Genomic DNA, 144,179 nt, shown 5'->3' with positions numbered 1-144,179 from the left:
TTTGTATCCAGGAAGGACGGGAATGGATGGGACGATCCAGTCTCTGTCACCGTCTCTCCCTGGCTACCGTCCTACTCTTGTCCCCACTTACAGCACACAGCAAGCCCTCCCTCCAAAAAAGGAGACACTCAACCAGCCCTGGACAAGCTCAGCTCTTGTCACCAGGCTCAAATGGGCTCTTCCGGTTTTGGTAAAAGATAAACTAAAAACATATTGTATCACTTACATGTGGAATCTAAGAAAAGGATACTAATAAACTTATCTGCAGAACAGAAACAGACTCACAGACTTTGTCTACCCTGTCTCAACATACCCCATCCACAAGGATGGAACGGAGACAGGATCACCAAAGGGGAGATGAGAGTCCAGCTCTGTATCAGGACAGCTGCGGGGCCTCCTTAGAGACCTGTGGAGACCGCCCACCCTGGGGACAGGAGTTCCTTAGATGGGACCCATTTGCCTTCCCTGGAGCAAGCTCCCTTTGACTCCATCTTCTGGGAATCTCTTCCTCCTCATGACTCACCAGGAGTGGGTGTTCGAGAGGGTACTGTCTTGGGGTGCCTATAATCTCCACATCTTGCCCATAAGTCAAAGACTGGAGGTCCAAGGATTGTTTTTTTTTTTTTTATTTTTTAATTTTTTTTAATTTTTTTTTTTTGTCTTTTTGCCTTTTCTAGGGCCGCTTCCCGTGGCATATGGAAGTTCCCAGGCTAGGGGTCCAATCGGAGCTGTAACTGCCAGTCTGCACCAGAGCCACAGCAACATGGGATCTGAGCCGCGTCTGCAACCTATACCATAGGTCACGGCAATGCCAGATCCTTAACCCACTGAGCGAGGCCAGGGATCGAACCGGCAACCTCATGGTCCCTAGTTGGATTCACAAACCACTGGGCCACGACGGGAACTCCAACACAGTAAAAAATTTTTAAAATGGATTTCCTTTGGTAACAAAATCTATCCAAAATGTACTTGGTTTCTTTATAATTTATTTGCTACTAGTCAGTTTATTTGTCAAAAACTCAGTCTATATTTCCCCAAAATACAGAACCCAAACCTGCTTCATTTCTTTGTCTTTACCCATGTGCCTTTCTCATCCAATTTAATGTCTCCACTCTGAGGCTAATTGTAATAATAGATTGAGGGGAAAAAAAAATCCTTTTTTTCCCCTGAGTTGCTGTATTCAACTTATAAGTTGCCCTGGGATTTTGTTTCTCAAAGCTTTTAAAATTCCATCTCGTGTTTTAGGACGTAGTCGATAGCTTTTCCAACTCAAAAGCCCTTGAGTTTCTGAAGGCTCTCCAGTCCCTTTCATTTCTTTTGCAAATTGCCTAATTTATTCTTTCTCTTCTTAATACTATTTTTGTAGATGTAACTTTTCTAACATGCAGTAAAGTTGAAAGGAGTTGACAGTGACATTCTTATGCCCAGCATCGAGATTTCATTGATAATTGATTGTATTTGACATATCACATCCTGACAGATCTTGGGCTTGACTCTTTCTTGAACTCACCTCATCCTTGCAACACACGGCCCATGATAGCCAGCATGCATGCATGCTCTGATATTTCCAAGCATCTCTCTTGGAGGGAACAGGCTGGGTGGCACAGGGCCAATCCCCACAGGTCATTGTTAACCAAGTAATTTCCCACTGCACAGCCTGGCCCCGTCTTTCCGGTCTCTGATATCAACTTTCTGCTACTTGATTACTCCTACATGGTGCATATATTACTTTCTTTTTATTACAATAGCCCTGCATTCCAGTGTGTCAAGTTTCAGCAGCTAGATAATGTTGCACGGAAAAAAAAAAAAAAGGAAAAATCCTGGAAATCATAATGCCTTAACTCAATTGAAGTTTATTGCTGGTTTGTATCATGGTTCAGTGCAAGTCAGATGGCTTTTTGGGGGTGAGTTTCAGGCAGGCATCTCCAGGGTGGCAGGTCTTTCCAGCTCATGGCACAGCTGTCTTCACAGAGAACACTTGGAAGGCAGTTTAGTGCATTTTATTGCTGGTGTGGGTGTGGCGCCCAGTCTATGCTCTGAATCCAGACAAAATCGCTACCCCTGCATGAAGGCCTGGGGACTCACCTCCTTCCTTCTCTGTGCCTGGACGAGGAACTCGGGCTGGTGAGTGTATTGGTTTCCTGGACTGGCCAAACAAAGTACCACCACTGGGTGACAAAAGCAACAGAAACTGTGCTCTCGTGATCCTGGTGGCAAGACGCCGACCCTGCGGGTGTCATAGGGCGTGCTCTCTGCAGAGGCTCCAGGGGAGGATCTACGGAGTGCTTTGCTCTTGACTTCTTGGGATAACCAGCACTCCTCGACCTTCCTGGATGTGTAACTGCCTCACTCCAGTCTCTGCCTCCATCCCACATCCCGCTGAGTCTCTTCCCTTCTCTTCCGAGGGCACCAGTCACACTGGATACGAGCCCCATTAACTTGATTGTGTCTGCTAAGACCCTATTTCCAAATAAGGTCACACTCACAAGTATGGGAGTTAGAGCTCGAGCATAAATTTGGGGGACGTCTTTCAACCCACCACAGGGAGTATCTGCCTAGTCCCATTATAAGACTCCAATAAGGAATTCTTCCTGCAGCGGAGTGAATTTGGACTTTGATGTCAGCTTGGGAACAGGACAGAGTTAGTTCCACGTACTAACAGAGTGGTCGAAAACTACGTCTCTGATGAAGCTTATGAAGGAAACTAAAAAAGCTGAAATTCACAGGAGTCAGAGGAGCACTAAGTTCTATCATCTCGACTACATTGTCATTCAAATGTGGGTTTAGGGCAGAATGAAGGTCTCTGTTCAAAATACACATTATATATTTCTAATATACATAATATGTTCTATTTGCAACGTATGTAATATCTAATGCATAATGCATTATTAATTACGTATGTTTTAATTGGAAATTTAAAAATGGGAATTTGTAATAGTACAAGAGAAGTTGTGGTTGAATTAAAATTTGTCTAACAAGTCCAGACGGCGGCTCACATGGTCAGGTTCCCAAGACTGGAACTGTGATGGAATTTCCAGCTGCCTGCTCACGCAAACACAGGGCATTCCAGAGCATCATAATTTGTGTGCCAAGATGGGTGACTCCTTGCAAATGACTTTATTTTCAGGTTCAGATTCTACCGTGGACGCAGATTGTTTCATTCACGCTCCGTCAGGCTCCTCTTTGTGGGGGCAGCACAGGCCTCAAAGTTTCCATCCCTCCCAAGTTTCTTCTGTCCTTCCCTCAGATGCAGTGTGCCCCCTGCCCCAAACAAAGCTGCCAACATCCCCCCTTTAGTGGGTGTGGGTGTTGGCTGCTGAAGACTCAATTGGCCTTAATAAAACTTAGGTTAAGTGCTTGGACTGTGTGCAAGGATGAGAATCCGGGGACTGTTTTGTCCGTCTTTCCTGCCACAGCCTCAGACACGGCCCATCGATGGCCAAATCGTGCTGAGCATCCCTCCGAATGGTTACCTGCTGTTCGTTTTCGTTGTGATCTTCACCCAAATGCTCGGCATCTCCTGGTAGGACGTTGGCAATGCCCTCTCTTAGGTCTTACCTTTAATAAGTGCTCCCCTTGTGCTCACTCTCCTGATTCCAGCCAGACCCAGGGTATACTCTTGCCAAAGCACACACATAATGACGGCCCATCACTCTTTGATGCTGGGCTCTGAGAAGACTTGGAGAAGAGCAATGGTTCTTGACATTGGCTGCCTTTGCAACCAGCTAGGAAGCTTTGAAAAAATACCAAGGCTTGGGATCCCATGCCAAGGCTAATTTAATTGGCCTGGAGGTACCATGAGGTACCCGTGATACTGTGGACTCTGTGAATCCAGGAAAGAAAAACTACCCAAAGTGGTGCAGGATAGAGCTCAAGAGGGTAAGTCCTGGATGCAGACTGAGTTGAGCCCTATTCTTGGATTCACCACTTAGTAGCTTTGTGATTTGGAGAAAATTATTTGACTGCTAGGTTTCATCATCTGTGAAATGAGAATAAGAATCGTATGTCTCTCATCAGGGTTTTGGGAAGATTAAAAGTGACGCTGCATTTCTAGCACTTATATATATATATATATGACATATGTGTCTTCAACAAATATATGAATAAATGTATTTTATATGTAATTAATTTAACCTATAATCTGGGGGATCCACTGCTGTCTGACTACTCACAGCAGAATGATAGAGGAGTGCTGGTGAGGAGGCAAGGAATGCCAGTTGGACCCAGATTTCTCAAAGCAGCATCTCTCAGGTCAGGAAGTAGAAATCTGGGCAAGGACGAGCCGAACTGCCCTCTTGCCCTTCACCTACAACAGAGGCACGGAGGACTCAACCCCTAAAGTCCGTGGCTTCCTCTCTACTCGGTGGTCCTGCAGCCTTCGCCGTGGAACCCGAGCAGACAGGGCCTCTCTGGGGGGAGATTTCGCCCTCACGGTGCCTATCAGTCCTGAGTAATCACTTCACTCCAGAGACATCTACAGAGCGGCCAGCGTGGGGCCATTGGTGTCCGGTGCAGGCAGCGCTGGAAGAAGGGAGAGCTCACTCCCTGCAAGCCCGGCCTCGTGTCCAGGCACCAGATGCCATGAATGTTTGCAGAACAAATAAACAGCTGGATTGATGAACCAGTAAGTGGATGACTTTCAGGAGGTTAAATGTTTCTTTTAATAGGATCCACTAGAAATAATGAGGTCAGGGGCCCAGGTATGTCTCCAAAAAAACCAACCAACCAACCAAACAAACAAAAAACCCCACCAAAAACTGGGTACCTATTCTCCTAATAAAAATATTTCTGCCTTAACTGATACTATTTTCTTCAGAAAAGCTGAGCAATGAAATTAATAGGGATAAATTAGGGGTTTGGAATGAAAAGATACACACTACTATGTATAAAATAGATAAATAACAAGGACCTACTGTAGAGCACAGGGGACTCTACTCAATATCTTGAAATAAACTGTAAAGGAAGAGAATCTGAAAAATAAAATATATATAAAACTGAACCGCTTGCTGGACACCTGGAACTAGCACGATATTGTAAATCAATTGTACTTCAGTAAATGTTTTGGAAAAAACCCCTAACCCCTCTATAAAAAAAAACCAAAAAAAAATAAGGATACATATTTGATACTATATATATAAAATCCAATACTGATCGTGTTTAAGAAGCAGCACATTTTCCACCTGGTGTTGGGATAAAAGGCTAAATTCTCCTCCAGTCACCCTTTCATGCGTTTTTTTTTTAAATTTTACTTTAAGTTTGAAATTAATAATTACATATTGCTAATTATATATAATTATATATGTAGATATTTGACACTATAAATACATACATAATATATATTAATCTATACTGATTAATGCAGTCTTTGTGGATGGCAATTTGGATGTCTTTACCAAACTCTATTGAAAAATTTAAACACGTTGACTAATAGTTTTGCTGCTGGGAATCCATTCTAAGAAATAATCCAAAGAGCCGAATTCACTTTATGGAAAAGTGCTTATTGCAGCATTATGCATAGCAGTGAAAAATCTGGAATGGTCTAAATGTCCAACAATAGGGTAATAGCTCAGTAAATTATGGGAGATAATTATGCAGTCATTAAAATAACGTTTATAATGAGTTTGTGAGGTACTATGGAAGCATCTATAGTATAATAAAAAAATAAAAGATCAGGAGTTAGCATAATAGTATGAAGACATCTGTATTAAGTATCAATAAATCCATACACACAACCTGAAATGCTAGCATAAAAAAATGCCAATAGTTATTGTTTCTGGAGTGTGGACCTTAGAGTGATTTGAAAAACTCTTTTTCCTGCTTTTCTTTATTTTCCAAATTATTGTCCTGAGTATTTTATAATGGGAAACATAATAAGCACTTAGAAATAAGACATAAATGAGGTAAAACGTTGCTACATTAATGTTACATTTATTTTAGAAAATTATAAAATTATCACTGCCTTGGGAAACTCAAAGCATACGTTTTCCGAGAGAGTTCCCTTGTGGTACAGCGGGCTAAGGATCTGGCTTTATCACTGCAGGACCAGAATCGCTCCTGTGGTATGAATTCGATCCCTGGCCCAGGAACTTCCACGTGCTGGGGGTGTGGCCAAAAAACAAAAAGCAAAGTAAAAAAAAGTAAAAAAAAAGCATACGTTTACTATTCACAGGGGGCTAAACTGTAATAAATTTGGGCACCAAGATTGCTGAAGGCTCACGGGTTTTGACTCATTTGCAGAGTCCTGTGGTTGGGGCAGAAGGCCCGCAGGAGGCCTTCATCAGAAATTCTAGCCCTGGGCACCCACAGGCCACCTCTGGGGCCGGGCTGGTCACGTTGCAGCCACGCCGCTCCTCCGGAGAGCTCTGTCTGGCGGTTCTCAACCACCTGTCCCTCACCGTGTCAGTTCTGCCAGCTTCTATGAACTCTGACAAGATAAATGTTGGCAGGGAAGATGGAACAGACTGACAGCCTCGGCATTCAAACAGGTCACTTATAAAGGAGGGGAGTTCAACAACATTAACAGCAGAGCAGCCACTTAAAATGTCCATCTCCCTCCTCAAGTGATCGGAAAACATCTCTTGTTTTTCATTCAGAGCTGATTCTTCACGTGACTAAATGAGGCAGAATGTCACTCAGCGAGGCCGGATGCCTAACACCGACTGTGTCTAAAAAGAAGCATATTTTCCACCCAGTGTTGTGACAAAAGGTAAAATTCTTCGATCTCTCTGTCTCTTTTATTCAAACATTAATTCAAGTTTTAATTAGCAACATCTCCTACAGACTATATGTCAAATTGCAAGTACAGATAACCCAAAATGACAGTTAAATAAGAAAAAAAAAGAGAGAACAAAAACCCAGCTTGACCATTTGTCATGCTTGTCCCCCTACATAAGCTGATAAAAATTTCTTTTACTTCTTAAATACAAGGTCATTTGCTTTTTTCTAAAAAATAGGAAAAAAGTGTTGGGTAGTGCATTGTTTCATGGGTTAAACAAAACAGCACCACATACAGCTTGACAGAGTCTGGGGGAGAGCAGATCTGAATATATATCAGCAAGTTCTAACAAAGGGTTAAAGAAATAATTTGTTTAAAAAAAAAGTAGTGGTTTAGTAGTGGGTTTAGGAGAGAAAGCATGCTTAAATGCCAGACTTCCAGAAAGGCAATCGGTTTAGAGGAAGAGAAGATTTTTGAAAATCTTTGACTATGAAGCATTTCCCAGAGTTCCCGTGGTGGTGCATCGGAAATGAATCCAACTTGTATCCCTGACGATGCAGGTTCAATCCTGGCCTCACTCATTGGGTCGGAGATCTGCTGTTGCTGTGAGAGAGCTGTGGTGTAGATCACAGGCACGGCTCGGATCCCGAGTTGCTATGGCTGTGGTGTAGGCCGGCAGGGCATAACTCCGATTTGATCCCTAGCCTGAGAACTTACATATGCCCAGGATGTGGCCCTTAAAAAAAAAGAAAAAGCGAATATTTCCCATGTTGCCGCTTCAGCTCCTGGAAGCATGATTTTTCTTTTTACAGGCGATGAGGCAAAGACGTCCAGGCAGCAGTCCTTGTTATGAGCAGCAGGTTCAGCGTTTCAAGATGCTGGGGCATCCTCTGGGGCAGCCTTGCCCATCCCCTCCTTCTGCCGTGGGTCACGTGGTCCAGCAAAGCCGGCTTCCCATTTGCTGTTTTTCTGTCACTAAAATTTCCAAGTCCGTTGCTACAGACTCCATACACAGAAGCCAAAGGGAAATGCATACATTCAACCCATGTGTTCCTTTTATCTGCAATGCCTTTCTTTTTTTTATTAAGATCTTTGAAAATTCTTTGAATGTCAAGCCCTAGACTATTTTCCTGACTTTCTGTTTTCAACGGTTAAATCTATGTTTGCATTTCGACAGGTTGCAACATCCAGAAAAATCTCTGCACTAAGAGATGTTCAATAAAAAAAGATAGAGACGGTACATGGGTTGAAATTTTGCAATATTGTGCCCCGTGAGATGAACATATGATGAGGCGGCTAAACTTCATGGACATAAGGGATCTATGTCCACTTCTTCTGAGTCTCCCGGCTTCTTTGAGATGCTTGTGCAGAAGGCATTGGGGGTGAGGAGTTTGGAATCAGAAGTCAGGGCCTCACATATTTGACAACTGAAAAGCCAGCTTTCTCCAAAGCTGGCTTCCCGCTGGTTGATACCAAGGTCATTCATTATGCGAAATCATTAGTCACATTGCATTACTTCTGCAATCAAGCTCCTGACGATTGGTCTTAAACTTAAAAAAAAAAAAAAAGTGCAATTCTCAATAGGCACAAAAGAGATGGTACGTGTCCTGGTCCATTACATTTCTGGAGCATTTCTCACTGTTGCCCACTCTTGTCTATTCCCAGAGGCACCACTCTGTCTTCCGTCCTGGGCATTTTTTCTTCTTGATAATTATTACTGCCTTTTAATTTGGTCATTTTGTCTTTAGGCCCTGTGATTTCTGGAAGCATCTTTCCGTCCTGGTTGCCATGGCCATGCACCTGGACTCCCCGAAATCCCCCAGAACCCACTGCTTACACTCTCCACCAGCACTGGAGTCTTAGTTTGCTTCTTTCTCATCCTAATACTCTGTCTCTAAAGGCCAGTCTCCAAAGGGCAAAGGCCCCAGGGTCTTATGTCTGCATTGTCACAGCAGCTCACAGAGCCACCTAAGACAGAACCCACATCTGCTCAGCTTTCATGCCCCAGGAACAGGGGGAAACGCCGATGTCACTTGCAAATATGAAAAATGCCGTCACAGAGAAAGGCAGATATGCTATCACTTACATATGGAATCTAAAACATGATAAAAACAAAACACTTATTTCCAAAACAGAGAAAGACTCGCAAACCTAGAAAACAAATTTATGGTTATCAGAGGAGATGGTGGGGTGGGGGAGAGAGAAATCAAGCATTTGGGATTAAAATACACACATGACCATCTATAGAGTAGATAACTAACAAAGACCTGCTGTAGAGCATAGGGAACGAGAGTCAATATCTTGTAATAACTATAATGGAAAAGAATCTAAAAAAGAACCAAAACATGTATATGTATAATTGAATCACTCTGCCATATACCTGAAACTAACACAATGCTGTAAATCAACTCTCTTTCAATACATTTTTTTTGTCATTACAGGATTCATAAATGCAGAAAGAAAATGTCATTTTCTTTCTGAAAGGTCCAAGCAGATGCCTATCAGAGCTTGAGAAACCATAGAGCCCTGCCTGAAACGCTCTCCTCTGAGGCCTCAGGTCTTTAGCGCCGTGGATGCTGCCCAAGCGTTGGGCGGAAGCTTCCCACGGCATTTTCTGCTCACTTCTAGCCTTTTGATCACTGCCAGGCCGTCCTCAGGCCGAGGCTCCATCACCCTCGCTCTCTCCTCTTCGGGGAAGGCGGGAGGCGGCTGATGGGGAACTGCGAGCGGTGATGCTTGGCCGTCCGCGTTGCCTTGGAAACGGCTGGTGGGGAGCCCGCTCTCCCCTCATTAGCAGGCCCGTCCATTTATGGCAGGTTTTCTCCTAGGTCCCTCCTGCTATTTGTGCCACTCAAAGAGACCCTAAAAAACCTTCCCCTATTTGTAAAGAAGAATAAAAATGACATTTTGTCAGACCTTCAGTGTTTAAAATCCTAGCAGATAATGTGTGGCTTCGATAGCAATGCCAATTCACAGAAACCCCTCGGTAGCACATTTTTTTCCCGGTCTCCATGGATTCCAAGGCTTTATAAGTGTATATTTTCTCCCTCTTTTCCTCTTTCATCTCCTCCTTCGCTTCATATTTCACCGTCAAAGATTTGCTGTCACTTGGCTTTTCTATGATCGGGTACCTGGATCCTTTCTGTGGTTACAGAAATCTCAAACGCTCAGATCTGGGGGTTTGCAGAGCCATTTCCTCCAACGCATTCGATAAACGAAGGAAAAATAGGGTGTATAAGAAGACGCTTTATAAATGGTGCGGCTTGGTTTAGACCTGGAAAATTGTCTTAAGAATAAAAACCGCCCAGCATCAGACAACTGGTACCCTGTTTTTCACAGCAGAAGACTGGACATTTTTGATGTGATTTCTCTTTCTCAAAGCATATTCCTCAGGTTATTCAATCTTAGTCAGCCATCGTACATTGAGTGTGGGGTGCCAATACCTCTTCCTCATCACCCCCCCGGGACCTGTGTGGCCTCGGGGATTGAGCAGGTTTCCCAGGGGACTCTAAGTGGGGGTGACGTAGGCCTCCTTCAGGTCAGGAAGTCTAAGAGGAGGAGCCCACAAGCCCTCTTCCCCTTTCCTTTAAGTTCCCACAAGAAGGGCAAGACCCTACTCCCTCGAGGAGTCACATGGTAGGTGACAGTCCAGGCCCTCAGCCATGTCTGGGTGCAGCAGTTGCTGACATGGACCAATAGTCACAGGGCACGTGGCTTCGACTCCATCAGAAAGAGGCTTTACCTTTTCCCCTGGCCTTGGATGCAGGCCTGAGTCCAGGAGACAGATGTGGTTAAGAGGGAACATCTTTCTTCTTACAGGTGTGTGTCCCTGTTTGTTTGTGTGTTTTATTTATTTATTTTACAGCCACATATGGCACATGGAATTTCCCTGGTTAGGGGCCAAATCAGAGCTGCTGCTGCTGGCCTATGCCAACAGCCGCAGCAAAACCAGATCCAGGCTGCCTCTTCGACCTATGCTGCAACATGTGGCAATGCCAGGTCCTTAACCTGCAGATCGAGGCCAGGGATCGAACCTACATCTTTGGGGACACTAGGTCAGGTTCTTCACCTGCTGAACCACAACGGGAGCTCCTGTTTGTTTTATTGTTAATCAGCATTCTTCCCAATCACCTTTATGTTTTTCTCCCTTAAACTAGCCACAGTCCCCACTGTTCAGGCTAATTTTTCTGAAAAGCCAAATCCTTTGCTTGTTGCTGCCTTTATACAGGTGAAAGGTAAGCAAGGAGCAGGTGATTAAGGTATAACTGGCTGACTTGTCATCACCACGACCCAGAGTTGTTAATTTTCACAAATTCATTTAAGGGCTTATTGAACCCATTTTGTTTAGTAAAAGGAATTCCCTGCACTTACTGCTTCTGGCTGCAGCCTCCTCCTCCAATGGGAAAAAATAATCTCCAGTCTCGGGGCTCGGTTACTTGGAACGTGGAGAGAGATGCTGCTGGGCCACGTTCAGGTGATGAGGCTTCTGGTCCAGGCGGGAAGGGTCTGGGATGAAAGGATGAGCCGAGGTTCAGAGACCTCGCCCTGCAGACGGGGCTGAGCTGAGGGGCGGGTGTAAGGGGCTAATGGCTAGTTTCCTGGGCTTTTTTTGTTTGGTTGGTTTGGTTTTTTAGGGCCACACCTGCGGCACATGGAAGTTCCCAGTCTAGGGATCAAAGCGGAGCTGCAGCTGTCAGCCTGCACCACAGCCACAGCAACACCAGGTCCTTGACCCACTGAGCGAGGCCAGGGATCTAGCCTGCATCCTCATGGATGCTATTCAGGTTCTTAACCCATTGAGCCACAATGGGAAGTCCTAGGGGCTAGTTTTCCTGACCTGCCAGCAGACACACATATTGGGAGGAAGAGAAGGAGAAAGTCCTTGCAGGAAAAGAAGAGAAAGGGGAGTCAGAGGACAAACAGAGGGCAGGTGGGGAGGGTGGAGGGAGGGGCTGGAGCAGGAACAGGTGAGATGGGCTGGGAGGCTTGGGGGGGGCTCGGGAGTGAGGTGTCCATCCCTGTCCTTGCGGGGGACCAGGTCGGTAAGCCATGGTCCCCGGATGGTGGCGGCCGCACTCCAGCCATCTTAGGGCCTGACTGAGGAAGTGTATGAGCTCCCTGTGCTGTAGTGGGCTCAGAAGGCTACCTGTCATTGGTTGAGTCCCTCTAAGAGAAACCCTTAACCAGGGCAGGATTAGGGCCAAGGAATGAGGACATTACCAGCCTCGAGGAAGCTCTGACCCAAGGTGCAGGCCTGGGAAGCTGGAGACCAAGCTCTTCTTGGCTGAGTGGGGGTGGGGGAGGTGGTTGCTGTCCCAGCCCCAGCTGGGCACCAGGTCCTGCTGTTGAGCAGCAAGGGACCTTGGGGAGATGCCTTCTGGTGAGGGCAGGGAGGGTGCTGGGGATGCATCCTGGAGCCGGAAGTGGTCCTTGGAGATGGTCAGATCTGACCCAACTGCTGCTTCTCTAGGTGAGAAGTCACCTGAGGTTCAAGGCATTGGAGCTCCCACTCTGGGGTCAGAAGCTGCGGCCCAGACCCCGACTCCCTGGCCAAGTGGCCCTCAGCCCACACCTCTCTCAGCACAGTGCCTGCTGTGTCTCAGAGTAGGGGATCAGCAGTGCAGGAAGATGTGGCGGGGGTGGGTATTGTCAAGGAAATGGTGGGAAGGAGTTCCCACTGTGGCTTAGGGACTAATATCTGTGAGAAGGCGGGTTCGAGCCCTGGCCTTGCTCAGTGGGTTAAGGATCTGGCATTGCCATGAACTGTGGTGTAGGTCGCAGACGCGGCTCGGATCTGATGTTGCTGTGGCTGTGGCGTAGGCTGGCAGCTGCAGCTCCAATTGGACTCCTAGCCTGGGACCCTCCATATGCTGCAGGGGTGGCCCTAAAAGGACAAAAACAAAGGAACTGGTGGGAAGAGTGAGGGGTCCTGGAGGGGAGACTCTCCCTCTGAGGTCTGAGAGGGAGGAGAGCATTCGGGATGTGACACAGACAGGGAGGAAGAGCTCTTAGTGCGGCTCCTGGGCCAGGAAGACAGGGCAGGGCGCAGAACTCGGCCTCCAGCCCTGCTGACTCTCCAGGCCCTGCCCGGGATGGTCTCTGCCTTCCGCAATAGAAAACACAGAAAGCTCTCCGCACTCACTCTGTTGTAATTTAGAAGCACAACTGCAGTGAAACGTCTTTTCCATTCCATTTTGGAATTAGGTGTCCCTGCAGATAGGTGTCCAGCCGGCAGAGTTAGTCCAGCATCGACCCCATCAAGGTTCGGATCCCAGGCTCACAGCTCCGTAGATTCGGGAAAGTTGTTCCACTTCCATGAGTTTTGCAAAAACAGTAAATGGGGACAATGTCACTACAGAGCATTAGATGCGTTCATGTTTAAAGGAGCATGAAGCATGGCCCCTCATTAATCGCTCCATGTTAATTCTGGCCCATATTACCATATTACACGTTCCCCAAATATCTATTTTATTTTGGTTCTGCTGGCCCAACTTGGGCACTTGGCTGGGCCGTGGTAATAGGAGGTCAGTGAGACAGGCCCTCGACCTCGATAAGAAGTACAGTTTAATGGGAGTAGTTACAGTTTATTTCTCTTCTTTGTTCATTTCACTGTTTGATGTCGGGAATTTTACCTTTTTAATCTGTTTACCCAGAGCCCAGCACTGGGCGTGGTACAGAATAAGCACTCAGAACAGGGAGTGAACGGTCTATCTTGAAATGGTAGCACAAGTCCGCCCAAGCACGGCTTTCTAACGTGATTAATGTACATACAGGAGCATAAAGGAGCACCTGGCTGAGGCCCCGCGATTCTGCATCATCAGGAAGAAGCCCGGGAAGAGATGGACATCGTCACAGCGTCCCGGTTGAGGTTGAGGAGAAACAGGACAAATGCACTTGACAACACATGCCACCAGCTCTGCGTTTCCCGATTTCCTTCCAGTGTGTGTCTCCTGAGGGGAGAGGGTGGCGAAGGCAGAAACAATTACCAAAGCAGTGCACATCCTTAGATAAACCAAGGGTGGAGCTGGGTGGGGAGGAGAGGGGCAGGATGGGGCAGGATGAATGAACGATATTTCTGGGTCCCAAACCTCATTAATAGCACAAGCATTTCTCTTTGAAATGAGTAAATGCTTTATGAACTGTTTAATGTATGATGGTACTTGCATGGTGTTTTCTAGAAAAACATAATCAGTGAGAAGGAAAGACAGCAATTGTTTGTTTCAGCTGGAAACAAAGAAACGCTTTCTGACATTTTATCAGAAATTGATATCAGGGATTGTGATGAGATGTTCTATAATTTTACACGCATTGTCAAAAGAGTAACTTCTCCAAAAATGAGTAAAAATAGAGTCATTCAGCTAACAGTCATTGATCATCTGCTACATTTTCGTATCCGTGATGTTGGTCTTTTTTCTCGTGTTGGGGGGCAGACACCTGGTAAGGGAGTTACGAGGAACGCAGGAACTTGAGAGTACAACAGCGGTTTGAGACAAAATTGGGAAAGCCTTTGTATATACCCTAAGAAGCTTCAGCTCTCCACAAATATTTCGGTAGGGCTCTTTTTTTTTTTTTTTTTTTTTTTTTTTTTTTGGCTAGGGGTCGAATCGCAGCTGCAGCTGCCAGCCTACACCACAGCCACAGCAAAACCAGATCTGAGCTGTGTCTTCGACCTACACCACAGCTCAGGGCAACGCCGGATCCTTAACCCACTGAGCGAGGCCAGGGATCAAACCTGCATCCTCGTGGATACTAGTCAGGTTCATTCCCGTTGAGCCACGAAGGGAACTCTGAAGGGCTCCACTTTTTAATTCATACAATAACATTTTTATTTTTAAACTTTTTAGCCACGCCCACACATGGGCCAGAGATGGTACCCATGCTGTCATAGCAACCCGAGTCGCTTGCAGTGACAATGCCAGATCCTTAACTCACTGTGCCACAAGAGAACTCCATGACCATGTTTTTAAAAGAAGAAGAAACTCTGCCACAGTCAGATGATTTGGCAGGAGGCTGGGGTCAGAGAGGAGAATGGACCTGCCCATGGTGCCCGGGCACTGGCGCCATGGTGGACAAAGGTGGGCCCTGGCTCCTGCTGGGTGCTCTGGGCCAGCTCATGCTGTCTCTGGCATTCCTTCTGCAACCTGGTCCTGATTGAGAGGTTGTGTCGAATTAGCGATGAGGGTCCTGGAGGGGAAGGGGCATGATGCAGTGCCATGAGCACCGAGGATTAGGTGAGAGGTTTTCCAGAAAGGATGGCCCAAGTGCTCGGTCTTGCCCTTGGAGATGGTCTGTGCGGGCAGCAGGGCTGGGGACACAAGCAGGGTAACTGTGAGCAGAGACGCGCAGGCAGGGGTGAGGGAGCTTCGGGGCCTGGAGCAGGTGGTCTGTGGAGGCAGGGGAGCCTTGGGAGGTTAGGACTGGACCATGCCACGGCCCTGATGGACGAGGATGGATGGACCTGCCGTCAGACGCAGTTGTGGATGTCCACGATGACAAAGATGCCGGCCAGTTTACAAAGTGAGCAGAATTTTCCAGATGTCCTTAACCTCGATGTGGTCAGGCACTGCGGTGACTTGGGGGTGAGGAGGGACTTTGGGCAGCAGCCCCTCTTCTCACGCATAAATCCTCAAACAACCCGTGGTCTCTTAGAGAGTTGCCATGAGCCTCCTAATCTGGATGCTGAGGCTGTCGCTCCCCTGCTTCAAAGATCTCAGTGGCTTTCTGCTGCTCCCAGGAGCCAGGTGCAAACGGTTAACATGGTTTACAAGGGCCCCTGCCCTGAGGTTTGACCTCTGCCCCGGGGGCAGGGGTATCCTAGCTTATCCTGAGCATGGACCCGTCTCCCTGCATCCAGCATGAGTTCCCCCTCAACACTCAGCCTCCTGGACTCTCTGTGCAGCGTGTGGTTATTAGAGACAGTCTCAGAGATGGAACTTAACCGAACTCTGGTTATCAGCTTCAGCCCAGAACCCACATCCCAGGTCGTTCTGCTCCAGCCCTTAGGGGAGCATCCAGCTCCCAACAGCCCTATGGGGACACCCTGACCAGTCCGAGCACCTGATCACTCTGTTTTATTTATTTATTTATGTATTTATGTATGTATGTATTTATTTATTTTTCTTTTTAGGGTCGCACCCATGGCATATGGAAGTTCCCAGGCTAGGGGTGGAATCAGAGCTGTAGCTGCCTGTCTATGCCACAGCTGCAAAAGATCTGAGCCTCATCTGTGACCTACACCACAGCTCATAGCAACACCAGATCCTTAACCCACTGAGTGAGGCCAGGGATCGAACCTATATCCTCATGGGCACTATATCAGGTTCTTAACTTGCTGAGCCACAACAGGAACTCCACCGCCATCGCCCTAACAGGGAAACTCTGCCAGTGTGGGCTTTGCTTCTGAAGTTCCAGCCACTGATTCTGACCGCAGGGACTCTGCTTCCTTGAGAGCAGCTTTCTGCCTAGACTTTGTGACACTATGCAAAGCACTTTGGAGCTGAAGGACTGAAGGACTCGGGGACAGACAGATGTGCAAACAGAAACTGGTGGTCTCCGAATGTGCCACATAAGCAGTAAGACACAGTCTGCTAAAGGCATCTCCCAGAGACCGGAGCCAGTTTGAGAAGTGTGTGGGAGAGTTCTAGGAAGAAGATGGGGAGATTCTTACAGGAACAGGGCACATACAGTCATCAGACAAGTATCCCCGGAGGAGTTCCTGGAGACTGGAGCAGCGGATCGTGAGGGCTGCGGATGTAGACGGTGTTCTGGCGGCTGAAGGCAAGAGGTGATGGCGTGGCACAGAGGCTGGGGGTCTGTGCCCCCCTGTAGGGCAGTCATTGTCAAGGTGCGGTGCTTTCAAAACCAAAGATGCCTGGACCCCGTGACAAAGCCACCTCATGGCACAGGGCTTGAGTGTCACCTGGGCATCTGTTTTCTTTTTTTAATTTTTTTTTCTTTTTAGGGCCACACACACAGCACATGGACGTTCCCAGGCTAGGGGTGGAATCAGAGCTGCAGCTGCCAGCCTATGCCACAGCCACAGCCACAGCCACAGCCACAGGGAATCCGGGACTCATCTGCCACCTATGCCGCAGCTTGCAGCTACACAGGATCCTTCACTCACTGAGCAAGGCCAGGGATGGAACCCGCATTCCCATGGATACTAGTCAGGTTCTTAACCCATGAGCCACAGGGGGAACTCATGGGCACCTGTGTTAAAGACGTCTCAGGTGATTTTGTCATGCATCGTCCATAGGATAATTACCAGGACGGGAAGGTGAAACGTTAAAGTGATGTGATCGGTTCGCCAACATCTAGAACTAGTTCCTATGTTCAGCGAAAAAATAAATAAAATTAGCTAATAAAATGAAAAGGCTTCTAATGATGGATAAAGGTCTCTTTTCCCTGAGATCTTGGTAAATGGAGGCTGTGATGAATACCTTAGTGGTTAATACGGTAAAAGCATCAGAACTCCTGCGGGAGCCCAGCCGAGGAAGCCACCTTGCTACGTATCCCGAAGCAGCAAGCCTGCCCCCGAGCCTGGCTTCCGGCATCCCTGTGTGTGATTAGACCCATTCCAGCTGCATTTCCCGGAAAAGCACACTGCTACAGGAAGAGCCTAAGGATGGGTTGTGAGCCGCGCTACGAGGACAGATGATTGTGCTGAAGGCTCCTAGACCGTCATTTGAAGACAACAAGCGCATCCTGTAAATAAACTGAGAATCTGAAGGGCGCAGTGTCCAAAGGGAGGCAAGGAGGGTGGGCGTGTTCCACGAGGTGTCGGCTTTTGTAACCATCCGTCTTTCAGCCTAAGATTCATAAAACACCACCGAATGCCCTGATCCCCTGGAAGGGCAGCTCCTTCCAAAGCCTGGTGGAGAAATTAGGCAGAGCTCAGCAATGACAGAGCATGTGGGTCCATGGCAGGTCTGTGCATCCTGAGGTCACTTCCTGAGGTGCCCTGCGTTCCCCGCCCTCCGCTCCCCCAAGGAGAAGTGTGCCCTCTGGGAAGGGCAGCTCATGGAAGGTCCTCAGGGAAATGAGCAGTGTTCTCTGAGTCAGTGGGATATCGATCTATCTACTTTCTTAGAAGTTTCTAATGATTTGGATCCTATTTCTTGAAGAAGTCTCTTTTATTAATATTTTATCCAGTCTGGCTTTTATGACATTTAAAACATACTAAATCTCTCTCTCTCTCCACACACTCCCTCTCTCTCTCTCTCACTCTCACACACACACAGGGTCAGAATTAAGTCAGAAGTGAAACAGAAATTATGTCTGTGTGTGTGTATTTGTCAAAGTGTCTGTTTGGGTGTGTGTATAAGTGTGTGCGTCTATGTGTGTATGTGTGTGCATGTGTGTATGCACGTGTGTATACGTGTGTATGTATGTGTGTACATGTGTATGTATGTGTGTGCATGTGTGTAGGTGGGTGTATGTTTGTGTGTGTATATGTGCTTATGTATGTATATGCGTATTTATGCGTGTATGTGTGTGTATGTGCACATGCATGTGTGTATGTGTATATATTATGTGTATGTATGTTTTTGTGTGTATTGTGTGTGTGTGTGTGTGTGTGTGCGTGCGCTTGTGTTGAGGGTAAGGGGGAGTTGGCCACGCTTTGGTCCTGCCATATGGCTTCTATGCAAATATAGATTTAGAACCCTAACTGCACTAAATTAGGCATCTGTGCTTGACGGTACTGCCTGAAGTTAGGCTTTCAAAGTAATCATTTTAATGCTTTTACCGTGAAGCGTTCTGTTGTTTTCTGTTTGGTGAGTGGCGTGTGAGGTCTGTGTGTGGAGCAGCCCGCACTTACCCAGCGCCCTGGAGGGCCTGCCATGGTGTTTTGTCCTCTGTTTTACGAAGGTCAGACGTGAGCTTGGTCTTTCCTGGACGCCACTGGAGTGTGCCCATGTGGTTTTAGTTTATATTTCACCGAGACTCAGCTTCTGTATCTGAGGGGAGGGAGTGGAGCCGGTTGCTGAGACTTCGGAAAGCCCCAGAGATGCCTTCTTGGTTCGATGCCATTTTCCTGGGAATCGATCCTCCTTGGTATCCGGGAAAAGGAGCTCCCACCTTTTCACCCTATGCTACTTGAAGAACACAGATTCTTAGCAAGGTGTGCCTTGGGGGGTTGGGGCCTTATTATTTCCCTTTTATTTGTGACCGAGAGTCATGTAGTGTTTCCAGGATGACCTCAAAGCATGTGCCATCATCGCCCAGGACTTGGTTTGGTCAGAGTCTGTGGTGTGTCCGTTCAAGTCATCTGCAAACACAAGCTCTGCTTTCCCGCGCTCGGATGACTAGAAGCACCCACTCCCTCTAAGACATTCCTTTGCGTGTGTATCTACTTGGCGGTGGAAGATGGGAATCGTCTGTATTTTCCAGCAGTGTTTCCTTGGAGAGTTCTCTGGCTCAGTGCACCTCAGTAGGAGCGGACCACACATCCTTAGCACCACAAAACGCATGCCACGCACACTGGGGAAATCAGTCACGTGCAGTTCATTCTTGAGAGGCCTTCCGCTGCAGCACAGGACAGAGCAGATCCCCAGACGAGACTTATGGAGAACCATGGCAGATATCCTTCAGCAGACGGGTCTAGAAAGACCGCTGGCCCTTTCCATGTGGTAATCACAGACAGAAAGAAAGGGTCAAGTAACTGGCTTTGCTTTAGAAAGCCTTGGAACGTAGGTGAGTGGTTGGTTGGCTGGAGAAATGCATTTGAACCTTAACAAGATATGAGAGTGGACAACACATTAGAGAATACAAGGTGTCACCATGCATGGAAGCGCTTTAGAGAGAGAAACTCTTTCCCCACCGACTGTCTCGTTGTCATGTTGAACTTGATAACCCTTCTGTAAAGTTATTTGTTAGCATTTCCATTTGGTAGAGTAAACCAGAGCTTAGATAGAAAAAGTGACCTGGGCTAGGGCACAGAGTGGGAAAGTGGAGGAGAGTGACTTTATATCCCGGGCTTTGTGCTATTCCATGCGACATGGGCCTCTTCCCCAAGCTATCCTGAACCATCTCTGTCCAATGCTTAGATAAAAAGGTAACCCTAGTGGTGATATATTTAGAATACATTCCTGTCCAGAAAACAGACAGTTTGGTCAACAACAGCAACAAAGAAATCAGTAAATTAAAGAGAAAAATTATCTTTCCTTTATTTTTTTGGCTGCACCTGCAGCATATGGAAGTTTCCAGGCTAAGGGGTCAATCAGAGCTGCAGCTATAGGCCTACGCCACAGCCATGGCAATACCAGATCCAAGCTACATCTGCAACCTACACTGAAGCTTGTGGCAAAGCCATATCCTTAACCCACTGAGCAAGGCCAGGGATTGAACCCGAGTCCTCATGGACATTATAGCGGGCTTTTAACGCACTGAGCCACAATGGGAACTCTAAAAATTGTCTTTGAAACCAATGATTTGGGTAATTATTTTATTTTCCAGCCATTCTTCCAATATAAATAGTGCAAACAAAAGAAGAGAGTGGACTACAGGTGAAAAAACAGTTTGCACAAGGAAAAGATGCTATTCCCTGAGTTGTATTAATCCTTAGCTGAACTTGCCTTTGCAGTTGAAAGATTCCCATCTTCTCTTCCAAGATCTCAGAGGGCTCCGTCCAGCTCCAGGCCTCCCATGCTGATCACAGCAGGGACGCTGGTGCTGCCCCCTCCAGCCATCAGCCTTGAGCGGCACATGCAGTGAGAACTTAGCCACTCTGCCTGGGACAGCGAGTGGCTCTGGCCCCAGGAGCCTCCCTCCTGGGCCTGGCCGTGCTGACTCTGTTCAGCTTCCTCCTCCCAGAAATCAAAGTCCTGCACAGCCTGTTTTGTTCGATGTCTGACAATAGCTGTTGTAGGTATTTTATCCAGTGTTCCAATTGTTTAAGGAGGGGGTGGAACTGGTTCTGCTACTCCAGCCTGGCCAGAGGTAAGGGCCACAGGAGGCTCTCAACCTGTGGGTGTCTACGAAGCATATGTAGACGTCGTTTTTTTGTTGTTGTTTGTTTGTCTTTTTAGGGCCATCTCCACAGCATATGGAAGTTCCTAGGCTAGGGGTCAAACTGGAGCTATATTTGCTGGCCTACACCACAGCCACAGCAACATCAGATCCTTAACCCACTGAACGAGGGCAGGGATCTAACCCATGTCCTCATGGATACTAGTCAGGTTAATTACCTCTGAGCCATGACAGGAACTCCCTAGATGGAGATTTTTGAATCTTTCTCCAAAAATTTCAACTTAGAACATAAGTCAAGAACCTGCTTATCTAACACTATCCCAGGTGATTTGAAAGCCAGAAGTTCAAAGATTCCATTCTGAAAAACAAAATTTAAACCACGGATGGCTTAATAGAATAAATCACAAGCTCAAAACTGAACAATCAAAAAAGCTCAACTCTCTGGGTCTAAACTAGAAGGAAGCGTTTCTCAATCTCTAGGTCTCGGCCTCTTCTCCCTTGCTTAGCCAGACACTCCTCTTCTCTTGCTTAGCTTTCCTACAAAAGAAGTTCTCATCAAAGTGGAAGCGACCTCCGCCCAGGATGTGGCAGGTTCCCTCGGGTGGAAGAAGGTGTCGGGAGCTTACGCCATAGAAGAGAAAACCAGGGGGGCCATGGTAAGATCCTGTCTGTCTCTTCAAGTTTAACTGATTATCTTTTTTCGGGTTTCACAAAGAATTTCAAGCCCATTTCCGCAGACTACCAGACCCACATCCTCCTGTTCCTGAGAGCACGACTTCATCCTCTTGGGCTGTGAAGTTTGGGGGACAATAAAGTAATTTCATGTGGCCGTAAGATGATCTTAAAGAACGTTTGTTGGTCCTAACCCTCTCCCCATACCCAGCCTTGTCAACGGATGCCAGCTTTTCCAGATCTAAGAACAAAGTGGCTTCGTTTTATGGGTCGTTGAGCCCAATCCTAATATTGCAGAGAACACAGGCTATTGTCCAAAGTTCTGGTGTCATTCCACCTTTAGCCTTTAGGGTCGTATAACAAGATTACTTAATGCCAGGAGACATGAACTATTACGACGTTCTTGAGCTTCATCCAGTTGGACATTGACCAGCAAGCCCCAGGCCTTCTCTTCATAGAGTGTGTATTCCCTAAGTCTGACCACACGGAAAACAGATGCAGTTCTGAATCTAGATCTCCATTTGAACTGTCACAACTGCTTGTGTCCTGAGATGACCTATGGGGTTTCTGGGGTGGACATGTCCTATGTTCTGCTCACACAGCTGATTCCAGTCCAAGAAGGACCAGCAGTGGTTGAAAATGCTCCTGGATTTCTGCGACATCTAGTGAGGGTGTTTCAGTGGGATGTGTCCTGCTCATCCCAAGGTCCGGGTCCTTAAGATTCAATCAGCCTCTCTTCTGGCTCGAGACCTTGCTCACCTTCCCCCCAGCTCCACCACAGTAGTGAGCGTTTGGTGCTTCTCACTCCACTTCACCGGATAGTGCCTAGGGCACAGTTTGTACCTGTCGAGCTCTCCCCCGGCCTCACCCCCTTGGCATCACACCTTGACGATTGAAACCATGACTAACCATCATCCATCCCAACATACGTACTGTCTGCACACAGTACACGACACGTGCACGTTCGTTGGGTGAATATTTCCTTCTAGGCGTAAGAATATTTCTTCCTTGCAGAAAGTCATACGGGCTGGCTTTGAATAGTGTTGTCCCGGAGCCGTGACATGTAAACATAGATTCGGTTCCTACTTTTGTGTGCGGGCTGGAATCCATTATTCGAAGAGTCCAAGGAAGAGTATGGATGAGATTCCACTATTTCCTTCATATATACACTGCACTTTGTCTCTTCAAAAGTATTACGTTTCCATGGCAGCAACAGGAAGAAATCAAGCTGATTACAGAAATAACATGCTGTTCCACCTTGGGAAATGCATACTTTATTGAACTTTGTTTAAGATAATAAAGGCAGTTTCTTTTCTATAACAAGCACGTTATGCAAATGCATGCCAATTTCAACATCCTGGACTCTGGCACATGTAGAAGTGAATGACGATTGGGTTCTGATCTAAGGTAGATCATTCTTTTTTTCCCCCTTACAGCTGCACCCATAGCATCTGGAAGTTCCCGGGCCAAGACAGAATTCAAGCTGCAGCTGCAACCTATGCCATAACTGCGGCAATACCGGATCCTTAATCCACTGCACCCAGTCGGGGATCGAACCTGCACCTCTGCAGCCACGGCAGCCTCTGTGGTGAGATTTTCGAACCCACTGTGTCACAGCGGGAACTCTGGTAGATCATTCTTGAAGCGAGAAATTGAGGCAAATATTTGGTAGATGGGATAGCGGGGGAAACGTTTGGGAACCTAGCTACGTTAGCTGTTAATTATAGAACTCCAAGCGCAGTTTGTGGAAGAGGTGATGGCATGTGAGCTGCACCGGGAAAGGTGAGAGTGTCCCGGGAAGTGTGGGTAACGGGCAGAATATGTGCACTCAGATCAGAAGGACCGCCTTCCTCCTCCATCCTCCTCTAAGACTTCAGCTCACGGAACGGTTGACCTTGTAGAGGGCGGGTTTCCTCCTGTGTATGGGGATCAGCCACCTGGACGTCGCAGCATCAAAGCGTAAAGTGTACGTGAAGGGCATCATTTATGTAAAGCACATGAGCAGTTGTGTTCTAGATGGAATGACGTCCCCTCAGAAAGACGCTATCCTCCTAACCCCCAGGACCTCAGAAGGTGACCTCATCTGGAAACGGGATCTCGACAGAGGTAGTCAAGTTGAAACGAAGTTGCTGGGGTAAATTTTAATCAGGATCTGTGGTGCTCTTATAAGAAGGGAAAATGGGGACCCAGAGACAGACACTGTCAGAGGGAAGACCTGAGAAGACCCAGTGGGAAAAGGGGGCCATGCCGCCTGAGTGATGCAGCTCAGGTCAGCGGGCTCCGAGGAACTCTGGGAACCAGCGGAAGCTGGCAGAGGCAAGGAAGACGTTGGAGACACGCCAGCCTCGCCTCCCTGTGGGGCTTGTCCTGGGCCAGTAACACAAAGCCACGGAGGCGTGAAGGAGCCCAGCCAACGCGAAACAGGAGGAACGCTTCACTGTGGTGCAGAAGACAGTGAGGCCAGCAGCAGAGAGAAGGGATGGGGGCAGGACCACAACCTGGAAGATTCTTGCTTCCAATGCTCAGGAAGTTTATCCATCAGGTCACCATGTTTGGGCAGATTCACGAGCATCGGCAGTGGGAGAAAATGAGGAAGAAGGCATTCAGCTTCATGGTTCTCCATGCGTCTTCCATCGCTCATTTCTCCGTCATTGCTCATATTTTCTAAAGTGGTCTGACTGCCCACTGAGCATTGTACACGCGTCTGAGGACAAAGATGGTATTGGCAGCTCACCATGACTGGGCCAAGTCCCCCGGCCCCAGAAAGGCCCTCGAGCACACCCAGTGTGAGCCCAACGCTGTAATGTGCTTGCTCTCCTTCCTCCTTCCTTCCTCTGTTTCTTTCTTTTTGTCTTTTTAGGGCCTCATCTGCAACATTTGGAAGTTCCCAGGCCAGGGGTCAAATAAGAGCTGCAGCTGCTGGCCTACACCACAGCCACAGCAACACAGGATCTGAGCTATATCTGCAACTTGCATCACAGCTCATGACAGCGCGGGCTCCTTTAACCCACTGAGTGAGGCCAGGGATGGAACCTGCATCCTCATGGATACTAGCCTGGTTTATTACTTCTGAGGCCCAGTGGGGATGCCTTGTAATGTGCTTTCTATCTTCCCCCCTGCAAAGTGTGGGGTTGGGAAGAGAGACTCCCTTTGAAGAGGCAGTGAGGCCATTCGCCTGGTCCTGGGCAGGTGCTGTCACCACTGGGCCTCCAGCAGGGTGGCAGCTGCAGTTGTCCCCCCTGGTGATGCTCACGGGGCCTGTGTAGGCAACACTGGGCATGGAGATGGGTGGAATCCCACAGGCATGTGTTCTTCCTGCTGCCGCTCAGCCCCTCCCCTTGGTCCAGCGGCACTGAGCATCCTGGGGGGCAGTGGGGTGGGTGCCTCCTGAAGTGCCTGTGGAAAGTCTGCAGACCCTGGACCAGCCCGAGAAGAGCAGAAGGCGGAGCCCAGGTGCACCTGACCCTCCCCTTACCCACAAAGACCTGATGGTCTAGACAGGGGCGCGAGCCGACCAGAGTCAGACAGCCGCTGGAGTGACCAACCCAGTGTGCAAGGCTCACACACACACATCTTTCTACATAAAGGAGTCATTTTTAATTAAGGTTTGTCATCTAACCAGTTTCCCCAAATGCTCAGCTGCTCCTCTTGCTCCTGGGCATCAGGCTTCATGAAGTTTCCTTTCCTTCACCTCCAGCTGTGACCCCTTCGTGAGGCCTCCAGGTCAGTGGCCTTGACAACAGATGGGGCCATCCTACAGCGCCAAGCCTGGAATATCAGTCAGGCCATTATCTCCTTTGCAATCTGCTCAGCACAGACAATTCCGAGAACATTTCTTCAGATACGACTTCCTCACCATGGACACTTTTCCAAATCTTTTATTAGTCCCTCACATAGAAACACAGCAGAAATGTCACCACTCAAAAATTGTGACCCCGGATTCAAAGACAAGTTTTTTGCATCTTCTGAAAGCCTTAACGAAAGCCACTGTCAGCTCCAGACACGGTCAGTTTAGGATCCAGAGCACAATCATCCTCAGAACATTCTCTCCTTTAAGAAAACTGACTGTCCCTCCATCTTTTATAACCGCACACTACATGCATTGATTTCATTGAATCATAGGATTTGATAAAAGGCTCCTTGGAATCATCTAGTTAGAGTTTCTTTTGACTTATAAAGGAGGAAACTAAGCACCAGATAGCTGTGTTTTTCCACGTTCTAGACGCTGGCAGTCAGGTTCAGCCATCAGAACAGTGATCCAGATCTTTCTGTGGCAGTGAGGTTCGGGGCGGTGTGATGTTCTCCGCAGAGAAGTCACGAAGAATCGACGCTGTAAGGCTGCGTCTTGAAATCCCTCACCCACCTTGCCCTGAGACACAAGGTTGGGCTGTAACTGAATTCTTGGCAGGTACTAGTTGGCAGTTGGTCCGATGCATCCAGCTCAGAAGGCTAGAGATGTGACCCCAAGGGCATCAACCTTGCTCACCTCTGGGGAGGGTGGAGCTGGCCAGCTCTTTGTCTGCACAGGGAGGTGGGTCGCTTTGGTTGACCAGCATGGGATAGATGAGGTAGGACTTGGACCATGAGAACAGTTTTTCCTGAAGGTCCCAAAGCCACAGAGGTGACTCACGGCCTTGCCAGATGGTGGGTACGTGTGGACACTGGGCAGGGCCAGGTCTTCCAGGGGTCAGGGAACCCTCCCGTATTCTTGCCTGGCCAGGCGGTAGGAGAGGAGGTGACAACATCTGCAGCTGCAGTGATGGCAGGCAGAGCTGACCTGGGAGCTTTCTATTCTTGACTCTGCTGGGGACCCAAGGGGATAATCAGCATCCGCCTCGTCTTGCGATGGAAGCTTCTCGTCCAGCCCAAGGTAAAGTAAATAAAGGAACTGTGGCACTCATTCCCGAGACCTCGTGCTGAGTCACAGTCAGAGGCATCTGTGCCCGCACCCAGGAATGCCCGATAGGTCCCAAGGCCATGGGACTATGTGGAGAGACTCAAAGGATGGGCCCAGGGCGCAGCTGCTGCTCAGGCCCCAACACTTCCTTCTAGGAAGGGTGCAGCTGCATTCTTGCATAAGTGTCACCCCAGTCCTTCCGGAATTACCCTCGAAGCTGCCTGCCTGGAGTGGAAAACTATGCATCCTTTAATGGCTCATGATCCCTGGAAAATCCCCGGGCATGGCTGCCTCTGGGATGCCACTGGAGGGCCTCGAGGCTTTCAGAGAAAGAAGGACACATGACCTTGGGTGGCTGCTGATGACAAGGGTCTCTCTGCTTCTCTCTCTCCTTTGCACATTCTCTCTTCTTCTGTTCTTTATTTCTTCTGTATTCTGTCATCCCATTAGAGAGGCGAGGATTTTTAAACGTGGAGGGTAAGTTAGAGATTGTCTAGCTATGACTCCCTCTGCTTCCTTGCATTTTATAGATGGAAAATTTAGCCTGGAGAGGACAAACCAAATTTAGTGGTTTGTCCAGTTTAAGAAAAGTGAAGCCTAGAGCCTGAACAGTTTTTTTTTTTTTTTTTTTTTTTTTCCTTCTTATGGCATATGGAGGTTCCCAGGCTAGGGGTCAGATAGGAGCTACAGCTGCCGGCCTACAGCACAGTCACAGCAACTTGGAATCTGAGCTGTCCCTGAAAAGACAGCAGCCTGCTGGGTCTTTAACCCACTGAACGAGGCCGGAGATGGCTGACCCACATCCTCATGGATGCTAGTTGGGTTCTTTACCAACTGAGCCACAGCAGGGACTCCTGGACAATTCTTAACACAGGATGGACTGTCTTTCTTCCTCACTGAAGCCCAGTGAGGGCTCTTCTTATTCATACTCACCATCTTTCACTTTATCTAGGGAACAGTTGGACAATCTGTTTGTTTCTCCGCCTACCTATTCACACATGTTAGTAACGTGAATGGTTTCAGATTTCCTGCAACAGTGTAAACAAAGCAAAGCAACGTGACCTCAGCGGATTTGGATTTCTGGCTTGTAAAGTCACCTTTGCTTCTGTGACTTCTAATCTCAGGCACATTATTCTCACATTCAGAGACCATGTCCTCATCTTGACCATGAGAAGGCTGGACCGCAGGCTCCCTAGAGGTCAATCAGGCAGAAACACTCGATCACCGCTCAAGTCATTGCCATGCCATCCGAATGGAAGATACACGTTTCGAGGGGCAGGGTTTTAAGATATTTCCATCAGTCTGGCCCACTGACTCTAGAGTTTTATTCATCGTCCTTGACAGTTGCTTTTCCTTAGATCTGCTAAAAAGTGAGCCATAGGGCACGCCAGCGCCCGCTGCCGCACACGTCACACATTCTTCTGCACAGCCCTGGACAGCTGTCAGAGGGAGAGGCCCAGGACCGTCCCTTCTGTGGCCACATTCCAGGCTGCATTTGGGATCAGCCTCTCGGAATAGCGATTCCTGTGACACTCACTGGCTCACCCACATCTTAAATGCAACGCTTCCCTCAAACATTACATTTCTGTGACTTGGGGGTGTAGGAAGGCAGCCAGGGCCTGATGGGAGAGAGCTTTGTGCCAGTCTCACAAGTGCGAAATTAAGGACTACCTCACTCGAACATGCTGGATGATTTCTTAAAGGCACACGATCAGAAAGCCAGAGTTTCTGGCTGCATTTCAAGATGTTCTCTGTCAGGGTGGGTCCAGTGACTTCAAGGACTTCAGGACTCAAACCTGGCCTGCTAGTCTGCGTGTTCCAAAGGGCCCCGAGTGTAACTGACCCCTGGTGCAAGCAGTGCTGGCTATCTGCTCGTCATCCTCCGCCTCCTTTCCTGACTTCACTCTTTCTCACCTCCCCAGCAGGTTGTGGTAGAAAGAATCTGAGAGCAGAAATTCTGGCTCTACCCTCCTCATAACCCTCGTGATTCCAAATAAGCTGCCTAATTTCCTCATTAGAAAAATAAATCTCCTAATAATATGGTGATCACTGAGTTGTTAGGACTAAATGACTAAGGGCGATAATGTAAATAGTTCTAACAGCTAATATTTTATTTACATTTAATATATTTAATTTTCATTTGATATGTGAGTACCTATTGCATATTCAATATTTAACATTACATCCTTGGAAATACATTATCATCTCTCTTTTATGCACAGAGGGGTTAGGTAACCTGCCTGGGGTAACAGAGAGAGTAGTTCATGGTCTGAGTCTGTCCTAATTCACCTGCAGTGCCTGCCATGTTGGACGGCCCTCGTGCATGCAGACCTGGGTTGGAATGAACAAAGCTGCAGAATGTTTTGCCAACATTCCTATGGTAAAGTTGCCTCTGCATCCCTTCCACAAGCCCCAGCGTCTTCGAGTGGAGACTCCATTGTGCTCTTTGTTTGTCTGTCTTCCAGTTGTCCAGGCAACTGGTGATGGACGATTGGTTAGACCAGTTGTCTCCAGTTCTTCTTCTTGGGATTTCTCAGAATTGAGGATAAAATACACCCAGTTCTAATTTTGTTAGTGAGCAAAAGTGGTCCATGCCCAAGAGAAAGCTTTGTAGGTCGGCACTGAGGCAGACATTGCTGTCCCAGTGTGTCCTCCTCAGGCACCGTGCCCCTGATGGCACTGCTTCTGCCAGGTTGGGATCACCCTGGAATGGTGTAAACTCATGTAGTCTCTGAACCCTGAAGAATCTAAGACAACCATTTTCGGAAATAAACCAAATTAAAGAATGTAGACTCAATTTTCTATTTTAAGAATCGGCTGACATCAATACATTCGCTTATAGGTGAAGAACTTCCACCTGGTGATCTCTTTATGAAGTCTTCCAGGCAATAGGCTCATGGAGTAGTCCTGTCTGACAAGTGTATCTCCTTATCTACAGGCCTTATAATGTGTAACGGAGAACCAGCCCTCTTTGTATAAAGTTATATGGAGATTTTAATTAATGTAATTATAGTGTGAAAAATATATGAAATATTAATTTGTACAATGCCTTCTGGGTGACCTGAGGCTGCAAAACATCCCATCTGCACTTGTAAGCACTGGTATTTTTCTCGTTTTCTTTACAAATCACAAGCTTGGCCAAAGGGACTGAAATGAACAAAGAAATATAATTTCTGACCTCATTTAATTGTGAAAATCTACCACTAATGTATCTGTATTCAGCATTACAAGTCTAGAGTCTATTTATTCGTGAAAAAATTTATCAACAAAATATATGAAATGTCTATTCGGGTCTTTTGCCCATTTTTCAATTGAATTGTTGGCTTTTTTGCTGTTGAGCTGTATAAGTTGCTGGTATATTTTAGAGATTAAGCCCTTGTCAGTAGCAACATTTGAAATTATTTTCTCCCATTCTGTAAGTTGTCTTTTTGTTTTCCTTTGCTGTGCAAAAGCTTGTCAGTTTGATTAGGTCCCGTTGGTCACCATGCTGTACATAGAAAAAAATTATATTGGGGAAATAATAACTAAAACATACAAACAAACAAACAAAACCAAGTTATGAAGAGAAGAAAACTCCATCCAATTGAAAAAAGGCATCTATAAAACCACAGGTAGTATCATATTCATTAATAAAACACCAGAAATAGTCCACCAGAGATTGGGAACAAAGTTTAGGTATTAAGTCTCACTGTTTTCATTCAATATTGTGTTGTAGGCACAGCTATTGTAATAATGCAAGAAAAAGAAATGAAGGGGTCATCATTTCACAGGTGGCATGATTCTCTATGGAGAGCATTCTAAGGTATTTGCTAGGACAAATAATGAATTTATCAAGGTTATAAGATAACAGCCAGTGGCCAAAACTCAAGTGGAAAATTTAGCATAAAACACCATTTACAATAGCCTCAGTAATACACAGGAATATATTTTATGAAAGATGTTTAAGACCTGTACAAAAAATGACTACAAAATATCATTGAGAGAAGACAGAGAAAGTCTAACTATATAAAGAGATAGTCTATGTTCATAAAATAAAACATTAAAAGCTTTTAAGCTATCTATTGTCTCCAAATTATCTAGAGAATTTTATTTTATCTAATAAAATTCCCTACAGTATTTTTTTGAAGTAATTATTGGGATGTTTTAAAAATAATATGGAAATTCAAAATCTGCAGTATATCCAAGCTATCTTGAGAATTGGAAATTTTGGAAGACTTACACTAACTTATTTATACATTATAAAAATTATGGTAAATATATGAAAAGTAAGTTCTATGACTTTATCATGGACCTAAACTGGGGAATCTAAAATTAAAATGATTCTAATAGAAGTCACAGAAGAAAATTTCTGCAAATTTGAAGTAGGCAAAGAAGTCTTAGGAACAAAAAAGCATAGACCATTGAAATATATAAATTTATCTTCCTCAAAGATGAAAATTTCTGCACTTAAAAAGTCACTGTTAAGAAAATAAAAAGACAAGCCAATGACTGGGAGAAAATATTCTCAATCTATATAACTGGAAAAATTATTCTTATCTAGCTTACTACTGTAATTTATACTACTCAATACTAAGGGGAAAAGTGTTGATATAAATGTGCATAAGAGTTAAAAAGCCACTTCATGAAAGAAAATATAGCAATGTCCCTGGAACCTGTGAAAGACTATTCTATTTATTACTTATAAGGGAAATGCAAACTAGAACCACAATGCCACACTAGGACACACTCACTTGAAGAGACAAAATGAAAAGATGTACGTATCTAGTGCTGTTGAGCAGATGGAAAAATCTTGCAGTCTGATACACCAAACTTGGAAATGCAAAATGGCCAACTGCTGGGATTTCCCGTCCTGGCTCAGTGGTTAATGAGTCCGACTAGAAACCATGAGGTTGCAGGTTCGATCTCTGGTCTTGCTCAGTGTGTTAAGGATCTGACATTGCCGTGAGCTGTGGTGTAGGTTGCAGACGCAGCTCAGATCCCACGTTGCTGTGGCTCTGGTGTAGGCTGGCAGCTATAGCTCCGATTGGACTCCTAGCCTGGGAACCCCCATATGCCACGGGAGCGGCCCTAGAAAATGGCAACAAGACAAAAAAAAAAAAAATGGCCAACTGTATTTGGAAAAGGCAGGATGATCTTTGCAAGATTATGCCTACACTTACTGTGTTAGTTTATGTTCTGGTTTTGTTGGTTCTTCATTTCTCTGTATTGGATTACCACACATTTAGCAGCTTACAACTACCCACACTTACTATTGCACAATTTCCTTGGACTGGGAGTCCCGGCAATGCTTAGCTTGGGTCCGCTGCCCACAAGGCTTCAATCAAGGTGTCACCTGAGGCTGAGGTCTCGGCTGAGGCTTAGGGTCCACTTCCAAGGTCATGTAGTTGTTGCAAGGAATGAATTTTCTTGCCACAGTAGAGCTCAGAGCGGCTTGTCCTTTGCACCAGCAGGTCAGCCTCTCACTCTGGAGCCTCTTTTAAAGACACACCAGGTTAGATTAGCCCCACCCAGGAAATCTTCCTGTTAAATAATTTAAAGCCAAGGGATAAGGAGTTTTAATCACAGCTGAAAATCCCTGCAACTCAGCAACCTCATCACAGAATGATGTCCATCATTCCAAGGTCCTGCCCCGACTCAGAGAAAGAGATTACAAGGGTGTGTACACCATGAGGCAGGGAAGTCTGGGGGCTGTCTTAAAAATTCTCTCTGCCTTCTTACATATAACCCCAAATTCCTCTACTAAGCACTTACCTGTGATAATGGAAAACACATGTTTACCAAAAGGCTGGTACACATGCACTCATACCAGCCTTATTCATAATAATTGAAAAACTGAAATAAACCAATCCACCAACAGGTTAATAGACAATCTGTGGTTTAGTTAAACAACTCATTAATGCAAAAAGAAAAAAAAACAATAGATATTTGCTGTAACATAGATGTATCTCTAAAACATAGCGAGTGAAAGAAGTCATAAATGAGTGTACATATATTATGATTCCATTAACATGGATTTCTAAAACAGGCAAAATCAACCTATTGCCATCCTGACAGTGGTAGAAACGGCATCACTGGTTTTATAAGGAAGGGGGAGGCTGACTGCAAAAGAGCAAGAAGGAACTTCCCGAGTGATGGAAATGTTTTCTAACTTTTTGGGAGTGATCGTGAATGCACATGTATGCATTTGTCAAAACTCATCAAACTATACACTCAAAATGTGTGCACTATGTAAATTATGCAAATCATATCTCAATCTTTCTTTTTAAAGGAGCCCTTCTACCCAAACCAAGCAAAAACAAATTCCAGAGGCCAGATGATCTTGGAACTCATTTGGAGTTTTTCCTCTGCTTGCATATAGTGTCACGTTCACAATTTTTTTTTTTTTAATGGCTGCACCCACAGGCCAGAGATTGAATCTGAGCCATGGTTGTGGGAACACTGCTTATTTAATCCACCTCACTGGCTGGGGATCAAACCTGCTGTCCGCCGGGACCGAGCTGCTGCAGTCAGATGCTTAACCTACTCGGCCACATTTATCTTTCAGTTTATGTTTTTCAAGTATCTTCAAAATTGATTCATTTTCTGCTTGAAGCCCTGCAAATCCACGTGGTCCTTTTCTTTATAAGAACAAGGGATAACTTGCAAGAAAAAATACATGGTTTCTAACATTTGTTGCAAAATGTGTCATGATGGTATCAGCAAAAGATACAGCTTTCCTTGTAGGAAGTTCTTCCTTATTTTATACACACATACACATACACATGTTCACACACACACTTCAACTAATTTCACTATATCGATCTCCTTTACAAAGAGCAGTTCCAAAAACACACCATGTGAATAGTCAAAATTGTACTCCGTCATTGTTGTTAAGTAAAAGGATTTTGTTTTCACCAAACCTTATTGATTCATTGAATAGAAACCAGGCCTACGAGGTCCCCTCATGGCTCCGTGGTAATGAACCCAGGTAGTATCCATGAAGATGTGGGTTCAATCCCTGACCTCGCTCAGCGGGTTAAGGATCTGGTGTTGCCATGAGCTGTGGTGTAGGTTGCAGACAGGGCTTGTATCCTGCATTGCTGTGACTGTGGTGTAGGCCGGCAGCAACAGCTCTGATGCCACCCCTAGCCTGGGAACTTCCACATGCCATGGGTGCAGCCGGAAAAAAAAGAAAAAAAAAAAAAAGAAAAATGAAGTAAAAGAAACCAGGCCTTGGCACAAGGGACGACGTGCAGTGTATGCTTGAATAATTATAGAAACGGGATCAAGCACGGTCAGAATTTGGGGAGAACGTGCTCATCTGGGTGCTCCAACTTCCTTCTACAGGAACCTCTAGGCCCACAGGCTTGTCACGTACTTCTTGGCGCCTAGTACAGATACAGTAGGTGAATTAATTAATATATATAACGTATATAATATCTAATATACATATATCCATTTTTTCAGACAGAAAAAAGCCCCATATATAGTCACGACTGACTAAACGACGCTTAAAAACGTGTTAAATTTATTTCAGTTTTTAAAGAATCGTGAATTATGACCAACAAGACATTAAAAGAGACGGCTCCAGTTCACATCAAAGAACGTGTGAAGACATCAAGACCATTATTAAAGGAATTTGGAAAGGACATCTCAAAAAAGGTCACCTATATCATCCTTATAACGTCCTAGTGGAAGAGTAGCCAAACTGATAACTTTACAAATGAGGAAACATGGCCAGAAGGTTTCTAATTCTTTTTGTTTCAAAACAAAACCTCAAACTGTTTGGCTAGCAGTCCCCGGGGGCATGGATTAGCCCTGCACCTGTCCCCCAGCTGCTCACAGACCAGTAGGGAGTCTAGAATCCCGAGATGTCAGCCTGTCCTACGCAATAAGTTCGCGGGCGCCACGGACTCCCTAGGAGGAGATGCAGGACGCCTCCAGAGGCGAGGCCAAGCGGTTAAGGAAGCCTGTTTCTGGGATTCCTGGAGACAGCCCTCGGACCCAGGTGGGAATGAAACATTGTTATGTGCAAGGAAGAGGGGCCGGAGTGAAAGGGAGCGACTGGAAGAAGGGGTGAGCGGAGCTGGAGGGCACAGGGAAGGGGGAAGGGGGAGAGATGGTCCGGTAACTTACCACCGCTGACCTCTGACTTGCATGCTTCCAGTCCATGGAGTTGCAATAGCTGGCTTTGTAACTATAAATTTCACATCTTACACAGGCTCAGCTATGCACTTAGGATGCACGTTATAAAGGCAGAGTCATCAACAGACGATTGTGAACTAGTCAAAGGAAGTCACATGTGTGAAATGGACAAAGGAGACCCTTGCAGAATTGTCAAAAAGTGGATTTCCTATTGTGGGTCAGCAGGTTAAGAACACACCATAGTGTCCGTGAGATTGCAGGTTCGTTCCCTGGCCTCATTTAACGGGTTAAGGATCTTGTGTTGCTGCAAGCTGCAGCATACATTGCAGATTTGGCTCAGATCCAGGGTTGCTGTGGCTGTGGCTGCAGCTGCAGCTCCAATTTGACCCCCAGCCTGGGGACTTCCATATGCTGTAGGTGCAGCCCTAGAAAGAAAAGAAGAAAAAAATAAAAAGAATTGTCAAAAAGCAAGCATCTTCCTGAAAGACCTGTATGGTAAATCCTACAATGTTTAATCCAGTGCTAAAAAAAAAAAAAAAAAAAAAATTGGAACTCCAGAAAGCCAAACAAAAGCTCTTGGCCCTTTTTATGATTCTATAAAGCAAGGTGAAAATCATGTTTTACCCATAATTTATTTTTGAATGTTCAGTTTTCAAAAGCCATCGGATTGAGTCAGATCCAAAGGTCTGTATTTCACCATATTACAGAGGATTAAATTTAGTGTTTGCTTGGGTAGAGCTATAAATTTGAGAGAATTGCTTATTGCGCATGTAGAAGGTATTCTACTGTGTGGATTTAAATAGTTACTTATTTTATCCTTATAAAAAAAAAAGAAAACAACACTGAATACTAAATAGATTTATATTACTTAAAAAGCCTTTGGATATAATTCAAGACATTGACTTCACAACTATTAGGAGGGGGACATTTTTAGTGCACGTTCTTATTACAGCTGCTTAGTACTAATAAACATGAAATGTAGGGGTAAATGACATTTATTTCCAGGTTTTTTTTTTTAATTTAAATAAGGAATTTAGGCACATGACAAATATTCATTCAAAAATGACAAAAATAAACACAAAGATCTCTACAATGAAATGCTTAGTTGTTAACTGTTAAGGGTTAGAGAAATTTTTATCCACGATATTTTTGGAGATTGAAAGCTAGATAACATTCCCCTCTCTTCTCTGGTACACCTAGAAAGAATTGAAAGAATAAAGCGAAATATCCAAGAAAGAAGCATCATTAACTCATGCCTCACTTGACAGAAGTTATCCAACTGTGAGGTACTATCCCAAGTAGTTTTAATTTATGTTTTCCTTTAAAACTAATGACAATGGAGTCATTACCTACAAACAGATATTCAAACGTAGGGCTTGAGTTGTTGAGAATCACTATTTAAACCCTTCCTGTATGTTTTAGTATTTCCCACTCTCAGAATCACTGCCAGCCTCTCAGCTCCTTCCAGATACTTTCCCAAACATCTCCCCGTCCCTTTGAAACACGTATGTCTGGTTAACTTTAGGATCTAAAGAACTGCCTTTTGCTATTATCTCAAATAGAAAGTGTGCATTAGGAATCTTAGACCTAAAAGGATATTTTGTGCATTAATTTCCAACACCCAACCTGACGTCACGGTCTCCTTGCAATGTGAAGACTTTTGGCCAATTCTCAGTGACAGGAAAAAACACACTGCTTCGAAAACAGTCATTGTTGGATAATCTAAACTACTACATTTCTTCCTTAATGTGGGAAAGGGTCAATGCTGTTGACCAAATGAACCTAAATTAATACTTGCTGTAAATGGGTGTTTAGATTCCTTTTTGACTTTATTTATTTTTTTGTACTTTTTACTCTTTTAAATTGAAGTATAATTGACTTACAATGTTGTGCTGATTTCTGTTGTATAGCAAAGTGACCAAGTCATGCATATACACACATTCTTTTTCTCAGACACGTCTTTACTGACTGCATTTACCCTGTGGTGTTTATTAGTTTCATAATTCAACTAACTGGAAGAGTTATAATAAATCTTGCTTATATTATTTGAGAGATAAATAAGATAAGGTGAACCCCTTGGCCATAGAAAATAAGCTTAATGTGTCAGCTTTGTCAATGTGCCACGATTTGTGCTTCGGCACCTGACCAGTGTCCAGAGTGACATGCTTCTTTTATTAGAACCCAGGGATGCTTTTGTGTCTGGTCGGCCATGCTGCACCATTGACTTGTGTAGAGCTATTTGTCAATGAAATATTGAATTCTTTACACAGGTTAAGCTCCATCATCCTCTATAACTTGGGCAGTGGAGATTTCACCAGATCTGTCCATAATTTCTACTTTATCACAACATTGATAATAAGTGCTGGCATTTATTAACCGCTTCCTATGTGATAGGAAGAGTTCAAGGACTTGTATATTCCTTATTTGCGTTATCTTGATTAATCCTCAGAGTAGCTTTTCCTGATAGACCTGAGGTAATTTGAAGCAAATAGTTTGAACCTAGGGAATTCAAGAATTGTTTTTGACTCTACATTAATCACCTTCTACTGGTTGTTGGAACTTCGAAAACTCACTTTCACAGGAGGAATCTCAGTTGCCTAAAGAATAAAATGGGTACTGTAATTGCTCCCTGAAATTACAGAGCATATTCTAGAGTCTTTACAACCAGACAATAAGAATTAAGAACAGTTAAATTTCTGAAAAGTTTGCTTTAGCAAAGTACGGAGCACCTTGCTACATCAAATATGGTCTGAGCCCATGGCACTGCCAGGGAACTCAGTAGATGTGCGAATTCTCAGGCTTTGCCTCAGATCCCAGTCTACTGAATCAGAATCTGAGATGTAACATGATGCTCAGAAAGGGACCCTCCTAACTGCCAATGGGAATGTAAATTGATGCAGCCACTCTGGAGAACAGAATGGCGGTTTCTTCAAAAACTAAAAAAAAGTTATCATATGATCCAGCAACCCCACTCCTGGGCGTATATCCAGAAAAAATTCTAATTCAAGAATATAATGTACCCCTATGTTCATAGCAGCACCATTCACAGTAGCCAAGTCGTGGAAGCATCTTAAAAGTCCACCGATAGAAGAATGGATGAAGACAATGTGTGTGTGTGTGTGTGTGTGTGTGTGTGTGTGTGTGTGTGTGTGTGTGAAATAATGCCATTTGCAGCAACATGGATGGATCTAGAGATTACCAGACAAAGACAAAGATCACGTGATATCACTTCTGTGTTGAACCTAAAAAAAAAAATACAAGCAAACTTGTTTACACAACAGAAAGACTCATAGACATAGAAAACGAACTTATGGTAACGGAAGGGGATCGCAGAGGTGAGGGCAGGAGGGGAAATTAGGAGTTTGAGATGAACACATACACGGTGCAGTGTATAAAATAGATAATCAATGAGAGCCTACTGCATAGCCCAGGGAACTGTATTCAATATCTTATAATAACCTATAAAGGAAAATAATGTTAGAGAATATATATATATATATATATCTGTAAAGGGAGTTCCCGCATTGTGACAGCGGGTTAATGAACTGGTTTGTCTCTGCGGAAGGCCTGGTTCCATCTCGGGCCTGGTGCAGAGGGTTCAGGATCCAGTGTTGCTGCAGCTGCGGCCTAGGTCACAGCTCCGGCTTGGATTTGATCCCTAGCTTGGGAATCTCCCCATGCCATGGGGGAGTCAAAAAAGGAAAAAAAGCACATATGTGTGTCTGTGTGTAAATATAACCGAGTCACTTTGCTGTGCATTTGAAACCAAGACAGCATTGCAAAGCAACTGTACTTCAATTTTAAAAATGGTAAAAAGAAAAAGACTCCCACGTCACTCCCACGCACACGGGGTTCTGAGATCAGGGGCAGAGTGCAGTCCTGAGAGGGGAGGGCTGCCTTAAGTCCTGGCTCCACACACAGCAACTGTTTGCATACATTACTTAAGCTTCATTAAAAAAATAACAAACACAAAGACAAAAAAAAACAAACAAACAAAAAAAAAAAACAGGCAAACGCCACTACCTCAGCGTTTTAATTTACAATAAACTAGATTAAATGCACGTAGGTGCTCGACCCTGTGCCCAGCGTATCCCTGACGCCTTCTACATATTTGCTGATTCCAAACATGATATTTTAAAACAATGCTCTCTTTTTTCCGATTTTAAAAAGCATACCTGCTTATTGTGGAAAATTGGCAAAATGCATTTTTAAGTGTGATTTTATTTCCGTTTAAAACTGCATGAGAAAACTAAAATGTTTATGGGTATTCTGTCAAAGTAAGTGGCTGTTATAGAAAGTACTTGCACGGCACTTTAGACAATCAGGTTGTATTTTCTCAAAGGAATTTTGTGAGAACGTGAGCACAGTCCATATGGAAAGAAGGGTGTTGAAAAATCCTTGGACCACCTTAATTCTCTAAAATCAAATATTGGGAGTTCCCATCATGGCTCAGTAGAAATGAATCTGACTAGTATCCATGAGGACATGGGTTTGAGCCCTGGTCTTGCTCAGTGGGTTAAGGATCTGGCGTTGCTCTGAGCTGTGGTGTGGGTCACAGATGTGGCTCGGATCCCAAGTTGCTGTGACTGTGCCATACGCCAGCAGCTGTAGCTCCAATTTGACCCCTAGCCTGGGAACCTCCATATGCTGTGGGTGTGGCCCTAAAAAGACAAAAAAAAAAAAATCTAATAGAATCAACTATTGACCTCCCCGCACTTCTTGAAATGAAAGCTCCTGCTTCAAAATTCTTGCCAGCAAAATAAATGATTGCTGCAGGATACGGCAGCTGGTCTGTGAAGACATTACCCAATAAATGATGGCCGAACCACACTCCTCGTTTGGAAAATTAACTGCAATTGTTCTTTTGGCCTGAGAGCTAAGGTTCGCTTTTTATAAATGAATAATAGTGTTGAACTCTCTGCAAAAAGAATGTCCATCAATGAAGGGAGTGTTTACTCTATGGATTTTACACACTTCAAAACATTTGTGAAGCTCATTGGCGAAGGCAAATACTCTCCTCTAAAATAAATACTCTCTGATGGGTGCACACGTCCCATCATCAGGCTTGACCGTGAGCCGTCCGCTTGTCGCCAATGTTCGCAAATGTTCACAGACGGTCTGCTGTTGAAAATAACCTCAACCAACCAGACTTTCCTAACTTTGAATTTGTAATGTTGTTTAGAGAAATGAATTTGGAATTCTTTTTTTAAAAGATAAATGTGTCAACCTTGATTTCAGGGTCACTTCTCTTATTAATTATCCTTTTTTTATTAGGGTAGAGTGGATTTACAGTGCTGAGTCAGTTTCTGCTGTACAGCAGAGTGACCCAATCATCTATATATACATTCTTTTCCTCCTGGCATCTTCTTTCATGGTCTATCCCGAGAAACTGGGTATAGTTCCCTGTGCTGTACAGTAGAACCTCATTGTTTATCCATTTTAAATAGAATAGTTTGCATCTATCAACTCCAAACTTCCAGTCCATCCTACTCCCTAGCCTGGGAAGCTCCATGTGCCACAGCGCTAAACAAACAAACAAACAAAAAGTTCTGGGTGAGTGGCTAGAGAGAAAGGCAGTCAGGTGGGGAGAACAGCAAAAACCAGGTAAAGGAGAGGGGGATGCACAGAAATCCCTACCAGAAGCCACATGCCACTGCCAACAGAAGTGCAGGTGAAGTGGACGGCTGGGAAATATGATTGCAAGGGTGGATGGACCAGGAGGCCAGCAGGAGAGATGACCTGTGTTCTGGAGGGAAAAAGGGAAGAAGGGACCCATGTTGAAGTGGAGAATAATGGGATTAGAGCTATTTCAGCAAGATTTATCTTGCAGGGGTTTCAGTTTGTTCCTCCTCCTCTGATGAGAAAAATCTCCATTACACAGTGCTACTAGAATAATGCAACAATCACCTTTTTCTCTTTCTTCTTCCTTTCTTCCTTCCTCCCTCCTCCTTTCCTTCCTCCCTTCTTTCTTTCTTTCTTTCTTTCTTTCTTTCTTTCATTTTGTTTTTTGGCTTTTCCCTTGCCCTGCAGAATTCCTGGCCCAGGGACCTAACCCAAGCCACGGCAGTGACAACGCAGGCTCCTTAACCCCTTGAGCCACGAACGGAACTTGGGGCAATAAGCTTCATTTTTTTACAGAAGCAACAGGATCATTTTCTTCAGGGTCAGATCTCTGAATCCCTGGCATTAAAAATAATCCCAACACCACAGCTTTTACAAGGTTAAGTGTTACACTGTTGCTATTGTAGTCTTCTAGCTGGAGACACCTAAGCATTTAGGGTTATAGCTCAAATTGTGCAGATTTCCAGATTTCCCTCATGGCAAGATCTTTCAAGGTCAATGGCCAGACAAATTATACCTGTGAGAAAGTCTGAGAATGCCTTGACATCATAGTCAGCTCATAAAACTGGTGATCCGAGTGAGCAAAGGTGAAGGACTTCTAATCCTTTATTTTCCAGTCTTTTCTGGAATATCGCCATAAAGGCATCCTGGCATCCTCTTTTCATTGCATACATCAGGGACAAATTTCTCACTTAAACGCCCCGTCATTCCCTCCCACTAAGTTGCCATCACTGCTTCCCTGCATCTTAAGCAGAGCTGTGTCCCTTCAGGAAAAGCTCAGTGACTGTCAAGTGCGACCCAGGCTTGGCCAAAGGCTCCAGGTCTCCCCAGACGGCTGGGAGATGGCGTGTGTACCTACCAGACGTCATGCATATGTAACTTCAGGAAAGCGATGGCTTGCTCAGGAAGTCAGCTCCGGATGTCAATCTGTCACTTGCAAGCAACAGAATGAGTGTAAGGACAATCCAGCTGAAGGCACACGTGCATGGCTTCCCCGAGTTCCCCAGGAAGCATTTTAAGCAGGAAGGAAAATGCTTGCTACTATGTAAAACTCCAAGTTTCCTGGATAAGAAATCTGTTCCCCGGTTCCTTTATTTATGCCTGTACTTCGCATATATCCACAGAGAAGAGGAAAATATATTCACAAGGAGCATCCCTGAAAGGCTGGCTCCTATTTGTAAGGAAGATGTTTGGAAGTTACTTTGGTGACCTGAGGGCCAAAGGAGTCTGCAGCTTTGTGCAAAATCCAGCTGAAAGTCAAAGCAACTAAGTCAGTTTCCAAGATTCCACAGTCAATTGTTGGCTGATTTGAAATCAGGGTCCTTTTCTCTTGATTTCCTCCTTCTGATATCTACTCCTGTATAACCACCCACCCCAATTCAGGGACTTAAAAACAAAAAACAATCGTTTCTATTTTTAACTAACTATTTGGGGCTGGCCTCTTTCATGAAGAGTCACTTTTTTTGTGTGTTGGTTTTCTGGGAAATGTGGGGGTGGGACATGCTTTCATGAAGACTCCCCTGTCAAAGAAGGCAAATAGGTCATAGTTATTCCCATTTGGGGGTTCAGGTAGGGCTGTATCCAGGGACCTCATGCCCTCTTCACGTGGGTCTCTCCTCTGGTCTCCTCACAACATGGGGTTATATTTTGTTTCTTTGTTTTAAGAGAGTTTATTTTTTAGAGCAGTTTAAAGTTGGGGCAATGTACAGATATTTCCCATCTACTCCTGATCCTACATATGCACAGCCTCCCCCATTATCACATCCCCACCAGAAGGTACATTTGTTAGAAGTTATGCACCTGTCTTAACATCATGTAACTCCAAGGCCATCTTCGACTTTATGGTTCACTCTTGGTTTTATACATTCCATGGGTTTGGACATGTACATAATGACATTTATCCAGCAGGGTTGCATCATGCAGCATCGTTTCACAGCCCTAAAAGTCCTCTGTGTCCTGACGATTCCCCCCTCCCTCCCTTCCCCCTCCCCCTCTCAACCAACCATCTCTTTACTCTGCAGTTTGGCCTTTTCCACAGAGTTGGAATTGTTTCGCTTGTAGCCTTTTCAAATTGGCTTCTTTCACTTAGCAATATGCATGCCTTTTTATGGCTTGATGGCTCATTGATTCTCGATGCTAAATAATATTCCACTGTCTGGAATGCATGCGAGTTTATCCACTCACCTACTAGATAATGGTTGCTTCCAAATTCTGACGTTTTGGCAATTAGCAGCCAAGCTACTGTAAACACTCTGGTGAAGATTTCTGTGTGCCCATGTTTTCCTTTCCTCTGGGTAAGTACCAAGGACCACGGCGGCTGGATCATGTGATGAGTATGATAATTTTGCAAAACATACCCATCACAAGGAGGCTGCCCCAAGTTCCCACCAGCAGTGAATGAGAGTTCCTGTGGCTCCACAGCCCCAGCAGCATTTGGTGGTGTCAGCATTCCCGACTGTGGCCCTTCTAATAGGGGTGTGGTGGTATCCCGCTGTTTTAATTTGCATTTTCCTGATGACATATGGTGTTGCCTTCTTTTCTTATGCTATGTGCCATCTGTCTATCTTCATTGGTGGTGTACCTCCTGATGTCTTTGGACCTTTTTTTAAAAAAAAAAAAAAATTGGGCTGTGCCTTTTCTGATTGCTGAGTTTTAAGGTAATAGTCCTTTATTAGATAGGTCTTTTGCAAATATCTGCTCCCGCTTTGCGGCATGCCTTCTAATTCTCTTGATATTCTCTTTGTGCTCTCTTGAAGAAGAGAAATTTTCATTTTAATGAAGTCCAGCTTATCCTTTATTTCTCTCATGGATCATGCCTTTGATGTTTATCTAAAAAGCCATTGCCTTACCCAGGATCATCTACGTTTTCTCCTATGTTATCATATAAGGTTTTCATAGTTTTATTTTTAACACTCCCATTTGTGATCCATTTTGAATTAATTTTTGTGATGAGTGTCTTTATTTTCTCTTTTGCATTTGAATGTCTGGTTGTTCCATCACCAGTCGTCGATTGTCTTTGCTCCACTGTGTTGCCTTTGCTCCTCTGACAAAGATCAGCTGCCTGTATGTAGGTGAGTCTATTTCTGGATTCATATTCCATCCCACTGGTCTATGTTTCTAACCGCTCGCCAACACCACAGAGTCTTGATTGCTGGTGCTTTATAGTAAGTCTTGAAGTCAGGTCATGTCACTTTTCTGACTTTGTTCTTCTTCAGTACTGTGTTGGATAGTCTGGGTCATACCTCCCTCTATGCACAAAAGACTTTTGCCTCCGACAGCTCGTGGAACGTCCCCATGCCTTGAGTCTATGAGTTTGAAAGCCTTTTTAGGTCCTTAAGAGTGAAAACTGTGTAAATCGGGTTTCTGTCCCAGCCGTGCGGTTGTTGGACCCACAGCACCACAATGAGCTGTTTTACAGTTGCTAACACGTCCCCATGTTTGGGCCGTTGTTTATGTTGCTGCGATGGCTTCATTTACGTGTCGGGGCCCATAGTCCTACAAGGCTGAAATGTGATATTCCCGTGTCATTGTGGGATGGAGGAATGCTGTTCTCATTAGCGTGGTTGCAGAAACAGCCTCAGCACAGACAACACTTTCGGGGAAAGCCCGTCTGTAATGCACTTTAAGTAAGAATGACACATTTTTACTCATGGCGATTTCTGAAATGTGAGTCTCTGGGTTAAATGTCCCATCCTTTTTTTTCTTGGTTTAAGTTTTAGGATAAACATAGCATTTCACTTTGATTAAGTAGGGAGTAGATGTGAATTTAAACTAGTGGAACTCCACTATTGGACTGATTAAACAAGAAATATATGTTGTCTATTTTAATCTGCTTAGTTACTGGAACATGCTTTTCTTTTAAAATTACTCTATTAGTCAAAAGAACAAAATCAATGCATATTCAATTAATATTAATTGTACAACAAATTCAAAGTCGAGTCAGGTTTAGCACAGTCCAATATTGTGGTTTTCTTTTTGGTAAATTGAAAGTTCATTTACTAAAAGAGAGGAGGGTGCTTTTGACTATATTTGGAATCAGCATGAATGCTAAATTCTAAATGTCAAACGCATCTCAGCCTTGTACGGATTTGTTTAAGTGTATGCAAGTCTTGGGCGGGGCGGGCACACGATACGGCTCTGTTCCCGTTGCTTCTAGAACAAAACTTTAAAAAGATCTGTGCAATGAACTCGTGAGGCTTCTGGACATGGAATTAATTTAGCAAAACCATGTTTTAGTAACTGGAGGGTAATGAATCAGAAGATGGTGAATGAATTTTCTTTAAGCTATAGACAAGTTTACAAATTAAAGAATGAAGCTGTGGTAGGAGAGGTCTCTGCTTCTGTTACAGAATCCTCCAAGGGACACTGCCCTTGACAACTCACTCTGTCTGGAAAGAAAGAATGCCTTGCACGGATAATTCATTTTGCTGCCCGAAGTCCACTGGTTACTGAGGAGTGGGAGGGAGAATCCTGGAAAGTTGCTCTTGTCAGCGTTGAACTGGACCCCTCCTGACCAGGCCTGGACTCTGCCTATACGCATTTCAAAGGCAGATGGGGCTTTGTAGTAATACTTATATCACTTTCCATTTTATAGAACGTTTTATTTTCTTATATAACTTCTGTAACACCTTTACCAGGCTCATACATATGTTATATATATGTGTGTGTGTGTATGTACACATTTATATAAAGTTACATATTATTAACTCGGAATTACAGTATACAATTAACATATAAATTAAATCAGTTGAATTTTACCTGCATAAGACATATACAGACAACGATTATTCTTCTTCATCTGTAACTTAGTAAACAGGCTCAGACAGGTGACATCACGGTACTAAATAGCTTATGATGGTGGAGCTGGAATTTGAACCCACGCTTTCAAAGTCCAGGGCACTTGTCTCCCTGTCAAAATTCCCATTCAATGGACTGCATCGTTGATTGGCAGAAACAGGATGATATAAGGGCACCCACATGTACTCTAAGGATCATGTAAATTTTCTCTGCCAGTGTCAGTCAAGGTCACCTCAAACTGACCACAGATCTGCTGCGCGGGGTGCTGTTACTCTAGAGCCTTGATCCGAAAGCATGTGACTTAGATACCCCATTAGATCACTCATTCATTCATTCACCACAAATCTATGATTGCCTGGGATGGGGGAGGCTCCGGGCTTGTCCCTGGGGATAACACAACAGCTCGCAGTACTGCTATGTTTCCCACCCACATGGAGTCAAGGGGGGCTGGACTAGTGGTCCAGGAGTCAGACCAGCGGAGGAAGGACTATGAGAGAGGAGGATAGTGAGCAGCTGTGTTGATAGAAGGGAGGGACGACCTGCAGGAGTCAGAGAAAAGCCAGGTGGCATAGCTGAGGTCAGTTCTCCTGAGGAGGAATTAGCAAGGCAACATGGAAGCGCAAAGATTTGGGGGGAAAGAATAATGTTCTGGGCAAAGTAAATAACACACGGAAAGGGTCAAGTGCCGTGTCTAGTATCTAGTCTGATGCTTTCCGACAACACAAGAGGGTGCTTCACCTCGTCAGAGATACATGTGACTCCATGTAGCCATTCTTGTTGGATCCTTGGAGATGCCAGGACTCAGGAAGGAAAAAAATTCATCCCCTTCTGGTAAATAGCAGATTCAGACTTAAAAACTAGGCTGTACCATATATATTTTCTCTTTCATAGTACTCTATTTACTCCGTAATACTAATAACCATGATTTATATCAAAATTCCACATTTTGCCTTCAAATAAGGAGAAGGTAACAGCTATTGCGGTGACCAATTAGACCTGACCTTAAAATTATAAATTAAGTCAAGGAAATGTACTCAATGGATCTTGACCATAGAGATGGCCATACAATCATAACATTCCATGGATTTCTATATCACAAAGTCTGGAAGTTTAGAGCACCATTGATCTAACTTATCACTTGGTTTATAGTTAGTGACGTGTGTCCCTAAGCCTCTGGGGGAGCATTTTCCAGGGCCAATTCCTCTTTCCATCTCCCCAGCTTTCAGCACAGAGCCTGGCACCTGATACGGGCTCAATGAGAGTCTGCTCAATGAACAAACAAGTTTACTGCTCTTCCCCTGTTTGCTTCAAATCGGCTTCCCTCTCTGTGTTTATAATCTCTGACCCCTGTGGAATGAGAGCGTATCAGTGCAATGTTTTAATAATTAAACATTTAATGAAAATAATTAAAAGGCAGTAGAACTACATTTTCTTGACAACCTCCTCAAAGGTGGAAAGTTAAACACAGTTAACTAATTACCATCAGAGGGAAACCAAATATAGGAAATTGTCAATTGTTTGCCAAGAAATGTCAGCACGTTTTTTAAAGCACGTTTTTCCAGGCTTCTATTATCTCAGCCTTTCTGTGGGCATTGAAGACCTTTGAGAAACGAAGTATGAGAATACCATTGATGAAAAGATAACCTTTAAGGGATTTTTAGAAGAAGAGAAACAACAATCCCTGAGAGTGCCTTCCAAGCCTTGTAAAAATGCTACCTGCTGAACTAGCTCAGTATTTCCATTTCGTTTCAGAAAACCCACCCCTGCCATGATTGAAACATACCAGCAAATTAGCCATCCAGACAGCACGAATGCTTCCATCTGACTTCAGATGTTTGCTGAATCGCTCACTTGCTCCCACACGGAGCAAACGCTGGCTCTTGAATCCCATGTGCATGTAACCAATAGAACAGACTCATCATTTTTTTCCCCACTCTGGTTATTTGGCAAATCTATGCAGAAGGAGTTCACTACCCGTGTCCATATACTTATGTTTTTATCACCATTTGTACAGTCATCCTTTCTCCAACTTCAATGGAGGGCAAGGCTGTATTAGACCTTCAGCAATCATTTCCCGTCCCGGTCACTAATGCCGACCCATGTTGCTTCTGTTTTTCCATAAACTGCTGGCACATTTGTCCTTACTTGGCCTCTGTAGCACTTTTTTACCATTAGGTGATAATGTGCTTGAATTTTGCTTTTAAAGAGTCACGCCAACCAAAGACTCAAGATACAAACAAGACCCCCTGAACAGCTACACTTTCAACTTCTTAAAAAACTTTTAAGAGAATGTCTAACAATTTCCAGCAATTTTATTAGCGTTTGCTTGTAAGTTTTAAATGTGACCGTTTTCAAATGAGCCCACTATTAATAAATCGGATTCATCTTTATCTCTTAAAAAAAAGTATCACTGTAGGAAGAGGAATAAAGCAGCATGTTGGATGCTAGGTCAATAGACTGCTTCTGATTCGAGGTTCATGGTTCTCTATGACTCCTGAAAAATCTCTTTTCTTTCCTTTACCTCACAGGCTTGTGAAGGGAGAGACTCTGGTGTAGTCAGTGTACAAGGATCACGGTAATGTTAATAGTTTCTAATGCTGTGTTGCTTCCCTCTGAGAAGGCGGCAAGCTGGTTAATGTGCATGGAACCCGGTGAACTTGACGTGGAAAACGCTCAGGAGGTCTTGCCTGTTTTTGACAATTCAACCTTTTGTCTTCAAGTTACTTCGCTCAGTTGCTACCTGGGGAACATAGGATGCTCTTCTGAAGCTCTTGTTCTTGTTGTGGAAAACAAGAGACACAGCCACATGCAAGAAGAAGTAGAGTTCTCCTTCCTGGTCCATCACAAAGAACTGTGCCGGTATTAGAATAAACTCTTGGAATGTTAATCAACGTTGAAATGTGTCGCTGTGTTAGGGGTTCTTCTTTCTATTGCCTGATACGTGAATTCAAACTTTCTAGTCTAGAGAATTTCCAGTGACTCGTGGAACCTCCCCCCAGGCCCAACCTGCCCAGGAGGTATCTTGAGCCTCGGTCAGACAGCCCTTCTGTTCCCGACACAGAACTGTCATCGCACTGCTGCACCACTGTGTTTAAGGTCCTTTACATTAGATCAAATTTCTACACGATGAATTCCCTAGAGACAAAGAGGATTCCATGTCCATCTCTCTACGTCCAAGACCCAGCCCAACAAGCAGTGCATTGTAAAAATCACAGTCAATATATGCGAAGTAAGTTTCAATAAACTGTATTAGCCAAAGCCTTACATAATCCTGATAGACTAAATAGCAGTGCAAACAGATTCCCAGAAGTGTGTGTGGCAAATAGGAAATGAACTGACCAGGCCTGGGAGAAAACAGAGGAGACACAGTAAGATTAGACAAAGGAAAGTATGCATAAATATGAAAAGAAGGTAATGGGCTGTTTGCGATGGAACACAGTAATTAATTCAGTATGGCTAAGGAATGTTAGAGAGTCCCGGTGAGAGGAGATTCAAAGCTTTGAAGGTCAGGCTGAGACTTTATGGACCTATCTGTGGGCTAGACAAAGACGTTTATGAATATATCCTGCGGGCAATTTGCTGTAAAGACAGAAAATCTTCTCCGAGCCTCAGTCCCTCAGAGATGAAGTCAGGAGATTAGGTTCCTGGGCGATTCCTGAGCCCTCTTTATGACCTCTTCTGTGTGTCGGGAAGGGCAGGCTGGCCCCACCTCGAGGTGCTTTGGAAAATGTTCATCTCCTTACACTGGCCTCCTCTGAGCCCAGGGTAAGAAATAACTGCCGTTATCACCTTGCTATTCATTTTGGGTCCTTTGCTAACTACCTTTGTATTTGCTTTCTCTCTCTCTCTCTCTCTTTTTAATTGAGGTGTAACCGACACAGAACGTTATATCCGTTTCGGGTCTCAACATAACAATTCGCTCTGCATCCTTCTGGACACGGTCACCACAGAGAGCCTTATAGGATCCATCACCACTGTGTTTACAAATATTTTTTTCTTGCGATGAGAACTTTTAAGGTCTATTCTCTTGGAGTGGCCAGAGGGTTAAGGCTCAGTGGATTAAAGACATGAAGGAGTCTCCCTGAGGATGCAGGTTCGATCCCTGGCCTCGCTCAGTGGGTTAAGGTCCATGTTGCTATGGCTGTGGCTGTGACTCGACTCCTAGCCTGGGAGCTATCATATGCCACAGGTGCAACCTTAAAAAGAAAAAAAAAATGTTAAAAAAAAAAGATGTGGATTTCCCATCGTGGCGCAGCAGAAATGAATCCGACTGGGAACCATGAGGCTGCAGGCTCGACCCCTGGCCTCACTCCGTGGGTTAAGGATCTGGCGTTGCCGTGAGCTGTGGTGTAGGTCACAGACACAGCTTGGATCCTGCGTTGCTGTGGCTGTGGTGTAGGCTGGCAGCTATGGCTCCAATTCGACCCCTAGCCTGGGAACCTCCATATGCCACAGGTGTGGCCCTAGAAAAAAGACAAAAGACAAAAAAAAAAAAAATGATGTATTGTCTCAGCGATTTTCAAGTACGTGCTGCAGCATGAAGAACTACAGTCACCAGGCTGTACGTCATGCTGAGGATTCACATATTTTATAAGAGGAGTTTGTACCTCTGGACCCCCCTTCACCCATTCGGCCCACGCGCCACCCTTTCCTAATCGTCCTGGGGACAATTCTTTATCTTGGGACTTTTGGGGCATAGAAGTTAATTAGTTGAAGAGACCCAAACTCATTTTACTCCAGAGAAGCAGCCTGCCACTCGGAGAAGCGCTTCTCTGCAAAAGAAGGCAAAGCTGGGTCAGAAGCCAGGACCCAGAACCAGAGCTGGGTGGACCCTGCCTTGAGAAGGGCAGAAGCATCTGAAAAGGAGTCAGAAACAGAAGCCCAAAATCCACAGCAGGTTCGGCAGGTGTGGCCTGGCAGAGCGAGACCTGGAACAATGCTGAAGTCGGCACGGCCTGGCCCAGAGAGGGCCAAGCTTGCTAAGGGGAAGCCGTGGGACTAGTGTGGCCACTTGGTGGTGCGTCCACAGGTTGACATTCCTAACCACTGTCCATGGAGGTCTCCACTTATCCTTCCAGGAAAGGTAAAGTTCCTGAGTTCCTTGTGATCTCCGGAGGCAAACTGACTTGGCAGAAATTCAGATCGGTCACTACGGAGGCACGTTGCAAATAACTCAGAGACACACATTTACTATCACGTGTTACAAGCAATTTGCATAGTTCTGTGGCAAAAAAATATATATAATGTGAACCTTTGCATATAAAATTATTTTGCCTGTTCTAATCCAGATTCCAAAAACATCTTTATATGTGAGAAGTCCCTCTGAAGGCTTCTTTCGCAGGGTGGGTTGGCTCAGTCTTTTATTCACATGTGGGGGATAAAGTGCTACCCAAACCCATGAAGTCAGGGTTTGTTTGCTTATAGATTTTACAGCGACAATGAGGATAATAAAGCAACGTATATATACAGAGCCAGCTTCACTCGTGGTTACACCGGGCCCTGCCCGCAGCAGGGGCCCACCTTCAGCTTAAGGCTCCACTGTGGCCGTCTTGAAATTCTCCATGCTTTTTGACACAAGGCCCAATATCTTTCATTCTGTGCTGGGGTCCTACAAATTATATAGTTGTCATATATGTATGTGGAGGTAGGAAGATAGATCAGCAGATGGACAAATAGAAATAGATGATCGTGACATCACGGTGAGGGGGAGAGAGAGAAGGAATCTGAGTGAAGGAAATGAACCTTGGGGGTAGGGAAGACACTTTTATGGTATGGTGGTGGCTGGACCATTATTTTTCTGCCAAGTCACTCTTCTTCTGCGTGTTCACATCCTCTCTAGAGAGAATGTTTCCATTCTGTTATTAATAGAGGATGCACATGCTCTACGGCACCTATTTTTTACGAGCTGCATGAAGATTAGTTTGCACGCTTCATTAAATGGAGTTAATGTTATTTATGTGGGTACTTTAAAAGAGATTAGAAAGCCACTTTTTTTCCTGAAAAGGTGGCGTAGTTGTCAATAACCTTCTCTGGACATCTCTTTATCATAACGTCCTGCCTCAGAAGTAGCTGATCCTCAGTGAAAAATAAGCCCTAGGTGCTGGCACCACAAACATCACCCCAACTCAAGTTCATCCTGGATACACAATCGTTGGACTTGGGGTCTGAGTGACACAGGGATGAAGTTTGCTGTGGTCTGAAGACCATTGTGTGACCACTGATGGATGGGCAGCGTGAGACACTCAAGTGGTGAGAAATTGCCACAGTGACAAGATGAGCCTGTTCTAAAAAGTAAGTTGCTAGAAAGTCTCTAGGCTCAGTTTTAATCCCTATTGTGTTATCATTTTGATGATTAGCTATGAGTGGTTTCCTGCATTTCCATCACTTAGTTATTCCACATTTGAGTTTGCTTAAAAATATATGTCTTCTTTCTGGTTAAGGAAAATCACTGATTCCTGAATTATTAGAGCTACAAGAATTAGCTGGCATTGTCTACTTCACTGTTTTTCAATTTTCAAGTATTTGGGTATTAGCTTCAAAAAATATATATATATGTAAATATTTATATATTTAAAGTATATATATATATATGTATGTGCCATATATTCATTCCCCATATACAGTGCAGTTACGTCTGAATATCACTTAAAATTTCTAATTTTTAAGTAATTTCTAAAAATTACTTAAAATCAGTTCACTTTTAATAGTAAGTAAAGTTACTAAAGTATAGTTAGTCTCCTCTTGAGCAACGGTGACCATTAAATCCTGGATTTAATAAGCCAGTTTTATGTTTTCAAAACATGCATACACACATGTGTACGTAACGATTTTTTTCCTAAAATGTATCTATGATGACCTAATAAAGGTTCATGTCCCTCTCTAAAAACATACTACAAGTTGAAGTATAGAGATATAAACTCAAACTTTTCTTAGTATATATGAGCCAGGGAAAGCAGAATAAACTTTTCAAAATAAAGGACAGTTTGGAGTTCCCTGGTGGCTCAACAGGTTAACGTTCCAGTGCAATCACCCCTGTGGTGCGTGTTCGATCTCTGGCCTGGGAACTCCCTCAGGCTGTTATCCCATAGCCCAGTGGAAAATCAGAGTCTTAAAAAAAAATAAATGTTAAAATTTTTACCCTGCAATTTTTTAACTCTACTTCTTTGACTAAGTCACTTAAAATCCCTGAACCTCCGTTTTGCCATAGGTAGAACTTGAATTTAATGGTCATCCTAGCCCATACGATATTTCTGAGCACTGCTTTGGCTCAAGGAGGAAAGTTGGTGATGGAGGGTGGTAGTGACAGATGACATATGACCTGGGCGAGACTGTGAGTCTTATTCTGAGTGACATAGGAGACCACCATCCAAGGTCGCAAGCAGAGTTGACAGACCATGAACAAAACCAAACTTTCCTAACTCTCAATCCAATGACCTTGGTGCAGAATGAAGTTAGTTAATGAGATGTTGAATAAACTTCACCAGAATCATGCCTCTGTTTTCGAAGGCTTCTATATGGCTGGTGAAGTTCATTGAACACCAATAGCATTTCTTGATAAAGATATATTAATATAATATTGCCTAATGAACATTGGTTCCATGATTCTTTTCTGACACAGTTGCTTCCCTGTAATCTATCTCTTAAGCAAAAGGTAGAATGATTGGTTCATTTCTGATTTTTCCTTTCAATTTAACATATGGTTCTGTTTAAATGTGTCCATGTTTGCAACTTACAGTTGACGTTTTTGGCACTCAGAATAGTATCTTGCAATTATACTTCGTTTAGAAAGAAGGGTTTGCTTTAACAGCAGAATGCATGAAATAAAAAAAAAAGTTCAAGTCAAATTTATTGGCTGCTGAGAGCCCTCGAGAATGTAGACGTCTGGTCTGGGGAAACTGAATGGATTTCTGTTCTCGGCACACGCACCCCCTTACGTGTTCATGCCCCTCCCCCATCCTCATGGCCATTACATGAAAGCATCTAAGTGTTGTACAAGGCTAAAGCTTTTTGTGTTAATCTGTCCCATATGGTGTAGGTATTAAACAGACAGCGAATTCACTCAAGGCCTGGGGGCAAGCATGCATTTGCAACATGGGGACACTGTCAAGGGACTAGTGCAGCAAAGAATAAGGGAAAAACAGAGAAAGGGGCATGTGTGAAAAGTTCCAGAGAACCTTCTAGGCTGCATCAGCCTGAAAATAATTGTTTGTGAAGACTGGTGGTCGTGGACATGCACAAACAGCTAAGGGTGGGGGAGCTGTTCCTCCTGCAACTCTGTGTCCAGGAGACACAGCTTTTCCTCATTTGGGGGTCTAACGGCAGAAATTGGACCCAGGGACAGAATGATTCAGCGAAACTCAATAGTGTCCCAGCACCAGATCTTAGACATATGGAAATTAATGAACTGCAGGAGTTCTGCAAAAGTAATAGAAATACCCACGCAGACCCCTTTGTAATTTAAGCAGAAAGATTTTATGTTTTAGCTCCTCAATTTTAAGCACATGAAAGAGCTGTGGCGAGATCTCGGTGGCGAGCATGACCCATACCCAGAGCCAGAAATGGTCGGCCCGGTGCATCCCGGATCGAGATCGCGGAGATGTGAGGTAAAGCCAGGGCGACAGAAGTTTCTGAAGCCAACTGGGGGAGAGCGAGGCATTGGTTCAGATGGCGCTGGTCCAAGGAGAGTCACTCCCCAGACGGCAAGAAATGCAGCTCAACACCGAAGCCCCGCCGCGAGCGTGACTTAGTTCTCTAATTTCGGACACACGCATCTCTGCTTATGTAGGCATATGACATTGGAGACCACTTCTTCTGAAACGTGGACACATTTCTCCTGGGAAACTTTACTCTTTAATTGTCTTTGCACCGTTCTTAAAGAACTCTTTCAGGTGATGTAATCCCAACCTCTATTAAGGAGAGTCTCTTGCACAGAACTAGCCCAAGTAGAGCCTAATAAGCCATTTACCAAGTGGAATACACGCCCTAGCGGGTTTGGAAGAGAGTCTGGGGTTGGGTGATGTCTGAATTCTCTGTTTGCTCTGAGCCTGTTACTCTGTGAAGGGGTCCTTGGCCTCAAAAAGCCGGGCGAACACAGCTAACCAGCTTGTCCGTCTTCCCTGCTGCCTGGGGGGATGACCTGGTATGGAACAGCCTCTGAGTCACAAGGATTGACATTCTTCTGGTGAACAAATCCCTGTTCCGCACTGAGGACACACAAGGGAGAAAAAGGAGCCTAATCTTTGTTCCCACGGAGTTTCCAGTTTCCAGGAGGAATTCACTGTGGGTCCCTCAAATACCCACTGTGAAAAGTGCACACATAAGAGTGAATATAAGAAGCTGGAAGATAAAGAACAGGACTCCACGTGCCACATAATCAGAGCCTGACTTAGACGGGGCAGTCAGGGAAGGGTTCTTGGAGGAGGGGACATCTGAGCCAAAATCCAGAGTAAGAGAACTGATGAAGAGAAAGGGGGCATGGCTTCTGGAGAGATGAACTCTCTGGGACCACAGGGAAATTTTGACATTAAAAATTAGACGGAGGACAGTGGGCTGGAGGAGAAAGAGGGAGGGGAGAGGCCATGAAAGCCTCCTGGGCAGGAGCTGCTTAGGGACTCCGGGGCGGACAGAGGCTCCTGCTCTTGGTCCCCAATGACGCGTGGAAGGCTTTAAGCTCTTGTGTTAACACAGGTAGATCTGAACTTGAAAGCAGTGATTTGGCACCCACTTATCCAGAAACAATGACGCCGAAACAGTCTTTGGATCAGCTGGAGCTTCTGCTTCTTTGGTAGAGGAGTCTCAGAAAACCTCCCTAGGTGCTTGCTCTGCATCTCAGTGGCTGGGTTAATTAGCTCACTGTTGCTTACATCCAGTGGGTGCTACCAACTGGGCTGTGCTAATTCTACATAAAAGCAGAAGAGCCTCTATTTTATGTAGAAAAGCCTCTTTCATTTCCTTGAAAAGTTGACGTCATTGGGCAAAAGCCAGGAGACACAGTAAGGTGTCGGAACAAAGCCTATGTTTGGAGAAGAAATTTAATTAAGTAATGAGAAGACTGCGCAACGGATCTTTGCGAGATGGGGTGTGGGAAGAACAGCGCAGAAAGAGATGGGAAATCCAGCTCCCCCTTAGATAGAACACTTAGCCACTTGGGGCTTCTGTTTGCTTGCTTATAAAATGGGATTCCTTCACTCACACAGCACTTAGGTTCTTTCTTATTTTAAAATAGTGCATCCACAGTCCAAATCCTGTGCTAAGCTCCGGGGATAAAAAAATAAATACAGAGTGGGGCCAGCCTGTGCACTCCCCCTGGGGAGGCGAGGATCCAGGGTTCCTGGCGTCCTGACCTCCCGCTAGACCCTGGGCTTGGCGCCTTCACATGCGTTCTGGTGTTTCATCCTGGCCACAACCAGGGAAGGTCATCGCTTCTTAGTGCCACTTTTGCGAATGAGAAAACCCAGAGTGAGCAACAGGAAGATCAGGCTGGCGGGAAGTGGCAGAGCCAAATGTCCCACCGGGTCTGTCTGATCCCCCGGCTCTTGGCCTTTCCACTGCAGCACAGTGCAAGCAAGTCCTTACAGACCCCAGCGACAAGCCTTTCGGAGGAGGTATGCAGGCTCGGTTATGGCAGCGGGGTGGGGCCACGCTAAGAATAGTTTGGCGGCTGCTGGCAGGGCTGCCCCCACAATCACAAGCGCTGATGGACTTGAAAGTGCTTTGTAAACTAAAAGGCGCTGTATCACTATAAGGCCATATTTCCACCCACACTCCCCGCTCAGCCACGTCCGGGCGCTGAGGAACCTCGGGGTGACAATCACAGGCGGGCTGATGGCTATTTAATTCATTCATTTCCAAGACTTCCTTGGCATCCGCGAAACCACAGGGGTGGGTCTGCCAGCCAGCCGTCTCGCACGTTCTAAATGGAAGCCAAAGCCTGTCAGCTGTGCGGGGACATTCCTGGGTGCTGAGTGCTGGAATGACACTTAGGGTTTTTATCTCTAAGCTGAAAGGGAAAGGATTGATTTAGCCTGGAGAGCGCCCAAGGAACACCCCCCACCCCACCCCCCACTGTGGCTCAGAACCCAGAGCCGGGACTCCAGAGCCAGCCCGTGGTCAGCTGAGGTCTGCAGCTGTTTCCGGCTGGGAGTGCCCACGCAGATAAGCGCCAGCCCGGGGATGGGCTGAGTCACGGTCCCCGCCTTGCTGGGGGGGGGCGCGGGGAGGGCTTGGCGACAAGGCCCGTGTGAAATGACAGGGGTTTTCCACCGCCTGGGCGGGGGCTGGGCGGGGGCTGGGCGGGGGCTAAACAGCTGTGTCCAGTAGCCAGGGAGTGACAGGAGGGCTGTGCCACCCAGCTCGGCGTCCTCCAGGAGAAATGTGTGGCCAGGCTAAGGGCGGAAATTCCCGGGCTGATCGTTCCTGCGGTTAACGCGGGTTCCGTGGGTTTGCAAGAATCGATATTCATGCGTGGGCAGCGGGCGGGTCCTCTCGCCTCTTCTCTGTGAGAAGACCCATCCTCTCATTACAGATGACAACTCCTGACACCCTGAATGGTTTTTTTTTTTTTTTTTCCTGCTTTGCTTTTTGAGATTGTGTGACAAGAAATAGAACAGTGGAGAGAAGGAGGCAACTGGAAAAGAGAAAAGCGGGGGGACCACGGTCTCAGAAGAGCTGCCTCTAGAGGGGAGGGGATAGGCCGAGGCTGCCCGAGGTTCAGCCCCTGTGCAGGAGGCATCGGCAGGGCTCTGGGGTTTAGACAGACTTAAAGGAAAGAAAAAGAACGGGAAGCGTAAGGACTTTTTTAACTTTTTTTTTTTTAATTGAGGTAACATTGATTTACAGCATAAGTTACAGTACAACTTATATTCCCACTTCCGTAGCTCCCATGGGTGTCGCCACCAAAAGTTGAGTTTCCACTTGTCACAGTTGATCCTCTTCACCGATTCCCCTCCCCCAGCCCCCTCCTGCCTGGCGACCGCTGCTCTGTTCTCCGTATCTATCCGGTTGTCTTTGGTTTTGTTTATTCATTTTGTTGTGTTTTGTTTAATAACCCAAATATGAGTGAATCACATGGTATTTGTCTTCTATCTGATTGATTTCACTTCGCATAATACTCTCAGGGCTCATCCCTGTTATTGCAAATGACAAGATTTTGTCTATTTTAAGGGTGGCTATTATTCCCATGTGCATATATCACATCAGCTATGGAACGTCCTGCTATTTTTTTTTTTTTAGGGCCACACCCACGGCATATGGAAGTTCCCAAGCTAGGGATGGAATCGAAGCTACAGCTGCCAGCCTACACCTCAGCCACAGCAACTCCAGATCTGAACTATGTCTGCAAGCTACACCACAGCTCACAGCAATGCTGGCTCCTAAACCCACTGAGCGAGGCCAGGGATCGAACCTGCATCCTCATGGATACTGGTCAGATTCGTTTTTGCTGAGCCACGATGGGAGCTCCCGTCCTCCCAATTTAATATCGTGGGTTGTTCAGCCTTCGTTCTAGAACATGGCCTGGAAGTGACCCCTGGGGATCTGTAGGTTCATCTCAGGGGGTGAGAAGGGGCCAGCTCGGATACAGAATTTTTAGGAAGAATTCCATCTGCTGGAAGTAAACGCTTGCATAAGAACAAAGACAGGAAGATAGATCCTACTGTGGATCAAAGTGGGTTGCAGCCAAACTGCACAGGGAGTTTTAAGCTTTCGGAATACACCCACTGGCCCCTGGGTTACTACCCTCCCCCCGCCCCGTGAGTCAGTCTAGATAAGTCATTTGAATATTAAATGCTAGGTCTCTCTAACAGGAAGCCCCAGCCTTTCGACCCTCAGTGCCCATAAACCTGCTTATTTAGGAAATGGCAGGAGCACACACATCGGAGCTCTGGCCCACAGAAGCTCCCTCCTTGTGCTGATCTGAGAAAATCATGCAGGGCCCTTTCATTCGTATTTTTGCAAGGACCATGGGGTCACAGACAAAGGGTTATTTTCACGTCTGTCTTCAACATTATTATTATAAGAAATTAATATCATCCACCTTATCTAGGAATGCTTTAGGGGTCGTGACCTGACCCGAACAGTGAACCCCAAACTGAACTGAACCATATTCATTTGCAAAACCAGCCGCTGAAACTGAAACCGTGTAGTGATTTTAGCTGAAATGTATACCGAAATGATGTCTTCTGAAAATGTGACTTGGCTTGATATATTTCGAAAGCTAATGAAGGGATGTAAAAACGCCTCTGACCGCTGGGTCATCCCAGCTTTATTTGTAATATGAGTCAAAGCACAGGCAGTGTGACTAAAATAATTAAAGAAGAGAAAAGCCATGCAGGACCTTACCGGGATTGAGGCATCAGCTTTCCAGACTGTTCTGGTGGCAAAGGTGGAAGGGGAGCTGGTGCCGGGGGGGCTGAGGAGTCCTGGAGTCCGTCGGATTGGGGGGGGGCATTCCAAGGGCTGGGAGGGGGCGGAGGGCGTGATGCTGAGCTTGGGAGAGGTTCTGGAGCCAGGCAGGCAGGAGAGAAAATAGCGAGTGAGCGGGGGCAGCAGCGGAGGGGGGGTTCTCCTCCTGGGGTGCTCGGCAAACCTTCTCTACTGCGGATGATAAAGAAACATGCCAGATGGTAAGTGACCCCTGAGTCACCTGAAAACTCAGAACCGAACTAGAAACTTCCCTTGGTCCACTCCACTTCGGAATACCACTTTCGGTTCATTTTTTAATTTTTTAAAAAACTTTAGGTTTTTATTTTTATGTTTTTGCTTTTTAGGGCAATGCTCGCGGTATATGCAAGTTCCCAGGCTAGGGGTCGAATCGGAGCTGCCATTGCCAGCCTACACCACAGCCGCAGCAACGATGGCTCCCCGGCCCACTGAGCGAGGCTAGGGATTGAATTCACATCCTCAAGGATACTAGTTGGATTCGTGTCTGCTGTGTCACAACAGGAACTCCCCGTGGGGTTTTCTTTTCTCTCCTCTCCTCTTTCCTTTTCCTTTCTTTTTCTGGCCACCCCATAGCATATGGAGCTCCCGGGCCAGGGATCAGATCCGAGTCACAGCTGTGACCCATGCTGAAGCTGTAGCAACACCGGATCCTTAACCCACTGTGCAGGGCCAGGGATCAAACCTGCGTCCCAGCGCTCCAGAGACACTGCAATCCTGTTGCACCATAGTGGGGAGTCCCCGATTTTAGGGTTTTCGTTTAGAGCTGAAATCTGGGACATGTCCAGGTTGAGGGTGGAGGTCGGGGAGGAAAAAGAACGGAAAAAAATGACTCTTGTTTCTTGCACAAGCGCCCCCGCTCCCAGTGGACACACAGCCTCTGAAGGCTCTGACTTCTCCCAGGCCCTGGTGCCCCCACCCCGTGCTCACCTTCATGTTCATCCCTTCCCGGCATCTCCCATCTCTGGACAACCAAGCAGGTGGCTGGAAGAATACCTGAGTAGAACAAACCCGACCACCCCTCGCCCGCCATCCAAGCCTGGGATTCACTCACTGCCTGTACCCTCTTCCTCCTGGGGTCCAGGCCTTGCCTTTCCATCCCCAGCATGTCCACGCAGCCTCCATTCCATTGCTTCCCTGCTTTGGAATAATCCTTCCCTCAAAGTACACCTCCTATCTGAGTTACATTTCATCTCTCCTGTCCTTTGAGCAACTGGGTTTGCACCCTAAGGCTATCGTAACAACGCATTGCAGACTCCGTGGCCTGGAACAAAACCAATTTGTTTCCTCACACTTTTGGAAGCTAGAAGTCCAAAAGTGAGGCATATGTCAAGTCATGGTCCCCCTTGAAACCTTTAGAGAAATGGTCAGTGTTGAACGAGGTCCCCCCACATTCACATGTTGAAGTCCTACAGCCAGGCCCTCGGCATGTGACACTAATTGGAAATAGGGTCATTGCAGAGGTAATGAGGTCAGGTGGGGTCACCCTGGAGTGGGTGGGCCCCAAGCCAGTCTGACTGGTGTCCTTGTGAGAGGGGACCCTGACACAGCAGAAGCACACGGAGAACAGCCTGAAGATGAAGGCAGAGATGCGAGTAGTGTCCATAAGAGGAGGAGCACCCGAGATGCCAGCAAACTCCCGCAGCGGCAAGAGAGGCTGGAACAGGGGCTCCGACACAGCCTTCCGAGGCGGCGCGGTCCTTCCAGCCTCCCGAGTCCGTCCTCCAGAACTGAGACGACAAATGTCTGTTATTCAAGCCCCTCGGCCTGCGGTACTCTATCACAGCAGCCTGAGCAAGCCTGGGGGCTCCTTCCTTGCCCCCCGGCTCTGACGGCTGCTGGAAGTCCTCAGATGCCCTGGTTTGCAGCTGCCTCCATCATCCCAGTCTGGTTATCTTAGCTTAATTCCATCTGCCAAGACTCTGTTTCTGCTTGAGACCACGTCCACAGGTACCAGGGGCAGGGGTTAAGGCTTCAGCGTATCTTTCCGGGTGACGCAAGTCAGTGCAAACTCCCTGGAAAGGTTAAGCTCCCCCACTGCTTCTTGCTCAGAGCTGCGTGGCTTTTTGGTCTGTCGGGTGCAGTACCCATCCCGCCTCAGACATGCAGAGTTGAGACTGTGACTTCTTCCTCTTTACCATTTCGTTTCTATGTATTTATTTTCTTTTTTGGCCGTTCTGCAGCATATGGAGTTCCTGGGCCAGGGATCAGATCCGAGCCACCATTGCAATCTACCCTGTGGCTGTGGCAATGCTGGATCCTTTAGCCCACTGTTTTGGGCTGGGGATTGAACCTGCGTCCTGGCGCTGCAGAGATGCCACCAATCCTATTGCACTTCAGTGAAAATTCCATCTTTATATTTTAATACCCTACAATCTCTTCCCTAGCATTGATAAAGTTACCCTTAACCTCCCAACCACCCAAACCCTTCCCTTTTCTGATTTTCTGGGGCGCTGACCCTGAACTCTCCCTGAGGGACTCTCCTGCCTTCCTTTCTAGAATGTTCCTTGACCCCATTCTCAGAGCCCGTGGTCTTCCTAAGCGCTGGCACTGCCAGGCCTCCTGCTGAGGGCCTGCTCCTGTCCCTGGCCCCAGTGGCACCTGTGGGCCCAGGTTGGAGCTGCGTTGGCCTTCCTCTCTGTGCCCCCGGAGCACAGCAACCACGTCCTTCAGGCATCACCAGCCTCGCACAGAATAAACACACAGCAGATCTTGAAGGACAGAAGGAAGACGTGAAGGAGTGGGACCTTGTGAATTTTCAGAGAGTGAGAGCAAAGTGGGCTTGGCTGTGGTTTTATTCTTTTTCCTTTTTTTTTTTTTTTTTTTTTTTTTTGGTGGTCTTTTTATCCCACCCTCAGTTCGGGGAGGCGCTCAGCATGCTCTGCTTGGTTCTGCCCTGAAGTACAGAGATGAGCAATCCTGGAGTGCCGTGGAGGAAGGAAGCAGAGTCTGCAGGCGTGTGCTGACGCCTGCCTCCACGTCCCGGGGATGCTGGGGTGAGCTGCAGGGGTGAGGCTGGGGTCCAGGAGCCAGCACACTGGCTGCAGCTCTCAGAGTCCCGGTCCTGTTGTGAAATGGATGGAACAGCAAAGACAGCCACCCTCCTTCACAGCAACATGATGAATCAATAGAATGCTCTTATTTCTCTAAAGGGGATGTTGACATCCCAGCGTAAAAGGCTCGAGATAAAAACAAACATCATGATACAGGCAATAACCAAACATCTCAGATCTGGACGGGAACGAGGGCTGGCTGCATCCACCAGTCAGGGGGCGTTTTGTGACTGCCCTGGGCTCCCCATTCAGCAAGGGGTGCCACCCCCTCAGGTGTGAACAGGTGTGGTTTCTACCTGGGTGGAATTCAAAACCTTCTCTTGACATGAAGGGCCTTTAAGACTGAGAGGATTCAAGATAATGTCTTTAGAGTTATAAGGAAGCGATCTCATTTTGAGAGCTATTTTCTAAAACGGTAAAGGATGGTGATAATTTTACAACACGTGGCACCATATGTATGTACCCATAACCCAAGGCCTTTTGACATCAGCTTGTGCAGTTAAAGAAATGAAATGATTTGGGTAATTGAAAGTTTGCAAGGACTACGACAGAATAGTAAAAATGAGTAATAATTGGTTGCTTCCATCTCTTCTCATTTCTAATTCAGAGCAGGAAATGAGACAGCATATTAGGTCAATGGTTATGAACTAATTAAGGGGCAAACTAAAAGTAATTCCATTTTTAAATAGGTTATGCATAGAATATGCAATGCCTTCCATATTCTGTAAACTTTCAGGCTCACAGCTTGGGTTCCAAGGCAAATAACCCAGGTTTCGAGCCTACTTTTTTTCATTTATTAGCTGTGCTGCACAGAGCAATTTACCCAACTCTTTGGATCTGGGTTTACTCATCTGCAATACATACACCTCACAGGCTTTTGCTAAAATGTCACTGTGCAGCCAGTGTCAGCATCCTCTATGCAGTGCTGGCTGGATGATCTGGGGGCAGGATTTTTTTTTTTTTTTAATCTGCATCTGACTTCAGACTGGGGGAAGCCAGGATGAAAAACATCCCACTGAAAATTCAGATCAGCTGGCTTGGACCCCACCCCCAAATTCTAGCATTCCTTGCTTTGTTGCATTTATTTCTTCATTAAATATTCATGAGCATTGTTCATCTCTGAAACTGCCCCCGGAGCCCTGGAGGAAAAAGCACATCCTCTGTCCTTTGAAAGGTTACCCCAGGCAAATGGACATGCTTGGATGCTGGTGGTGGGCAGTCGAAGAGCAGGCCGATGACGGAATGAGAAATGAGGGAGGCTGGAAAAAAGGCAGGTCAATTCAAGGGCAGAACTTGGGCTCTTAGCCACACCAGCCAGCAGCCTGCTCTGGGCTGCCCTGACCCAGAATCTGGTCGGCTTGCTCTCATGTGGGTGGCAGGTGCATCCCACCCCAGGAACCCCAGAGACCACACAAAGGGGTTCCTAGAAAGCACGTGGGGCTTTCCCTGCAGCCCACTGGCAATATCCATGGTTTCTCAAAAGTGCTGGGTCAGCTGATTCTGTTTTCATAAAGATGACCTCATCAGCACAGAAGCCATTTGTATCTATAAAAGATAGAGTAATAGGTAACTACCAGAGTGAAATATTTTTGCTGCCTGCGTGAGGTTTCTTTATGTCTTGTCCTAATGGATTCCAGGAAGAAGTGATGGTGGAGGGGAAATGAGGTCCAGAGCTCATGAGTGGTGACATGTTTTGTGCTCCGGTGACCCAAGGAAATATCTTTACAGGTGGCATTGCATAGTGATCACACCTTACAAAGCTCACTCCCCAAGGCTATTTCATTTTGTGCAAGTTAGACCGTCATTTTGCTTCCTTGAGAGGATTGGTGAGAGACTGAGTTGAAATAAGCTTTGTGAAACAGAGTTATTTTACAGTTTTCAGCAAAGAAGCAGATTTGGATTGGCGAAAGGAGTGTCGGGTGGGGCCTAAAGCATCTATTCTCCGCCAGACATTGGTTGGTCCCGAGGCTTTGCCTGTGAGTCCTCACTTAACTGTCCTGTGGGATGGGTGTTGTTATTTTGTTTTTATATAACAGATAAGGAAACTGAGATTTATACAGTTTAGGTGATAGGTTAAAAGCTATATGATTAGTGTACAGTGGAGTTGGGTTTTAAACATTTTCTTTCCTTCTTTTTTTTCTTTTTTGGCCTCCCCACAGCATATGGAGTTCCTGAGCTGGGGATCAGATCCTAGCAGCCGTTGTGACCTACGCCACAGCTGTCGAGGCAAGGCTGGATCATCACCCCACTGTGCTGGGCTGGGGATCCAACCCTCATCCCAGCACTCCAGAGATGCCACTGATCCCTTTGCACCACAGCAGGAACCCCTAGACTTAAGTTTTCTAACCACATATGCGGTCTGGCTTAAATGCTCCTGAGACACACATCAGCAGAGTTTACTTATAAAAAAATCTTCTCACGGGATGGGCTGGGTGTAATGATGTATCTGACCTGAAAGAGAAACTATTTTGTCAAAACCGACTGAGGTTGATGATGATCATGCCTTGCTGTCGCCTAGGTGACAAAAGCCCTGATTTTGGATTGAGCTGGACCTGGTGCCCTTCTCATCATGCTTCCCCATCCCCTGTCTCTGCAGCAAAGTTGCCGAAAGAGAAGCAAGCGCAGCCTGGCCCAGGAGAAAGGGGACCATGTGCACCTGCCCTGCCCAGTGTGTGTCTTTGTGACTCTGACCCACCCGGTGCTGGAGAAGGGGGAAGCCTGGAGATTCTGAGCATGGGCCGGGGATGGGGGTTGCACTATTTAAGGCCATTCTCTGGCTTCTGGGAGCTTAGCCGCTGCTTCCATCCAGAGGCTCAAAGTGCACATGGGCTCGGGAAGGCGATTTTACAGGAAGGTGTGGTATCTGGGGACCTTGTTTGTGGTGCTTGCACCTCTCATTTTCGCCCGCTTCACATATGGGGTTTCTGCTTAGGTGTCTTTGAGGAAAGGATTCCTTGGATAAATCAAGTCTGACGATCACTTTTGGTATCCTCAACCCCGACTCTCTACGTTGCCTTGGGCATCTGGAAAGAGAATCTAGGAAAAAAACTATATGGGGGGTTATTCAGAGTCTTTAATGCTCTGATCATACAACCAAACACTGTAATGTGTAAGAAAATTGAAAAAAGAGAATAGAGAGAGAGATGCAAAAATCAGATAGGGTAATATCTACACCTCTGGATTTCAGGAAAAAAATCTGTAGATTTCTATTTCTGTGCATCTCTGGATCTTTATTTATTTTGAACCAAAGACATGAAAATGGTAGTAGTGGCCGTCTCTGCCTGGTATGCTTTTTGATGGCTTTAATGTTTAAAAATTCCTCTAAAATTTGTTATTAGTAATTATAATAAATAAATCATACTTCTTTGTAAAATGATGAACACTGGTATTTTTTTTAGTTCGTGTAGGAGTCTCAAAAATTAGGATGTTTGAAAAAGTAGTAAGTAGGGAGTGAGCTGACAAGTGTAATCTTCAACTCACAGTAAGGACAAAATTCCATTTTTTCCTGAAGAAGAGCACGTTCATTTATAAATAGTAATGGGTAATGTAAAAAAGCAACATGAGAAACCATCTCTCTCGTGGTTTCGTATAATTTGAGCAGAGAACAATTACGGTCCTCTAAGTGCACTCCACGACTTTGGTTTTAACCCTGATGCTTTCATTCACTCTAAATAATAATTCACACATATGTGTATTCACATGTGACTCGCCTGGAATTGTAAAAACTGAGGCTCAGCCTCTGACTGTTCAAGTGAACCACTTCTAGGTACCACCCTAAAAGGCAAAGCTTTTTCCCTTTTCACCAGACTCTCAGAATTCCTCCAGATAACTTCCCAAGATCTTCCCCATGTGCTAAAGCACTGACACAGCTAAGGAATACCCAAATCAAAGAGAAACTAGGAATGACAATAAAACTGTACACAGCTGAACTGCATAGTCCTCCGCTCCTCCTGGACTCTTTGCTTGATGGTTGAGAACAGATCTTCCTACTGGCTTCCCTTCGTTTCCAGTCTCATTGTGCACAAGTCATCCTCCACCTTGGAGTCACTTTGATGTCTCTGAGATTTAAATCTGATCACAAGGCTCCCATGGTGAATAGCTCTCCACCGTGGACAGGATAAAGTCCCAACCACAAGGCGTGAGGCAAAAGTTACCCACTAGATGTTTCTCCAGAGAAAGCACAAAACGACCAACATACACATCAAAAAGGACTCAGCACCGTTTGTCACTGGGGAAACGCAAACCAAAACCACGTTGAGATATCATTTTGTATCCACTAGGATGGCAATAATAACAATAATAATAATAATATAGGAAATAAGTGTTGATTGGGATATAAAGAAACTGGGACCTGCACAGATTGCTGGTGGGAATGCAAAATCCTGCAGCTGCTGTGGAAAAGAGCTCGGTGTTTCTCCAAGAGGTTAATCACAGAATATCACAGGACCCAACAATTTCACTCTTATGCTTTTACTCAAAAGAATTGCAGAGACGTGTTCAAATGCAGCCTTGCATAAAAATGCTTAGAGCAGGAGTTCCGGCCGTGGCTCTGCAGAGATGAATCAGACTAGCATCCATGAGGACTCAGTTCGGGGGCATTTCACATATTCACAGTGTTGTATAGTCTTCACTCTCTAGCTCCAAAACATCTGTGGGGACGCAGGTTCGATCCCTCGCCTCAGTCCGTGGGTTGAGGATCTGGTGTTGCTGTGAGCTGTGGTGTAGGTCGCAGATGCGGCTCGGATCTCACGTTGCTGTGGCTGTGGTAAGGGCTGGCACCTGTAGCTCTGATTCAACCCCTAGACTGGGAACCTCCGTATGCCACAGGTGCAGCCCCAAAAAGCAAAAAAAAAAAAAAAAAAAAAAAAAAGCCAACCAAAAAAGAATGCTTAGAGCAGCACCGTCTACAATAACCCAATGTGGTAATGTGGTGACAGTACATATGACTGTCGACTGATAAGTAGATAAAATGTGGCATCATTATTCAGTGGAATGTTACTCGGCCATAAAACCGAAGAAGTACTGACCTAGGCTACGACGTAAGTGAACCAAGCGAAAGAGGCCAGGCAGAAAGAGCCGCATATGGCACAATTTCACTTCAATGAAATGTCCAGAATAGGAGAATTCAGAGACGGAGAACAGATTCATGACTGCCGGGGACAGCGACTGGAGAGAGGAGAGGGCTGGCTGTGTAGTGGGTGTGAGAGGTTTGGGGCAACACAGAAGTTTGGGAGGTGGAGAGGGGTGAAGGCTCAGCAACATTGTGAGTGTGTGAAATGCCCCTGAACTGGACATGATCAGGTTGTTACAGGGGTAACTTTTATGTTTTGTGTCTTTTTCCATATTAATAAAAATGTCTTAAAGACTTTCCATATCTGAATCCAGCTTTATTTTTCTCATTCTTCCACTCTAGGTCTGTCCTCAATGGGTCAGCCAGGCCTAACGCTCACCCGGCACAGAGGGATCAGGCTAGTTCCCACCTCCCTTTCTGTACTCACCCTCTCTGTGCATGAAATTCTGGGCCAAGCCTCCTCCTCTCTGGCTAATAATATTGGAACATGCATCCATGTTTTAAGAAAGACCTCATCTTACCATTTCATGGAATCTTGCTTCTACTACATAAGCAGACTGCAAACATTTACAAATGTGAAGATTTTTATCAAATCCACATGATACCACGAAGGTTACTCCAGCTGTGTAACAAACCACCCCAAAGCTAAGTGGCTCAGAGCAATGACAACATGCATTTCACTGACCAATCTGCAGTCGTGGCAGGACTGGGTGAGGGTCGATGCTTCTCTGCTCCACTGAGCCTCAGTGGGGAGCCTTGAAGGCTGGAGTCATTGAAAAGCCCACCCAGTCAGGTCTGATGATTAATATGGGTCGCTGGCCACAGCCTCAGCTGAGCCTTGGATGCCTGGATACCTGCACGGCTACCTAAGGTGTCACCTGAACTTCCCTACCATATGGTGACCACCAGGGCAGATCCCCAGACAGAGGGGGCCAAGCCCTCCTGCTGATGCCCTAGTCCTGAGGCACGTGGTGTCACTTCTGCCAGTTCTTTTAGAAGTGACTCTCTAATGGCAGCCCATGTTCAAGAGGAGGAATTAGACTCCACCATTTAAGAATGCAGTGAGCATGTTTCAAAAGGATCACAAATACCTCCCTTCTTGCCTCCCCTACTGCCATGATGATATTCTTACTTATTTCTCATTTTGCGTCTTATCTTTCCTGGACCGTTAGCTGCATGAGATGATATTGATTTAGCTCAATATCACCAATATTACCAGTACATGGCGCTCTGCTTAAATATTTATTGCATGAATAAACAGGATTTTATTGCACAAGCTTGTTTACTACATTTTCTTATCCTTCCACTGCCCGAGGGCAGGAACTGTGTACATATCTTCATAATTCATACCCTAGGCCTGGTCGTCTCCAATAAAGAGTGGGAACCACAGCTACTTATGAAATGAATTAATCAATGTATAGATTGACAATTGCCTGTGTCATCTGGGCATAATCGTGTGAGGGTGTTTTTGAAAGACGTTTTTATTTGTCAGCTGGTCTCCATGAGAACAGATTATCTTTTCCTTGTAACTCTATATTCAAGTCTAGAAAAGTACTTAATCCATAGTTAACATATGGTTTAACATATAGTTCAGTGTATTTATTTGGTTTACTACTTAAATAAATTAATGATTGAATTTGAAGTATGCACTGCACTTTCCTATAGAAATCAATTGATAGATGTTGTCAATGGCTGCATCTCATGTTATATTTAATAGATTCTATTGCAATTTCATGTTTGTTCAACAACTACTTTTTAAAATATTATCTCTGACCCAGCAATCCGACTAGAACAGTGGCTTTCCAGGGGTTTTGCTCTGAGGAGCCATTTTTCAGTATCTGGAGACTTCTCTAGTTTTCTCAACTGGTTGGTGCTACTGCTGTGTCGTGGTTGGAGGCAGGGTTACTGCTAAACATCTTGTAGGGCACAGGACAGCCCCCCTCCCCAAAAGAGAGGGTTTCCATCACATCTTCCAATATTGCAGAGGGCAGGAAACCTGAGACTAGATTTCAGGGAAACACAGATGTGTGAGACACGGCCTTTGTCCCCCCCCAGATCTGGAAATGTGTACTTACATCTGTGTGGCTTCTTTACCATCATAGAGTGTGGAGAACTGGGCGGGAGGTCACTGGCCAACCTGAACTCCTCAAAGCAGTTACACCGAAAGGGGACCAGCTTGGGTAAAGTCATGTGAAAGAGCACAGACTGGAGCATATAAATACAATAACACCCATACCTTGTAGGGACGAACTAGAAGGAAGTGGAGGTTCTTTCTATTGGAAAATGAACACTCAAGATGGATATAAAGGCGGCTTCAACTCTCTGTACAACATCTTCTGCTCTGCAGCCAGCATATTGGACGAGTCAGTGCAAATATTGGATTTAATGCATAACAAGCTTCCTTCCCCCCCCTTTCCCTCCCATTCCCTCCCCCCTCCCTCCCTCTTCGTCCCCCTCCCTTTCTTCATCTTCCTCGTCCTCTTCTTTTTCTTCTCCTTCCTCTCTCTTCCTTCTTCTCTCTCTTTCTCTCTTCCCCCCTAAACACGAAACCTCTGAGGTTAGCAGTATCTCACGACTTCCTGCAATGATGGCTGCCCCCCTTCGCTCATTTGCTTTTCTCCTCCTCAGACAAGTTCCTTTGGGTCCCTTGCCAGTGCTCATGGGCGTCTCAGCCCTAAACCCACCCTTCTGTGCCCGGGACTTGGCTACTGCAGCTGGACCCTGTGAACATCTCTGCTCTGCAGCTGGTAGAGTCTGAACTTCATCAACAGAGGTTAATAAAGTGACTCCAAGAGGGCTGGAGGCTGAAGACACCATCCTGCTAGATTCAGGTCCTCCAATGATGTGGCTGCTGTGCTCTTATTAATTATTATTATTGTTAAGTGTGGTGTATTTATATGTGTGCCTACAAATATATACAATATTTATATATATATTATTCATATTTCAAAAATTTTCTGCAAGGCACCTACACCAATAAAAATTTAGAGCTCACTGTTACCCATGAAAAAAAGAAAGGCAGACGGAAGAGAAAAGCCACTCCTTTCTCCTGTATAAAGCCGCATCTCCATTTCTACTTCCTGGCTGAGACCCTAGTTTCCTCCAGTAACTCATGTGATGAATGACCTCACGTTTTAGCTAGGGTTTGAATCAGTCTTCCGGTGTTCCTATCCTGATCCCAAACTAATTAGATGGATCACTGTGGGCAAAGGATGCAATTTCTCCATATTAGTGTTATGACTGGGGGCATTTTAAGTGAGTATTGGAAGGGAAACCCTTTACATAGTGCCCAGAGATGGCAGATAACAGAGAAGAATGCTTTACAGAATCCTCAGCACATAGCGAATGCTCGGGACTGTGTATGTGTGTGTGTGTGTGTGTGTGTGTGTTGATTTATTTTGGTTAAGGTTAGACCCTGCCTCCCGAGCACAGAGAGGTGGTCTTATCTTTGTAAGCATCAGCAGGGTTCCTTCTCAACAGGATTGTGGCTCTGAGGTGTTTACAGCACAGGAGATTTGCGTGTCCACTGCTGGCTGGATAGCACGTTGGTAAGGAGATGGGGAAGAGCCAGCACCAGAGCAATAATGATGGTTCACACTTATTGAGCATGGACCACAGACACAGCACTGTTCTGGGTGGTTCTGCACCTATCAACTCCGATCTTACAGCAGCTGTAAGAGGCCAGGTGGCAGGTAGTCCTTCCCCATCTTGCAGACGAGGAGAGAGGGTGCAGAGGCACCCATCCCTTCTGAGATCTGCCTGGGTTACAAAACTCAGGAGGGGCAGGGCAATGAGTTGGAATCTGTGCATCTTCAGTGACTTTAGCGGCTACACCTTCCAATGGCCATACTGCCTCTGCAACTTAAAAGGAGAGAGCTTGGCTTTTCTTGGTGCAAGAAAAGAAAGCTATTAGAAGGGCGATTCTGAAGGGACTTTGGCAACCAACCAAATAGCAACTAACTGCTTACATGCTGGGACCGTAGTGCAGCCTGGGAGACAGGTCACTGGCATAAATCTGCACGGTTATGTGAGTATTAGATCTGGAACTGGAACCCAGGCCTCCTGGGTCTCAATTCTATGCCCTTCTTCTGTGTCTCTCACATTCCTCCAGCAACATAACCCATAGGCTAATGTGCATGATTCATTTCCTGTGTGGTTACATTTTTTAAACATCCATGTTTCCTCAGTCAACCGTATCTTTCCATACGGAGTTTAAACTCATATAAACCAAATGAGAACATGACATTATACAGGAGGGAAGGAAGGATTGCTGGATTTTTTTTAAAAAAGCACCCAGTGACTTCGATTAACAGGTATTTATGGGAAAACGCTAGAATCTTTACAAATATCTGAATGCTGAAAACACATTTTAGTGGGCTTACTAAAAGAGAGGGACTTTAATAAAAGCCTTGGGATTCATCCTTACTTTGCTAAAAATGATGAATTCTTGGCTGGTATCTTGTGTAGGGGTGGATGGCGAACCCCTGCGTGACTGGAGTCCTGGCAGAGAAGAGCTCGTGGCATTGCAGGAGCCTGCATCTTAGAGAGACGTGAGGGCTATATGAGCTTGGGGACGAGACAGTTAATGCCTCCCTGTGCGAGCGAGTTATATCATACAGCGCCAGTGCCAGGTCAGCAGTCTGGCTGGAGCTTGGACGTGGCTGAGTGTGCCAAGCAGTGCCAAGCACCCCAGGCAGCTGGGAGAGAGGGGTCTAATTCCAGCCTTCCTTCTGCAGCCCGGAGGATGCTTTGACAACTGCCTTGCGAAAGGAAACTCGGAGCTGTGTTGGTGATTCCCAGACAAGCCATGCTGGAGCAAGGAACTCTCCCGGCTGGGAGCCCACTGCTGCTGTGACAAAGGGAGCCCCGGCTGAGACCCTGCTCAGGTGAGAGGAGGCTGCCAGATGCAGCTGCTGACGGTGTGGTCCTGTCTCTGCCGTTCGTAGGAGCCAAAGTCAGTCTGCTGGGACTAGACGCTGCTATCAGACACATTGATTGCTGAATGCCTTTTGCCTTTGCTTTAATTCCTTTTTAAAAAGCGTGAGCTAGGCTGATGATGCACTTTGCTCAGAAAACCACCTCTCAAATCAGGGAGCCGGTTTCCAGTAGAATCTAGCCGATGGGGAGTTCCAGCACAGGCTCTCAGCTGTCTTAGCTGCGGACCAGAGCTGGATTAGCGTGTCCCCGGAGGCAGTTTCTCCCAGCGGCCCCAGATTAACACAGAGATGGTGGCAGCAGAATATGCCAGGGGGCCCAAGGTGCTGAGTTCTAACTCTGAACCTGTCCTGGGGTTTACCGGGCAACTGTGCAGTCTTAGGAAAAATCATGTAACACCTTGACATGTCAGACCTTCATAGAAAAAGATGATTAAATATTTGCTGAGACAGGTTTGAAATCCTCAGGGTCAAATTGTATCCTGTTTACCTGTGTGCACTAATTAAGCCCTTGGTACAGAATTCGGTGATCAGCATGCCTAAAAATTTCCTATGGACTCACAGTGCTTTGGAACAGAAAACAGAACAACAAAACATGGGTGTAAACGTGAAATGGCCAGAGGGAAGTCAGCTGATAATCTCAGAGAAGGCAGTTAGCCTTTCTGACGATTTGCAAGATGCACAGAGCAAAACTGTGTATTGTGATGATGACATGAGTTGAGACTCATGAACGGCTCTGAGGGTAACATGGGTGCTGAGTCGATGCCATGGCCCAGGTGGCCAGGGCTTTGGGTGACCTGAGATCCCAGTGTTAGGTCCGACTGAGGGAGAGTGAAAGGGAGTCTGCCTGGGTTTGAAGATGAGGACATTTTAGGAGGAGTCCCGGATGAATCCAGCTCACAATGGGCAAAGAGTCTGAAGACCTTGAGTCATACCCACTCTGGGGCCAGTCTCCGAGATGCCTGATCCACTGAGCATCAGGGAGCCAGCAGGAAGGTATGAGCACTGAGCAGGTACCACAGGAAGCATGTACCTTCCTGCTGGCTCCCTGATGCTCTCATCCTCACCTCCCTGTTTTGGCTGGAGCCTCAGCCAACAGCACCCCCCTCCAGCAGCCTGTACCACTTGTATGTGTGGTTTAAGACCAAGCAGAGCTGCAATTTCCTCCAAAAAGCTTTCCAGAGCTCATTCAGGTGTTTCGCTGCTCCTTGCCCTAAAAAAATGTCCTGTGTTGTTTCTATTCCAGAATTGCGTTGTAATGTCCTGCCTCCCCCACCAGTCCATGCTAAGGAGAGCAGGGGCTGTGGCTCTGGCAATCAGTCCACCCAGAGTCCAGCATACGGTAGGGAGACCCTCGTCCAACTGCACCTAGAAAGAAAGAGCGCCCGCCTCTCGGAACGGCTCTCGAGGCTTCCGGGAGTTTCATGGTCCTTCACAGGGCTGGAAGCCAACAACAACAAAATCAGAGAACGAAAGCAGGAAGGCTTCCAGACACCAGGGCAGGGGGCGTCAGGGGGACCGCAGCTCAGAAGGCTGAGGCAGGGACGCTCACCAGGTCTGGGTGCTGACAGCCTCCCTCTGGGCTCCATGGGTGCCAGCCTGGGTGTCCACTAGACTGGACGGGAGACCCCACAGCATGGAGCTAAAGACTGAAACCAGGATGGAATGGTTGGGCAGAGACAGTCAAGCCTCCAGGGGAAATAAGCTGCATTTTTTCAAGTGTTCATTCCAGCATTACTTTGCTCTCATGTGATGCTGCATCGCAACTGGGATGTGGAAAATTTGTACAAAGAAGCCTGCAAGGCTCTGACTTTGTCCCAGAATCTAACCCCAGCCCCCCTGGTGTGGAATGTCAGGCAGCCACCCCTGCCCTGTGGGACCTGGGTGCACAGCAGCCTGACCCCATGCGCCCCTCACGAGGGGAAAAGCACTTGAATGGGTGGACCGGCCCCCTGGCGCCCTCCTGGTGGACTTTGCACAGGGCTCACTAGGAAGGCGAAGTGGGACACGCGGGTGACAAGCGGCGACTCTGAGTCACAATCTATGTTGTGACAAAGATTCTCAGACAGACTGGTTTCAACACGGGCAGATAAACCAGGAGGGTGTAAATACGATTTTGCTTCTGCTCCCAGCTGAAACCAGGGGTTCCATGAGGGACAACAGGAAATTGATGGGTATCTACGTCTGTTTTGTTGTTTTTTTTCTACCTCTCAGGTCTGCCTCTTTTAACTTTTTCAGCTGATTTTATTCATAAGCAAACGCTTCCTTTGATTCGGGAAGGATGGTACCTCTGACAGTTCTGATTAGTAAGCTCAGTGATAAAAGAAGACCTCTTTCCCCAGAGTTCAAGCAAAATCCCAGTGACCTTTGTTTGGTTTCATTTGTCTCCTAATCCCATTCCTAAATGTGGCCCTGGGGTCAAGGAAGTACAGGCTTTTGAGGGGCCACTGCTGGGGTCTGGCTTCTCCCCCACCCCCACCCCAAGAAGTACTCATGGATCAATGCATAGTCACATGGGCTCCACGCTTGCAGTCACAGTCTTCCAGGGCAAACAGGAAACCTGGCAATTCGCCGGTTAGCTTCCTTTGTTTTAGGTTTATTAATTTTAGGGGGAGGAGGGGATGTGAAAATATTAGATATCTATTGATTACAACTTAGAGACTAAAGAAGAAGGAAAGATGAAAATAAAAACCATGCATGATCCTCCAATGTATAGATAATACCACTCATGATTCAAGAAATTTCCCCCAAGTAATTTAAAAGTCAGCTGCATAATTTGAGACGTTTGTGTTTTGGAATTCTGACTTTGCCAGTAACCATTCTATCATTTCAATTTTGTCTAAAATATGCTCCACCTGCTATACAGCACATAGAACTCTGCCCAGCATTCTGTGATCATCTATGTGGGAAAATAATCTGAAAGAGAAGAGAGGTATAACTGAATCGCTTCATGGTACAGCCAATGTTATCACAACCCTGTAAATCAACTCCGCTTCAGTAAAGCTTCAAAAATGTAGACTTTCATGGCAGCACGACCTTCCCAAGAAGTGACCTTCACAATCATCTAAATTCTTTGAGCTTTTTCCTATCATCAGTCCCTTCTTCTTGTGGGTGAGGAAACTGAGGTCCAGAGCAGGGATGTCATTTCCCAAGGCTGGTAGCCGCACGAAGGAGAGATTTCAGGTGCTTTGCTTTTTAGGGCCAACCTGGCAGCATATGGAAATCCCCAGGCCAGGGGTCGCAGAGCTACAGCTGGCAGCCTACACCACAGCCACAGCAACACGGGATCCAAACCGCGTCTTGGACCTACAGCGCAGCTCACGGCAACGCCAAATGCTTAACCCACTGAGCGATGCCAGGGATCGAACCTGCGTCCTCATGGATATCAGTAGGGTTTGTTTCCACTGCACCACAACAGGAACTCCCTGATCCTAATTCTTTACCTACTTACTTACCTGAGGTTTTTGCCTTCATTTATCTGCAAGAGATACCAAAGCGTTTCTATTTTTTTTTGTGTGTGTGTGTGACCAGAATTGATGGGTAATTACTAAAGAGACGCACGCCTAAGAAGCAAAATTCCCTTCTATTGGTAGACACTGCCCAAAGCTCTAAGGAAGAGAGTCTTTCAGGGCTCTGACTGGCATGGCAGGCAGGAGGTGGTTTCTAAAGGGGGCACCAAAATGAAACTGTCTAAACTTTGTGAAGGTGGGGAATATTCTGAAAACACATCTCCCTCCCTATAGGACAGTGTGAGGGGGTGAAAATTAGAGGTATTGCTCCTGCTCCATGCTTTGATTCAGGGACTCATGTTTATCGTGCACCTGCTCTGCACCAGGCACCATTCTCAGTACTGAGGACAAGCTGTGAAAAGGTAAGGTCTGTGCCCTCAGCTCTCAGCGAAGTCCTAGGCTTCGCAGGGGAAGCTGGGCAGAAAAATGAGACCAAGGAATAAAGGAAGGTGAAAAATACCAGATAGTGATGAGTACTGGGCAGGGGATTAAGGGGAGTTCTGAAGCGCCCCTTGTGGCTCAGTAGGTTACCAACCCGACAGAGTGTGTGTGAGGATTCGGGTTCCATCCCTGGCCTCGCTCAGACTCCTGGCCTAGGAACTTCTCTATGCCACTGGTTCAGCCATAAAAAGAGAAAAAATAAATAAATAAAAATAAGCCCCCTCCAAAAAAAAAGGAAGAAGAGGAAAGTTCTAATGAGGGCTGGAGGGTGGATTTTGGACAAAGTCATCCAGAGAGGTCGTTGAGGATGTAGTCCTGGGTGAGCCAGGGATGAGATGAAGAATCAGGAACAGATGCCACCCAAGCCAAGGGACAGCCAGGGCCAAGGTCCAGGGGTGAGCCATGAGGGGCTCCTGAGAGCAGCCAAAGAGGCTGGCCAGAGTGACTGAGGGTACTATGGGAGGGGCTGTGGTCCAGGAGGAGGTCAGGGAGAGGCAGGGCCAGAAGAATTTTGGGTTTATGACAGGTGAGCTGGGAAGCTTTCTACATGAATTGTGACCAGATGAGTTGATCAGCGCTTTGCAAGATCACACTGGCCTCTGGGGAAGGACGGGTTTTAGGGGTGGGGATGACAGCAGGGAGATGGGTTAGAAGGTTATTAGGAAGACCTGGCAGGAAATGACGAGCCCTGGACTCCGGGTGGGGGGAGTGACCCAGAGATGCCTTTTGGACGGGACAGGGTGGTGAGTGGTGGAGTGTTTAGGGCGAGGGGGTGATGACAGGTCCTCACTATGATTTGACCCCGGGATTGGACCTGACACTGTGCCTCTGTTCCCTCTGTTTCCTACTTTATTCAGAAGGAAAGGTGGGCAAGGGGGAGCAGCTCGGATGCACATACTCCAGCGGCCAGATGGAGAGTCCTCATCACAGGGGCCCCCAAGGTTTCCTCCTCGGTCATCTTGTGAACAAAGTGGGGGGAGGTTCTGCCTCTTTGCACAGGACGGAGGGGGCCCAGGGCTCCTCGGGGCATAGCACCCCAAGGGCAAAGCCTTGGGAGGTCTCAGGGAGGCTGTGAGGGTCTCTGGGGCCGCTGCTGTGGCGTGGAGGTGCTCCTGAGGGCGGCGGCCCTGCCCCACTCTGCAGAGTGACAGGCGTCTGGCCACCTAGGAGCTCCTGCCCTCCTCCTCTGAAGGACCTCAGCCTGGAGGCTACGGTCAGCCCCTCGTCCTCAGACATAGGGTTCCCTGAAACAAGCAGCCCAGGGCACCAGAGTGCTCCATGAGGAAAGGCACAGACATCTGCTACTGAAGAGTTGCTGTCCCCGTCCCAGCGTCAGGCAGGAGCCATTTTTGTGTAACATCGGGGCCCAGAGCGAACTGGCTCAGGAGTGGTTCCAGCAGGGACTGGGGGCTGGCCTGGAAGGGACCCAGGGCCCAAGCCGAGTGCGGGGAGGAAGGCGAAGTTTGGGGGAATGGCTCTAAAATGACAGCACTGAGGGTGGTGGGCTTGGGCCTGAGTTACCACCCCCTCCTGTCCACTGGCCTCCCTTCCGGGACCCGATTTTGTCCTGGAAGCTCCTCCCTCCTCTGGGCTCTGCGCTGCTGTGTCCTAGGAGGCTGCTGTCCTCACACCCAGGCCGGGGGCAGGGGGGAGCCTCTTCCTCCTCTGTATTCCACAAGGGTCTTATTCGCCCACCCGCATCTCACAGTCACATCATCAGAGATGCTAGGACACTCTTTGGAGGGCAGAACACACATCTGCACGCATACCACGCACCACAAAAAGGAAACCCGGCAGGTTGCTTTTACAAGTTGGGCCTTGTGCCACGGCAGTGGGGGTGGGGAGGTGGGGGGGGGACCTCAAGATGAGCCCAGAGCTCTCTGTTGCTGGCCTTCTTCAGAGTCTGGGCGTCTGCTCCAGGAGATGGTTCTTTGTACATACTTTTAACAAAGAAATTCAGAGAACTGAATGCCTTTGTGCAACACTTTGTCATAAAGTCAGCAATTCATTAAAATCAGCATGTGCAACGGCGATATTGATTTCAGCTGCAAGTCCAAAATCAGGACAGGCAGACAAAATATTTTCACCCTTAAACAGGAAATGAGCTCATATGCAAAGAAGCTGTTGGTCATGGCTAACTTGAAGATGCCTTTGGATAAAATCACAACAATTTAATCAATGTTGACACAGAGTGAGAGACATTTTTCTATGTCTGGAAGATCTGTCATGCAACTAATCAAGATTATCAAGTAGTACCATCCATGCTTTGCTTGCTTTAAAATTTCATTTTAAGAGTGACTATTTCAAGCACTAAATAGCTGTAATAGAGTCTTTCATTTTTAAAGTGATGTTTATTTGGCATTTATTTTGTACAATGTACCTCGGTTTTAATTTTTATTATCAACTGCCTATATTAAGTAGAGATCATTTTTACTTCTTTTTGAAATATGAAATCTTGTCACATGATAAGCATTCATAATAAAAATCTTACTCATTATAATATATAATTAACATAATATCTTTTAATATAATCCAGTCACAGAAGAAAGCATTCAGTTTATTATTTTGACCACTCATCATTTAAACATACATTATAACAGTGTTATAATACAGTAAATAAAATAAAAGTGAAGTAAAAGTAAAATGAAATAAAATCAAATAAAATACAATAAAATCTATGATTTCAGGGATATCCTAGAATTCTGAGAATTCCAGTATCTCTTTCCTGCATCCAAAAGATTGATTTACATCTGAGAGGAATTTGGAAGCACTAAAATGTACTCACTCTGCAAAGTGAGGAATTTTTTACAGAACCGAGGACTGAGAGCTGCAGAAGCACAGGTGAGAAAACGATGAACATACCTGAGGTTGATGGTTAGGGAAGAGTATTGAAAGAGTATGTGATTTAAGATGGGTTTTGAAGGACCAATAGGAGTTCCTCAGGCTGTGCAGGAAGAGGACATCTCATCCTGAACAGCCTGCACAAGGAAAAGCTTGAACGGACACATGAAGAGTATGATAGCAGAACCGTAAGAACTAAAAACACAAGCATAAATGTCTGCGCAGTGTAACAAAGCAGAGCCCCAGAGGAGGCTCACGTTAACATATGCAGAAGGGGACAGTGAAGGCGGGCAAAGCCTTTAGAATAGGATTGGAGCCCTATCGTGCTGTTCTCATCTCTGTCTCCCACCCAGCCCCTCCTCTCTCTTATCAGTCCCCCACCCCAGCCCACACCTCCTCCAGGAAGCCCCCTCCCTGGCTGTCCAGCTCCCATGGGCCCTCTTGTCTCTAACACTTCTCCATGATTTTTTTCCCCTGGATGCCCAGACCGGTAGAATTACTGGATCCTGTAAGCAGAAGCTATTGTTGAGAAGCTCTGTGCTAATCCTGCCCCCTGAAGTGTGGTCCTCCAGCCAGCAGCTGCATCACAGGAGCTCATTAGAAGCACAGATTCTCAGGCTCCCCTCCTGACATACTGAGGCAGAGTCCACATCCTAATAAGACCCCCGGGGGTCTGTGGCACTGAGATTAGAGGGGCTCTGGTCTAGCCCTCGCTGTGCTCCATGCCTAGAAGAGGCAGATCCAGGGCCGGGCAGGGTGGGCACCTGCCAGGGAGGTCTGGGGTGGAGGGCTGCTGTCCTGGCACCGTGGTGGCTGCCGAGGGCTCTCAGCCCTGCCCCACCCTGTGGGGTGCTAATGTAGGGCACCCTTTCCTCAAAGATGGATGGAACGGGTCTGCCATGAGCCATGAACAGGCACTTCTTAGCTTCCAGTTGATTCTAAGGTGTAGCCAGGCTGGAACCCCCGTCACAGCATAGAACTTCTCCTCCCCAAGAGCATCGAGGAGGAGGAGGCCGTGCTATCCTGCCAGTCTGGTCCTGCCATCACCCAGGCAGAGGGTATCATTGCCTCAGAGTGTGCCCGACTCTGGGGTCTCGGGAGGGAACCCAGGTCCAGCAAGTAGCTTCCAAAGGGAATCAAGACGGTGACTCTATCAGTGGAGGGACCCGTCCAGGAAGAGCCCTTGGGGATTTTAGAAGTGTTGCCCTACGAACCACATGGCAGAGCCCGGCCCCGCCCCCCAGGGAAGCCCCGGAGGGCTCAGGGCAGCAGCTTTGGAGCTCAAGCTGGGTGCCAGCAGGAGGCGCAGGGCAGAGGCTCGGCGGAGGCTTCTGCTTCTCAGAATCAGGGTTCCTCCTGGGGGCAATAACCCCCCCAGGGCCTGGCCTTGCCTCCCAAGCCTCATTTTTGTCATTCCCAGCCTCAAAATTCGTATTATAATAAGAAAACGTTTCATGCAGTTCTACGCACACACAGCGGAGTCCACGCTGAGACCTCAGAGGCTGCATCTCTAAGGCTGGTTCAGGGCTGTGGGATCAGAAGGCCGGCTTATCACACTCGTTCTTACACAAGTTCCATAGTTTAATAGGGAAAAAAGTGATTTAATGGCTAAGAAAGGATGTCAGCCATCCGAGACCACCAGAAAGGAACGCATCAGTGTGGGAACGCAAGTTCCCCAGAAAGCTTTTGACCATTTTGTGTAGAAAGCCTTTAAATATAATTGCATAATTTTCTTTTTCCTTTTTTTTTAACTTTTCAGGGCCACATCTGCGGCAAATGGAAGTTCCCAGGCCAGGGGCTGAATGGCAGCTGCATCTGCCGGCCTACACCACAGCCACAGCAAGGCCGGATCTGAGCTGTATCTGTGACCTATGCTGCAGCTTGTGGCAATGCCAGATCCTTAACTCCCCTGAGCGAGGCCAGGGATCCAACCCATATCCTCATGGATACTAGGCGGGTTCATTTCCGCTGAACCACAACGGGAACACCTTTCTTCTTAAGAAGAGCGAGGATTACACATTGTTATGTAGTAGAGTGATATTTTCAGGGTTCTGCTGGGAGGTTTTCTGCCATTTTGAATCGCATTAAGCCCCTGCAGCTTTTGAGTTTTCACGGTGTTTCTTAATGTTTTATCTTGTTGATTTTTTCCCTGTCGGCTGTCAGTTCTTATTTCTTCCACTATTGGTGTGTTTCCCTAGAATAACAACAAGGTTTCTCAGTGTGAATATTTTTTTTCTAAGCTGGAGAGAACTAGGGATTCGAAAAATTAAGCTGGATAAAGATATATATATATATATATATATATATATATATATATATAATATATAATATGTATATGTCTGTGTGTATTTATACAAATATTTATATAAGTAAAATTTTTATTTCTATAAATCTGTAATTCTATATTTATATTCTATATTAATTCTACATTAAAAATGGGACAAGCTGAAATTCAGTGAAGACTCAGAGCTTAGTGGAGAAAGCTAAGGGAATGGCCTTTAAAACACGGCTCTTTTGCCTTCTGATTCCATCAAGCGAAGAGGTTTTGCCTGATTCTTTTGGGATCGGTGACCATTTTTCCAATCGCTGAGATTGCGCACAGTCTAACTTCCGACTCTTGGAGGTATTGCAGCTGTAACATGAACATTCTACTCTATAAAATGGTGTAGAAGGTAATTGCTGAAATAACGGATTGATCTGCTAATGGGCATTAAGCCCCTTGTCGGGCTGCAGACACTGTGTGGGTCAGCAAAAGGAGCCCGGGAAGGGGCAGGGCGTTCACAGCCCCCCATCCTAGACAACGCCTTGACTCCCCTGAACAAGGCTGTCCAGCACCCAGGTTTTCTGACGGAACTTTTCTGGGTGGTTGAACACTTTCTGCACAAACAAACTGCATCCACTCTTTCTAAGTTCAGTTTCAACCTCGGCCGTAAGGAGACACCCTCTGCCCAGTCCTGTTGGTTACTTCCCTGTTTGGATGATATTTTACGTTTGAAATGTCCATGCATATCCGTGCGAGCAGCAGAGCATGGAGCGGGAGCAGAATCTTCTTTGATGCCCTCTAGATGTCCTTTCGGTTGTTTTCAGCATAAATGTTACACAGTGGATGTTTGGATGCCCTTGCATCTCAGGATTTCTTACTGAGGGAGAGGCTGCCCCCAGGTTGTAAATGAGGTGTGTGTACCCCTCCCATACCAGGGCTCCAGCCACCCTGGGCCTGGGCAGAGAAGAGAGGGCCCCAGGAGACTCGGTCCCTTAGGCACAGAGGCAACAAACTCAAGTAGCCACACAGGTGAGGCTGCCAGCCCAAAGAGGTGACAGGGTAGGGGCAGTGCAGCATGGACTACCTGCTGTCTGGGGCCTGCTGCTGAAGACCCCTCTGGCGACCAGAGATCGCACCTTAACTTGGAGTCCCTGGCTTCAAGAGCCCCATGTACCTAACAGTGTCAGGGGGAAGGAGGGGGCTTGAGGGCCCCCTTTGTCACATCTGCTTGGTGCCATGCACAGAGCATAGGTGTGTCCCACTGGGAAGCCCAGTCCCCAAGTCCAGACTCAGAACTGTTTTCTGAGAGCTGGGCATAGTGCTTAAGCCAAGCACTTAGAAAATATTGCTTAGAACATAAACAAATAAAATCAAATTGAATGGAAGTATCTTTGAGACATGCTTCATCTCTTGTTTTCCTCAAGCCTCACCACTCCCTGCTGTCTTGCGCCAGCCCCAATGCCCTCATTAATGCTTCCTCTCTGTCCCCCTACCGGCATCTGCATTTTTAACTGGTATACAAATAGATGCACTTTTTAATCTCCTGTTTGCTCAGGGTTGATGGTCTCACTGGAGATTTAAAGGAAAGGAGCTCATAAGTAAGCAGAAACAAACCAAAAAATGTTATAAATGCCTTCTTGTGGTCTAGCAGAGTGGGGCCTTGGCTGGGGGTGTGGCGTGGCTTCCCTTCCAAGAAAATGCTGAGTCCCCCTCTGTAACTGGTGAACTATGGCATCTGAAGCAAAATTCCCAAAGCATGGATTATAGCACCTGACCTCTGATAGGAACTCCATATATGAAAACTAATTAGGGTCGTCATTAGAATTTTATGGCGATTGTTTTTATTTGAGTAACCGACATCCATGGACCCAAATACATACATAGCCTTAGAAGCACCCAGTGCAGAAATGCTTATGTTCATAAACTTACACGTCCTCTCTGCAGAGTGTTTCTTACAGACAGACACAATGGAGGTGGAATTCTAAAGCCCCAATTAAGTGGAAAAGGTCGCTTTCTAGTAACAATAGGGCAGAGCTAAGCAACAACAAAAAAAAGCTACTTAGTTTGGCAACCTTTGTTCCAAGAATCTTCTGAAAAAGCCCCCCTCGGAACCTTCTGAATGGGGCCTGAGCCAGCCTTCTTAATCCCCTGACCGTCTCACATAGGGTTAATTGAATGCTGGGGAGGGGGTGGGACCCCTTTTGTGGCAGGAGCTGGTCACAAAACAAAAACCAATTGCTAGGTTCCAAAGGGTTTCTAGCTCACACTCTGTGCCTTTCCTCTTCCTTCTGGGCCCAGGAGGGGTGCAGAGAAAGTTAAATCTTTCAAACACGCAGAATTTGCTGGAAAAGGTGAAAGTTCCATTTCAAGTTCCAAATTGAATGCAGACTCCCAGCCAGGTGCTCTGGCCCCTCTTTGTCCTGGTGCCACAGAAGCAAGGCTGGCTCCTGCAGCCATGTGGGCGGGGAGGGCCTCCGGCTCCCACCCCACCCCCACCCCAAAACAGCAGGCTGCACATGGTAATTAAACCTCTGGGGCTTGGAGATTTTGGACTCCGGTTTGGAGAAATACTACGCAGAAGACCCACCCCCAACTCCTCCTGCTGGCCTGTGGGAATTTTCTTTAGTTACACTTGGCTTCCCAGGTAAACAAGCTTGAAAAAAAGTCACTGGCGGGAATTAAATTAGCACCTTGGTGTGGCTTGTAATGAAGCAGCTGGCTTAATTAGATGATCATGAAGTTATAACATTGAAAAAACATCAAATTGCAGCTAAAAATGGAGGGTTCGCCTAGCTTTCCTAGGTCCTCTGCAGAACATCTTTATTCAAAAGGATGCTTTCTTAAATTTTAATCCTGTTTTTTGTTTGTTTGTTCGTTTGTTTACAATAGACACATTGGAACCGGGAAAGACTGGGTGATTATTACCTAACACGTGTGCTACAGATACGTCCTGTATCTTCATTTCTCTGGGATTCCTTTCGGCAAATTCTGCGTGATTTTACCTGCCCGGAAAGGTAGTCTGGGGATGAAGCGACGCCCCCGTAAGGCGGGATTTTGAATACCTGGGATGTGAGCAGCACGGTACCAATTCACCTGTTCTGAGACCCGGCCTCTCAGTGTTGGACACAGACAGTGAAACCTCGGGCACGTGACGCGCAGTAACGCGTCCAGGGCCACAGGCAGCACGTGACGGAGCCCAGACTCCTAGGAGCTCGGCAGTGTCCAGAGTTCGCGGCCGTCCCGGACTCCCTGCACAGGCGGCGTGGGAAATGTTCTCGTGGTCCTGAGTCAGCGGCCTCGCCTTCCCTCCAGAGGAAAGCAACACCTTCCTGCCTGTGGTTGGAGGTCTGCCTGCGAGCAGTGAGATGTTGCCCCAGGATCCTTGAGCCTGCAGTTCACCAACAAGCCCTTCCTTTTGGGAATAATCGGGGGTATGTCTGCAGGTGTAGAAAGAAGAAAAGCCCAGTGTACCACTTTAAAGATGTGCCAGGGATGGCCACATAGGCCTCTCTGCAGAGAACTGTATGCGTCCAGGGACACCTGTGGTCTTTGACGGGTAAGACCTGGTCTCCCAGGCTTTCTTTTAAGGGTGGGCGTGGGCACACCAGCCTGCTATCTGTCGGTCCAGTCACCAGGGACACGGAGAGAAGAGGTGGGCATCTCTAACCTGGTGTCTGGCTCCTCACAGTTCCTCCACCAGGGGGCGCATAGCCCGCAGGCTCAGGGCAGCAGGGCGGGAGATCCAGGTTCCCAGCTGGCTTTGCCTCCTCCCCGCAACGGGACCAACGACCCATGGCCGAGCTGGCCCTCCATTCCTCAGTCACCTCTAAGTCCTCTTCTGGTTTGACAACCCTCTTCTGGTATCTGCCCGAACGATCCTGATAATATTAATAAACAAACTCAGAGCTGGGAAGATCCAGCACGGGGACAGTGCGCTGAAGAGTTTGCCACTGACCTGGGTCCCCATGTAGTTGGCGCAGGTGCACCACTCTTAGGAGGCAGTGACTGGTCCCCAAGGTTCTCTCGTCGTCACCAGCATCCTCACCCTTCCCTGGGCATCCTGAGGTCGGAGGTGGGGAGGGAGGACGAGGAGGAGTGGACAAGGAGGCGAGGGGGCGTTCTTGGTGAGAAGGAGGAGGAAGATGTAGGGGAACCTCGGGGACCGGCTCTCCCTTATCCTCCCGACTCAAAGCACGTTCTGAGTAGACTCCCACGTCAGGGGATGAGGTGAGTTGTTCAGAGAGAGGGATGGGGCTGGGGGAGGGCAGGGAGTTCGGCGCTAGGTTCTTGTTGGCATTTGGTACCAGTAGGAACAATAAAGATGGTGGTGGCTGCAGTGGTTACAGCGGTGGTAACAGGAGTAGCAGCTGGTGGTCGTTGAACGCTGACTGTACTTCTGAGATGCTCTTTATTTACAGGGATTTTTTTAATTTTCACAAGACCTTCGGATGTAGTAAGTGCTTTCATTTTCCCGATTAACAGAGGAGGGGTCTGACATGTAGAGAGGTGAGAAACCTACCCAAGGCACCAGCGGACAGACAGAGCAGCTCCGATAGATCTCTGGGCCTCCTGCCCCCACCTCTCCACCCTGGCTCCTCCTTCCCCACCCCCGCCCCTACGCCCACCCCTCCGTCCCACCTCCTCTCCTGATCGGTTCTGGCAGAAGTTTCTCTCCTCTGAGCTTATTTTCCTGGAAGCTGAGGTCGACGGGAAGAGACAATGGGTGCATGTGTGTGAAGCAGAGGATGCTGTGACTTCCGATGAGTTCCTTGAGATTGTCTCTCCCACTCTCTAAAAAGCTGCGTTCCTCCCAGGCTTGGAGGTCGTGTCCTCCACGATGACTACCTTTCAACCCACACCCGGACCCAAGAAGCACCCCCCCCACCGCGCCCCCCGCGTCCCACCTGAAATGAGGGGCCGCAGGGAGCTTGGCTGGCGCTCCCCCTGGTGGCGCTCTGCAGAACTGCCCTGCTCCCAGTCTCCGCTCACTGCCTCCACTCAGCCTCTCGACAGATTGAAAGCTTCTTGAAGGCAAGGCTTTTCCGCCCGTGTACCTGTCACAGAATTCTGCTAGAAGCTGGGGCACGTGGGAGTGAACAAGGCATGATGATGTTCTGTAAGCACTTATCATCAAGGGGGACACAGGACATGCAATCAGGACTAAAACATACATCAGAGAAGTGTCATGGGAGCAGAGAAAGGAGCCTCTTTCTGCCCAGGAGAATTGATCAGGAAAGGCCCCAAGGAAAGAGCTGCATTTGGTTTTGACCTACGGAAGGAGCAGGTTTCTGGGCACATGCTGTGGTGAGGCCACCTGCAGCCTCAGGCAGAGGCAGGAGGGAATGGTAAGGAGAGGGCAGGGGACTTTTCCATCTGATGGGCTCAGTGTTTTTGAAAATTGTCTGTAAGATGCTAAGCCATGCCTGGATCCTTAACAGAAGTCAAGAGCTTTCAAATGTTTTGTTTGTTTATGTTTTTATTTTTTAAAGATGGAAGAAAGCACAAAAACAAAAAATGAAACAGAAGACCCGCAGAGATTAACGCTAACTTTTCTTCTGAACATTTCGACTTACCGTTCGCCTTGCTAACGATCCCGAAGGAAGGCAGTGATGGAGCGGCAGCTAAAAGAGGCATCAGGCTGAACACCAGGGGTCCACACAGGTGTGGTTCGTAGCTCACTAAGTTGATCTTGTACACGACTCGTGCCAAATACAAGTTGGGCCACATGCGCCCGGGAAGCTTTTCCTATTTCAGCGGCTTGGGCAGGCTCTCCTGCAGAGTGGGGCACAGAGAGTCAGCGTGGTAACCACTGGCTGGGCACACAGCAGAGAACAAGAGATGTCCAGCCACATGGTCAGCTGCGGTCTGAACCCTCCTTCCGCACTTGCTGGTGGCGTGGCTGTCTTGTGAACCCCTTCATCCAGTCACGGGACACCTTTCTGCTGCGCCCCTCAAGCCGTGTCACCAGGTGAAAGCCACCCCCTGCCTGGGTGGATCCTCTCTGGGTGGGCATGCGGGACCCTCAGAGTTCCCTTTGTGCCCTGAAGGTGTCACTAAGGAGGTCGACAGGGGCTCAGACTGACCGGAAGCCCAGGACCATTCCTGACCCCCCCAGGTCTCAGGCCTTGCATGGAGGAAACCTCCACTCAGAAGTCGGGGTAACCCTTGTGACCGTCCCGGGGCACACTTGACCAGCCCCACCGGTCCCCCACCCTGCTTCCTCCCTCTTACTAATAGGCAGGAATTGGGCAACAGCTTTGCCATCAGACATTCCAGAACCAATGTTTGATCTTGTTTGGGAAGTTAGTTGTCCTGGCAGAGGGGGTACTGAGGACTCTGTCTCCTGAGTGGCCCAGCTTTCTGGGAAGCCTGCTGTCACCAAAGGACACTTGCGGAGGACAGCTGTATTCCTTCCACTGGCAGCGTGGAGACTGTAACCTGCGGTCCAATGGACGGCTTTGCAGGACGCCGGCACCAGGGCCAGGCTAGCCAGAGCGGCTCCTTGCATAGAGCCTTGGGAGCACCCGCTGCTCAAAGATCCTGAGACTGCTCCTTTCATTTGCCAGAAAAGCCTGCTCCCTGGAGTGGCCATCCTGTGCTGGCTGAAGGGTTGGTCCTGGCCAGGCTGCAGGTCTTTGACATTCTTAGCCAGGCCAGGGGAAAGCACAGGGAGCCACATGGTATCCTAGGGAGGCTGTGCACACAGCCTGGGACTTCCCACCTACCTCCCGCAGCACCACCAGCCTTGAGCAAAGGAGAGGAGGCCCAGTGATCTTCCTCCAGTTCCTTTGCAGGGGAGACTGGCCACCCAAGCCTCAGCTAAGTGTGAGCTCAAGACACGGCGTCTCCCACCCAACCACATCCTCCCAGGCTTCTGCGTGGCCCAGTTCCAGGCCTGTGGTCCAGTGGTGATTTCATAGCACAGGTACCTGGCTGGCCTCCTCTTCGCAGGGCGAAGAGGCCCTTCGGGGGACCCCGTGCTCCTTCCCCTTCACAAGCACTCAGCAGTTACTGGATGAACTCGGGGGGCCTGTGCTCCCAGGAACGTACGTTTCCACTTCTGGACCAATGCCCTCGTTTATTCCCCACCCCACCTGGCCTGAAGACAACCTCTTCCCAGCCAGCCCTGCTTCGAGGAAAACTAACAGCAATGGCATCCCAGACCCCCTTGATACTGGGTTTTACTCCTTGGTATGAATGCGTTTGAGATGCCATGTGCCGTCGGAGAGAACTTACAATTTCCTGCTAAGATCCGGTTGTTCCTGCAAACCGAGTGTCCTCCTGTGAGGCTTTGCCCTTGTCCCCTCCTGCCAGGAAACGCTCTTCCCCAGACAGACGTCTGCCTCACCCCTGCCTCCGCTCAACGGCCCTGACCGCACAGGCCTCCTGGGCACTTGTTTAAAATAGTATCTCGTGCCTCCCTCCACCCCGCTTCCCCCGTGATTTTTATCTGCGGCCCTGACCTGACTCACGATGTACTAGCTCCTTGTTTGGTTAGAGTCTGTTTCCCCCATTTAGACTGTAAGCTCCCTGAAGGCAGGTACACTTGCTTGTTCGTTTTACCTGCCACTAAATCCCCAGCGCCTGGAACATATCTAACCTGCACAAGTTGAGTATCTGTTGACTAAATAAATAGGTAAATGGTGAATCAAAAGCTCCAGCAAGGAGTTTATCTTGCTGGTGACACGGGGTCCGTAGTCACAGTGCCCCTTGCAGGGCACAGCTGCTGCCTGGCCCCAGGGATGGGCAGACTGGCGCCTTGGAGACTTGTTTCTTCCCGGAGGATAGGAGCAAGCAGGGCAGCGGCTCCAACGTGGGGCAAAGCCTGCTGCTTCTGTCCTAAGGGATGCCCAGGGGCCAGGCGGGATGAACGTGGCTTCCCCTCCCGCCTCATCCATGTCTGCAAGGGGGGCTTCATCTGGGTCCTCTCAGCTTTCTGAAATTTGGATTTGCTCATCTGAAGAATTAAAACAAGGAAGATTATCTTGCTGGGTTTCTGTGGATGCTCGATAAATGGCTGGCTCCTCAGAAATGAAACTCGCCTCCCAGGGCGCCATAGGCCCTTCTGACCCGAGGCCCGGTGGTGTGCAGGGAGCGGAGTCGTCTTCTCCTAAAGCCGCAGCGGCAGAAAGCGTGGCCGTGCAGGTGCAGGGGATCTGTCCCGGGTTGCTCCTCCCTCTGACGTTCCTCGGGCCTCTGGAGGGAAGGCAGCAGGTTCTGGGCAGGGTCCAGCCTCGCCACTGTCAGGCCCCGTGCGCTCTGCCCGCCCCGCCTCCGTTTCTCGCCGGGAACGTGGAGACGGAGTCAGGACCTGGTGGGGAAGTGTTCAGACCATGAAAAGGACTCTGGAGTCCCAGGGGGACACCGATTGTGAAAGCTGTCAGAGTCCGAGCTTCTGTGTCCCCTCTGGCTGTCAGCCAACGCCGCTCTCACCATCTCCCCGCGCCCCACCCTGGGCAACGTGGGGCAATTGCCACGCGCTGCAGATCCCCGTCCAGGGCCCGCAGGCCAGGCACCGAAGGACCACCGCCCCGTGACTGGGGAAGTCACTTTACGTGGGAGGTAAATATTCAATTATCCAAGGCCAGTACGCGAACTTAACTGCATCCCGTCTCCTCAAGACACTATTTTTTTTTTTTTTTTAAAGGAGGAGAAATTATTTCTTTGATCTTAAATTGGATAAACGTTCTTCGGATGAACCCAGCAGGAGTCTGAACAGGAACAGTGACCGCTGGGGACTTGGCAGGGCTCTGGCCTCTGGGGCGGGCGTGTCCCAGGCCAGGTGGCGCCTCCTTCTGGGCCTTTTTCCTCGGTGGCAGCCGGCTGGGAAGGGCGAGTGAACGCACAGCTGGGCCACCGCGGAGGTGACGGCTTCGCTCTGATTGGTTCACAGGCAGCTTCCGGGGGAGGGGCTTCGTTTCCGCCCAGCCTGTACCGCCCCAAGTCGCATCTGAGAGTCTGGGAGCAGATGTGTTCAGTTGGGGAAACACAGTGGAGCCAGAACCTTTCCACTGTAAATCCCGCCCATATGCTCCAGGGCCGCCTGCAGTGTCCGCAGGGCCTCCTCTCAAATGTCCAAGTCCCCTCTGCGGGGATCTACAGAACAGATGTTACCCTGGCTCCTGTGACATTAATTTATGAACTTCACATATGCTGAGTTATGGACCCCGCGCTGTTGCATTCACTTTGCTGTACGTTCCAGAAGCACATTTTTACGGTTCTGTAGAAAGTCTGTGCTGTTCTGCTCTCGATTTCTGCGAAATGCTGACTTCTGTCCTTACTGGCATTTAGTCTGGCCCTAGAAGGTCGCAGGTGGACGAGGAATCCTAGCAGCTCCCACACCTCCCGCCTAGAGGCGGTGAGAGGCTTAGAGAGAGGAAGCCTTTCCCGAATTTGCCAGATCCATGCACCAGCTGGAGGCTCAAACCTCTGTCTGCTCCAACTTCTCATCAATCTGGGCTCTTTACCTCTCAAAATCTAAGACCATGATATCAGCGCTTTTACAGACAACATATTTAAAAACAAAATGTTTCAGCAATTTTATTTTATTTTTTAAGGACTCTGTTCTTTGAGTGCACTTTTACATTCACAGCAAAATTGAGGAGGGGGTGCGGAGATTTCTGTTCGCGCCCGACCTCATACATCAATATCCTCTCCGGAGTGGGGGCTTTGTCACAACTCACGGACCTGCATTAATACGGCACTGACTCCCAAAGCCCTCCGTTTACACTGGGGATCGCTCTTGGGGCTGCACATCCCATAGGTTTGGGCAAATGTCTGATGACATGACTCCACCACAATAATGTCACACAGAGTGATTTCAGTGCCCTAGCAAACACTTGTGCCCTGTCAATTCATTCTGAACCCCCAACCTCTGGCAAACACTGAACTTACTGTGTTCATGGTTTTTTCTTGTTTTTGAGGCTCCATTGTTAGCCCAAGACATTATATGCATAAAGAGTTATATGGCGTTATATGGCAGCGTAGGGATCAGGTCTGGCCAGCTGTCCACCTTCGGGACAGAAGCAGTTTGGAAAAGTCTTCAAAAAAAATAAAATAAAAATAAATGGAGTTCCCATTGTGGCGCAGTGGTTAACGAATCCGACTAGGAACCATGAGGTTGCGGGTTCGGTCCCTGCCCTTGCTCAGTGGGTTAACAATCCGGCATTGCCGTGAGCTGTGGTGTAGGTTGCAGACGCAGCTTGGATCCTGCATTGCTGTGGCTCTGGCATAGGCTGGTGGCTACAGCTCCAATTCGACCCCTAGCCTGGGAACCTCCATATGCCGTGGGAGCGGCCCAAGAAATAGCAAAAAGACAAAAAAGAAAAGAAAAGAAAAGAAAAGTCTTGGCACCTGTAAGTATCCAGAGGCTGCCTGTCTCCATGGAGGTGTGGCTCCACCCCTGCTCTGAGGACCGCTGCCCTCCTGGATGCTGTGGAGTGTCCTTCCCTGACACCCTCTCCACACCTTGGCACGTGCCTATGGCAGTCACTGGTATCCAGATTTCTGCCCAGGTTTCTGGGTTCTTTCAGCCCTGTCTGGGTCCACCTTCTCCAAGGGCACCTGGTCGTCTTGGTGACTGCTTTCCCCAGCACAGGGGACATTGGCTAGGTTACAGTGAGTACTCCATGGCTAAATCTTCAAAGAAGGAACCACTGCTGTATTTCCTTCAGTCTTTCTATTGTGTTACAGTTTCTGTCTCAGAGCTTTGAGGTCTTATCTCAGGGTTTCCTGCCCTTTGGGGTACAGAGCCATCACCTATGGAAAGTCATTCCCTGTTTTCAGCCACAGGGCTCTGAGTCAGCGTGTCCCAGTGGCCAGGAGTCTGCATCTAGTGCCAGGGGGGCCCTGGGCTGCTGCAGGCAGCACTGCCTTGTGGAAGACCCCATGAGGCTGAGTGCTTTGGGGACGGGTGGTGTTGTCCCCTTATCTGCAACTGATGGCTCCAGGCGTGCCTGTGCCTTGTGGGGACATGCTTGCTGTTTTGTGGCATGATGGCTCACAGGACAGTGTCCTCAGACTGAGCTCCATTTCCCGCCCTGCTCCTCATGGACTAAGTGAACTTGAGCAAGTTGCCTCCCTGCTCTGAGCCTGATGGCTCATCCTGGAATGAGGACACTCAAATATGGGATGGTCCCTTTCTGTCTTAATAGCCTGGGAGATTAGGGGTCCGGGAAATGTCCAGGCTGGTGGCTACAGCTGTGTGCCCCCCTTCCCAGGCTCCCAGGAAGACTTGCTGAAGGAGGCTGGGGTTGAGCTATCTGCTCTGCTGGTAGCTGTCCTGAGGGAACCTGCCCTGCCTCCCAGCCACCACCACACCTTCTCGAGGCCACTCACCCTACCCATCTGGGATGGGGTGCTCCCCTCGCATCACTGAGAAGCAGACCCCCCCCTCCCACCTCTGCTCCCACTGAGCCTTTGCCTTGTGCTCTTGGGCTGTTTCACATCAGCTGGTGTTACAGCTCCATTCCAGACCAAGAGTTAAGACACTCAGAACTCAATGGCTCTGCCACTGTGAGCCTGTGACTGGCGGGTCCGTTTATCCAACTTTGGTTTCCTTGTACACAGTGTGGGGTTTGTGTGCTTTCCTGATTCTCAGCCTGCAGCCCCAGTCAGGGTTTCTTTGTGCCAAATGCTTATAACTAGATTGTAATCTCAGAGATTCTGCCTCAAGGAGTTGGGAGCAAGTTCCAGATGAAAGAAATTTGGGGCAAAACAGCTGTAGAGGGGATGCTGAAGGCTCGGGAGGCTCTCAGTCATAGTGTTTCCCTAACCAACCCTTGCCCCAAAGATGCTCCCCTGACAGCAGAAGAGCAGCCTGTTCCCAGGGCAGTGCTCCCACCCTTGTGTGTTGGTTGTGAGATGCAGAGTCTGCTGTCATGAGGTCCTTTCCCCCGGGAGGCTTCAGATGCATATGGATCATAGGTAACAGGTGAGATGGTGGTTTCTGCTGTGACGCGTGGGTTAGGAATCCAACTGCAGCGGCTCAGGCACAGGTTCGATCCCAGGCCTGACACAGGTCATAGCTGTGGCTCAGATTTGATCCCTGGCCAGGGAACATCCATGTGCTACAGAGGCAGCCCTTAAATAAATACATGAATGAGACCAAATCAATCATTCAAAATGCCGTTGGGGGCAGCACAGAGGTGGCCCATGTGTGCCAAACACCTGCAGAGCTGGAACCAGGTGTTCAGGGTTGGGCCTAAATCAGCTGAGGGCTTTCCTTGAACTTAGAAGGATGCCCTGGAGCCGAATAGCCCTGGAGTTAAGGGCACCTGAGCAATGCCTCCTGATCTCAGGAGAAGCCTGGAGTCAGGTGAGGGTCCAGGCTTTTTCGTCCCACAAACGACCTAGGGGGAAAGTCACCATGTATTATATTATTATCCTTTGATATATATGCTTATGACATTCTTGAAATATTATGGATTTTTATTATTATTTTATAACAACAGTCATTTTAATAGGCACAGTCTTTTGAGCATTTGCTGTGTGCCAAACACGCAAAAACACGTCCCACGCATTATCTCATGAGCACATGTTGAAGTCATTCTTATTCCCTTTACTTCACGTACAAGGCAGGTAAGACCTGACCCTCTGAGCAGCTTGGCCCAGATGGTGGAGCTGGGACCTTATGCCTGGGGGTGGCCTGGCTCAAGGAATCCGCTCTAATCACCGTGTCACATGGGCCTCTGGGACTGCAGAGGGAAGAAACCATGGTGAGGCCTGGCAACTTCTCTTTTGCAAACACCCTGAGCACTTTTCTGTGTACAGTGGTTGAGGTTGCACCTGTGAGGTGCATTTTGGGGAAGGTATGGTTTTGGCTTCTGGGAGATTGGTGGTCCTTTAGAATTAAAAAAAAAAAAAAAAAAAGAACAACAACATAAAACAAATTAGAAAAATGATGGCTGCCTGAGTCATCTAACTGAAAGTGAGCAGGCTGAGCTTCTTGGAGGGGCTAATGCCCCACTCTTTGGGTTAGAAGACATTATTGCTTTACTTAACATACTTCTGCAAGAGGCACTGCCATGGCAATGATGCTTTGTGCCAGCAGCTCTGACTGTGCATGCAGCCTTCTCTTGGATGAGGCACCACCACGCCTGTTGTGTAGACAGCAGCCCAAGGTGCTGGAAGGTCCGTGCTTTTGCCAAGTCCCTGACAACTGGCACATCCACGTGAGAAGCCCAGTCCGTCATTCCCAAGCATGTGCCTTTGCCCTTCACCAGCTGATCTGGCCACGTGGTCTGTCGAAGGCTTGAGCGAGTTCTGCTCAATCAGGTGGGGAAGGACAGAGACCCCCTGTGGAAGGGAGGGGGCTGCATGGTCTGGCTCAGTCTCCAGTCCTGCACACTCTGTCTTCTGCTTCGGAAAGAGGCGGCCCACCCTGGAGGCTCAGGCTGCTTGGTTTCAGGCCAGGAAACCAACGATGCCAGGCTCTGTCTCCGCAGGGGGCAGAAGCTAAAGCAGCGTGGACTCACCCCTTCCCTTGCTAGACGCTGTGCCTGGTGTTTCTGCCACTACTTCACATAAACTTTCCCCTCCTGCAATAGAAATTCTAAGGTCCCTGGTACAGCTTTGGAGATGAGCCCCCTGAGAAGAAGGGTCCAAGGTCACGCAGTGAGTGACAAAACAGGGCCTCAAAGCCGAGCTTCTCATGCCAAGCCCGGTGCCATATCACATTTTTCCTTCTCTGTTTTGAGGGCTTCTGTGGGTCCATTCAGCTCTGAGCACCAGGGAATGACATGATGAAACGTGACCCTCGCTGGCCCCGCAGCTGTCCTACGCTTTCCCCCAAGGTCCATGTTGTACAGTGGGGGTGGATTTGTGTGAAGGTGAATAGGGCAGGGTATAACTCACTCTCTCTCATCCACAGATCTATGCTCCAGACGCAAAGGGATGCTGGATAATTCTGCAATGCTATAGGTGTACTTAAAAAGCATGAAAAATGTCTGTTTCCAGGTGGCCGAGAAGAAAGGGAAGCTAGAGCATAAATAGAGGTTGAAACCAAGCAGCTGTGAAGTTATCGAGACCAGAAAGACATCTTTAGGGCTGGGAAACTGACCGCTGCCTGAGGATGCCTGGGGAGCTTGTGGATGCTGTGTGCCATGAGGATCAGGGGAGCAGCTTTACAAACCCAGGAACAGGGAGGGAGCTACCATGTCTGTGTAGAGACTTGCCTTGCTTGGCCCTCCAGGAACACAGAGCAATAACTGATGCCGGCTCTGGACCCCAGGTGTACCTCTTGTGTGAAGCCTCAGTTCACACCATCTGCACTCTGGAAATTTTGAGCAGGAATTGAATATAAAGGTTGATCTATATCCAACTGCAACCCCCAAGACCCCAGCCCAGGGCAGGTGCCTGCACAACTCAGGGTGTTTCTGGGACAGAGAAGGATAATCCCCAAGTTCTCACCTGTGAGAACTTGCCACCTTGAGGCTGAACAGACTCGATAAAAGAAGAATTCACATCTGAGGACCTACAGATGAAGGAAACATCAAAATGCACCTTTGATCATGAAGACACAATATAAAGGGGAAAACAAAGGCACATAGGCCACATTACAACTACAGGGCTTAAAAAAAAGTCGTGGAAGGAAAAATAGAGTCACTGAAAGAAAATGAGTGGGTTGGACAGAATGTCTCCTGGTCTCTGTTGTGTTTGTCCCGCCACAGTAATGTCCCAGGAGTGGGGACAGGTCGCGGTGGAACTTGAACCTTAACAGAGAAGGATAATCCCCACAGCGCCCGGGACTGGGCACCTGCTGAGTGGATGGGTGTCCATGTGAGTGTCCGCTGTGATCTGCTACTTCCAGACTCTTTGGATGTGGACAGTGGTCCCTGCCAGGCCGTTTCCTTCCCAGACAGGCATCAAAGGCCTCAGCTTCAGGTGTGAGGGGACCATGTGCGGAGCTGGAGGAGGGGGCGGGACAGCAGGCCTCAAGGGGGACAGTGACCGGCCTCTCCGGTGTTCCCTCCAAAGGGAAGGGCGCAGCCCCGCACATGGATTTCTTGACTGTGCTGGGGGAAACAACAGAGGGCTCCCCGCCGGCCTGGGGCCCATGTGCCAGCCCCCCTCTCCTCCGGGTCCTGCACGCCATTCATCGTGTTCCCTCATCTGCGCTAACGAGGACCTCTGAAAAATGGCTGCTATGGTCATGATCTATGGAACTTGCTGTAGAGAGCAATTAAATACGGTTAACGGCCGGCTTCCACGAACACATTAAAAGGCCTACAGGCTGCGATTTATGAAGGCAGTTGTGCTGCCTCATTTGTATCCAGTGCATGTCTGGTTTCTGCTCAGGAGGTCCGGCCCAGGAGGGACCACCCTCCAGGCTTCCTCCAGCATCACTCCCGTCACCAGTCCTCCCGAAACCGTGTTAGCAGGGCTTGGTCGTCCTCACTGCCTCCCTGAACGTCCACAGGAGGCCTGCTGGCTGCTATCATCGTGGAAAGGCACGTGCTACCCCCAGAGGAACTTAGATGTCTCACACGTGGTGTAAAGTGACTTGATGACAAGCTCAAGGTGAAGTGCTGTGGGCTCACTGTCCTCCACTCTGCTGATGTCTCTGTGTAATCAGCACACGACCCCAGCTCAAGGATGGGGAGGGGTCTCTATCCCCAGTGGCCAGCAAGCTGGGCAGAGTCATGCCCCATTCATCCAGCAACCTTCCCCACTGTGAGACAGGAGGAAGATCAAGCCCCTGAGAAGCCCAAACAAGAACTAAGAGCATGCAACCTACTCAGGAGTGAGCAACTAGACAGGAGATGGCCAGTCTGTCCCAGCCCCCCCCCCCGCCCCCCCCCCCCCCCCCCCCCCCCCCCCCCGCCACTGGCCGACTCCACCTACTGACGTCACGCTGGCCCAGGGGCATGCTTCCATCAGCAGTGGGGACTGCAGACAATAGGTGTGTCTGCTGGTCTGGTCCTTGACCTTCACCTGGAACCTTGGGGCTAAACATAGAAAAAGGGCTAGGGAGGTAGCTTTGCAGGACAAGTTCCAGGGGTGTCCTTGGTAGTATTTTCCCCTTTTGTGGACACTTTTCCTTCCTGAGAAAATAGCCAAGACCAGGTGTTCTTTTGCCCCTGGAACTGCCAATGGTTTCGTGCCATGAGGCCAAAGCACAAGAGTCCAGGCAGCTAGACTGTGATACCAGCCCTTGCTTTTGAACGCCCAGGCTTACTCAGTGGAAATGCTGGGTGGGCCGGTGGGGGAAGCCACAGAGATGTGGGGTTTTCCGTGATGAGAGGTGAGAGTTGCCAGAGTAGGTAATGGCAGGGGTTGTCTTGGGGCAAAGGATGGGATATCTTCCTGTTGTTGACATCATTGTACTGCTTCCCAGTGAGGCCCTGGGACCCACTCACATCAGAGATGCCATAATGTGAGGAAATGGAAGCCAGAGTAATGGCCTTGGGGAAAGTGACAAAGTACCCCTGTGTCCAAACTCAGCTCAGCTACAACCCCCTCAAAGGGAGCAGGAGGGTGAATAGAGAGTTTATTTCCCGGACACTTGGGGCTGAAGGGCAGAGAACACTTCCTTGAATGCTTAGAGTATATAGAACCTTCTGGACGTGTGTTCAAGTCCACGAGGAATGGCTGAAAATATGATTCATTTGCAGGTAGCAGGTTGAAGAGAAGTTTGGATCAGCTTTTATTTAATTTGGAGAAATAATAGCATACGATAGTTCTGCTGGTGTCCAACGTACTTTAGAGTCTGCAGTGAAATGAATTTCCCCAAAGAGGGAGGACCTTGGAAAGTGATGACAGGTCCCGTCTCCAAGTATTAATTTCTAGGGAAGCGGAGGCCGTCTTCTGGCGTGGGGACACCATAGGGTCTGCATCACCACAGTGCTGAGGGCAAGGACAAGGGACAGATGCCAGCTGGGTCCAGGTTGTGATCCCATAGACAGCGTGGAAGTGATGGCTTCTGTTTTGGGAGGTTTTTTTTTTGCAGCTTTATGGAGATATAAACGATAAGGAAAATGGCATGTACTTAAGGTGTACAACTTGACACCTACCTGTGAAAGCATCACCATGATCAAGTCCATTAATGTCCCTGTCACCTCACTGTGGGAGTGTGTGTGTGGGGGGTAAGAACATTTCATACTGATCTTCTTTGCAAATGTCAAGTACACAGTATTACTAACTGTAGTCGCTGGGCTTTACCTTAGAACCCCAACCTGTTCATCTCATAACTGGAAGTTTGCACCCTTTGGCTAACGTCTCCCTATTTCCACCCCCACCACCCCCCACCCCGGCTGTTGGCAACTACAGTTCTACACTCTGCTTCTATGAGTTTGATTATTTTATTTATTTATTTACGGTAAGTTTAATTTTATTGCAGCCTTGTTGACTTACAACGCTGTGTTCGTTTCAAGTGTACAGCAAAGTGGATCAGTCATCCCAATGCATGTATCCCTCCCTTTTCCCACATGGGTTGTTACAAACTAGGGAGTACATTTTCCTGTGCTCTGCAGTCGGTTCCTCATCTCCAGTAAGTTACTCATCTCGTTTATAACATACACACACTACTGAGTTTGACTATTTTAGATGCTCCCTGTAAGTGAGATCATGCGTTGTTTGTCTTTCTATATCTAATTTATTTTGCTTAGCACCACATTCTCCAGGTTCATCCAGAGAGAAAATTACAGAATTTCCTTCTTTTTAAACTCTCAGTATTTAGTCATTCATTCCTTGGTGGAACTTATGTTGTTTCCATGTCTTGGCTATTGCGAATAATTCTGCCCTGGACCTGAGTGTGCAGGGATTGCTTTGGAGTCCAGACTTTATTTTCTTTGGATTTATATCCAAAAGAGACATTGCTGAGTGGTATGGTGTTTCTATTGTCAATTTTTTGAGGAACCCCCATACTGTTTTCCATAGCGGCTGCACCAATTTGCATTTCCACCCACGGGGAACCAGGGTTCCTTTTCCTCCACACCGTCGCCAACGTTTATCTTTTGTCTTTTTGATAGTCACTATCCTAGCAGGAGTGACGTGATCTCTCAGTGTGGTTTTGATCTGAATTTCTCTGACGATTAGTGATGTTGAGCATCTTTTCATATATCTGGTGGCTAGTTATATATCTTCTTTTGAGAAATGTCTGCTTGTGTCCTTTGCCCAATCTTTAACTGTGTTATTTGTGTGAATTGTCTTTTGCTATTGATTTGTAACACTTACTTATATATTTTGGATCAGAGCTCAATAGCAGATGGTTTGCAAGCATTTTTTCCCATTCCGTAGATTGCCTTTTCACTTCATTGAGTGTTTCCTTTGCCGAACAGAAGCCCTGTGATGTTTCCTAAGGCCAAGACACCTGGGCTAAAAATAGAGCTATTTGAGCTGTAATTGGAATCCCACTGAGAAGTTGAGTCAATGGTCAGTCTCTGAGGCCAAGAGAGGTGTCAGCTGATGGAGCATCATAAGGATCTGGTGTTTGAGTGCCAGTATTCGTGGACCCAAGGAGACCTCATCTTCAATGACCGTGAGGCAAAGAACGCTTGAGTCATTTAAAACAGGCTTTGGGCATGCTGATAATCAGAGAAGGATGGAGCGCTGCTTCCGTGTGGTTCACAGAAACATGACATCAAGGCTCTGGGTGGGAAGATGTGACATCAGGAGGGACGGCTTAGGCCTCAATGGATTGGGTGTGGTCAGAGCGAAACTGAGGGTGCCCCCACCTGACACCCAGCACAACTAGGTTCAAACTCTATAAATATTCTCAACCAGGGTCGATATCAAAGGGGGGCAGAGGAGAACATGAAGCAAGACAGGAGGCCTTGTCTTGGTTTATTAGCTGTGGCAGGTGGGACCCATCATGGGAGTGGTGAGGTCCCAAAGAAATAATGTGGACCTCCTCAGCGGTCTCTGAGCCCGGCCACAGCAGAGACTGCCCCCTGCTCTAGGTGGCTTTGCAATTCTGTGCTCTGCACCTGTGATGGTGGCCCAGGCACACCCCAGAGAGGGGTGTCTGGGGAGTGGAAGCTTGAGGTGAAAGCAAAGACAGAAGTAAGGTTACTTGCGTGGGTATCGAGTGGGGAAAGCAAAACTTGGGGAAGTGTACCCTTCAGCCCCACGCGGTTTATGGGGTTTGGCACCAGGTTCTTTGGAGGGATGGTACCGGGAAACAGAGGCGGGGATTTTATGGCCCACTGACCTAACAAAGAGGATCCGTAAGTAGGAATCTGAAAGCTAAGGGGAGTCTAGGATGATGGCAGGAAACTAGTGGGGTATTAGAGAGTGGAGACCCCTGGGATTTTTAGGAGATTAGGTTTGCCCATCTGGCCCCTGTGGTCCAAAAGGTGATTGACCATGAGGCCCCAGTGCCAACGCCTCACCCCTGGGGGCCAGATCTGATGCTGGCATGTGAGTTAGGGCTGGTATATTCCAGCCCGGGAACCTACGATGCTGCAGTGTAGACGTGTTTTCAGTGGCACAGCACTACCCTGTAATTTCAGAGAAAAGGGGAAGGTCTTACTGACGTGCCTCTTCTGACCAAAGTTGCAAACATCACCTCTGCTCACGTTCTGTTTCCAGAACTTTGTCAAGTGGCCATGCTTAGCCTCCAGGGGAGCCTGGGAGATGCAGTATTATTCTGTGTAGCCAGATGTCCAGCTAGATATCAGGGGTTCTTCTATTAAAAGAAAACCAGCGAGTAGGAATACGGGGAACCAAGAGCAGTCAATGCCTTGGGTAGGTGCACAGTCCCGAAGAGGGATCAAGCCGAAAATTAGAATAAATAAAATATGAAGGCAGGAAACCCACCAAGACGAGTGTCGCTTGAGTGGACCTCTAGTGATGCTTCAGCTCTTTGTTACTGTAGCGGCCAAATAAGAGTTTTCAGATTGTCTGCTTTCTTTAAGTGAATGCCTTTCTGATTGTAGTAACACTTCCTTGTCTTTGTTTAGGAGAAAAAATTGAAAAGTGTGGAAAATCAAATAGAATCAGTTAATGACACACCATCCAGGGGAAATTCTCTCTTTTATGCTGGTATCTCTTCTTCCTACGTTCTCCGTAGCTGTCTAGCTCGCAGGTGTGTGTTTATAAGGAAACCACCTTCTATACTTTATCCTTTGACAGGGTTTTTTTTTAATTTTAGTGATTTCTTTAATAATCTTTATTGTTGGCCGTCTATGTCCTAAGAATTCCTTCTTTCTCTGTAGATCCGAGTCAAGGAAAGGGGGACACAGGCAGTGTCCTGGGGAGGCTCCCCTTGCCCGCACTTGGGAGGCAGGATGCTCCAGAGGAGGAAGGTGTCACCGCCTCCTTCAGGGGTGACCTTCCCAGTAGGCCCGCTGCCCACGCGCCCCCCTCACCCAGCCCAGCCGGCTCTGCCACCTCTCCCTGCCCCTCCCCTTCCCTGTGTGGCCCCCTCACCCACAGGCCTGCCCTCTGGGCCCTTAACAGAGAAGACAGCACATCTCACCTCGCTGGTGGTCTGCATTTCGGGATTCAGGTGTGAGTGAGAAGAAAACCACTTGTCATGACCCCCCAGGTGGCCTGCAGTGCATACCCAGGCCCCTGATCCAGCTCCATCCAACGCCCCCCTTCTCTCCTAAGCCATTGCTCTAAGGGCATGCGTTCAAGTCCAAGGGCAGTGAGGTGAGTGTGGCCAACTAAAGCCTGAAGGACATTCGGCAGGGAAGGGACACGGCAGAGCCTCCTTGCTTAAACTTTAATTTGAATTGGAAATTACCCTGTCTCAAGGTCTGCTTTTCTTTCGGTTAGAGGTTAGTTTTATTTTTAATTTTTTTATTTATTTATTTTGCTTTTTAGGGGCACACCCATGGCATAAGGGGGTTCCCAGGCTAGGGGTCCAATTGGAGCTACAGCTGCCGGCCTACAACACAGCCACAGCAATGCTGCATCCGAGCTGTGTCTGCGACCTACACTGCAGCTCACGGCAACTCTGGATCCCTGACCCAGTGAGCGAGGTCAGGGATTGAACCCACATCCTCATGGATACTAGTTGGATTAGTTCCTCGGCACCACAACAGGAACTCTCTATGTTAGTTTTAGTACCTAGGTGTGGGCCTGTGTACACATGCCTCTCTGTGTGTGTGTGTGTGTGTGTGTGTGTGTGTGTGTGTGTGTCGGGGAGTGAGGGAAGGATGGGGGAGGGGAGGGAAGATCCAGCCATGCAAACACTTTACTGAATTCCAAGCCAGTCCTGGTTAGGAATGAACACATCGTGGCTGAAAATTCCCTAGGATTTCATATGCCAAGTATGTGAATTCATATTCTTTAAACACACATACGCGTGCACACAGGCAGCAAGTCCTGTGGCCACCCCCCTCCCTGACAGGACAGATAGCAGGCTCAACCAATGCCGAGGTCAGAGCATGTGGAGGGATGATCTCAGGCTGTCCTCCTGCCCAGCTCCCAGGAGGGCAGAGCGGCCTGCATCCTCACCCAGCCTGGACTGAGTTTTCCCAACCCCAGACTCCCGGTCCAGCCAGAAGGCATGCCTCTTTGTTAAGGATGCAGGGGGCAGATGGGCTGGAAAAGGGGACTGCAGAGGTGAGTGGAGGGAGCTGCCCCCAGGCTGTCCCCTCACAGAGCCCCAGCCTCCACCTCCCAGCCCTCTGCTCCCAGACCAGCTGCCCCTAGGGCCCTGTGTTCCCCAGGGCCTGCTGTAAATTTTCATGAGAGCTGTGTATCTGGAGAGAGGGAGAAAGCAGCTAGCTTGGGAATTAATCAGCCCCACATGGATTGCATAAAAAAAACAAAAAACAAAAAAAAAAAACCAAAAAAAAAAAAAACCCTTACATGGCAAAGAGCCCTTTAAAATCCCAAATTGGAATGCTTGAAATAGGAGCTCCCTTTCCTGCAGCCCCCTGGCTGTTTGTCAAACAGGCTTCGTTGCCATGTGCTTCTTCCTCCTGTCTGCCTCCCCCTGACTCAGCTGAAGGGAGGTGGAGAGTTATCTGTCCCCAGGGAGAGATGCTCCGTGCAGGCCAGCTGCCATTCAGGAGCACACATCTCCTTTCCTGCCGCCCCCGTCTTGTCTGCTGAGATGGTCCTGAACCTGAACCCGTGAAGCCAAGTCCAAGGTACATCCAGAGGGCAAGATGCTGCCTGTGTGAGCATCACGGCTCAGCCCCTGCATCCCCTTCCAGCATGTGTCACCCTGCGTGGTGCTGTCTCCAGTATCTGCAGTGTTAATTCAAAGTGCTTTTTTTTCTTTCTTTCGAATAAAGTCGGCTGCACGGCTTCACTTGGAATGTCTCGGGAAAAACCCTTCCTGGCTGCTTTTTAAAAACAATCACGTTTCCTTTGCCTCTTGACTCAGCTAGACGTAAACGTGGTGGCGTTGCTCTCCCCGCTTCAAAACTGTACAGAAACATGTGGAAATGTGCTATTTTTTCAGATGGAAAACCATGTGCACCAAATTTTCCCAGACCTGATCTTAACGGAGATAAAAGTGAGAAGCCCTGAGTTGTATGCTATAATTTCATCATCCTGTGCTGTGGGGTTTTTGTGCCTAAATGACACCCACAGTGATAGCATGGCTTTCACAAAAGGTGTTCGCTCACTGATTCAACTCTCCAAGAGATGGCTGGGCTGTTCAAAGCAGAGAAAGGATGCCTGCCCTCAGTCCACAGAATGGGGGGTGGGGGTGGGGGTTGCACCTGGAGCGCCTGGTGGTCGCCGTCCAGCAGCACCTCCCCGCTCCTTGCCTATTCAGCTAATTTTCTTTTTTATCCTGACATCTGCTAACTGCTTGGTTTTGATTTTCCAGGAATAAAGGGTTATTGGCAATGGGCACCACCCAGGCATCTGGGTAGGGGGCTTTGTAGGATGATCCGCAGAGTGAAGACGTGGCGGAGGGAACTGCCCTCTCATGATGCTTCTCTGGCCTTTTTTTTTTTTTTTTAATTTTATTTTTGCTTTGTTGCAGCATATGGAAGTTTCCGGGGCCAGAGGTCAAATGGGAGCTGCCGCTGCTGGCCTATGCCACAGCAATGCGGGATCTGAGCCATATCCGAGACCTACACTGTCACTCCTGGCAACCCCAGATCCCTGACCCACTGAGTAAGGCCACGGATCAAACCCACATCCTCATGGATACTAGCTGGATTCCTTTCTGCTGCACCCTGAGGACATGGGGACTCCCTTCTCTGGCCTCCTTTTAAACTTCCTCTCCAAACATGATTTTGTGTTTTTCTTTTTAGGGCCACACCTGAAGCATATGGAGGTTCCCAGGCTAGGGGGTCTAATTGGAGCTGTAGCCACCGGCCTAACACCAAGGCCAGAGCAATGCCAGATCAGAGCCACATCTGCAACCTACACCGCAGCTTGAGGCAATGCCGGATCCTTAACTCACTGAGCAAGGCCAGGGATCGAACCCACATCCTCATGGATACTAGTCAGGTTCTTAACCCTCTGAGTCACAGTGGGAACTCCCAAACACAGTTTTCAAATGCTCTGCCTTTTCAGTGCTTCTGGGTCTTTATCTGGAAAAGCAGTGTCCCTGTGTGGCTCTGAATGGTCCTGGGCCTGTGCCCTCCTTTCCCCTGGGCCTGCGAGGGTCCCCCTGGGGACACAGGGAACAGGTTTTGCCAGGCTCTCTACTGGGGGCAGGCCGCTAGGCAGCCATGCATGTATGCACTGTGGTGGTCCCAGAACACTCTGGACGATCCCTTTGAAAGAAAAGGTTTGGGAAGATTCTCAGGATGGAGGCGGCTCGTTTCCATCCTCAAGGCTTTATCTCACAAAGGACATTTGATATGAAGAAAAAATTGAGTCGGACTCTGCTCCTGACTCTAGAGGACATGACATTCTTCCAGGTGTCCCAGTCAAGTGATGCTTTTAGTGCCAAAATCCTCAAAAGGGAATGTACAGATCACACCTGCACATGCAACAGCAGGACTATATGATGAAAAATCTAATGGCTACAAGCAGAGAGCTGATGCTCAATAAAGGTTAGATGAATAAGTGAAAAAGTCAATATTGTCATTGCTGCTCAAAAAAGCCGTGATTATCAGCATATGCAAATTTACACTGCCCTTTATAATCACAGCTGTGCAAAGCCTCATCGCCTATCAAGCCACCAGGGGAACCTTCTATATGTATTCCCGGGGGCAAAATAGGAGACCAGCCACCCTGCGAGTGTGTGCGTGCACACATGTAAACCCACCTGGGCCGTCCTGTTCTGCAAGAATCCCACTTTCCTTGTTTGCTTTCCACGAAGAGGGGGGAGGTCATGAGTCAAATGCTTCCATGGAATGATGTAGGGACTTTCAGAGAGTACAGCCTTAGAGAAGCTTTCTTCAGACTCGAAGTAGACGTATAAATAGGAAGTCCTGAGTGGGAGAGGACGTGATGAAAGGTGATGAAAGGCTGGGACCAGTGTCTTTTCCTTCCTGCAAATCAGATTGCTGTGCAGCCCCGAACTTTAGGGCTCCTAGGAGGTCAGACTTGGTGGGTGGCTGGACTGCTGGCCCAGTAAACCCTTGTGTAAGAGTGTGTGCATGTGAATGTGTACGTGTGTGTGTGTGTGTGTGTGTGTGTGTGTGTCCCCATCTGTGCCCTGCAACTGGAATGAGTCTGGCCACCACCTAGGCAGCCACTCCTCCTTTCTCATTTCATTAAGGACCTGCTGGAGTTTCCACTGTAGTGCAATGGGATTGGCAGCGTCTCTACAGCCCCAGGACACAGGTTCGATCCCTGGCCCAGCACGGTGGGTTTAAGGATCCAGTGTTGCTGCAGCTGCAGTGTAGGTCAAAACTGGGGCTCATATCTGATCCCTCACCCAGGAACCTCATATGCTGTGGGGTGGCCAAAAAAGAAAAAGAAAGCAATAAGGAACAGCCAGCATGGAAACCTGGACACAAGAATCCTGTTGGGGCTGAAAGTAAAGCTTGGCTTAATAACACCCCCAGTGTTATCTGTACCTTCCCCATGTTTCCCACCTACACTCTTGGTTCCTTAGATGAAGAAAGAAAACTCTCTTGAAATGATTCTGTGGGGTTTCTCATCTGTTAAAAAGGAACCTCATCACTCAGTGACCTTGAATATCAAAGGAGGTAGTGGCACTGCTTTGGACCAGGCAGAGCTGGTGCCCCCTCCCAACCCCATCTGCTGCTGTGTGACCTCCGCCACCCCTTCTGCTACTACATCCTTCTCACTGAGAACTAACCCTAACCTGCAGACAGGTGATAATCCCCACCTTCCCGGGCCACAGGATAGCGTGCTGGTTTTATGTGAAAAACATGAAGCAGTACACAGCAGGAGTTTAATGCGTAACGAGGAATTATTACTTGGTATCTAAATATCAACGTATATAATGTCCTTAATATTTATTTAAAGCAAGTGCATTCCGGGTTAAAGACAGAAAAGTTATAAAATGCCAGAAAGATGCTTATTTGAAATAATTGCAAAGCTTTAAATAAGAAGGTATTATAAAAGGGCCTTAGCTCTGCCATCAGTTAGTTATGTAGCCTTAGAAAAATCACGTCACCTCCCTGGACCTCGGCTCTAAAGAGATGGCTGTGTGATCGCTAATCCTAACAGCCAGTGCCATGTGGGAGCAGCGTTCGGTAGTGGCCCCTGGGATGTTCCCCAGAGGGAAGTGTGACTTGGCAGCACTACCTCCCCAGATGAGTTCCTGTAAACCCACTTCTAGATTCTCCTCCAGCAGCCCTTCCTTCCATGGTTCACTTTCCAGAAGCTTCTGTGAGTAGGTGTCCTGGTCCTTGTGTTCAGACTCCTGGGGCTGCTCTGAGGCCAGCCTCCCGCCCCAGCTCCCAGGGCTCTGTTCTGCTGGCTAGGGGTGGCCAGGGCCCACCTCTCAGAAGACTCCAGAGCTTTCTCTCATGTCATGCCCTGGGAATCGGCATTCCTCAGCCCAAGTTCTGGCTGGGGCTCAAATTCACTCACCCCCGGACCTTCAAGTCCCACATCCCCAAAACGGGAGGACTGGCCCCCAGGCTCCTCCATCACTGCACCCTGGGTCTCCCAAGAGAAGCCGCAGAATGCCGACCCTGGCAGGAATTCGTCATCCAGGTGGCGCGCCCTAGAGCAGACCCACAAAAACAGAAGGACAGACCTCTCTCTCCATCTGGAGGGACACAGACGTTGGATCCTGAGTAGAACAAAAGGAAGTCCCATCAGTGTGAGCCGGCAGGGAAGGCAGTCGGTGTAGATGGCGGGGACGGAAGGTGACCAGCAGGCTGGGTCCCAGCACAATGAGAGGCAGGCCAGCGGGCAGCAGCTGAGACCCCAAGGGCTGTTTCAATGGCAGAGTCGCCACAGAAGGACCTGTTGGCCCCACAGTTGTCTGCCAGGCCATTTGTCCACAAGGGAAATAATAGGACGGCCTGACTGCTCTGGGCCGCATCGAGGACAATGACATGCCGTGAAAAGAGTTAAAAAGATTCTGAGGAAGGGAGAGGCAGCAATTCAGGATCCTTTGGACGCGGCTGGCACGCTCTTTAATTAAGGCCCCTTCTTCAGCCCATCCTGCTCCCGTCTCCCAGCTGCCAGCCCAAAGGGCCAGCGAGGGTGACTTCACACGGGCCCTTCCAGAGTGTCGCTGTGGCCCACGGTGATTGTTCATGAGGGCGGCCGCAGGCTGGCTCGCGCTTTCTCGTTCTTGCTCTGTGAGAGTCTCTGAAACCCACATTAAAACGTGTGTGAGCCGAGCAATTCCACTGATCAAAGAAGAAGATCACGAAGGGTATTCATTCAAGGATATCAAAGGTACGACCAGCATTCTGGGCACAGTGGGAAGGCCAGAGTTCCCTTAATCCATCGAATCTCCATTTCGTCCCCAAAACTGCCTCCGGGCCTGAAAGCTGGTGCACAGAGTATTTGCCTCTTGCAGAAGAATTTTACTTTCTGCGGCTGCGTGTAATAAACACTCCGAGCCTGTGACCTGGGTTTGGGTCATTTTTCTGAACAGCCCCATTCTGCTGGGTGTCATTGGGATGGTTGCTTTGTCAAGTGTTTGGGTGTCGGCTTCATTCTACAAATCCGACCCGTTTGCGTGGGCCTGCCATGGCCATGAGCCCAGGTCCTGACCCGAGGCAGTAGGATAAGCCTTCTGCCCCCCAGACATGTCCTTGTTGCCAGAGTTGTGTCAGCGCGGCTCTCGGGCTCCGCTCCCCTCCGCTGCCCTCCTCACAGCTGTTGCTGTGTTCTCAAGAGGCCGGCCCTGTGTGGGCTGGTTCCCTCACCCAGCCCACACGTGCCGGCGGCCTCCAGAACCAAAGGAGACTGGTGCAGATCCAACCCAGCCCCGGTTCCACCCCGCCTGCTGCAGCTCACCCTGCCCTGCTGCAGTGCTCACCCGGGCGGCCAACTCCTTTATACGGTTTGCACAGGAGAACTGAGGTCCCACGAATACAGAAGCTGAGGTCCTCACTGATTTGTGCAGGATACAAAGAAAGTGCCAAACATCATTATAAGAGGATTGTCACAATGGTAATGATAAAAAAGCATACTTCATCTAGAAAATGGCAAAATAAGGGGAGAAATATACAAATTCACAAGCTCAATAAATTCTAGCTTAAGCAGCCAAAAAAAAAAAAGGCAAAGACCACAGGCCTGTGATGACCAGTATGTTATGCACATGTAGCTATCGAGCACTTGGAATGTGGCTAGTCTCAAATGAGATTTGCTATAAAAGTATAAAATATACCAGACAGCAGAGACTTAGTACAAAAAGATGTAAAACGTATTTTTATAATATTCACATTACCTGAATGATGAAATGCACTTTAGATTATGTTAAATAAATACAGTATTTAAGTTAATCTCACCTGTTTCCTTTTTAAATTTGGCTACCGGAAAATTTTAAATTACAATAAATGTGGCTCACAATGCTGCCCTGCTGTATAGCATGGCTTTAGAAAACAGAGGAGTACCGAAAACTACAGACAACTGCCATGGCTGCGCATTTCTGTGACTCTACTAAAAACCACTAAATCGTATGATTTAAATGGGTCGATTTTATGTCATGTGAATTATATCTCAATAAAACTGTCTTTAAAATACTAAAAAAAAAAAAAAAAGTGCAAATCAGAGCTCCTTGTCTGGGCTGCTTCTCTTTAAGAAGGACACAGAGAAAATATAAGCTGAGCACTGCGAAGTTGTCCTCCTAGGATCTGGAAAACTGCCCCCGCAGTCCACCCCTAAGGCACCTGCTCCTCCATACTGGTCCTGTGCGCATGCGCACCTCCCTGAACAGCCTCGCTCCCTCTCTGTGCTCTCTGGACCCACCCCTACCTGTGCCTCGTCCTTGATGTCACCTTCCTTTGTGCGCTCGCCCTGCAGGCTCAGGACCTCCGTGGATGCCCTTGTTCCCTGTTGTTCGATTCTTCCATTATCAGCCCACAGGGTCTCTGGAGCTGAGAGGGCATTTTTATCACACCCTTTTCATTATTTAGATAAAAGAGCCCTAAGCCCGCATTTATCTCCACTGCCCAAAGAAAAATGGAGAATTAAATGCAATTCCAACCTTTGAAAATCCAACCTGAAAAACAAAATTATGATCCAGTTGAAGGTATTCAGGAAATTTTGCGGCTTGAATAAGCTTGATGATTTTTAGCATTTCCAGTAGATCATAAGCACTTATCATTTATTAACTATGTTGGATACTGTGAGCCAATGGTTATTATTTCTCCTTTACAAACAAGCAAAAGAGTCCATCATCTCCCAGAGTGGGGTCGAATTTGGTGGCTGGGGGGCGGGGGGGAGAAAAAAGAGAGAGAAATTTGCAAAAAATAAAAATAAAAAAAATCTGCCTTCTCAAGCGGCACATGATTGCTTGTGAAATTGAGAGGAAGAATAGAGACAGGGAGGGACCTGAGGTTCAGATAGGGCCTCTTTACATCCAGCAAAAAGTCTGGTCAATTCCATAATGGGACAAGGTTTGAAGTAAAGGATTCAAATACACACACACACACACACACACACACACACACACTCACTACCGAGTTAAGAGGGTTCGAGCAGAATATTCTCCAGGGAAAATGGCTATGCCTTGCTCCTGTGTGGCTCTCTCAGCCTCCTGCAGGTGGACAGAGGGCTCTCTCCAGGCTGGCCTGGGTCCGTCTATAGGCGCTCAGGTGTGCCAACCCCAGCCCATCCCTCTCCCACTCCCAGGGTGCCTGGGGAGGATGTGCCCATGACTCACACCCTGTCTCCTGGGTCCTCCTTCCCCATGGGTGTTCCTTCCTGGAGCAGCTTTTCAATCACGGTCACTGTTTGTCCCCATCTTGGGATTGTGGTTCTTCACAGCACATCCTATGGCCTTCCTTCTGCTAATGCTCTACCTTTTCCTCAGTATTCTCATGGACTTGACCTTCCAAATTTATGCTTGTGATTTTGCAGCCTGTCTCTCCAGCTCACATCTCTCTGTTGAATCTTGAACAGAGGGTGTCAAAGCTCACTGGGCACCTCAGCCTCCAAGTGTCCAAAAGACCTGAGTGTCTCTGCTCCCCTGCTCCTGACCTCGTCCTTTACAACCTGCTGCTTCTTCATAGAGTCCACCTCAAATCATGACAATTCTAGAATTGGCTCACACAGGAGGTCCAGTCCCTTCCTACACACACACCGTGTTAATTTATCTCCTGAGTCTCCTTCCCTTTGCTATGGGAAGTTTTCTGGAGCCCCCTTTCCTCCTCCATGACTTCTGTCATTGCCCGGGTTCAGAATGGCCCTTGTCAGTCTTGCCCACGGGGCTGCAAAGCACCTGATGGGTTTCCTGTCTCTGGGCGGCTCCGCACCCTCCGATCTGGCTTCCACCTGCCTGCAGATGTATTTTTCACACAAAAAGCTTTTGTTTTCTGCCACTTAGAGAATAAACTCCTTAGGCTTCAGTGGAGCTCCCAACCTCTCTGGGCACCTGCACAAGCTTCTGCCTCCCTGACCTCTTAACATCTGCAACCCCATGGTATATGCTGTTTGATATGTGTCCTGTAGTATACACCGCACAGTCTATGCCACATGGTATATGCTATCTGGTGTACACCATATGATATGTGTCATGCGGTATATGCCAGGTGTATATGCCTCTGGGGTATATACCATATGGTATATGCTATTTGGTATATCCTATCTGGTATACACCATATGGTATGAGCTATACAGCATGTGCTGTCTGGTATATGCTATTAGGTATATGGCATATGCTGTATATTACATGACATATGCAACCGGACCTTATAAACAAAGTAAAATCTCATCTGGAGCCCCCCCTTCTGTCTCCCTCTCTGGGTGCTCTGCCTTTCTCAGAGGCAGCTCGTGTTGGCTCAAGCTAAGAGGAGGTGGCTGTTGACACTGGGGTGGTTCTGGGAGCTTCTGTGCTGTCTCAGGACCTGGATTAAACCCCACTCTCACTGCCTCATCCCAGGCTGAGCTGAGTGGCCTGCTGGAGAGCTGGCTTCCTCGCAGACATCAGCAACAGGCTTTGTGCTTCTGCCTGTAATGACATACTTAGCACCTTTGCTTTGCTCTTTTCCAAGTATGTTCCCATGCATTACTTATTCAGGACAGTGAATTTTATCACCATTACACAAAGAAGGAAGGAAAGACTCAGAGAGAGAGTGTTGGCCATTTTTCAAGGCAGGTGTTAAACCCCAGCTTCTGACTCAGGCCTGCCTGCTTTCCATCGCTCCTCTGCCCTGCCAGCCCTCTTTCCTCTCATTCTTTCCTCCATCCTATCCTCTGACTCCTCAGAGCTCTTTCCCTTTGCCTCGCCCCCCATGTGATACCTTAGCCTCCTCTGAATGCTCCAGGGTCCCAGATAATGTAAAATGCAAAAGTGTGAGGAAGTGGCATTTAGAAGCAGGGTTCCGATGGGGGGAGGTGGACCACGGAGGGGAGCCCCTGCCCCTGGTGGGCTATAAACTTTTATGCCTAAAAAGAGGACTAGCTTCTCCTGACTCACCATGGCATTACATGTTATTGACTTTGCGCTGGTTTTCTGCATCTTGACCAAAATAATACGTAACAGTCCTAGTTGATGTTCCCCACTGATTCAAAACCACTAATGAAGAGGGCGGATGTAAGTCACAAACACCAATGCAGCGTGAAGCTGCGGCCATTGTGACGGAGTCACAGGACTCCTGGCATGGCCGACGGGTTCTTTACCTTTTCCAGCTTTACTGAAACATAACTGACAATTAAAAGGAGTAAAGTGTATAACTTGATGACACCAACACTCAACTCCTGTTGACTCTGAAAGGCTCAGGAGGCGAACTGAATTTAATTTTAGACAAACCTGAGTTCAGATCTGACCTTTGCCAATCACCAGCTTTCTAATTTGGGAAGAATTTTCTGGACTTTGAGTTCTTTCACTTAGAAAATAAAGAAAAATACCTATGGCAAAGGGTTGTTGTCAGGAGTAAATGAAATCAACCAAACCAATGCTTAAATCATCCTTGTAAGTACCCCTCTTATGTTGATGTTTGTCAAAATGGAAGATTGTTTTTCTATGTGATAGAGTGAATATTTCATAAAACTATAATAGCATGTAAATAAGAATTCCAGCATCTATTGGGAAATGTATTTGTTGATTTATTTAGTTTGAGAAATACATGCTATTGATGTATCTCCATCAGGGGAAAGTTTACAGAATTACTATGGAAAACAATTATAGGGAGTTCCTGTTGTGGCTGAGCAGGTTATGAGCACTATGAACCTGACTAGTATCCATGAGGATGTGGGTTCGATCCCTGGCGTCACTCAGTGGGTTAAGGATCCAGTGTGGCCGTGAGCTGTGGTGTAGGTTGCAGACGCGGCTCGGATCCCGCGTTGCTGTGGCTGTGGTGTAGCCAGCAGCTGCAGCTCCAGTTTGACCCCTAGCCTGGGAACTTCCATATGCCTCAGGTGCAGCCCTAAAAAAGCAAAAATAATAACAGTAATTATAATGATATTATTTTTAATTTCAACTTCTGCACTGTGATGGGCTAGGTACCAAAAAACTGTACTGCTAAAACATGCTATTAATTATGGATACACAATTACAAACCTTGTTTAAGGTGTGGTTGAGTTTACAAAGGTGGATGGAATGGCAGCAGCAGGCCAAAACAAAGCGCAAAGTGTCCCCTGGTTATGCTGGCACTGGAGTGCAGGCAACAGGGAGATTCCCCCACTTTGTCTATTAAGGGCTTGTGTGTAACCAGAGGAAACACAAAGAGAAGCCCTGAATCAGAAAGTGCTGTCCCCTCCCGCCCCACCTACAGGATAAAGCCGGGCACTAGATGGATTACGTCTCAGTGAAAATCACACTAGAAAAATTCTGCCCAGCCAGCTCCATGAGTTGACAGGGTTTCTAGGCTATCTACCTGGGATGAGGAGGAAAGGAGGGCAGACTTCCTGGATATGCATTGGGGTGAGCCGTCCTCCAAAGGAGTTGGGACTCAAATAGAAGAAATCAAGGCTGGGAAGCCTGAGCATACCTGGAAAAAGTAAATGCAAAACCACTTTGGAAAACAAACAAACAAACAAACAACTCCACCAAAGAGGATACCCCCTAATTCTGACTTCCTCTGGAGTGAGGATGCTGGAAAGGGCTAACGACATCAAAGGGGGAAGTGACATCATCAGAAAAGACGATGACTACTTCAGAAATACCAGATAGATTTTGAAGAAAAACAATGAAGCTCCTAAAAATGTAATCATTGACATGAAGATAATTATTTCATCTCTATCCAGGTGTTAGAAACAGGCTATCTCCAAAAGGGGACACCATAGGAAGAGAACACAAATAAACAAAACAAAACAAACAAACCAAAAAAACAGAGGAGAGGAAATCTTGGAAGAAACGATGCACATGGCTATGAAAACCTGGTGTCTGGAGATTTAGGCGTCTGAGTAGGTCCCAAGGAGGACAAATTCAAATCAACCCACCCCTGAACTCATCACAGAAAATGCACGCTACCAAAGGCAAAGACACCACCTCAAAAGAAGCCAGAGAGAAATGACAGATCATCCTCAGAGCAGCAAACGTGAGTCTGATAGGAGACCCGCCAGCTGTGCTCCGAAGGCAGAAGGAGGCAGGAGGCAGGAAGAGACCCAGGCAGGTTGCTGTGCCAGCCTGAGTGAAAGGTCCTGTCGGGACATCCCAGGGGGCCGGGAGCCCGCCCCTGCTCTGTTGCTGAGTGTGGAAGTTAGTTTGGTTTGGAGTGGACTCCTCCCCACTCCACCCCAACCACCCTGGACCCCGAGGGAAGCCTGGAGAGGGTGTGTCCGAAGCCTCTCCTGATTTCCGGACAGTCAGCAGAGGGACAGGGAATAGCCTGTGTTCACGCTGCCCTCAGACATCAGCGCCTTCCCCTGGAGGTGGGGGTGTGAACGAGTTTGTCAGGGAGCACATGTAATTAAAGAAAATCTTGAATCTGACTCCCTGGGCTGAGCATCTCCTCCTTCCAGAGGAGAACCAAAGACACCTTGCAGGTCAAAGATGAGCCGATGTGTGCTGGTGGAATTCTGGGTAAGAGGACCTGTAGGATCACAGGAACATGGCATATTCTTCTCCCTAGAGTATTTCCCTTGAGGCTGTCACTTCTAAGGCTGAGCCGTGAGGCTTGTGGCCCCAGAGCCGAGAGCAGACACCAGCGTGAGAGCCTGGACGTCTTGATGAAATTTAAGTTCTTGATGAACTTTACGTGTAAACCTTGTTTTCTTGAGTCCTTTAGACAGATTTAGTTTTGAAAGTTAGGTTTTGGAGAAAGAGAAGAGATTAAAAATTTCTTTTTTCTTTTTATGGCTGAACCTGTGGCACAGGACGGTTCCTAGACCAAGGGTCAAATCGGAGCAGCACCTGTGGCCTATGCCACAGCCGTGGCAACACCAGATGTTTAACCCACTGAGAAAGGCCAGGGATTGAACCCACATCCTCACAGAGATTATATTGGGTCCTAAGCCCGGAGAGCCACAGTGGGAACTCTGAAATTTTTAAGTTTTAAATTCTCGCTCGGAGTTCCCATCGTGGCGCAGCGGAAATGAATCCGACTAGCAGCTGTGAGGTTGTGGGTTCGATCCCTGGCCTCCCTCAGTGGGTTAAGGATCAGGCGTTGTCATGAGCTGTGGTGTTGGTTGCAGACTCAGCTTGGATCCCATGCTGCTGTGGCTCTGGCATAGGCCAGCAGCTACAGCTCCAATTAGACCCCTAGCCTGGAAACCTCCATATGCCACTGGGCTGACCCTAAGAAGACAAAAGAAAAATAAATAAATAATTCTGCTCTACTTATCAAGATTTAGATTCAATCACATCATTTCCCACAGATAAGTCCATGAGAGGAGAGAGAGAGAAACAGAGCAGGAGAGAGAAGGAGATGGAGAGAGGCGGGTCAGGGCCACCCACTTGCCTGGAAAGGCTGGAACCATGTGGGGGGGGGTGCTGGGCTGGAGGGGCAGGGGTGAGGTGGAGAATTGGTGGGAGACTAATGTCACATCGGTCTTTTCTCAGCGATTTGTGTGGCTTGCTTTCTTGTGCCTTTTCTTGAATATCACTTCCTTAGAGAAAGCTCCCCTCATTATCTCCTGTAACATGGCACCATTCTTTCACTCGCTGTTATCCCCCTGGAGCCTGGGCATGGCGTTCCATCACGTTTGCGCAGCCAGTGAGCGAGGGAAAGCTACACTGTGAAGGCGTTTTGCTCCGCTCCCCCTGCAGGACCACGGTAGGAGAACGCTTTACAGAGTGCATCATGACTCAGCATGGGGCAGCCACATCACAGTCAACAAGCATCCTTGGGAGCGCCCATTGTGACCGAGAGGGTAACCACCCCAATTAGCATCCATGAGGATGGGGGTTCCATCCCTGGCCTCGCTCAGTGCATTAGGATGTGGTGTTGCCATGAGCTGTGGTGTAGGTCGCAGACATGGCTCAGAGACCACATTTCTGTGGCTGTGGTATAGGCTGATGCAGCCCCTAACCTGGGAATGTCCATATGCCATGGGTGTGGCCCTAAAAAGCAACAACAACCAAAAAAAAAAAAAAAAAATGCTAGACCTCCCTAAAGGAAGGCAGCCTCCATGGGTCGGTCTCTCTGAAGAGAGATGGTGATGAGAGGACCATAAAGTATAAGAAAAACAGAACAAATCTGTGTGGACCCCATCAAATCAGGATTAGCTGGGTGCTCTCTCAAGGCCTTGGGAGCCAGACCCAGCATACGTGGAGCTTTGATTTTTCTGTGAAGCAGTGAGAGCTCTCCTCCTCATGAGAAACATAATTATGTGGAAAGAAACCCCCAGTGGCTTCTAAACATCCTTCTCAGCCTTTAACAAATAAAGACCTGGGCATGTTCGCGTTAATGGTTGGGGATAAATAATAAATTATAAACCGAATAGAAATTATAACACAGTACTGTGGGGTCTGTAGGTTTTTACGATCCTGGAGTAGCCCCTCTAGAAATGTACATTCTTTCCTTATTGAAAAATACATACAATTCTTTGTTTATTCAGTTTCCCATCGCCATGGAGGAATGTCGGAAAGGGACATGCATTTAGAATTCCGGGGGCTCCATTCTTCCATTGCATTTCAATTAGAGCCACCATTTGTCTTGCGTGTTTTATCTCCGACAACGACCTCCCATGTGCTGTGGGAAGATAACACCATTTTTGGGTCTCTGAAGTTGCTGGGTTTTACTCTGGGTCTCCTAACATCCTGTAGGTGCATGTAATCTCACTGTAACAGAGTGTTGTCATGTCTGGTTGACTAATTAAGCTCCTTCGCTCCAAATCTCAGCAGCTGAAAGTTCAAGTGTTAAATGGTGCGACCATGAAACCAAAAGGGAGAAAACAGGGAGCAGCTCGGCCCCCAGCCCGGCTTCATCTCTCCTCCTTTCTCTGCTCTATTTTCTCTGTCGCACCAGGGCCTGCCTGGTTAGAGATGCTCGTGGATTCAACCCAGGACAAATATTTTACTCAAACGTGAAGTGGGGGAACCAGATCATAGGTGATGAGAGACAGCAAATTCTTGTACCTTGGTGTTCCAGCAGGGGCATGGAACATTGTTAACATCAGCTTATTTGCTTATTCATGGGACAAAGGTTGAGTGTTTCCCATGGGCCAGATGCTGGGAAAACACTGACCCACAATGATCACTAACACAAGATTCTTGAAGTTCTTGTTGTGGCTCGGCAGGTTACAAACCCGCCTGGTATCCATGAGGATGCAGGTTTGATCCCTGGCCTCACTCAGGGGGTTAAGGATCCAGCGTTGAAATGAGCCATGGTGTAGGTCACAGACTTGGCTCGGATCCCGCGTTGCTGTGGCTGTGGTGTAGGCCAGCAGCTGCAGCTCTGATTTGACCCCTGACCTGGGACCACCCATATGCCGCAGGTGTGGCCCAAAAAGACAAAAAAGAAAAAAAAAAAAACAGAAGGTGTTCTTATAATTAAATTTTCAAAAATTTTTACCAGTAAAAACTTTGCAAAATATATGAACAAGCAGGAAATAGAACAAAAAAACTAATTAATTGAAGAACATTTTTTTTGACACGTCAAAAAGGGGATGCAGAGAAAAGGCAGTGTTCGCCGACAGCATCACGGTTTTGGTGCAGGTCAGTTTTGGTCCGAGGTCCATACAGTGAGGCGCCCAGGAAGAAAGGTGGACTTCCCAGCTAGCCGTGGGTGCCCAGAGCTCCCAAGAAACATCAGGGCTGGATTGGAGGTTGGTAAGTCAGAAACTTTCCAGAACAGTTACAAACCCGGTGTATAAACCATAAAACTAAGGGTGGCAAAAAGATAACTGTAAAATTCTGTGGAATAACTCGACTTAAAGGAAATGGAAAGGAGGATGACATTGTCTAATGTGGGAGGAAGTGACTCAAGAGAAAGGAGGGGACTCAGCCAAGAGGAAAGTCACCAAAGCTAACAGGAGACCCCTGTGGACAACGTCGGTCAGAGTGAAGGGGACCCCTGGGAACTCACTGGGTTTGGCAAGTCTGAGGTCCCAGGTGAACCCTGGATGAGTGATGTCAGGGGGTTAAAGGATGAATTAAAAACAAAGAGTAAAACAGAGGTGAAAATGGAGCCGAGAGTCAGGCCGTTTCACTTGCCTCCATCTGTAGAAGGAGAGATTGAGATACAAGGAATGTGTTTACCCAACGACACCTGGGCTGGAAAACTGGGCTCCAGTGAGGGCTTAGGGGAAACAGGCTTAGAAAGATGGCAGCTGGCTCTCATGGAGGGTCTTGAATTCCACTCCAAAATATAGACTTCAGTGAACTGCTATCATCCGCTTCAAGGTGGAACCACCGACCGATCTCGAGCTGAAAGCTGGCATGTTCACAAGAGCCCTTTGCAAGGATCGCTCTGATGGAAACGGGCAGGAGGCTGCAGGGAGATTAACAATGCTAACAGCGGATGTGGAGACTGGAAAAGGTCGCAAGCCCAGGTGGGGGCTGAGCATGAAGCACGGGAGGACTGGACAGAGACTTCTGAGCACCACGTCAGTGTCTGAACGGAGGGCGGAGGGTGAAATAGAGAAGACTCGCTGTAAGGTTTCTCCCTTGTCGGGAAGGAGGGAGATTCATTGGTAGAAGCTGGAAAATCTGGAAGAAATATCATATCCTGACATATAAAATGCTTTTTTAAAAAATAGGGATTCTGATTCTTAAAGAATCGAGTCTAGATTGTACCACATGGAGACTAAACACGCCACCTAATTCTTGTCTTCAAAAGTGGATGTGCTCGTTTACCAGCAAACACTGAGAAACTCTTATCTCGGTGCCTCTGTGAATTCTCACCGACTCTCATGCTGCTGTTTCCCCCAACCCAGCCCCTGGAATGAAAACCCCTCGGTGGTCTCACCTCACCTGTCAGGATCGATTGAATAACAGAGAACAGTGGTGAGGTCTCATATTACTAATATTCCGTTACTTGTACAAAAGAGACAAGAGTGCATTCATTAGTACACTATGAAATATTACCCTAAATAAGTAAAATTAAATTATGCTTGTCAAAATAAATGAACACTGCACATGCCACGATGCCGGGTCCCTAATTCTTTTAATTATATTTTTTTCTTACTTGCTAATTTGTGAAATTTGCTAACTCACAACGGGCTCCCTTGTCATTAGCGGGAATGAGCCGGCTTCTGCTGCAGCAGTTTGCACACCCTGCTTCCTGCGGCTTCTGGTGAGCTCTACCTGGGCAGACTCATTGATTGGTTCTTTCTCTCTCTTCAACCTTGTCGCAAGTGACATATTAATTTTCACCTTTCGAAATGGGTGATTAGGAGACAAGCAGATAGGAGGACACCATTTTGCTCTGAAATTGGAAATTCCGGTCCAGTCTGCACAACAACCAAACATGCCTTCTTTTGGGGGTGGTGTGCCCGTGTTCTCTCATCAGTTGTGTTGGTTTCCAGTGTGCTGTTTTGCGGAGGCTTCTCTATTGATGCATCACCTGGAGAAATGCAAAAGTCACTTTGGCTCAGATGTTCCTTGGGAGAACTTCAAATCCAGACAGTGTTCGTTGAGGACCTTCTTGTAGTGGGATGCATTCAGCAAGAGTTTTGTAAATATTATCTGATCTGGCCTCATGATCTTTCTGTGAGTTGGGCATTTTGAATTCCCTTTGATGGGTCTGCAGCTCAAATCAGACAAAGGTACCTCCCAAGTTCATGCACCTGGTGATCATCAGGGTGAGAATCCATGTCTTTCTACTGCAAGATTTTACCTATTCCTGGTGCATTATTGGCTCATCAAACTGCCCTTAGATTGTATATTATTAGGAAACAACTATGTTTAGAAGGTAAAGAAATAGGACATGTGAAGAGAGATGGAGGGAGGGGGTTGGAGAGGAGGCAGTAGAGAAAGGCATTGAAAAAAGTTTATAGGGGTCTCACTCCTAATTTTAACTATTAAAAAAATATGTTCATTGAATAAAACTGAGAAGAGGAGTTCTCTTGTGGTGCAGCAGGTTAAGGATTTGGCATTGCCACTGCTGTTGCTCAGGTCCCTGCTGTGGCACTGGGTAGATCCCTGGTCCAGGAATGTCCACATGCCCCCAGCATGGCCAAAAATAAAAAAAGAAAGTTAAGAGGAGTCAGATGACAGAATAAAGGCCTTCAGCATTGCATTCGCATATTTTATCTTTCAATATTTTCTTTCCAGCACCAGTGGATTTAAAACGTGTCTGTAGCCCCTGACGCAACTCTCTTCAAGGTGAGGTTTCGGGTCCCCCCACCTCCTTGAACCTGTGCTGGCTTTCAGGACTCACTTGTCAGGGAGAAGACCCGGGACTGCAGCCCAGGAAGCCCCCGATGTTTTCCCAGGCTGGGCTCTGTGGGGTCTCCTCCTGGCTCCTGCTCTTCCTGGGGGTTGTGACCAGGAAGCCCTGAATGGCCGTGTGGTGTGTTTGTTCACCCAGATCCACCCAGCTGGGGACCCCAGGTAGACTCCTAGAAAGCCTAGGAGCTCTGTGTGATCCTAGCACCCACTGGGGAGCGAGCCCACCTTGCAGCCTCAAGCTGCCTCGACTTCCCCAGGTGGAGCATAGAGGCTGTCCCGAGGCTGATTTGTGAGGAAAAGAAATGAAGGTTGATCCTGTTTGAAGCCACTAAGTTTGGGGGTGTTTGTTACATAGAGTCACTGGAACACAGGCTTAGCTTTCTCTTACCTGCTTGCGATCACACTTTATCAGGTCTTAATTCAGTGTATGTATGGTCTAAAAGAAAGGCTCTTCCAGATATAACTTTTTGGTCTAATTATACGAATGTTCGTATAATAAGGGGAAACAATTTATGCTAAAACAATTTACTTTTTGTTTTACTAGAGTATAGTCGATTTACGGTATAGTACCAATTTCTGCCTACAGCACAGTGAACCAGTCACTCATGTGTAATGTATATAATATATATATATTGTATATATGTGTATACATTCTTTTGCTCCTACTGTCTTCCATCATGTTCTATCCCAAGAGACTGGATGTAGTCCCCTGTGCTGTACAGTAGAACCTCATGCTTATCCATTCTAAATGGAATATCTAATGTAACCATGACCCAAATCCACTGAGCAAAAATCTTATTGTGGCTAACTCAATAGGATAGCTTTGCTCGTGGTGATTTTTAACTCTCCTAGGAAAACATCTGGGGTGTTAGGTTTATTGATAACCCTCTGGCCAACCAATTATCTTCTTAAAATAAGACATTATATTCCCTTTATACTCCGGAATGAATTTTGATTTTTTTCTTCCCTAGTTGGCCATCATTATTCTGGGTAACATTGCTCTCTTCCAAAAAGATACAAAGCTGCTATATTTCCAATACATTTCTATGTATGTTGACAATATAAGTCTGTTTGGCTGAGTACAAGTCCTAGAACTCAAGTTTTGCCCACTGGAACTCCAGAGCTGTGTACTCAACTGTTTAGCACTCACTGCTGACCAGAAGTCTGAAACTAGCCTCCTGTTTTGTGCTTTTGCAGGTGATTGGATGAATAAGATGTCGCTTTATTCTTCAAATTGAAAGACTGCCAGCATCAATCTTGGCATAGATTAATAAACATTTGGGGGGCTCACCTTAAGTATTCAGGTATTTATAACATCATGATGTTACAAGGGCACAGGACATTTCTCACTGTCCATCGCATTCCCGTAGAGGTCTTGCCTTTCTGGGAACATTGCTACCATCAGTTCATCTTCCTGTAGCTCATCCTCCATCTCGACACCAGGTCTTGGTTCTTCCTCGCGCATGTTGCTCTTGACCATGTGATCTAATGGGTGTCCCAAGTCTCTCTTAAGCCACTCATCCTCTTTATTTATTTATTTTTTTAAACCCCGTCTCCTCCCTGGTTTGCTTGTTCCTGTCCTGTCTCCTACTTCCTCTGTAACTGAAACTGGAGGAGGGAGAGCAGGGCACGTTTGCGTCCTTCACTGAATCACTCCCCACAGCATGACATGTGCCTGGAAAGCAGCAGCTGCACCATTTGTCAAGTGAATACCCAGAGAGAGGAGTGGGGGAGAACTTGATTTCCTTAACAGAAACTCCAAGAACATGTTTTTGGATGCACTGACCACATACATCCACACCTTCTTGTCATGTTGGCTCCTGGGCCTTTCCCTCCCTTTCTCGATTCTGAATGTGGCCCCCTTTGCAGACATGGCTGAGTTCAAATCTTCTGGTACAGTTGAGCATTTGCCTGCCATCCTTCCTCATCCATTTCTTTTATTTACCCTGGAAGTAGCATAAAGTCCCTCCATAGACACCTCTGGGAGTATTGGAGGTAACTGATTATGGAAAGAGGAGGTATTTAGTTGGGGGAACATCACATTGACAGGCTCAGGAAGCAGCACCTGGGGAAGTACATAGGCAGCTGGCCTGTTTCCTGAATGTTCCAGGAATTTTCCTACTATGGAGAAAATGGGGAGAGGGGAAGAGGATTCTTTTCATCTATTTTCAGACAGTCTTGGCACAAGTGTGTGAAAAACATCATCCATGTAGTTCCATCGGGCTTGTAGTTGTTGTAAATGTATCTTAAATTCCTAAATGCATCTTAAACTGCATTCTGTCTTTCCCCAGTGCTGTCAAAGGCTTTGATTTCTGAGACTACTAGCCGGACACAAGATGTTACAAATGTTGCTGACTGTTTTTGTCTTTATTGGAAAAGTTTTACATGTGTATACTTTACAGAGGAGTGTTGGGAAAATGTTCAAGGAGAATTTGTTTTCCTTCAGTCTTCAAAGGGGTAATATTTTTTAATGGAAGTATAACTTACTCAGAGTAGCAGACAATTCTTTGAAAACTCTGAGATTTGACTCTGAGATCTGAAGGTGGTCTGAGCAGAAAGAGCTTCAAAGCCATCAAATCCATATCCATTGGTGGGATAACAGGTTTCAGCCCCATTGTGTTTGAATCAGAACTTATTACTTTTGATACAGATTAACTATGGGTCACTCTTTCTCTCTGGTTTTTACGTGTATCCTGGGAAACCTGGCCTTTTGCCAAAGAGCCGGTCTTTGACATAAATGCTCTTCTTCCAACAAGCCGAAAGCCTTTATGTACTTACTCTGCAGAAGGACCAAGAATCCCATCTTACATTGGGGGGCGGGGCAGGGAGAGGGGTAGGGCAATTGGGGAATAATTGAAGGGCTTCGCTGAAGGAGGAGGAAGAGCCACACTGCATGGGAGTCAGTATGCTTGAGGCATTAGACTGGACCTTCTGCATGTGGGATCTCTTTGTTCGATCACTTGGATAATCAGCACATAGCAATTCTAAATAGATGCTTCACCATTTATTTCTGTCTTTTGGGATGGAGTTTCATTGCATGTGTAATACTTTGAAAATTACTTAATCTTTCCTTTAATGGCTGAGGTGTATCTTTAAAATTATGTTTGCCTCAGTTATTATTCAGAGAGAAGGAAAGAAGTGACCTGAGATCTAAGATGTTGCCTTTAGAATCAGCTCCTGCCCCTGCCTCATCCTGAATTACTTAGATTCAGAAAGGGGTTGTACATGCATGAGAGCTAGGGGATGGGTTTTACCTAATTAGGTGCAGTCTAAGGGCTGATTTATATATGCATTCACTTATTTATATTATACGTATGTGTGTATGTCTATCTCTCTATGTAATCACAAAGTAGAAGTACACGCTGATCTGGAAGGTGACAGGAAGTTGTACCCGTGGTGACTGATGTACAAGAAAGGGCTGAACATCTGATCTGGACATGGTCCCTAAGCTACCATCTTCCCACTGCCCACCCCCACCCCCAGTGCCACAGGGAAAGGCAGTAATTTCTGCATATTGAAACTGAGCTCATGTCAGTATTTTTCATGTGTGCTTGACAAGACAGCCATTCTTTGACATGGCTCCTTCAGGTAGCTAGAAGTTTCCACAATCTAGCTTCTTTCTATTGCTTTCTGATTAAAGGTACAGGAGTCTCTTGGAATAGAAGCATAGAATTGCAAAATCTAGCATTGACTCACAACTTGGAGTGTTTTTCTTGAACTCTGAAAATAAAAGGATAACCCTTGGGTGAATTCAATGTGAAAAAGAAGACTAAAGGTACGAAAGCAAGGTACTTATATTCCGATTGATTTTATATTTACTAATAACCAAATGTGTTCAAATATGTGTGTTTTATTGGCCTGTGTGTGATGCAGGGCAGAGGCACTGGCCTGATTGTCGGAAAGCTCAAACTGTCAGTCCTGGGTTTGGTACTTTGTGTGTGGATATGGCAGAGTTTTTAAGAATGTTTCACGAGATTCATCATTTATTCATTCATTCAGCAAGCAATAATCACTTCAAGAGATGAAATATAGTAATTTTATCCCTAATGGTTGTAAAATCTAGATGCAAATTTGTATTGATTGATTAAAAATACGTATGGGAGTTCCCATTGTGGTGCAGCAGAAATGGATCTGACTAGCATCTATGCGGATGCAGGTTCCATCCCTGGCCTTGCTCAGTGGGTCGGGGATCTAGCGTCGCCATGAGCTGTGGTGTAGGTTGTAGACACGGCTTGGATTCTGTGTTGCTGTGACTATAGTGTAGGCCAGCGGCTATAGCTCCAATTTGACCCCTAGCCTGGGAACTTCCAACTAGGGCTGTGGGTGTAGCCCTAAAGAGAGAAAAAAAAATGTATGCATGCCAATCCAAAGTTCCCAGAGATTGGCACATGCACACTGAGGTATGGAAGGGTGAGCTAGTGGAGACTGCTGTATAGCACAAGGAACTCTACCCAATATTCTGTAATCATCCATGTGGGAAAAGAATCTGAAAGAGAATGGATGTGTGTATATGTATGACTGAATCACTTTGTTGTCCAGCAGAAATTATCACAATGTAAATCAACTATACTTCAACAAAACTTTAAAAATGCAAAAAAAAATTAAAAGATATATGTACGTGGTGAGACGATACAAAGGTTGGTGAAATGTACAGACCTGATCTCACCGGGAGATAAACCCGAGGCAACCCTTGTGATGGGCTGTGCTTTCAGTGGGAGGGTGACTTCTGTGGACATATGTGTGGTGCATGGAGCAGGTGGTCTATTCCCTGCAGGATTCAGGACAATCTCAGAAGAGATGATGTCGTTGAGACCGTCTTTAAAGAGAAGTCCAGTCAGGATCAGGGAAGCCCATGTGAAAAGTCTCAGAGACAGTGCAGCTTGACTTGTTCTGGGAACAGAACCATTTTGGAATGACTAGAACACAGGGAGTGAAGAGATTTGCAGCAGGAGATAATTATGACTTAAATTCATTGGGCAGTTTTGTGTTAAACAGAAGTTTGTGTTAAACTTCTCCGGATGATGCTTTAGTGTAAACTCACTCATCCCACCCCTCAAACCTAGAAGGAGCCACTGTCCTGTCACTGCTGGATTTTATCATGATGGAGCTGGGCTCACGCTGAGATGGGGCATGGTCCCAAGCTGGCAGGTGTGGGGAGCAGTGTTGGCAGATAGCCTGTTTATTAAACACTGACTATTCTGGACAGAAGAGACCCAGCAGTCTCATCTGTAGGCTATGCGTATTAGACTTTACTCTGTCTGTTTTAGAAAACCCTCAAAAGGCTTTCAGTATTTGGATTAGGACGATAAGTGGGAGGAAGTGGGGTTTCGACTTCAGAGAGACCATTTAGGAAACATGTTCACCGATCAAGCCAAGAAATGATGGACTCTCCCAAAGGAAGTGCCACCAGGTGTGAAGGAAGGCTGGAAAATAGTTTTGATAGCATGATGGATTTCATGTGTGTGGGAAGTAAAAAGCCCCAAAGAAGTGGCAGGAGAGGGCAGGTGAGCAAGACTGGAAGAACAACGCCAGAGCAGATGCCCATAAGTGCACCCAGGTCAGGGTCCTATGAGCCACTTGGTAAAATCAGGACTAAAAATTAAAATTTATGGAGTTCCCATTGTGGCTCAGTGGTTAGTGAACCTGACTAGCATCCATGAGCACACAGGTTCAATTCCTGGCCTCACTCAGTGGGTTAAGGATCCAGAGTTGCCATGAGCTGTGGGGTGGGTCACTGATGTGGCTTGGATCCACCGTTTCTGTGGATCTGGTGTAGGCTGGTGGCTCTGGCTACAGCTCCAATTGGACCCCTAAGCTGGGACCTCCATATGCTGCGGATGTGGCCCTAAAAAAAAAAAAAAGAAAGACAAGAGGTCCAATTTAGTATCCTTCTCTCTGGCTCAGTGGACACTCACATTATGAAAACTGTAGCTCTTGAGATTTCCTGACCTCTCCTTTCCCATTCTGTGAACACAGTTGTCACGGCTTACAAAGCAGCCTCCTTGGTTGTGATGGAGCCTAAACCATTTTCCTCTGGCCCACCTCAGCCGGGTAGAGAAGGCCCCTTTCCTCAACTATGTTATTTCTGTCAGGCTACTGGAATAAAGTACTGCCAGCTGGGTTGCTTAAATATAAATTTAAGACGACAATAAATAGAGAAATGTAGTCTCCCAGTTCTGGGGGCCAGAAGGCCAAGATTAAGGCATCTACAGAGTTGGTTTTTCTGATTCTGTGAGGGAGAAACTGCTTCCAGCCCCTCTCCTGGTGGTTTGCTGGTGATGTTTAGCCTCCCATGGCTTATAGATGGATCACCCCAATCTGTGCCTCATCTTCACCTGGTGTGCAAAGTCTAGGTCCAAATTTCCCCTTTTAATAAGAGTTGGATTAGGCTAACCCCCCCACCCCTGTTCAAGCACGAATTCATCTTAACTAATGACCTCTATGAGAGCCTTGTCTCCATAGCAGGTCACACATTCAGGTGCTGGGGGTCAGGACTTCGATAGACGGATTCCCGAGGGATGCATTTCAACCCATAACACCATCCAAGGCCAAGAGCAGCAGGTCTGCTCACTAAGACACAGCAGGTACTGTCGTCAGTGTCTCATGCGGACAGCGTCATGACCACCACTGATGCAGCCCCCCAATGGCCATGCCAAACTACCACATTGGGTATTTTCTCCAAGGTGGTATTACCTGTGCATCAAACTATCGGCATGATGTGGCTCAGATCTGGGGGATTCAACCCACCCAGGAGGCCCTAGTGAAAGAGCATCAGCCCTTTCACTTGGGCTGATGCTCTAAGGCACCCCTCTTGCTAGGGAGTTGGACACGTCCCACAGCTCTGGATGAAGGAACAACGAAGGAAAAGACCCTTGTTTTGCCTCGAAGGTTCCCTCGAACTCCTGCTGTACCCAGAGAGCAGACCACTGCTGAAAAGTCCGATACTAAAATCCCTATTCATCACACAGCTTTGCTGCACAAGTGCACCATGGCAACATTCTCAAACCACGCTCATTTTGTCGTCTCCTCTAGAGTCCCAAAGTCTTCTGTGCTTTATAAAGACTGTTTGAAGTCAGGAGGTGATAACGTTGAATAATGGGTCACATTCCTATTTTGAGAAAAATTACCAAAGTTTTCAAATCTGTGAAGATGGCGTAGCCATCTTAGAACCAATTGCATATATAGCAGTGACTTTGGCTCCCGACCTTGTGCGTTAAGAAAGGTGGTCAAGATTGAGGTTATTCTGTGGAGAATGACATGGATATTGAGTGTTAGCAGAAGGGGGTTCCCTGTAAGTGACTGTGATCAAGGCCAGGTTAAATGATGACAAGGCCAGCTGGCTGGGTAGATTGCTAGGTTGTGCCTAACTCATCGTGGGCTTCAGTATTTATTGGATGGAAGAAGGAATGAATGGAGCATCAGACTAGTCACCCAAATTCATTGCCTTGAAAGTGTCTCTTAACCCCAAAAATCTATGCGTCCATAATTATCTTGCCTCATAGCCTCCCTATATAAAAAAGCATTATTCTTTCTAAAATGTGTGTGTAATGTACAGTACATTATTGCCAGCTATGCGGTGGATTCATATTTTGGCATTCTGAGAATGGAAATTCTCTCTGAATGCTCAATGCTGAGATGTGGATTGGCTGTCTGGCATACCATCATTCATGCCATCTGTTCTGGTGGCATTCTGCCTAATTGCAAGGTGGCCTGACAGTTTTAAAGGGCTTTGCACGCCAATCACATTTGAGCTTAGCTAGCTAACCTGCAGAACCCAGAACATAACAAGCTGAAAAAAGTTACCCCGCTGGCAAATCACAACTTCAAATGAAAAGATTATGCCTCATTAAAAATGGCCATATTTTTAACTGTGGTAGGCACTCTCCTGAAAGAGCCTCTGCTGAGTTTGCTTTTCCCTCCATGACCACTGCTGTGGCCATTTCGTGCCACAGAGAAGAGAAAATCTACAAAGACTACATCCTGTCCAGCCTGAGTCACAGACGCCTTATAAATGTTCAGAATTCCTGAAACTCTCATGCTTGGAAACAAATGCATGGACCTGCCAGATTTTCACAACATTGTCTTCCCATAATAAGCAAACATCTGTTACACTAAAATTCAGTTTATCTTTTGGAAAAGATACAGTAGGAGGCTGAATATGAGTGGATTTGCTTACCTCCTGGAACTATCATGGAAAAGACCCAACACAAGCATTAAAATATGTAGATCACAAAAGGGGAAATTCAACTGCTTTTCTGACATTGAAAATCTGGGAAGGTACGTTTTGGTTTAGAGCTGCTACTTCTAGATGAGAATGTAGGCTCAGAGAGATGCTGAAGCACTTACTCACACAAAGCTGGGGTTACACCACCCAATGTATACAGCTTCCTCCCAGTACCCAGCTAGAATAATGCTATTATTCTAGTGAGTTTGGTAACTATGGCTCTAAAGAAGTCTACATTGACCAACATGTGTTTTTTCCTCTGTACTTTCCTGTGTTTTAATAATTTTTTTTTTTGCATTATCAACCCAACTGGCCATGCACTTAAACATACATCTTCAGTATAAGGACTATAAAATACTTTAAAGATTTGATATTTTTCATCCAAAAGGGAAACTCTTTGAGACATTTAATATGGTTAGTAGAACTCTTTTTATTAAGTCATCTCTGTGTGTTTTTTTTTTTCTTTTTAGGGCTGCCCTCGTGGCATATGGAGGTTCCCAGGCTAGGGGTCGAATCGGAGCTACAACTGCTAGCCTGCACCCCAGTCACAGCAATGCAAGATCCAAGCTGAATCTGTGACCTACACCACAGCTCATGGCAACGCCAGATCCTTCACCCACTGAGCAAGGCCAGGGATGGAATCTGCAGCCTCATGGTTCCTAGTCAGATTCATTTCCACTGCGCCGTGATGGGAACTCCTTGAGTAATCTCTATTTTGAGGCAAGCTCTCATTGTATCTGCTGCAGACAGATGCTTTTGTGTTCCTGTGTATCCCACAACATAGCACTGAATTCAGCACTCGATTCTGTACTGAATATAGAGCAGTGAAATGGAGAAGACGAGAGAAGTGGGAGTGGAAAGCGAAGCAAAGGAACCCTGTCGATGGCTGTATGTATGAAGGATGGTGGCTTTTAAAACAAAGTCCAAACTGCTGAGGGTCATCTCCTTACCTGCAGTTTCCACCGCTGCATTCCTGTTCAAAACCAGTTGTGTTTGTCACTGACACGCGTGACTGTCAATGGCATATCGCATGGGCTGAACTTCACAGAGACAGGTTAAGACAGGGTGTTTTTCTCCCATTTCAACCTTCTTACTCCCTTGATTGGTCTTCTTTTCTCCATTCCTGGGTGGATAGTTTTCATCCTTTGTTTTTTTTTAAATTATATCCATGCATTAGAATAAAATCCTTGGAGTTCCCGTCATGGCTCAGCGGTTAACAAACCCAACTAGTATCCATGAGGACATGGGTTCGATCTCTGGCCTCGCTCAGGGGGTTGAGGATCCAGTGTCGTGGTGAGCTGTGGTGTAAGTTGCAGATGTGGCTTGGATCTTTTGCTGCTGTGGCCGTGGTGTAGGCCAGTGGCTACAGATCCAATTCAACCCCTAGCCCGGGAAACTCCATATGCTGGAGTGCAGCCCTAAACAGACAAAAAGACAAGACCAAAATAAATAAATAAATAAATAAAATAAAACAAAATAAAATCCTTTTTAGTCATGGAAAACTCCAAGCTGATCTAAATCAGCACTTACATCTCACTTGTGTATTTAAGTTGTTCTGTGCCCCTGGATTCAGGTCTGGAAGAGGCTCTATGACCTTCAGTGGGAGAGCAGGATGTCACTGGCCCTTATTTTTCATCTCATGTTATACCTTCTAGTTTCTTACAAATATTTCCTCTAAAGGAGGGAATAAGGGCCAGGTCCTATGTGTTTAGGAAACTCTGGGCAGATTCCGACATGTTGGTTAGTCACGTTGGGGCCCATGCTGTGGGTTTAACTGACCCATTCTCCCTCCCAGACATCAGATAATGCATTGTTTCTGGGAGGGCTGATGGTCCAGCGGATTTCCTCGGCATCGTCTATTGCCAGTCGGAAATACCCAGCACTCTTTTCTCCAACATCTGGATATGCACTCACCTCCCCATGGAAATACGGACCTCTCCTAAAGGAAATGACGAACCCTCCCAAACAGATGTAGGGCTGCCTGGAATAGAGACGTAGACACCTGCCAACATTGGTGCGTCCACCTTCAGTGCAAGTGCAGACACGTGTCTATAGTGATGCAGACCCTCCCAGCAGAAGTGCAGGCACCCGCCAATGGAGTCACTTCTAAAGCTGATGCAGTGCCCCCCACCTCCCCCAATGAAATCCAGGCACCTCCTGGGAGCACCTCCTGTTTCCCTTGGGAGAGACAGGTGTCCATGACTTTGCTTCTGGCTGCGTGAGCAACTTGGTTCCGTCCAGACTGGGCGGGGGCACTGGTTAGCTCTCAGTCTTTTCTCTTGGAGGACATCCCCTCTCTTCCTCTGGTTCTGAGAATGCCTCCCTCCCTTGCACTGACCTGGTGGTCATCCTCGGCCAGTCTCCATCCTACCTTCCCTTTTCTCTTTCCAGTTCGGATTCATTTCTAGTCTCTTATTTAAAGTCCAGAGGAAGATGACAGATTGAGTATCTTGGAATCAGCTCTGACTGCTTCTTAGCAATTCCTGCACAAGTTGAGTCTTGCTACCATTTTTAGAAGGTAAGGGAGTTGTCCACTTTTGTTCTCAGTGTAATGGCCTTAGCTAAAGCTCTAAAAATGAAAAAAGTAAATAAATATCCAATTACATTTATTTATATCAAACCTTGATCTGCAAAGGCTCTAGGCAGTTCTTTAGGAAAAAAAATGTCCAATTACCAGTGCATTATACACAGTTGGATAAATTTTTGAGAAATTCACTCAAAGCACATGTTTTGGGCTCTGTATTGTATAATGATCCAATGTACCTTTAGTTCTAAATGACTTCTCTAGACAAAGGATGTATAATGGCACCACGTTTTAAAGTCTCTTTGACAAAATGCTGCATTATCTTATCAAAGTTAAGCAGAGAGTTGCTTTTCAAAGGGCAGCTGAGACCTAAGTGCAAATGCAGTCAATACGGATGGTGAGCCTGGGGTTCACTCAACTCTCAGCATCCATAGGTAGCAGTGCCATTTTGATAGCTTCCGTTTTATGTTCTTCAAAAGGATGGGAATTAAATGTATCTCGAGTTATTTTAGGATTTAAATAAAGTCCCCTGACTGGCACATAGGAGCATTTCTTTTAATCTTTGAAAAAATGTTATTTATTAAGATCAGATTCTTCTCTATGTAAACACATATCTTGAACAATATACATCTCTTAATATTTAGCTCATAAAAACCCTGATACATATTATCTCCCCAAATAGAGAGATGGGAAAACTGAACCCAAGGACATTTTCACTAAATAGGGAAGAACCTTTCTTCTAAGACAAATCATATCTTCATAGTTTCCATCTTCTATCATGACAGGTGAGTGAAATCACTTTGCAAAGGGCAAATGTTCCACGCTTGCTGTCTGGGTCAATTACAGTCATTCGGCCAGCACCCCTACTTCTTGCAGTGAGGCGTGTCAATAAGCCAAGCCCTCCAAGGCTTCCTGTGGCTGCAGTTAAGGCTCACCCCTCCCCTGCGACTGTCTGAATCTGGGCATACTGTGTATATCCACACCCGATGAAGATGTGGAGGGTACAGAGAGATAAACAGGGCGGGAGAGCACCAGCACTCCACGACACATGCTCGCTTTTCTGCAAGACGTCTTCACTTCAGTGATGACTTTTACTCTGTTCTATTGATTTTCATGTTAGTTCCTATTTTTGAGCAGGATGGCTTGGAGCAATAGCAACAATAAAGCAATGTTTCTGTCAGTCACCTCTGTCTTTCTCATCCACACACATGTTCTCTCTCCATCACGTGCACACAGCACACAGAATTCTTGAGAGTGTTGACTTCTCAGATATGGGAAATAAGACTGAGATTTCTATCATAGGACCTTCCCTATTAGGGAAGCTTTTAGAATTCAGAACTACTCTTAGAATGCATCTGAAAAGGGATGCAAGAGCATTGAACTCCAGACCCTCCTGCTCCCCCCTCCCCCGCCCCACCTTTGACATTGAGGGCCAGAAGTTTAGACCCATCACATTTGGCATTTAACCTGAAAGCACCTTTTTTTTTCCCTTCAGTTTCTGCCCTGTGTTGGGCCATGCGATTGTGTTCAGGAATATCCGTAGAATGATCCTGAAGAGGACAGCAGAGCAGGTTAGCATAGTGCTGGGAAGTTAAAGCCTGAGGCTCACTGTAAGCTGCCCAGCTGGAAAGTGACCTCCTGGTGTACACACCTGGTACACCTGGTATAACCCTTGAGATGTGGAAGGGAAGGGGTACCACCCCCGTGGCAAGCTAGGTTACAGAGCACAGGTGGCTCTGTGAAGAAGAGATTCCCTGGGCAGCACTGACCTAATCTGACCAGCACTTACAAGAGACAAGTCTCCTTCTGAATAAAGATGAACAAATCAATAATAAATATGAACAGAGTACGAGCAGTGGGATCTTACACAAGAAAGACTCTTCATTTCTGGCTTTGAGATGGACGGGAGCACAGCACGAGGACTGGGAGGGGCCTCTAGGAGGCAGAGTGGCCCCGGCTGATAGTAAACAAGGGTACAGGGAGGGTAGCCCTACTTCTCTGCAGGGAACTGCATTCTGCCCTGACACGGATGAGCCCAGAAGAGGGCCCCACACTCTGAAGAGAGCGTGGCCGCCAAACCCTTGACTTGGCCTTGCCACAGTTCTGTCAAGTCTGGACCTACAGAAAGCTGAGCCAGCAAAGGAGTATTTGTATACCAATGGTACTGAGATATAAAGTATACACCATAAAATTCATTCTCCTACAATGTCTAGTTTTCTCAAATGCTGACCACAGATTTGTCTACTAATGTTAGAGCCTTTTTTTTTTTTCTTTTTAGCACCACACTCGTGGCATATGGAGGTTCTCTGGCTAGGGGTCTAATTGGAGCTATGCTGCCAACCTACACCACAGCCATAGCAATGCAGGATCCGAGCTGCATCTGCAACCTACACCACAGCTTATAGCAACGCCGTCCTTAACTCACTGAACGAGGCCAGGGATCGAGCCCAGTCAGACCCCCAGTCAAATTTGTTTCCACTGCACCACAACGGGAACTCCTTATTTCAGAACAGTTTTATCACCCCCCCCCCAAAAAGAGACCCCACATTCTTTAGCTTCTGCTTTCCATTCCTCCCTTCCCGATCCCCCAGGAACTGCTAATACACTTTCCGTGTTTACATGTTTGGCTCTTCCTGATGTTTCATGGGAACTGAATTATCAGCATGTGACTGTTGGTACCCGATTCCCTTCACTGAGCATAATATATTTGAATTTCCTCTATCTTGTCGCATGATAAACACTCCCTTCTTTTTATAGCTGAATACTTTGCCATCATATGGATATACCACATGTTATTTGTCCATTCATCAGCGGACGGATATTTGGGTCCCTTTGCCCTCTTGCCTCTAGGAATAATGTTGCTGTGAATACATGCACAGGTTTTTGTATAAGCATATATTTTCAATTCTCTTGAGCCTATACCTCGAAGTGAAATATAGAGTAGAAGGGTAATTCTATGTTTAACATTCTGAGAAACTGCTAACTTGTTTTCCAAAGTGGCTGTACCATTTTGCTTTCCACTAGCAATGTATAAAATTTCCAGTTTCTCCATACCCTTGTCAACCTTTGTTATCGTCTGTCTTGTCATGGAATTATTGAATATTTGTATGCCTTCTTTGGAAATATGTCTATTCAAATCCTTTTCCCATTAAAAAAATGGATTGCATTTTTATTCCTGAGTTGTAAGAATTTTTTATATGTTCCACTTACAAGTCTCACATCACATAATTAGTGGCAAGTATTTTCTCCCATTCTATGGATTATCTTCTTACTTTTTGATGGTGTATTTTGAAGCACAGATATTTTTAATTTTGATAAAATCAAGGTTTTAATATTTTATTTTGTTACTTGAGCATTTGGTGTCATATTCAAGAAACTGTAACTTAAATGAAGAGTGCAAAGTTCTGCTTTTATGTTTGTACAAAGTACAAATTTTATAGTTTAACTCTTGCAGTTACATGTATGATAACTGTTGAGTTAACTTTTGCACATGAAGTGAAATGGGATCCAACATCATCTTTTGCTTGTGAGTATTCAGTTTTCCAGCATCATTTGTTAAAGAGATTATTCTTTCTTCCACTGAGTTTTTCTGACATCTTTTCTTTTTCCTTTTCCTTTTTTTCCTTTTCCTTCCCTTCCCTTCCCTTTCCTTTCCTTTCCCTTCCTTTCTGTTTTCCCCTGCCCATGGCGTGTGGAAGTTTCCAGGCCAGGGGACAGAACCTATACCACTGCAGTGACCCAAGCCACTGCCATGACAATGCCAGATCCTTAAACCACTGAGACACAAGAGAACTCCCTGACATCTTTTCAAATGGAAGGGCTTACATTTGGACTGACCATAAATGTAAGGGTTTATTTCTGGATTCTCATTATCTTTGATTGATTTCTAGATCTATCCTTGTGCAGATAACACATGGCCTCAAGCTTGTGGGAAGCGTGAGTTCTTCAACTTTGCTCTTCTTTTGGAAGATTATCTGGCTGTGCTGGCTGCCCCACATCTCTCTGGGAACCTCAGGATTGGTTTGGATGTGTTTTTTCTTGGGATTCGTTTTTCTCCATCACCATTTGTGGAAAACCACAAAGGTGCTGACACTGGAAGTCTCAATCTTACGTTTGATTTTTCAGTAACTTTACTTACACCATCTCGTTGGCTTTTTAGGAAGGCAGTGGACAAGTGGAAAGTACCTGTCCTGGGGGGAAGCACCTGGATTACACCTGAGAAGGGGAGAGCCACCTGAAAGCCAGGGCTATGGAAAAGGACAGAAGTCACAGGCCTGAGTGAAACCACAGCTGAAAGAACCAGTAATGAGCTCAACGTGTCTAGCACACTTTATACATTTCACAGCCATTTGCTGAGTTAACGGGTGTATCGAGATCAAGAATCTGAATGATGTTGTGTGGTCCACACAGAGGCCCTCTGAACCACGTGGGGGCCTGAGGTCCATTTTCCTGTGCATCTAGCTGGAGCCTCGGTCCTGGAGAGGCTCAGTAAGGAAATGGTACAACTTGGACATGTGCTTCTACTCTCTCCTTAGCTGCCCTTCTGTCTAAGTCCAATTCTTGTTAGCCTAACCATGATGCGCTGTGATGACATTTGATTACTGGCTTTCAACCCAAAAGTAAAATAGCCTGTTTTCACCTGCTCTATCTTCAGCGCTCATCAGATGCTGGCCAATCTAAGTGGTGTCTCCGTGGAAGAGCATGGCCTGGAGAGACTAGCTGGGGTCTGTAGGTTGGTGTCTTAGTTTTTTTTCCAAATAACATAGGAAAGTCCCACAGACAGGGTGGGTTTTTAAACCTCAGAAATGTATTTCTCATGGTTCTGGTAGCCAGATGTCTAAGATCAAGACACCAGCATGGTTGCCTTCTGCTGAGGGTCCTCTTCCGGATTCATGCCTCACACATCTTTCTGTGCCCTCCCGTGGAGGAAGGGGCAAGGGAGCTCTGAATCCCATTTATAAGGGCACCAGTCCCACTCATGAGGGTTCCGTGCTTACCACCCAGTCACCTCCCACAGGCCCCGCCTCCTAACACCACCACATTGGGGATAAATCCTTCAGTATAAGAATTGGGGGAAGACACTGACATTCAGCCCAGCGCGTGGGTCAAACAATGTCATTTTTATATAACTCAACATCTTCATTTAAAAAATGCGAGTACTTAGCATACATACCTCAGAGCTTTGTTTAGGGGATCAACTGAGGAAAGCACTTAGTATCTGGCACAGGTACTTACGCATTAATAATACATAAATACATATTAATATATTTCATTATTCTGAAGGTTATATGAAAAAACGCATTCTTATTTCTCCAGGGGTTTAGAAAGTACTTAGGTAGATATTATGCACACATGAAATAACTGGAGCATAACCAAGTAATGAATCTTGTTTAATTGCCCATCAGTGAAATCTTCAGCCAGAGAAGATTCCCAAAGAGAACTAGAGCGATCCATCCTCAGAACACAAAACGCCAGGGCTGCTGAGGGTTCTCTCTTAGGTCTTTTCCTTATGGTGGTGCCTGCTGACAAAATAGAACCCAAAGTCCAGTTCAATCCCCACATGCCTTTTCATGCCAGTCAGCCACCACTCCTTGGTCCTGAATGGGTGGTGGTCCCTAAATATTGGAGAGGTGCCACAATGTCAGTGACCAGGCCCAGGTGGTGCATATTCATGGAAAAGCGTAGTTGATTGGAACTGTCAGATCGGCCCCCAATAGTCTGGGTTGTGCTCACCTCTTGGGAAGAAGGCAGGGATTTCTGGCAGATGGCCCAGCTGATTTGGCAGTGGCTGTGCGTCTGCACTCTGTGGCCTCATGCATGGGACTGGCCCAGAGAGGCCTGGAGTATTGTAAGAGCTTCTTCCTTTCTTCCTAACTCCCCTCTTAGCCCATACGGTACTTTTGTTTAGGCCTAAATTATTTTGTATAAGCATGAGCCAAATATCAAGCCCACTTTGTGCAAAACCCTCCACATGTTCCCGTGACATTTGGGATAAGACGAAAGTCCTACCAGAGCCATTCCCTCCACCCAGTCCTGGGCCAGGGTGCTTCTGGTCTTGCCTCTCTGATGATGTTACAGCCACAAGAACATGAATTTACTGTTTGTTTTGTGCACCTTAAGACATCTTTGCTCTTACTGTTTCCATCAATTCAATGCATTTTCATCTTGCAATAGTTTCAACTCCTGATGGGTATATCAGGTTTATGTAACCCACCATGAGTAAGGAATATCTGTATAAAAAATAATATATACAAATCATGTGTATAATTGTATATGAATATGCTATAGATATTTATTTATACAATTTATAGTATACACTATACATATAGAATATATTTACATTTAACGTACTATATATTACATATATTAAAAAAAAGTCTTCCATGCTAGATACAAGAAGAGTGAGTATTCCCTTTGACTCCTGGGGCTAACAGATTAGTAGCTGTAGGTCAAGGGAAGGGCAGTGGTCACTCTAGAAGGGGAGAGGTCCAGCAGACAGAAACGTTTAAGGATAGGAACCTACCATTGGCCAGTGCAGAGACTTCCCAAGGACAGAATAATATAGTGATTGAGAGTCTGCATTTTGGAATGAAGCTGATGAGATTTCTCAGTCTGTGTCTGACACTCATTAGCTGTCTAGTGTTGAGCAAGATACTTAGCTGAGTTTTATCCTTACCTGTAACAGGAGAATAATACCACCACCTATTCCATAACATTGTGGAGAAGCCAAAAATTAAGGTCCAAAAAATGGAATAGCCGAGTTAGTACATTGCTTAACACACAATAACTCTGACAGGACTGTCCACTGCAATCATTGTTGTGTTGCCTATTTTTACATGAAATAGGTTTGAGAAAATGACTGTGCCAGACTCAGATCGCATCGTACTTGAGTCATCCAATGGACTCCTCATGCTCAGTTTCCTTTCTCACTAAGACGGTTTCTGCTTTTGCTCCCTCCATAGGTCAGTCTGCAGAAAATGAATTCGTATCTGCAGTGAAATGAACAGCCCGAGTCTCTGTGACACAGATTTCCCATGAAAAATTAGCATACTGATATCATGGTCCAGGCGTTAAGAATTGAGTCAGCAGCATTCAATCCCCTGAGACCGATTGATTCTGGCTGTAAATAAGACTGGATTTCTTATCAGCTCCCCCTGCCCCGAGCATGATGAGTCCGTTAGGGTAACATCAATAGGTGGGGGCTTTTGTGATCAGCCTGGGCTGCCAGTTCCCAGATCTACCTGGAACCCATGGGAGTGTCCCCAGGACACTGGGGTAAATGGGAGAGGGAGGTTCCATTGGCCTTGAGTCCTTGGGGTTTGTTAATCAAAAGGTGACCTGGTGCAGGCATCTTTGCTCATTGCTTTTTCCAGAAAACTACCTACAAAGATGTCCATCTGACTGTTCTACCCTATCTCTGAGCCCTGGTGGTGATACAGGACCCAAAACCCACTGGGACACATGCAACTTAAGATGGAACTAAACTGTGTTCCGCCAAAAAGATATGCGAAAGTCCCAACCCCCAGGATCTCTGAAGGCAACCTTACTTGAAATAGGGTCACTGCAGATGTAATTAGTTCACTGAGGCCATGATGGAGTACAGTATGTCCTTGATCCAGTGTGACCTGCGTGCTTATAAGAGGAGAGACACAAAGAGGCAAACACAGTGAGGCCATGTGAAGACACAGACACGTGGAGGCAAGGTGGTCAGGCAAGGTCGGGAAGGTCGAGGATTCCTGCTGACACTGGAGCTGGCAGTGGCAAGGAAGGGCTCTTCCGCCAGATCTCAGAGAGAGGCTGGCCCTGCTGACCCCATGATTTGGGAATTTTCTCCAAAACAGCAAATGATAAGTGTCTGCTGTTTGCAGTCTCCCGGTTTGTGGTGTTTCGTTATGACAGCCATGCCCGCCCGTGGCAGCCATTCGAGCCCTTGGGATCACAGGGACCCGAGGTTTGCTTAAGGTACCATCCTGCGCTCTGCATGTGTTTGACGTGAGGGTGGAAAAAGGCATCAAATACAAGCAAATAAAAACATTTTTCAGGCCTCAAAATAATGTGTCCTTTGTGAAAATGCTTATTTCTAGTATGAGTGGCTGAGCTCAGATTAGCTAACTGCCTTTTCCTGCTCTAAAGAAGACATGGCATGATTTAATTAGTCAATCTCTTGTAAATGGATGGTGTAGGAGAGAATGGCTTTAGCACGACATCCTTGTAGCATTTTTATCCCTCATTGATTCTGCCCCGGTAAGCACATGCAATTCAACATCAAGGAAGAGAAGAATATGCTGATAATTATAACGCTGGAGACCAGATTTATGGAGATTCTGTAGACTCTGAATGCCAGCCCAATTTTTAAAAGTGCTCACATTCTTCCAAGTTATTTGTTATACGGGGGATCTTGATCCATACAGGGGCAAAAAAATGTATTATGTTAAGACGATGTTAGAAAAACGAGATATATTGATTATTGTCGGATCAAATACTGCATCTTGTAGAAGTAGGACTTTTTATTCAGATGTTCCAGATTGACTGGATGGGTTATTAGCCAAGGAATAAACTGGCTGATCCCATGAAAGCATTTATAGTGAGGGCGGTGCAGTTGTAAAATAAAAGGCGCCATAAATTTTGTGCCCGGTAGCTCTTCAGACAGGCACGCACGTTCCACACAGATGGCAGTGCGTTTCAGTTGCATAAGCAGCCCGTGATCACCATCTCTCCTTTGGTGTACATTACTGCGGCAAGCAAAGCCCAAGGCTATTGGCAGAGCCAATAATTTTTTTTTAACCTGATTGCCACTGCTTTGGGATTAGGTAAACTGCGAAGAACCAGAAGCAGAGTTTTCCAGCCTGAGAGTTTGTGCATTTGCCAAATGAGTGGTTTTGAAAATTGGCCTTCCTTTGCTGAGACATGTTTTTCTCCACTCTACGAAACCTCCGGCATGAAAGAGAAATGTTGTGTCAGGACACAGGAGAGAAATGGAGTGCCCTGCTGCCTATTTCATGCTTTATTTTTATTTTCTTTGTGGAGTGAAGATTGCCCAAATGCAAACTACATTTAGAGCCCACCAGTCTTTCTGGTGGCTCCATGGAAAGGGCTCCAGAAGATAATCTGGTAACTGCTGACAGAATGAACCAGAACTCTACAGACTGTGCTGGCAGGAGCACCCACTTAACCTAGGAGAAGTCAGAATAACAGGTTGACCAGAAGATCCGGTGAGCAGGGACACCTCCTGGAGGTATTCAAGACAGAGGCATGCAGCAAACTGAAGGCAGAACAGATTTTAACAAAAGGCACTGGGGATTATTGCTCAAATGCCTTCCTTCCAATCCCAGGTTTCTTGGCAGAAGATATTGTAAACTAAGAATCAGGTTAACACGTGGGAGCCAAAAAAATCATAACCACAAAATCCTGGAGGTTTAAGTGGGGAGAAACTCCTCCCCACCTGCTGCCAAAGAGAAAAAACTAGCTGGAGCTGCAAGACTGGCGGCAGGGAGCGGGGCTGTAGGAAGCAGGTTGGTGCAGAAAACGAGACTGCTAGTCACAGCCCACAGCTGGTCAGAGGGAGCAGCTTGGATTTCACCATCCCGAGGAGCTCCTGAAGTGGCTACAGAGCCAGCCCATCCTCAGACCAGGACATTTTGGACTAAAGTCTAGAACTGCCTCTACAGCATCTACTCATCCTTCCTTTCTCTTTCTTTCTTTCTTTCATTTTTCTCAGGGCTGCATGTGCAGCATAGGTAAGTTCCCAGGCTAGGGGTGGAATGAGAGCTGCAGCTGCCAGCCTACACCACAGCCGCAGCAACGTCAGATCCTTAACCCACTGAAGGGGGCCAGGGATCGAACCTGTGTCCTCATGGATACTAGTCGGTATCGTTACAGCTGAGCCACAGGAGAACTTCATCTTTTCTTTTTGTCTACCATGGTAATAGAGACTAGAGGTCTCAGATGTTTCAGCTCTGGATGCTCTGCAATTATTAGCTTTTGTGCAGTCTGAGGGGGAAGGGTCAATAGAGCTTGCTGTCCTGGCGCAGCATCCAGATCCCAGGAGTCAACATGAGTCATGGGATTTCCTTCAGGAGCCAAGAGAGTGCATGTGGTTACTTATTAGTCACCCTACTGTGGGTATTGCCTGCCCATCAGCTGTGCTTGGCTCAGAGGAGCAGAATCATTATGCCCCTACAGATGCAGCCAGGCAGCCTCTGGAAGGGCAGGCCTGGTTTGGGAGCCTCACGGAGGATGACCCCAGCACAGGTGGGTGTGGCTGCCCTGGGGAAGGCCTGTACTGGCAAAGGCCTGCTTGATTGCCCTGTCTGTGCTGGCACCTGCTACTTGATGAGGCTTGAGAGGGGAGAACTGGAATTATTTACTCACTATCTGATGATGGAATTTGGTCTGGAGACAGTCAAAGGGAGAAAAATGAAAATTACAGTCCAGCTCACTTCCTGTGATGGTTTTAAAAATATGTCGACAAATTCTTTGGTATGCTTCCCTTCACGAGATGGAGCTTAAACCTCCTCCCCTTACGTGTGGGCTGGACTTGCTCCCACCACACAGAATCAGGAGGAAATGATGGTGTCTGACTTTGAGACTAGGTTATAAAACCTACAGCATATTCTCTTTTTTTTGTTTCTTCTTTTACAGCCATACCTATGACATATGGAAGTTCCTGGGCTAGTGGTCAAATCAGAGCTGCAGCTGCCAGCCTATGCCACAGCCACGGCAACACGGGATATGAGCCACATCTGTGACCTATGCTGAAACTTAACTCACTGAGTGAGGCCAGGGATCAAACCTGCATCCTCACCGAGACCACATCAAGTCCTTAACCTGCTGAGACACAGGGGGAATTCCTACAGCAGCTTCTTGAGTGCCCTGTCTCCTCTCTGTCTTTGTTTCTCTGTTTCTCTCTCTGTCGCTGTCTCTTTCTCTCCTCTGTCTCTGTCTCTCATCACTTGCTTTGAGGGCCCTCGCCGCTCTGTGGAGAGGCTCACAGGCCCAGGAGCTGATGCCTCCCGACTCCAGACATAGGTAGCTCCTTAGAAGCTCACAGTCAAGCCTTCAGAGGGTGTCATCCGAGAGGACAGCTGCACTACAACCTTGGGGGAATACCCTGAGCCAGAAGCACCCTGCTAAGCTGAACCCTCATTCCTGACGCTCAGACAATGTGCATGTGCTAGGCTGCTAAGTTCTGGGGGTGTTTGTTATAAGGCCATAGATAACTGGGATACCCTGGACTCATGCTTTCACAGAACTTCACTCACTGGCTCTCTGGCAAAACTGGCCTTGCCCAGGTCATTAATGGATCCGACCTGGCCCCTGAATTCCTAAACCAGGATATAGCTCTGGAACCCAGAATCCACTGTTCTGCGGGCCTCTAGGGGGTTGGCTCAGATACCTAGACTGGTCCTTCCTGTATTTGCTGCACGTCCTGGAAGCAGCTTCCCTGCCACCTCACCCTAGTTTTTGTACAGGTGAGGAAAGGACCTGTAAGGGGTTTTGGGAGATGATGACTGGGCCTTGCAGCTGAGCTCTGAGCTGCTACTTCATCTGATGGCTGCACAATCTTGAACTTCCCTTTTCCCTGCTTCCTTATCCCCCCTGCCACAGTCAACCAGTCTCTGAGTGTTGTCAGTTCTGCCTCCACTTTCTTTTCAACCCCCCACCAATTTTGCACTGGTGTATCTTTGGTTTTTCTCAGTCCTTTCTGCAACCCTCAAATGTGAAGTCAAGTGGATCTATTGATGGCTCTAGGAAAGTATTTACCTCTTGTATCCTGAATGTATTTTTAAAATTCCATTTTTTGACAAAAAAAAAAAAAAAAAAAAAGGAGTTCCCGTCGTGGCGCAGTGGTTAACGAATCCGACTAGGAACCATGAGGTTGTGGGTTCGGTCCCTGCCCTTGCTCAGTGGGTTAACGATCCGGCGTTGCCGTGAGCTGTGGTGTAGGTTGCAGACGCGGCTCGGATCCCGCGTTGCTGTGGCTCTGGCATAGGCCGGTGGCTACAGCTCCAATTCAACCCCTAGCCTGGGAACCTCCATATGCCGCGGGAGCGGCCCAAGAAATAGAAACAACAACAACAGCAACAAAAAGACAAAAAAAAAGACAAAAAAAAAATAAAATAAAATAAAATTCCATTTTTTTTTTTTTAAACTGTATAGCTCTTTCCATGGCCTGGATAATTTTCTTGATTTTTTTTTTTTTTTGACCTTGGCTTTTGTATTTGTGTTTTCTGGATTTTGTTGAAATTGGAAGTTCATTCCTTGAAATGGATAATCTTAATGAGATATAGAATTTTTCTTCATTAATTACTAAACTACTAACTTTGTATTTGGATAATTACTAAAAACAATTAAAAGTTAAAATAAAGAAAGAATAAATCTTTCATGAGGTCTACACTGAGCCACAGCAATTCAAATTCAAGGACTGTCCATGACTATATTTTGAAAGAAACACCAAATATGTTACTTCATAAACAACCAATGAGAGCATCACCAAGGGAGAAAATAACAAAAACTATTTACTACAAAAATAGACCAAGAGGACAAAAGATGTTTCATATTGCAAAACTGAGTTCCTTATTAAAGGAACTCTTAGTATAAAAATGATATTCATAGAATGTTTTAGAGTTTTAAAAGGACATCATTCCCTTTTATCCTGTGATTCTTTCAATATCACCTAAGTCATCATCAGCTTTATTTTCCTGATGGAGAAAGTTGGATCATAAGAGTTAAACAGTTTATTTTGTTGAATTACATTTTCCTTTAGCATCTTTGAAATAAGGATTCATCTTGCAATGAACTCATTAGCCATCATGCCTTAGTGTAATGACAGTATTTTCTTTCTTATCAGGGTACATATACATCTTATGATTAATCGCGTCTTCAGGTCAGTAAAATATGGTGAATTCTCTGAGTTTGTGTGGCTTGCGAGTGGTATTTAAATTTGACTCTGACTCCAAATTGCATATGCTCTCCATGAAACTTGGCTCACTCAAGATCATTTGTGAAAAATAAATCACCCAACAGAAAAAGGTTTGAACACTGTTACTTCTTAGCTGCAGTGATAATGCTGATATTCAAAATATACAAATACTATGTATGGCACTTGTTATTTTTTTAAATAACAAAATATTGATGCACTCCTATTTGCATTCTCTCTATATTTTTAATTCAGTTTAATTATGTAAACAGTAAGAGCGTTTTTTCTGCAGGACACATTGCTCTTCTTTGTGGCGATTAGGTATCTTCTTAAAATTCAAATCACACCCTTACAGGGGAAAATGATTGAAAGTATACACTTATAAACCTCCTCCTATGTGTGAGATTTGTGTTCAGAACTTTCACACACTTTACCTCACTTAATCCCCATTCTGTAGATGAGTAGACTGAGGCTTACAGAATTATGCTTTCCCCATGGTATCAGAAATAAAAATTGTTGAAGTGAAATTAAAATCAAATCTTCTAGCTCATCAAACCTATTTCACTTCCATTATTTCATACAAATATGTAGCTCTTATATAAGGTATGAAAAGAGATACACAATTACTTTGGCTTTTTGTAAGAAGGAGAGAGTTTGGTGTTCTATCAAGAAGACTAGCATGAACAATCTCTCTTCTAATCAAATAGGCATCCCTTTACTTTTGCAAATGCAAGCCTCCTGCTGGGAACAATTTTTTTAGGA

At 46.8% G+C, this 144,179-nt stretch overlaps 2 long non-coding RNA genes across 7 annotated transcripts; both read left to right on the top strand.

Annotated features, from left to right (window-relative positions):
- The first annotated feature begins 34,139 nt into the window (after nucleotides 1-34,139).
- On the top strand, nucleotides 34,140-49,243 carry LOC146404987 (uncharacterized). Its single transcript, XR_014842616.1, has 4 exons — nucleotides 34,140-34,239; nucleotides 40,407-43,288; nucleotides 47,543-48,243; nucleotides 48,881-49,243. It is a non-coding gene; the product is annotated as an uncharacterized LOC146404987 (long non-coding RNA).
- Nucleotides 49,244-70,778: 21,535 nt separating this feature from the next.
- On the top strand, nucleotides 70,779-100,518 carry LOC100624063 (uncharacterized). 6 transcript variants are annotated; one of them, XR_014839848.1, is made up of 4 exons: nucleotides 70,779-70,888; nucleotides 71,312-71,461; nucleotides 83,453-84,119; nucleotides 86,053-90,639. It is a non-coding gene; the product is annotated as an uncharacterized LOC100624063 (long non-coding RNA). The 6 variants fall into 6 exon arrangements; XR_014839849.1 differs by lacking the exon at nucleotides 86,053-90,639 and adding an exon at nucleotides 85,378-85,594; XR_014839845.1 differs by lacking the exon at nucleotides 70,779-70,888 and adding an exon at nucleotides 85,046-85,908 and having other exon boundaries at nucleotides 71,252-71,461.
- The last annotated feature ends 43,661 nt before the right edge of the window (nucleotides 100,519-144,179 follow it).

This window comes from Sus scrofa, chromosome 3, assembly GCF_054392235.1.
Source record: "Sus scrofa isolate SSC_HxYL_T2T_F1_AM1 chromosome 3, Sscrofa_HxYL_maternal_Yorkshire_Landrace_v2.0, whole genome shotgun sequence".
Classification (NCBI taxonomy): domain Eukaryota; kingdom Metazoa; phylum Chordata; class Mammalia; order Artiodactyla; family Suidae; genus Sus; species Sus scrofa.
Note: the sequence above shows the minus strand (reverse complement) of the source record. Positions and strands in the feature narration are given on the sequence as shown.